We start from the raw sequence: 144179 nt of genomic DNA, 5'->3' as shown, positions 1-144179 counted from the left end.
GTGATTAGTAATAATTTTAGAAGCGGCATTTGGAATTTTAATGACATTTATGCAGGTACTCTATTATTTATTTACTGTGGATTTAAGGTGAACCGATGTATGCGAATATACACATATATTAGTATGTCAGTTCAAGAGTAAATTTTGTCCTCTTGGGGTTTATTAACAAGGTATCAACAATTATTTATGTTGTTTGTAATGGAGTGGTTTTAAAATTAGAATTGCAAAATTGGCTAATATATAATATTATTAACAAGAATATGTACATAAGAGCCTAGTGCATTTTATATAAGCGTGTAATTACAAACACCAGCACTTTGTGAACTATGTTTTCGCTGTCCATTATGATGTCAGAGGGTTACACTTTAAAACACATAATCAAGATGGCACCACTATGTGTAATCAAGGTTGCAGTGCAGCCAAAACGTGTTAGTGTAGCACGATAGCACTAAACCACCAGTGAACTGTGAAATATGGAAACTGTTTCATGCTTGCCTGTGAAATACGATTCCATCATCACAACAACAGATCAAGAACCACTCTTTAGACTTTTAATATTGTCATGGCTACTAGGATAGAGTGGCCTAGAGAATCAAATTATGGGGCACGGTTATGTAAAGTATGCAGCAAAAAATTGCAATTATGTAGCACATTCTTTGGCACCATAATGTTGATATATTTGAGATAGCAGTAATATATTAGGTTAAATCTGCAAATTATGCAGTAAATACAGGTAAATCCATGTGTGTGGTTATAGTTAGGCTGGAGTTTGAATAGGAAGAATGTTTTGTTTTGCCAATAACCTTGCTGCTATTTGATGAACTTTCAAAAATCTTTCCAAAAACACATTTAATCCAACTCAGCCTCTTCCTTGACAGTTTTGCACTGATTCATCAAGCAGGGACCACGAAAAAAGGAGGGCCCAAAATGTCAGTACTCCAATGTCTTTCTCATCCTTGTGAGTAAAACAATCTGAAATGTATATGGAAACAAGCATTTCCTTAGAAATTAACAAAATGAGGGCATTTTATTTATATAGAAATTATGAATAGTGCTCTAGAAAGCTAACATGAGGACACATTTTCTAAGAGTTCTCAAATATCTTCCTCATCTGTTTCAGTAAAACATTTGGACATGCAGAGGGATGGTAGGTATACCCTGCTACTTGAGACTAGGTGGAGGGGCCCCACAGGGACCCTCAGGGGGACAAAAACCTATATATATGTATTTTAAATTAAATGCAACCTGCAAATTTGTGGCAAACTTTTTTTTTAAAGTGTGGGCTCACATGCTTAAAAAAATACCCCACCCGGGGGTGGGCCAGGGCTCAGGGTGGTGGCACAATCATATATAATGGAGGGGTGCACAGACACCTCTTCAAGCCTCTACGAGGCCCTGAGGTCTGCTTCCCCCAGGGCCGATGACATAATAAGGGAAGGGGGCATGTGGTCCCCCTTGCATAACTCACTGAGACCCTGGGAACAAAATCCCCTGGAACTGAATATGAAATAAAGGGAATGGGACATGCACCCCCTTCCTGAGTCACTCTAGGACACTAGGGACTCATCCCCTGGGCTGACTTTAAAAAAAGAGGAGCCTGTTCAGGCCCCTGGACTCCATCCCAGTAGACAAATTTATTTGTGCACTGTTAAGTGTCCTGGAGTGCCCCATACCCTGCCCACACTCTACGGGCAGAGAACAGAAGTTTACTCCCACTGGGTGGGAGAACTAAAATAAAATGCTGCTCCTGCATGGGCAGGAGCAAAGGAAAGGTACCCGCTCCCACCAGCACCCATTCTGATGCTGGCTGGGGAGCTGGCTGAGAGTATCCTCCCCCTGCAGCTCCCAATGTGCCCAGGATTGTGGGTGCCCCAGGTGGGCACCAGGGCACCCATCACAAATTGACCATCTCCAGCAATGGGAGCCAGCTGGGGTTGCAGGGGCGCCTGGCGTGTGGGTGCCCTAGGTGGACACTGGGGAACCAATGTAACAACAAAATGCCGACTCCTATCTGTACCCACTATGAATGAGGGCTGGGTAGCCAACAGGGGCTGTGGTGGCACTGAGGCACCCCCAGTGGCCCCAAACAAAAACTTAAATTAGGTAAGCTGAATGGGCCATTAATTCTATGACTCCAGGAGAGCCTACCAAATTGTCTTAAAGCACTCCTAGCTGGAGCTCTATGCTCTTTAGCTGGAGTGTGGAGCCCCCATGTAGTTGGTTCTGTGGCTGCATTTTGTAGCCTGGAAACTAATGAAAAATTGACATGAGACATGTTGATTTTTTTTTTATATAAAACTTTATTAAAATATTTTTCGAAACAATCACTTTTATTAAGTATTTCACTGTGTCAATTAATGAAATAAACCTTTGATTATAATTATTGTTGATTTTTTAATAAATAAATAAGCATGCTTTATATCTGCTGATATGAGACTTTTAGACTGCCGTGATGCCACAGCATCCCATTCTGCGCTGAAACCTGATACCAAGCCAAGGCCAGGAGGAGAGTTGCTGCTGTCAATGTGTTTTCCTTTTATGGGAACAATTGCTCCTGCCTGCTGATACCTACAGCATTTTGCTGCAAACAGGTAAGCAGCGTGTTGATTCTCCCCAAGAAACTCTAGGTGCTAGTGTTGTGTAGCGCTTTTAGTTATAGCTCCATGCACATTATTTTAGCACAGTAGGCCTGCCGCTGTGCACTTTAACCTAGATATATTTTATTCAACTTTGTTTATTTTTTTAACAATAGCCATTTTTGCGGTCTTGTTTTCTTTATATCTATCTAGCTGTTTTTGCTTAGGCCAGCACTACGTTCTCAAACAAGGCATTCTTGTTCATTCTGTGCTTCTTTCAAGGCTGTAGTAAGATAGGTTGCCGGTGAACGTGGTGAAAGTTTTGTCTCTGGTATTCATAGAAAAACACACATCCTTATGTAGGGACATTTTCTTAGAACATCATCTGTATTATTATATAAACACTTCCCTGTCCCTTACACGTTAGAGGGAGAATCCAGCCAGAGGATCACAACTGTATGCTGATTGCTGAACGCTTCGCTACAACTGCTTATGCAGACGTCATGCCTTTGCTCAGGGATGATATCTTCCCAGGGGAACTTGAAGGGCAGAATTAGAGCTTAACATGTTGTGCTCTATTATAGCCTAGGTAGGAGTTAGTCTATTGACTCTACTGACAATATGGTAGCGTTATTTCTATGCTTCACTCTCCTTGTCACAATTCTAATCTTGTCATGATGTATCGTCCTGGCTAGTGCAGTACATGCTTTGCTATCTAAGATGCAGTCACTTCATTAAAACCTTATTGAAACATATACTGCCTCTGTTTGTCATTGTGTATGTGAGACTAATGTAACTGAGAAAAACGGATGAGACCTGAGTAACCACGATTTCCCTGAGAAATCAATTGTGTCATGTGCTCAGCTGCCCAATCATCCCTGCTCTTGGGTAGAGATGAGGCACTGCTAGTTAGCCAGAGCAAAACCTGAATTTGTGTGACAGGGGTCACTGTAGTGGGTTAAGACTCAGTCTCCAACACCGCAGGCGATTCTGCCACTCAAATCCAGTAGTCGTATAAGAATAGTGAGAGTCTACTGACACTAGTAAAGCAACTCCATGCTTTTATACTAGAGCACATAGAGGTACATTTTAAGGTGTTAGTTTGATAGATGACATTTTAACTATGGCAGGAATAGTCATTTTATTTTCGTTGTTTGCAACATGCGTTAGTGCTGTTTTAATAATATTTTGTGTGGTTATTTAAGAAGTGCAGGACAAAACTATTGAAATAACCATTTCAAGCATAAAGGGTTATATTCCTAGTGCAGTTATTGTGTGTGATTTGTAAAAACTAAAATTGTTTTTTTTAAATTACTACTGCGTCCTTATAAAGGGACTGTTTTTAACCTAAAAACTCATACACCATTTCAACTATGTATGAAGTGGGTGTGTGTGAAAATGCAATAACCTGCTACTTCACATTCAATTTGTCTTAGTTTATGCAACAAGTTATAGTTATATTTACTGACTGTAACTCAAGACCTAAAGTAAGTATAATTTGTTCCCCAGCCACACGCAGTATTGTCATCAACTATCTCATTTAAGATCTTGCAGCCATGTTATCATAGACAATAGAACATGTCCTAAGTGATGTAATATGTGAGGTCATAAGCAGTGCGTGGCAAGGCTGCCATTTATAGTCACTTTAAAGACCGAGTTACAGTTACTTGAGAAAACTATAACTGGTCAATTTCAGTACTTTTGTTAATTTAAGACAGTGGGGGTCAAGGTTGGACCACCAGCACCTCCAGTTTTCCTCCAAAGTAGGGACTGGCGATTGACGATACTGGCGGTGCTAATACTCCAGGGCAGTGCTGCACGCAACACTGCCCTGGGGATTACGAGTCCCTTCTCCACTGGTGGTTACATGGCGGTAGCACCTCCATGTAACTGCTGGCGGAGACGGGATGCAGGGTGAAACTCTTAATGGGCTCGCAGTAAGGCAGTTACACTGATGGCAACCAGACCGTTGGGACTTCGGAGGACAGCCTTTTCAGTCTGCCGAAGTTGTAATCGACCCCAGTATGCTTTAACTGACATTTTCATCTAACTATAACGTGCATTTCTTCAGTGAATATAAGTGTGTGTGTAGGTGTGTGTGTCTGTGTGTCTATGTGTCTGTGGGGCTGTGTATATATGCATAAAGCACAAACATATCAGCATGACTAAAGGAATTAGGCACTTTGCAAGTTCATTTGTGTTGTGGTTTGCACTAGATCACTTGGCTCGCATGCGGTGACAATCACTTTGAGGTCACAGCATTACAGGCAGTGTCAAGCTTCTGGGGCAGATTTGAAAGTGGTCGGTTACGATCGGTTCACCGCCTGAGGAGGTTGGATAAACATGCTACAAACCTAATAAATGAAGTAAAAAGTGTATTTAGAACATTGGCGATGAGGGAGAAACTGTCACCAACTTCCTAGATGATTCAGATCCCACGCAACCCATATTAAGCGTCTTTTGAAGTGATATTGTGGACACCAAGGTGAGAGGGGAGCCCCCAAGGGAGAGGGGGAGGGACCACTGTGTATGTTTTTGCTGACTCGAGGTGTGGGTGGAACTTTGGCACGTTTTGCAACTGGTAGAAGGCAGTGAACCAAGCCGACGTGTGAGCGGAACCATGGCTCATGTGCGACTGATTGACTCTGCCTGTTTGTGGATTCCCTGTCTGGGTCAGTTTGACAGTTGGGCTGTTTGCACCTCCCTCTAGACAGTGACACAAAGAAAGCTGGGGTGTAGCCTGCATATCCTGATAAGCCATCTGTGCTAGGGAGGAGGGGAGGAGCGGTCACTTACACCTGAAAGGGCTGTGAATGCCCTCACACAATGCAGTCTCCAACCCCCTGGTGTGAGTCTGCGGCCTGGTCTGGGCAATGCAGGATTTCACAAACAATAGAAACTTTCCTTTGAAGCATTCCTACTTCAAAGGCAGAACTGGATATAGGGAGGGCACCCAAACCCCTGAAAATTAGATTACTTCAGGAAACCAAGAGGAACCTCTGCCAAGGAGAAGAGCTGGAGAAGCTTGAGGAGGAGTACTACCCCTTTGCCTGTGACTGTGCTCTGCTGGGTTGGCCTGCAGTAGCTGCTTCTACCTGAGAGAGGACAAAGACTGACTTTTGTGTGACTTCCCACTGGTGAAGAATCTCCAAGGGCCTGAAACCGAACTTGCCTCTTGTTGTTGAAGTCTCAGGGACAGCAAAGACTTCTCTCTGCCAGCACTGGGGCTTTCTGCTGCGAGTCCTGCCTGCCAAGTGGTGCCCTAACCTGTCTCTGGGCCCCTGAAAGGTGCAATTGGTGGAAAAGGACAGAAATTCATGCAAAGACCGCTGTGCGGGAAAACTTTAGACACACTACCCGCTTCGCGGCTGAAAGACGACGTGCTGCGCGCCTCGTGGCTAAAATCGATGCTCCACCTGCATCGCGGCTGTAAGATCGATGCACTTGGCTGGCAGAAACAACGTGCAACACCCGCAGCGGCTGCTGTTAACGATGCAAGCTCCACGTAGCGGGGTTTCTCGATACCATGCAACCAGATTTTGACACAACACAGCAGGGCGTGGAAAAATCAGTGCAAAGCCTGCCCGGACCCGAGATGCATGTCCGGATCGACGCATTGCTCTCTTGCGGAAAGGAAAATCGACGCACACCGACCCAACCGGAGGAGGTACGACACACGGTCTTGCTTGAGAAATTGACACATCGCCAGTGCTGTGTTATTTTTTACGCGACCCAGGTACATTTTCACGCTAACAGCGTTAGCGTTGTGTTCTAAAGGATTTAAGACTCTTTTGCTTTTAAATTCATAACTTGACTTCTGTATGATTTTTGTTGTTTTGGTCATGATTTGTTTAGATAAATAATACCTATTTTTCTAAACCTGTGTTGTGTCATTTTGTAGTGTTTTTACTGAGTTACTGTGTGTGCTGGTACAAATACTTTACACCTAGACTCTGAAGTTAAGCCTGCCAGCTCATGCCAAGCTACCAAGGGGGTGAGCGGGGGTTAGCTGAGGGTGATTCTCCTTTACTCTGACTAGAGTGAGGGTAACCTAGCTGCCAACCAAAGACCCCATTTCTAACAGAAAAGATGGAAGCATATATCTGATTCATACTTACTTACGAATGGGGAGAAATAAATGTTGGCAGTTTGCAAACAAGCTGTATTCTTACATAATTTAGGAATAAAAGGGAGAAATGTGTATAAGAGTTTGGAAGAAATCATCATTGGTCATGGGGAGGGTGAACCAGACAAAGTTTTTGACATTTCTGTAATGATACTGGAGAACCATTTTGATGGACAGATTAATGTGGTACTGGAAAGGTACAAATTGTTCATGAGAGTGCAGGGGAAACAGGAGAAAATTGGCACATATTTTACAGCCTTGAAAATGTTAGCTCATACATGCAAATTTGAACAACTGACTGATTCTCTTGTCAGAGATCAGATTGTCAGGTACACGAACAATGTAAAAGTAAGAGAAAATTTATTAGAAAAAAATCCCACTTTGAAAGAGACAATAGCTATAGTTGAAGGTATGGAGAATACTAGTCGGTGGGTGCATGAAATGTGTGATGAAAAAGAAAAAGGCAACATGCTTGTGGATGAGTCTGTGAACGAAGTAAGAGGAGGTGGTAGAAATGCAGAGAAGGAAGTAAACAAACATGAGAGAACAAGAGCAAGGAGGGAGATAAAAAGTTTTGGAAGAAGAAATTTCCTCAAAATTATACTCTAACATCAACAAAAAATGGAGGTGTGAGATGTTTTAGATGTGGAGTGAAGGACGTATTTCCAATAGTCCTGGATGTTTCACAAGGTTAGCAGTCTGCAAGAGATGTGGTAAGACGTGCACTATGCCAGAGTATGTAGTTGAAATAAACAACAGGCGGTGGGTTGTATTGAAGGAGAAGAACAATTTGAAGAAAAATGTATTTTCAGTATAAAGGATGATGGATGTGTGGACGCAGATCCATTAGAATGTCAGAATGTGAAATTGTGTTGGGAGGAAATAAGTTGTTGTAGTTGCTGATTCAGGATCACCATGCACGATGATTGGTGACAAGAATTGGAACTCAATATTTGGGAATGGAGAAATTGAACTACTACCACCAGATATAAATCCTGTTGGGTACGGAGGCAAGAAAATATATATTTTGGGTTATATGGTGATGAGAAATAAATTTGATGAGCATGTAAGAACTGGGAAAGGGGTGACAACCTTTTAGGTTGGAGACATCAAATGGACGTGGGGATAATATTAAATCCAAATTCCAAACAGGAAGTGTTAATAATGGCAAATAACAGATTCTCAGATGAGACTGTTTCTAGGTTGCCTAAAGTATTTGGAGATGATTTAGGGTTACTAAATAATTTTGAACATAGTTCTCAAGAATGTTGCAATACTGAGCTTGGCACAAAAAAGTCAGGCTTGGTCTGCTGGTTTTTGTAACAGCTGGCCAAATGGAGGGGGAGAACATGGCAGCCGGCTAGGAAGCAGGCTGCAGGAAGAGCTCTGCCGGACCCAGCAGCAGATGCAAGGTAGAAGGAGGACGGCACACTAGCCGTACAGACTAGTTACGGGTAGGGGGAATTAGGGAAATTAGGCTTACCTTCTGGGTGGTAGGAAGGGTTCGTCGAAGAGATGTAATGGAGAGGGTACGACACGGATGAGGCTCAGAGCGAGCCATGCCATGGAATAGAGCAGCATCCAACCTCCGATGCTGGAGGGAGACGGCCGTGAGGATTTCCCTATGGGGGGAAGTGGCAGAATCAGCACATGTGCTGATAGAATAGAGGGGAATGGAGACTCACTCCTGTCTCTGCCAGCAGTGAACTTTGTTACGGAAGAACAAGATGTTTTTCACTCTTCCTCTGTGAATGTGGATCAGCACGGGATTACTGTTAAATTATCGGGGATAAGAAATAAAGTGGTATATAACCCTAAGGGGCTGATTAGTGGTAAAAGAGAGGGGGTAAAGAAGCCTCCCTTAAAATACTGATACCCGGAACCCAAGAGTACCAAAGCAGTAGTAATGATAGGGGTAAAAGTGCTCCTAAACTAAAAGGTGGGAGGCAACTAAGTTAGAGACCTAGAATTAGCCCCTCTCTGAGAACTTATTTTAGAGTGTTGCACAGATTGCCAGCCAGTGACGGATGTGAGGGGAGAGAATGTTGCAACAAGATAGATCCATGGCCATTCCAAGGAACAGTACGAGTTTGGGAGGAACTCTAACAGTCAAGATAGAGTGCAGTCCAAATAGATTTTAGGCTCTGGTAGACTTGGACTTGGTAGAGGCTCAAGATGCCAGACTCTCCATCTCTACAGGCACTGTAGTTGATGTCCCAGACAGTAAGCTGGATCGTAACTCCTAGAAGGTCGCTCTGGGAGAACTAGCAAACTCAGGTGGGGATAGTCAGCAGAAACATCAGAGGTTCAGCCCTATAACCCCGCTGGGCGAGATCCCACACAAGGTATCAGTAGGGGATAAAGAAAGTCTGGAACAGAGTTGCGCGGAGGGCATCCTCGGCCAGTCCATAACGCAAATGCTGAAAGCCCTCTCTATGGAAGTTAGGGGTGGCTTTGAGAAATCAAATTGAAACCAGACGGAGACCAGAGGTTTATGTGAGGTTCTCGGCAACAAGATTGATGAACTGGCAGGGAGGACAGCTGTACTCAAGGAGGAGGTAGGGGGTCTTAAAACTGTAGTAGAAAGAAACGAGGAGACAATCCAAAGTTTGAAAGTGGGTGAAGAAAATGTCATGTCTAAACTAGAGTCTCTGGAAAACAACGAGAGAAGAAATAACTTACGATTTTTAAGAGTTCCTGAGGGATTGGAAGGAGATGATCTGAAAGGGTTTGTGGTCTGCCTAATTAAACAAGGGGTACCAATTGAAGAAGCAGAGGCTGATATTGCAAAGGACATTCAGAGAGTACACAGGAATCCTTTTAGGAAGCCCCCCCAATGGAGATAAGCCCAGGAAAATTCTGGTATGCTTTCATACATACGCAATTAAGGAACATATTTTCGTTGTTGCATTAAAGAAGAAGTCGCTATCGGTGGAGGGAGTCTCTTTTGAAATTAGATCAAATCTCTCAAGTATAACACTGAACAAACAATGGGAGTTGGAGAAAATAATTGATGTCCTGAGGAGATTGGGGGCCACGGCCCAATTGAAGTTTCTGGCTTCCTTGACAGTAATGGAAAACAACAAGATGTATAATTTTAAGTATTACAGAGATGTAGATGATCTGATCAAGGCTTTGGAGAAGGACAGTTAATATGCTCAGTTGTTGTCCCCTGCCCTCGAAAGTAATGTCTATGTGTTAATGTGTAAACTGGTACATTAAGACTGGTTTTCGGTGGAGGCCCCCCCAAGGTGGTTGACACTTAGAGGAATGAGGCAGGGTGGGTTCTCCCTGGGCAATATGGGCTAGGGTGAGATGGGGAGGTGGGAGTTGGATGGGGGTCCCTGGGTGGGGAGCATGAGGGTAAAAAGGAGAAAAAAAGGTGTCCTCAGAGTGGTGGAGAAATCGGGAGGTCCTCAGTGTGGGGAATCAAAATGTGGAAATAGTGACAGTATATGGATGATGATGGTAAAGGAAGTGAGGTTTTTGTCTTGGAACATCAATGGTTTAAGGGTGAGAAATAGGCAAAAGAGGCTGATGCACTACCTAAGGGATGTTCGAGCAGATATACCGGTGCTGCAAGAAACACACCTGTCAAAGCAAGAATGTATGGATGTGTTTAAACCATGTAGATGGTTGCAATATATGGTAAACTCTGGCCAGTGAGGGGGTGGTAAAGGGGTAGCAATTTTAATTAAGAACAATCAGGGTATCTCCTTCCAGGAAGGGCTAAGGATAAGGCAGGGAGGTGGGTAATTGGGAAATTGTTGGCATTTAGCTCTGCATTTCCTTTGGTGGGATATTATGGGCCTAACAAGGATGACATTGCACCTTTAAGCGATCTTTTTCAACATCTGTTGCAATTCTCAGACCCTATAATATGGATGGGGGATTTTAATGTGGTATGAAACTATGAGCCAGACAGATCATCAGGAAGTAGATCTAGAATTAATGAGAAATGAGCTTCCAAGTGCTATCTATGATGTCCCAGTTGGGGTTGCACAATGTATGGAGCAAGAGAATGGGGCCCAAACAGGGATACTCGTATAACAACAAGAAATATAGACACCATTCTAGGATTAATTATGGCCCTCATTATGACTTTGGTGTCTCAAAACGAGACTGCTAAAGCCATGGGTGCCAGAACACCACCAGTGCTGGCAGTCTTCTGCCTGTCGTAATATGGTTACTGCCAGATTTCTATCACATTTAGGGTGGAAATCCGGCAGTAGCCATGCTGGCGGTCGAGGAGCCTGGGCGGTGCTACCACCTGCACCGCCCTGCCAGGCGTATTTTGAACATACAGACAGCCTGTTGGTGTCCTGCTGGTGGGGTGCTGCTGGTGGCAACAGCACCCCTTCCCGTTCCCTGCAGGATGACCTCCGAGCCGGACAAGGTAAGTTGGACATCTGACAGGGGAGGAGGGTGGGAGGGTGGGGAGTGTTGTGTGCAAGGGTGTGGTGTCTGCTTGTGTGTGTGCGTGTGTGTATCCGTCTGTGAGTGTTGTGGTGTATGCATGGTTGATTGCATGTGAGTGAATTAGTGTATGAATTGTACAGTGAGTGTGTGTCTGCATGTCAGTGTGTATGTATGTGAGCATGCTAGTGTGGGTGTGTGTGAGTATGTGTGAGTGAATGCATGTATGGATGAGTGTGATCCAATGCGTGTATGGATGAGTGTGAGTGAATGTGTGCATGGAAGTGGAGGTGGATGGATGTATGTGTGGTGCATGTGGGTGTGTGGGTGCGTGTGCATGATTGCAGGTAGGCGGTGGGTGGTGCTGTGACTCCAAAGGGGATGGGGGAGCTGTGACTCTAGGGTGGTGGGAGGGTCAGGTGATTGCTGGGGGGAGCTGTCTGCCAGTGACAGGGAGCCCTACCGCCATGGTTTTTGTGGCAGTCCTACTGCCGCAGAAACTATGGCGGAAGGCAAGCTCATTATACCCCCGGAGGTCTTGTGTGGACAGCCGGGTCGGAGATGCACATCTCTCGCCCGACGGTTCATACAGCCATGGCAGTATGAATGGAGATGTGGTGGGTTGACAGCGGCCAACCCACCACACTCATAATGTGCCAATATACACCGCCAGTCTATTGAGGACCTATGTTGTGATAGGTGGGAGCTTGAGGGAGAGAGTGGAGGAAATAGTACATGTTGGAGCTCATTTATCAGACCATTCGGCAATTAGTTTGAAGATTTGGTTAATGGGAAGGTAGGTCAGGCAAGGTGGATCCTAAACAGAACTATATTATAGGATGAGGATGTTGTACCAAAATTGCGAGGAGATTCTTTAATCTTAATGCAGGGTAAACCTTGCCAGCCTTTGTGTGGGATGCCTTTAAGGCCTTTTTGAGTGGGTGGCTTCATTCAAGGGGAAGTCATATATGGAAGGGATCAGTAGGTTAGAACAGCGGGTGCCGCAAATAGAACAAAGGTTGACGCATCTGGATCTGGATGATCGTGAAATTGATTATTTGCGCAATTTAGATCAGGAATTACGACTGGGGTTGGCAGCTGTGATTGAGAGAAGAATTGTGAGGTTAACAGGGTGGCACATTTTAATACGGGGGAAACTGTGGTAAATTTCTAGCATGGAAAACAAAATCGGATATAGCTAGAAATAGGGTGACAGAAATATATGATAAAAATTCCGTTGGGACAAGTAGAAGTGGAGAGGAGATAGCAGAAGCCTTTCGGAATTTCTTTAAGGAACTATATACAGAAAGTTCAGTGGTGTCAACAGTTAGTTAAGATATGGTTGGAAGAGTTGGGATTAATTCTCTGAATGAGGAGGACAATAGAGCTTCGAATGAACAGATAGGACTAGAGGAAGTAGAGCTGTGTATAAAGTCCAGTAAACCAAGAAAAGTGCCAGGACCTGAGGGTCTTCCTATTGAAATGTATAGGGCCCTGGGAAAAAGTATATCAAAATTCTTGGTGAGTTTGTGTAATAGTGTCTTGGAAGGGAGGAAGCATGATCCCTCCATTTTGCATAGAAGCCATCATTACACTGATATTAAAACCAGGGAAGGAACCAAACTCCTGCGAATCACATGGGCTGATATCCCTGCTAAATAGCAATTATAAAATCTTTGCACAATTCCTGGCAGACAGATTAAGTGGAATCATAGGAAAGCTCATGATTTTTAAAAGGTAGACAAATGCACAAGTTGACACAAGGGTTGATAGGCTCGATAGAGCTCGCTATTACATGTCAAGAACCTTTGGCAGTCCTAATAATAGACGCTACAAAAGCTTTTGATAGGGTCAATTGGAGCTATTTACGTACTCTCTGCGAGGTTAATTTGGGGGAGACGTTTGCTAGGGTATTAGAAAAGATATATCATAATCCAGAGGCAAGAGTGTTGACTAACGGTTCACTAACCCGTCCCTGTTAAATTGGAAGAGGAACAAGGCAGGGGTGCCAATTATCCCCATTATTGATTGACTTGTACATAGAGCCTCTGGCTTGTAGAAATAGAGGAGAACAGAAGATAGCAATGTTTAGATGTACGAATTGGTGTAGGAAGGTCTCCCTCTATGCAGACGATCTGATGGTATATATGGCCAAATTTAGGGCAGACCATACCCGCTCTGGCAGAACTGACTGCGGAGTTTGGGAAAATGGCTGGATATGCCATCAATAATGAAAAAACTATGCATACAGATGCGGTGTCAATAAAATAGAGATGAAATATCTGGGTTCACTATAACTCATGATATAAACAAAATAGCAGAAACTAATTTTATGAAAGTTATGAGGGACTCTAGCCGGTTAATGAAGAGCTGGGTTAATCTTCATTTGACTATTTTATGGAAAGTTAACTTAATTAAGAAGACGATCCTACCCAAATTTTGATTCATTTTTAATGCAGTGCCTCTGATGTATAAAAAGGAACAGATGAGTAAGTTTCAGGATATTATTAGCAGTTTCATATGGGCCTCAAAGGGAGTAGGGAGTGCGTATCGCCTGGAATAAGTTGAGAAGGAAGAAGGAGAAAGGTGGATTGGCATTACCGGATCTACAATATTATGCATGGGCGTTTTTTGTTTTTTTAAATGCGAGGGAGCTATTGAACGAACCTGGAGTTTATGAGATGGGGCAGGTATTCAAAGTGATGATGGAAATTGATGGTGGCGCACAGAAGGGCTTTTCATACAAATTTGGAGACCCCAGATTTTTCAAGACAGTGAGATTTATGGTACTGCAAGACTCGGCAAAACCCTGGTGGGCTGTAAGGAGAACTACCATACTACAGTAACCACACCCCTGTTTGGGACTCTCCAGGGTTGCCAGAATGGCCCAGAGATGCTCTAGCTGTACCCTTGAAAGAGGTAGGGTTTCTGGAATGGAAAATCTTTCCAAACTGGGACACGGTAATTCGGCGAGTTGTAGGAAATGTGGTCTGACCTCTGCTGATGATCTACACATATGTTTGAAGGGCCCTCAACTTACCCAGTTCTCGAAAGAGGTCAGTGAAATAATAGGTGAAATTCTTTCCATAAACTGTCAGGTAAGCTCCCATCTAGTTATTTTTGGATGTCTGCAGTATTCACTAATGGAAAATAGGGATCGTGTTAAATTACTTTTTTATATGATATTATTGGCTAGGAGAGAGTTTTGCAAAAAAATGATTAGTACTCTTTCTCCCTCATCTTTGTAGTGGAAACACTGCCTCGTCTATAATTGTAAGTTAGATAAGAAGAAAGAGAATAGGAAACATGAGTTTTGGGTTCTACTTAAAAAATGGCTAGAAAGATCAAGATAATAACTATAATAATGAGTAATTTGGCACTGTCCGATGATTACACTGTTTGGTCTTGAGTCACGCTTAGTGGATGGGCTGCAAAGTTCATACCAGAGATTGTGACCAACCCAGACAGGAGCCTCCTCAGGGAGACTGGGGAAGAGTGAAAATCTACCCCACCCCCTGCTTTTCGCTTTCGGTTTCTGCAATTTCAAACAACCTCATGAGGTGACTCCCTGGAGTTTTGGGTGCTGAAGTGAGTGAGGACAAAAAAAAATAATGTTGCAATACCATGTGTGTCTAAAGTAAGGAAAGTTCCTCATATGATGTTAGCACTACTCAAACAAGAATTTTAAAAAGGAAAGAGGAGTAATTGAAGACATTGAGTGTTCAGAGTGGTTGGCCCCTAAAGATCTAGCACCGAAGAATGGGGGTAAAGAGTTTCGTGTGTGTGTTGACTTGAGAGGATTAAATAAACACATTTGGGTTGATCGTAAACCATTAAAGAATATTTCCAAAACTCTTTACCAGTGCCAGTCTTTACTCTTACATTAGAGGTAGATTTAATCAAAGATGCTAAGTTATTCAGTGTGATGGATTTGTCTTCTACTTACCACCAGGTTATGCTCCATCCTGATTCTAGGCCATTAACATAATTTGTAACCCCTTTGGGAGCATTAAGGGCCAGATGTAGCAAGAAGGCAAATTGCGAGTTGCAATTTGCGAGTCCTTCCGACTCGCAAATTGCAACTTGCAATTTGCTATGCAGAACAGTGTCTCAGACACCGTCTGCGAGTCGCTATGGGGTCGCAAAGACCCACCTCATTAATGTTAATGAGGTGGGTCGCAAATTGCGGCCCCATAGCGACTATGGGCACTCACTGACATGGAGGCCTGCTGTAGTCAGCAGACCTCCATGTCCGTGACTGCTTGTTAATAAAGCAGTTTTTGTTTTTTTTTTAAGTGTAGCCCGTTTTCCTTAAAGGAAAAAGAGCTGCACTTAAAAAGAATTCCGAAACCTTTTGTTTCGGAATTTTTTCAGGGCAGGTAGTGGTCCGTTGGACCACTACCTGCCCTGAAAAAATATTTTGGGGTCCATTCACAAAGGGGAAGGGGTCCCATGGGGACCCCTTCCAATTTGCGAGTGGGTTACCATCCACTTCAAGTGGATGGTAACTGCGACTCCATTTGCGACCGCATTCGCGGTCGCAAATGGAATTGCATACCACTGCGAGTCGCAAATAGGAAGGGAACACCCCTTCCTATTTGCGAGTCGGAAATGCATTTTGCGAGTCGGTCCCGACTCGCAAAATGCATTTCTGCATAGAAAACTCCGTTTTGCAACTCGCAAACAGCAATTCTTTTTCCGTTTGCGAGTCGCAAACTGGTTGCTACATCTGGCCCTTAGTTTCATCTGGATGCCTTTTGGACTGGCTTCTGCAGTGGCATGCTTTCAGAGGCTCATGAAGAAAGTGTTAGAATGGTTGGACAAAGTTTTGTTTTTCCAGGATAATATTTTGGTCTATGGAGGGAAACAATGTGAACATGATGAAATATTGTGGAAGGTGTTGGGGTGCTCACAGAATGCAGGCTTGGTGATAAAAAAGGAAAAGTGTAATTTCAGAGTATCCACTGTAACTTATCTTGGGCACACTATCTCAGGTGAAGGTATAAGTCCAAAAATTGATTTGACAGATAGTATTGTGGAAGCTCCCAAACCAGAAAAGAAAGACCGAGTACAATCATTTCTTGGTTTGGCAAAATTGTGTTAAAAATGTATCCAAATTTTGATAGTGTTTCTGAACCACTGAGGTTGATGCTAAAGAGGGGTGCCCAGTTCAATTGGAATGAAGAATGTTATCAGACTTTCAACAGCATTAAATGCATCATTGGAAGATTACCAACTTTGGGACATTTTGATGCTCATAGGAAAACATTTTTATTGACCGATGCCAGCCTGAAAGTTTAGGGTGGAGTTTTAGCCCAAATGGTGAATGGTGAGATTAAGGTGATAGCTTTTGTTCTCGCTCCTTAAAATGTGCTGAAGAGCGTTATTCAGTTATTAAGAGGCCTTAGCTGAATATTGGCCAATTATCCACTCAAAGCTTTTTTTATGGGGAATACATTTGTGGTCAGATTAGATCATCGACTACTTACTTGTATTTTCTTATGTAAGGAGTAGGAGAATGTACCCCCTAGGATCAGTGGGTGGTCAGATGGACTGACAAGTTATAATTTTTACAGTTGAGTATATACCTGGAGCAGGGAATGCAATGGCAGATTGTCTCTCTAGACTGCTGAGCAACCGGAGTGTAGATGTGTGTGAAAAAGTAGCTGTAGATTGGGTACGTGAATTCAACCCTGGAGGAAAGTTAGTGGGATAATGCTATTTCAAACAACGTAGAATTATCTATATTAAAGGAACTCACTGTAAATGGTTGGCCAAACAAAAAAGCTATACCAACTAATGTGGAAGGATTTCTTTGTGTAAAAGACAAACTGAGCATTAGTGATGGGAACATATTCAGGGGGAATGGGTGGTACCTCCTGATGTTTTGAGATAGAAGTTAATTAACTTGGCTCATGAAGGAAATTTAGGGAGAAATTTGACCAAGGCTCTTTTGCGTGAATGGTACTGGTGGTCAAGAATGGATCAAGAGGTTGAAGTGGTGGGAAAGGATTGTTGGCATTGTGTGAATAATGACAAAACAAAGAAAACTCACACAGTTCCTCTGTCACCTGTTGAGGTTCCAGTGGAGCCATGGACTAAGCTAGATATAGCAGGGCCATTTGATCTTCTAACTAATGATGAATGATTTGTTATACTTGGAAGTGGGTGGTCACAAAGTATGTGACTACAGTAAACACTATAATAGTAATCAAATTTTTAAAAGAAAAATTTTCTAAAGAGGCTGTTCCGAAAACTCTTATAACTGATAATAGGGTACAGTTTGTATCCTAGGAAATGAACATTTTTCTTAAAGAATTGTCAATAACTCATTTCAAAACAGACCTCTATTCACCTCAAGCCAATGGTTTAGTAGAGGGTATGAATAAGACAAAAGATTGTGCACATCATGTGCTCTTGAATAAGACATCCCTGAAAGAAATGTTGAGAGAAAAATGGTGGGCACACTGTGTCACTCCTAATAGTGTAACATCTATATCTCCATATCTTTCAATTAAAGGCAGGAGACCACATTGTAAACTGAATCCTGTGGTGTTAAAAATAAGTGGGTAACAAAATGTGGTATTTTCAAATGATGAGCTTGTTCTGCGTAGGAGGGAACATCAAAATAAATATAAAGCTCACTATGGTGCTAAGAATTGTGCACATGAATCAAAGTTTCATGTCGGTGACAAGAGGTTTAGTGAAAATACCTAATGTATTAAGAAAAGGGTGTTCAAAATTCATGTGTCCTTTTGTGATAACTTCTTTTAAAAGGAATGTTGCAATTTTAGACTCATGGGATGTCTGGAGTATATCTAGATTATTAAAACTAAATGAGGTAGTTCAGAAACAATGCTAAAAGAGAGCCATGCGGTGGAGAATTTGAATCATGATAATGAGTTTTTGTTAAGAAGTGAGAGATATAAACCTACTTGGCACAAGGAATACATAATGGAGAAAGTTACAAACTACGGACTTAATTAAGTCATAAAATTGAAGAATTTTATTAAATAAGGGAACCTTCTACTGTTATTGTATGTATGTGTATATAATTTGTTTAATTTTCTTTTTGACACATATAATTTCCATGATGCAATTTGTTTCATTAGAAGCTGTATTAACGGTTGTTTTCTGATATATTATAAGGGACTGAGATATATTGTGGTTTGCACTAGATCACTTGGCTGGAATGGTGTGACAATCACTTTTAGGTCACAGCATTCCAAGCAGTGTCAAGCTTCTGGGGGAGATTTGAATGTGGTCAGTTATGATCGGTTTGCTGCCTGAGGAGGTTGGCTAAACATGCTATGAACCTAATAAAGGTTTATGAAGAATCTTTGAAGTGAAAAGCGTATTCGTAATAAATGGTCAAAGGAAGCAACAATCAAGTGATAGGAAAAGAAAAAGAGAAGAATCAATGACTATCATCAATCTTAGTTTTGATATTAGTTGTGAAGTGAAAAATAAGGCCAAAGATGGTACTTCCAAAGGAAAGAATGATGAGAAATTATCTTTTTTAGAAGAGTTAAGAATGGTCAGAGTAAACAATTAACAAAAAAGAATAAAAAAGGAAAAGAAGAAAGGAAGGAAGGAAGAGGAGGACAATCATGAAATAGAAAATCAAATATGGGCTTTGTGAGACATGTTTTCATTATTCTCAAACTAGAAGAGACATATATAATTTGTACACATACTGAAATTGTTAAAAATGTGTCACCATCAAAAACAAGAAAATGAGATGAATATATTGAGTGTGTTGGTATCCCAGGGCACAAATAAAGATATATGATATAACAAGGTTAAACATGGAAATTAAGGACTATACTAAAACAGGTTTTAGACCTACATCAAAATCATTTCCTCAGTCTATAATTATCTATCATGATCTGTAAATTTGCAATAAGCTGAATAAACCTTATAAAACATTAGAGGTAGATCTGATCAATTAAGATATTCTGAAACCATCAGAAATATAGAAAATTGTTATGGAATTGCAGTGAGATGGGGGCGCGGGGGCCTTCATACAAAGGGGCTAATATTGTATTTTAACAAGGTGACAAGGCCTTAAGACAGTTGAATGATACATCCATTATGAAGTAACTATTAGCGATAGATATGTAAAAATAAAACAGGATTAGAGCCAATGATTACAAGTATTTTTGGTTCCAACTGGGATTACTAGCACAGAATGAATGTCAATTTCTCAAAATGAACATTCAATTGTTCCTTTATTGTATTTGCTACCAAAGGTATAAATCGGTTTGATTGTGGAAGACCCATACCTGTGGTAGTTAAATTCTTCAAATATACAGATTTGTTTTTAAGACATTTTACGGAGACCTTTCTATCCTATCTAAAGGATATTTCAGATTACCTGTGTGAAATCTTTGATGTTATAAGGGAGGAAGACTTTTGGTCTATCACACTTCATGTTTCATACCCTTATAAGCATATCCATCATGGTGAGGACTTAAAAGCAGTCAAACATTTTATTAAATCTATTTATAATCCATAAATTAGACTAAATATATACATTTTACATACATTGTCAAATACTTCTGAAAATTATGTATACTTGTTTGACTGAAAATATCTCTTTGTTCAATGATACCTTGTAAAGGCAACTGCAGAGATATGCTATGGAAACCTGCTTCACTTCAGCTATGTGAATTTCTATACTAGTGGGTGGGAGGAGCAAGTGCTTAATGGACAATTCTAGGTGCTTCATGGATAATGAATCAGAAGGTGCTTCTGTGGTTACAATGCATAGATAACCTTGTCATCATTTGGAAAGGAAACAAATCAAAAATTACAAATGTTGTCAGTTGATTAAATGAAAATGAATTGACCTTCTACAATAAGTAATACAGATAAAACATTTTTGAATGCATGATTATAGATTTGTGGCAAAGACGTCATAATTCCCACGTACAGAAACAAAAATACAGGGAACAGCATCATTCATTCACCAAGTTCTGCCCACTCCAACATTTTGAAATACAACATTCCCTATAACAAAATGTTAAGAGAAAAATGAATAAGTAGTAAACAAAATACATATCAACAAGAAGAAGAAAACATCGTAGACGATCTGAGATGAATCGTTTAACTGAGAACTTATTAAAAGATTCTTACCTAAATGTCTCAGTAAGGAATTGGGAAGAATTGTATTTGGCAGGAAAATGAAAAAGGCCAATAGAAGTCGAGACTTAAAACCACATATAGCATGCAACACAACAGCGGAAGAATATGTGCAAACACTGGAATCTATTGCCATGCAATTATGTTGTGAGTCACTTGCTACCTAAAAGACCACTAATAACTCACAGGAGAGTAACATCTACAAAAGACACATTAGCTAATAATAGTTTTCAACAAAATAAAGAGACATCACTGAAAAAGAAATCCAGGTTTTAAGTGGTCCAACAAATGCAAAGCATGCAAATTTAGACAGAATTGCAAGAGTAACGGCGTTCCATCCTCTAGAAAGAAATCTAAGGGCTAAATGTATCAAACATTTTTCTGGTCGCAAAAAGCCCAGTTCACAAAATTGGGCTGTTTGGTACTGGGAAAATGCATCTTGGTATTCATTAATCCCAAATTGAGATTCTGTACTTGAGGATACTCTGCCAGGAAGAAGGACTGTGGTGCTGAAAGGACTGTCACTCTAGTGGGACTCTGCTGGACATTGCTGGACTTCTGCTTTGCTGTGCCTGCCCTGCTGGACCTGAGTTTCTACATCCCCAGAACCAAGTGACTCCAAGGGCTTGCTGGCTTGCCCACTATTTTGCATTCTCGGGTACTTTAAAGACTGTCTGCATCTTCCCTACTAAACATGGACTCTGCCACCTGTGAGTTCTGCCCTGCCAAATGGTGCCAAACCAGTCCTGGGCCCTTGGAAGTAGGTTCTTCTGTGCTGCTACTCCTGACTTTGACTCATTGCTGCAACTGCGCCAATCGGAAACACCGGATCCCTCCTTGACACCAATGTATCACCTATGCTGCTGAGGAAGAGGACTTTGCATCGCTGGCTGTCCGGCTCCAGATCGATTAATCTCCATCGGCCCGGCACATCACCATTTGCATTGTCTGCTACACTGCTCAACGACAGAGCATCACCTTCATTAAAAAGGGTTTGATGCCGCAAGTTGAGGACAAAGGATTGATGACTGCACGGCTCAACAATGACGCATCCACTGACTGCATCGAACTGAACTAACACATATCCTTTGCATGCCACCTGCTCTTTACGTACTTTGTCAGCTGGACAAGGTTAGTCCCTGTACTGGCCTGCATTCCTTCACAGTCGGCCTGATCTTTGGATTTATCCTGGTCTAGCATGATCAAATAGCCCCGGTTGGCACTTTAAGTTTCTAAGCACTACAATTGCAGATATTCTTTAAAACTTCATGTCTTGACTTCTACTTATTTGATTTTGGTCATATTGGTCTTGTTTTGTTCATTAATTTAAGATCTATTTTATTAATCTGGTTTTTAACTGTTTTACTGTTGGGCAAATGTTGCGTCAATACTTTACACATTGCCTTCTAAGTAAAGCCTGCCTACTCTGTTCCAACCTACTAGAGGTTCAGAACAGATTAAGTTTAAGGTGTGTATCTGACTTACCATGACTAGGATTGTGGATCCTGCTTGGACAGGGTGCATACCAGAAACACAATTTCTTATAAGCACCAAGTCAAGTAAGCAAGGGAGTACCACAATCACAATCGAGACTTGTTTCTCATTTATTTAATGAGTTATGTATGTGGTAATGTTTGTTCCGTTTTTTCCCCTGAATGCCTGCTATGGGAACCCTTGGGCCTTCAACTAATTTAGGACATAAGTTATCAGATATCACTGTTTGGAAATAGCTATTTCCACTAAGCCCCATGTAGCTTTTCCATTGATATTTACAAAGGGGTGGCAATAGAATGCATTTTCTCCATAATAAGCTCTGACCAAACTACTATCTATAAGTTTGACCTGACTTCTTCTGAGATTGTCACGTGCTATGTGTCCCTAGTCTCCACTTTCATAACCTTGAGAACCAGGTACATGGGAAAGAATTTTCCTTGGAATTTTCTATTCTGAGATAACAAGACTGGCACCCCCCTGCCTTCAACTTTAAATCATTCAATACATTTAACCTGTGGGGCTGGAGTCTCACAAAAGTGATTCCAGATACTTGTCCTGGATTGTGTTCTTCTTCCTAGTAGAGGTCAATATTTTGCTGATTCCAGATCCACTACTTAAATAAATGCAGCATAGTAATGTTTTTAACCCACTGATGTGTAGGAGATGGCATAGCTTCTACATATGTTTCCCTTGTGATTTAAGTTCTTATCTCTCCTTTCTTGGAAACAATGCTCTATAGGGATTTGTCTCCCATATCCTGTGTTCAATAATGTAATTGGGGTATTTTTGATAGCTCGAAATGGATACTTCTAAACTGGCGGGGATATGCTTGTTCATCATTTGCTAAACATTCCAAAATTGTGTTCTTTACTTCTTGGGTTATGCTTTTTGATAGGCCGCCTGCATTTCTCCTGTTACCAAGGGAGCAAGAAAATGTGCCCAACACACCTGGGGCCAAATAGCACTATGGGCTACACATTCAAAGACCAAAAAAATAAACTGTCTGTTAATTAAAAATCAAAGGTTCTTGTTGTTTCTCTTGAGAGGTTAACTCTTAAGCGTAGTTTAGTTTAAGACCCTGCTGAGAGATATGTCAATCATTTTGGGCCAACTGCTTGGTCACTTGCAGTGCATGATGAAATTATTGTTGGCCTTCCATGAGCCTCTGCATAAGAAACAACAGGGTGGATCAGTCTGTAAAATGCCACTTGTCTTCCACTGTCAATTTCTATTCAGTTATTGACATAATGAGAGAATACTCCTATTAGTTTCTCGGACTGACCATAATACTGTAGATTTTACCGACATCATTATTTCCGGTTTTAATTCTTCAATGCTTTCTCGAAGAATCATGGCTCGTGTCTTTGAAATTCATAAGAACCGCATCTCAGAGGATTGACTTGTCCACTGATAGCAATTTTATGAGCCCACAATTCTCGTTTCCTCAAGGTAATGGAGTATTAGTTTTGTATTCCTGGCTTTGTGGCGTTGATTATCTTTGATTTACAATTTCTATTTTCTGTACAGCCTTTCTTTGTTATTTATCTTCCTAATTCATATGTATGTGGAATATACCCACACAAGCTCTTTATTATTTGAGGGATATAAGTGTTTCGCTACTCAGATAGTTCTTGTCAATTCCTTAGGGAAAAAAAGAGTTGGTAGTCAGCACATTAGGTGAAATCCAATGTGTTTCCCCTTCCTATCTAGCTTTTCTGACCATATATCTTGGCCATAAAATTAATTACTCTTTCCTCCCCCATTTTAGAAGTAAAGTCCCAATAGGGGGGTTATTAGCCAACCAACTCGGCAAGGTCCACTGTGCTTGCCTCCTTTCCCCTCTCTTCTGGGCTTAATATGGAAGAGTAGAGTGGGTATATTTTCTAGTCCACTTCTTATTCCCTGATAGGTTGTTATCATGCAAGTTCTCCCTCCCCTTCTGAACCTTTTATACTGATTGGCACCAAAGTAGAATAAATCATCTTCTATCCCTTTGAAACATTACCCCTTCCCCATGTTTCATGAGAGAAAGAACATGGATTCCCACTGGCATTCCTCCTTTCTCTTCCCCCTTGATCCATCCAGCCCAGTTCAGCTCCCAGTTGTTGGTGGAAACTCAACCCCAAACCACCACTGTGCTCAACTTCACCCAGTCTAAGCAGCTGCAAAATCAACTCACAGGTCTGTAAAGCCTAGGCCCTGTGCTAAGCCTCCAGATATGGAGTATGTAACCACTCAGCCAACTCCTTGCATGTGGGAAATACAAGTGAATATGGACCCTTTACGCTTCCTGACCTCTCAGTGGTGGACCCCTGGTATTCGTTGTCCACCCCCCATCACTAGTGATAAAGTTCAGAATATTGCTTCTCAACATCATCTTACCCTCAGGCACTACCAGGCCAAGTGGAAGTAATGTGAGTCAACTGTAAGACAGCTATGACAAGCGGTGTTTTCCCTCAAGCAATGCTCTGTGAGCTTTCAGGTGTGTAATGTATTTTATGAAGCAACTTAAAATGAAGCAATCATTGCCCACTATTAAGTAACACCTCAGTGTTGGGTACAAAATTATGCCCAATGAGTGTCTGTGAGTGAGAGGCCTGAGGCCCACATTTTCTAACTTTCAAAACCTTTTTTACATTTTTGATTTGGATGGAAGTATATAGTCTGGAAACTACTGGGCATATTTACAAGCCCCTATCACCACCTTTTGCCACCATAGTGTCATTTATTTTTACGCTAAGGCACCACTGAGATGGCTTTTCTCCCACACTGTATTTTACAAAGGTGTGCAATGCAAGCATTGCGCCACTTTGCAACCCCATGTGCCACATTATGCCTGCATCAGGCATAATGTACGCAAGGGGGCGTACCCCCGTTAGGAGGCCCAGAAAAATGGCGCAGTGAAAGTTACATTTTTTAACGCCTGCCCAAGCCAGGTGTTAAAGTGACGCTCCCATTGCTTCCAATGGGTCTCCCCATGCATTGCTGTACTAGCACCATAATTTTTGACGCTAGTCAACCAATGCACCACAATAGCATCAAAACTTTCGACACTATTGTGCTAACGAGTGCCATGCTGTGCCTTTTTGTAAATACGGCGCTTCCATGATGACTTTAGGGCGTGCAAGAAAAGTGGCACATCATAGCTGATGCGCCACTTTCTTGTAAATATGCCCCTTTATGTCATGGATGAGGTTCAGCTATCACCAGAGATAGGGTCAACAAAGGCTTTGACTCCCTTGGGAATACTGCAAATATGGTTTGGAATGTGGCTCTCAAGTTGAAATATGAAAATATATCTAATGGGGTGTTATTCTTGTTTGGTACTAGATTGTACCCGATTTTCATCCACAGCCAATCAGTTATTTTTGTGCTGCAGACCAGTGGTTCCCAACCTTTTGACTTCTGTGGACCTCCACTTTATAATTACTGGAATCTCTGGACCCCCACTGACTCATTGTTGGAATCCGGGGACCCTTCAATGAGTCATTACTGAAAGCTGGGGACCTAATCTGTTAATCTTAATTAAAAAATTTAAGCAGCTGCGGACCCCCTGAGAAGACTTCGCTGACCCCCAGGGTTCCCCGGACCACAGGTTGAGAACCACTGCTTTAGACCACTGGTTCCCAAATGTTTGACTCCTGTGGGCCCTCAAGCAATTTGTACGATTTTCAAAGATTAAAACAGTAATTCTAAAAAAATACACACGTACAAGTACACACCAAACAAATATTCAAATTACTAAAGGTACAATTATTTTATAATGACAAAATATGCAAAAACCAAAAAAGTTTAATGGGAAGATCGGTGCTGCATCTTGACGACTAACTTTTTAATATTTGGTTTTATTTCGGAAAGTTGAATCCTCAGATGAGATTCTACATTTTCCAGGTGAACCCTATATTTCACTTTTAGGTACATAAGTTCTGAGAAAGCTTTTTCACATAAATATGTGGTAGGGAAAGGAAGTAAAACTATATGTGCCTCTCATCTCTCCATAGTTCCTCTGTCACAAGTACTTCATTGGTTTCATAACACCTCTCATACCTGTGTAGGGTGTCGAAGCACTATGCATCACACACAGACAGAGACAATGAATCATACGTTTGTAAATAAGTGTGTAGAAAATGTTACATAAGGTAAAGGGAACTGTAAAGTGTAGAATTCGCATGTCATCCATACTGGTAGTCATTTTCTAAGATTGCTTGGTCTGGAGAAGCGCAAACTCGGGATGCAGAGCATTACACAATGGTTAGTGTACATTTTTATCAAAATAATTTATTTCTACACAAACAATTTTTTTAGCAGCATCAAGATAATGAAAGTCTGGGAAAAAACATAACTTTCTAACTTTTACCATGCAGTTTGCATGCAGCTTTTGGATGGCAGCTCATAGCTCACTGTGATAGATTACGACTGTAACTTATGAACTACACAGTAACCAAAGAATCTTTGTGACAAAAGCAGTAACCCCCTGTGCTATGCACATAAAATACTGTTATTTGGTAAACATGATACACGTGCTGAACAGGTGTAATAACCATCTGCATTACCTTAGATGAATTAAAACTGCCACTAGACAAAACTCCCATCTCTCTCGAGCTGGTACATGAATAACCAGAGTTATCTTGACACTTTTATTTTTGCCTAAAAGGTACTGGATATACAAGGGACTTTGTAGTGCTCACGTGGTTCTGTCGAGAGGCCCCAGCTGCCTTCCTGCTGGCCCAGGCCTTGAGATGCCTGTGGTTCCCCCCTGAGAATGTGTGACGGACCCCTGGGGTCCACGGACTACAGAAGGGAAACCGCTGCTTTAGACTCTAATGTAAGTAGCGTGGATGGTTACCTATGGGCATTAGTTCTGGAGTATACAATTGTTTGAGTCCTGCTTGCTGGCACAATTTTTGCTGGGCCCAGTCCATACATACCACCGTGTCCACTTACCCAGTTGCAGAATAGCGCTGGCAGGTGACTTGGCTATACTTTACATCATTTCACAATAATTGTGGCAGGCTTGGCAGAGGATGGTACCAATTGATGTGAAAAATGTCCTTACAGCTCAGAACAGGATTCAGCTAAACCTCCCTCCTTGTAAGGTAATGTTAATGTTTCTCATTTCACTCCCACTGTTTACCCTGCTTAGGCACGCATAACCTGAGCGATTCAAATAATTTTTGTGTAAGATTACCTTTTCGTGAGTACTACTAGGCCTGCTTGGAACTGGAAATATCAGCTCCATCAGATGTCTGGGTGAGCAATTTTCTCAAGTGCCACTTCCAATGTGTTCTATTAGATTTGCATTGTGGTATATTTGTACTCCCAATTAACAAGTTGACAAGATGCACCCTTCTAAAGGGAAGTTCACGTTGCATTGCTTTGTTCCATCTGTCAGCAGGACACTTTTTATTTGTTGCAATTTATGGTTATAGTCCTCCAAGACAAAAAATTAGCAAATTATAATGGAAAAGGTATTACTTGAGTGTTTGATAAATACAAAATGAGAAAATAGGCTTGAACGTGATGGCAAAAAGAATCTAAGATAAGGGGCACATCTGTCCCATCCCACACAACAGTCTAATTGGTAAGAAAAGTACTCCATTGTTATACAAGTTGTTGGACGTGCATATATAAGATGTTCCAGGAATTCAAGTGACTTCCTTCTCCAACCCTCTACAGGATACAAAAAAGTAAATGTTAATAAATACAGTCAGAAGCATAAGTGGCATCAAAAATACTGCCAAAAATGTACATTAGGTTTCATCTGATGGAGGAGAGAGAAGGATGTGTAGATAGTAGTAAGTACAGCTACCTGGTGTAAAGCCATACTGATCAAGTAGGACCATTCCAGACAGCAATTGGACAAACATACGGGCATATGTACTAGAAACTTCTCCGGCCGGCGCTGTGCCAAAAATGGCAGTGCCGTGCTGCATCACTTCAGAAACTGAGGGATGCGCCATATATACAAAAGTATGGCACACCCCTATGTTTCCCCTAATGCTGGTGCTAAATTTAGCTGCCTAGCGCCAAAGCCGGCACCCTTGCACCACAGTGCAAGGGTGTCTGTGTTGAAGGGAATGATTGTTTATGTGCAGGAAGGCGTTCCTTCCTGCACATAAACAATCTACAATAACGTTTTGCTCTTTCTATGTGTGCTGCAGAACGCAGCACACGTAGAAAAAGCAAAAACAAGGAGAAATAAAAGTATTCCTCCTTGTTGCGCCATGCTTACACCACCCCTGGGGTGACGTTAGTTTTTGGCGCTGCCTCAGATTTATGATTCATTGTAAATCTGGGACAGCATCAAAAGCAATGGGTGTTGCAGTGGAAAGCCCACCTCAACACCCATTGCATACCCCTCTGCCGCAGAAAACTGCGTCGGAGGGGCCCATATTTACAAGGTGGCGTTAAGCCACAAAAAGTGGCTTAGTGCTGCCTTGTAAATATGGCGCAGTGCACAGCGCCACCAGGGCATCACAAAAAGTGATGCTCTGGTGGTGCTAGGGGCTTGTAAAAATGCCACATAGTGTGCAAGACAGGAAAAGGTGATCGCTTTACATCTCCCCTCAGAGGACTTTACTGGCTTCCTCTTGATACCCAGATACAATTTAAGACAGCTTACATCATATTACATATGAAGTCCTACATATACAGCAGCCTTTATACCTACACACCCAAGTTACATAGCACTGATATAAATCTCAAATGAGTTGAAAAATTTGACTTTAGAAACCAGAAAATAAGACTTCAAAAAGTAGCCAGTAAATCTTTTTCTTGTGTAACAACAGCAATTTGGAACTCATTTTCAAACTGAGATGTACTAAATCTTTACTCCAGTTTAGTAGGAACGACTCGTTTTCAAGATCTATTTGGACCTACTTGCAAATTTGCTCTCACTAGATCCAAATCGTCTTCTTCTTTTAACCTCGTTTCATCTTCCAACTCTCCCGCACACTACACTACTCTCTCTACCACCATTTAAACCTTCTCTTCCTCCTACTTTCGTTCAGCACCTTGGATCGCCTCTTCTTTCCTCTTCTCAAGAATTTGTCTCGAAGCTGATGTTTAGCACATGTTTGAGTTTTGGATATAATTACACTTTGTACATCAATTTGATCGTGTTCCCTGTATATGTATTGCACTTTCCTTTAGACTTCCTCCAGGGGTTGCCTCACAACCTGATGTTTAAAGCCTACATCAGTTTCTAATAAGGTTACAGTCTGTACGTCATCTTGCTCTTGTTCCTTGTAAATATGCTATGCATCTCCATCCAGTCTGATTTCACCTTACTCTGTTTACTTTCTCCTCATGTGCTCCCATGCACTGCCATCTCCCTACCAACTACTTTTATAGTCTTCCCTTCCGCTCCCTCAAGTCTTACGATCCTCAGCACCATTTAGTTTTTCACCTCTTTCTCTACTTCAGGTATTGCTCACCATAAGCCTCAAATCTAAAATAGTTCAATAATTGTATCTGAATCTTCGCATTTCTTGTAATGATGCCATGCATTTTTGCTATGCAAATGGAAAAATACTGATGCAATGTGGTTGAGTATTCTTCATTAAAAAATGCAAAATAAAAACAAATGCTGACATTTTGTTATCAGTGTTATAGACTTCGAACAGCGTTGTAATAATTTACAATTGAACAAGGGCTTGTCGGATTTTAGTAGAGTAATCTAAGGTTCTGAAGATACCTTTCTGACTAGCTCATCATACATCGAAAGAAAGTATGGTCAAAGTATATCAGCAAATAATATTAAAAAGAGATCCGTTCGCTATCTCGGGTTCAGCTGTTCTTAATGCATCTAATTGATGTATGGATTTTGTTTAAAACGTTGAGAGCAAGTAAATGGCACGAATGCTCATTTTAGATGTAACCTAATGTGAAAAGATCTTAATATTTTTGAGTTCTTTGAGGCTGTGTGGGAATTATAGAAATATGAATACAAATCTTCAAATGCTTGCATTATCTCATTGATAATCTATACTCCTGCTTCTGTGGGTTTCTCTATTCCTGTTTCATCTGCTGGAAGCCAAGGATGACAAATTAGGCTAGCCACTGCCTTGCTTGAGATCTCTTCCTCCCTGTGCACCCTGGCCAGAATTGTTGCCCCAAACCTTTATATCATAATTCAGTTGAATTAAGTTCAGCATCAAATCTCTATCAGCAGCATAGCATCTCTCCAGATCTTGCTGCCTAACTTATAACTTCAAGATATAGGTGTGCATGTCTCTAAGAACTCCAACCGTGTATTGATATACACACTCCTCTGCTCACCACCTTGAATGCTTCCCACAACACCACACCACAGAGCTAGTTACAGAGCCAGTGCTCAAGTTAAAATAGTCTTTTATTGAATAGCTCACCTAGTATATAACATCTGTACCCAGTAATGTAGTTAATGGAAAGAACAAGCTGTCTGCGAGACATGCAGAACATGGAAGAGCAATCTATAACTTTACTCAATAGTTTTCTGAGAGATTCCGGGCTAGGTGTAGCATATATTTGGTCTATGTACCAATATTGTTGGTTCCCAGCTAGTAGTAAAGTGAAGATGACATATCATGAACCATCGAGTAGAATGTAAAGTCTAAGGTAGTCTTGATATTTGTGATGTTGAATGTCAATGAGGTTGTGTGGATCCATGCCAGAGTTTTTGTAGCAAGTGTTGGAGGGTGGAGGATAGTACTCTGTCCAGTTCAGGCTCCATTATGCAATTATAGTCTCCTCTTCAGTTGTCTGTGTGTGGGGCTAATTGTGTGCATGCATTCCACTCAGACATCTTGAAAGAAAGAGAGGCAACCTAGGTTGGAGCCACATGCATTTACAATGATATGTGTGTCTCCCAAGCTTCCCTGAATGATTAGGTAGCATCCCTCTCTGAGAGTCAATGTAGTGAGATACCAGTAGAGCAGGCCTAATTTTATGAAGACCACTTATCCATTAGTATATTTAGACATGTATGCAAAAAGCGCACTGCTTCTGTCTGACAGTGGGCTATAGAGTCTACCAAGGATTCATCTCTCTTAATATTTACCCCATTACCTCCTCTACCTCTATAGGTGAATCCTGGCAAAGGATAGTGGTCCACAGAAATGAGTGCTAACTGTAGACTTAACCTGACATAATAGGGCTTCTTTCATCTTCACATATGTGTTATTATGTACTCATTGTTGTTACAACATAGTTTTGTGTTATGGAAACAATATGTCAGAGTAGAGTCAACTATACAAACAACATAAATTGTTCTCACTCTTACCAAGCAAGAAATGACACTCAGGTTCCCTTTTAGGTTTTATCGTAATTGTGGGGATAGCAGTTTGTTCTATTTCTAATAGGGGCCAACATGCAATGTGGTTCAATAGTATGATACCTTTTCCGTTTTCATACTCATAGGTGACAATCCTATCTATTTCAACTGTAGTTGATATCCCCATACATCCTGAAAGTGCTGGTGAAGAAAATTACAAAGCGTTCCACGTCAAGATGCAAATATGATTGAAAAGGCACCGGGACTACTCAAGAGTAGATTTAAGTCACTCCAAATTGCAGATGATGACATACTCTAAAATGCCCAAAAGTTGGGTAAAATAAATTCTGTTTGCTGCCTGGTCTACAACATTGCAATTCAGTGAAAGGTACCACTGCCTTGCCATGAGGAAGACACAAAGATTAATGTAGAGGACGGTGAGGATGTGCAGCAAGTTGCAGGGTTAGGGGACTGAAATGAGAGGGTAGGCTTCACACATCAACTTATTTGAGACTTCACCTTAGTTGTGTAAGGATTACTTAATTGCCAAGTAATTCTTCTTTAATAGTCCCTGATTCACAATGATATGATCTCCATGACGAATAAATACTGAAATGCCTGGATTTGAGAATCAAATCAAATGACAGAGCTTAGACATCATGCCCTGCGATGTTTTTTTAGCACATTGTTTCAAATACAGTACAATAAACATAAGTAAACGATCTTTGCATTTTTGTTCATGTTTAATCGAATTCAAAATAATAAATACAACTAGTGCAAGCTATTAGAAATATGTCTAGTTGTGTGTATTATCAGCCAATAAATAAGCATTAAATAATTGAAGATGAGATTGAACAAAATATCTGTAGGCATAACATGCACATGGTTGTGTTGTTTTGAGTGTCAGGTGTCATTAATTTATTGTCCTCATACTCAGTCACAGGCACAACCTACATGGTAAAGTTACTTCATTCATTGCTGTCAGTTGCTATTCAACTACAAGCTTATTGTGAGGGATGACTGAGAGTTGTATTATAGACACCAGATCAATAAAAGATGATGTTTCTGAATCAACATCATCTTGTGCATTTGGTAACCTTTTTCATTAGATTGTATGTTTTGAACAGATCGGACAATATTCTGGCTTGCTGCTCATATTGATGTATGTAAGATGTCAGTACCTCTCATAAAATGTTCAATGTTACTATTTAAGGTTCCAATAATATTTGTGAATTTACTAAATTCCATTGCAGAATGATATATTTTGCTAGCTACTGTGTGTCTGCTTAACTTTCTAATGAAGTCCTCCAAGATCCTACATTGCATTTGTGTACTGTTCAATAGCTCCACTTTATTTTGCACCAATTCCTCAGTGGAGACATGACTGTTCTGTGTAGTAGTTGCACATTACAGACTAAATTAATACCAGACAGCTAGAAGGATGACTTACAGTTGCATAGTTTCCCTTCTCATATTACCTTTGTCCAGTGCTTGAAATGGAAAAATATAAGTGCTGGTACTCTGTACCAGAGTACCTGCTTGTTTCTGAGAAGTGCCGGTACTCTCCAATTAAAAGTATTACGGTTTTCTCGAGATGTGCCGGTACTCCCCCTCTCAAAATGAAAAAGTTCCGGTACTCCGTACCGGACAGTACCGGCCCATTTAAAGCACTGCCTTTGTCCCAAGAGACGCTATTTAGTACTTCTTCGTCCCCTGCTTTTTCCTTCCCTAGCATACCCGCAGCTATTAGGACTTCTTGAACCCCATCATCAATCTCATCTTAAAGCTCTGTGTGCTGGGATGGATCTAAAAAAGTAGAAAATGTTATTGATGAGCAACCACATTAACATTGCAGAGATCAGCCACATTATTTTAATGTAAAAGTGGGTGCATTATGTTAACAATGAGAAATGTACCTGCTACTCTTCACTATCAATGCCTTGCAAACAACCAATCAATTCAAACCAATTATCAGAAGATGCTTCTCATGCATAGGTGGGAATTTACATCAGGAGGCAGTGCCCTGCACCTCTCATGTCTGTGCTCCTATGATTTAACCATTATCGATTTAGCACAGAGCTTCATGTCAAACCATTTCTTTCTTGCTTGCCACTGCCTTAACTTTCACCAGGATATTGGACTGGAGTTCATTTTTTACTGACAGTGATGTTTAATGAGCTCTGGGGCACAACTGTTGAGGCTCAAGGGTTGGTAACGTATTGATAGGATGGTTAACCCCACTTCCATTTCCCGGCTTAATGGAGCTTTTTCAAGGGGCGAAGAGATCAACATAAAATTTCAAATATCAATTCCAGTGCAACCCATTTGGTCACACATCTAGGGCCTGATTACTACCTTGGAGGAGGGGATTACTCCATCCCAAATGTGACGAATATCCCACCCGCCGTATTATAAGTTCCATTAAATTCTATGGAATTTGTAAAACGGCTGACGGTATATCTGTCACTTTTGGGATGGAGTAATCCCCTCCACCAATGTCATAATCAGGCCCTTTATCTTGGGGACAGATTTGAAGTTTAAAGGTTTTTTTTTGTCCTCATACACCTCAGAGCTTCTGTCACACCTCCACACTGCACCCTTCATGCTTTCCAAAAGGTTTGGAGGCAAAACTAAGCCAGAGGAGACCGATCTCACCCACTCAGCCTTCCCTGGGAGCACCCCTCGTGGCTGACACAGGTGGAGAAAGAAGGGTCTTTTAATCATTAGACTTTTTCTCTGAGTTTTACCCACTCCAAAATCTCATCAAGACCTCTCAGTTCTAGGATTCCCCCCAACTCCAAAAGGGGGGCCCATACCTTCTTCCTTTTCTGCCTCTGCCCAGGGACACCCACCTCTGTATCTAATTTTGACGTGCACATAAGAGCATCGAGCCAACTCCTGTATATGGGAGTGGACACTGCAACCCATTTCATGCAGATCTCCCTTCTTGCCCAAAGAATGGAATAAAACAGTAGGTTCCTCTTTTCTTTGGTCCAGCCCTTCGGATCTTGTGGCTATCCCGACAATGATATGGGGGAGACTCAACAAAATCTCCCTCCCCAGCATCTCCAAGAGAGTTCCCAGCACCTCAACCTAAAAGGAGTCAATTGCCGGGCACTCCATAAACATGTGGATGTCAGTAGCATTTGGGGTCCTGCATTTAGCACAGTTCACCACTTCCCCTTTCTTTATTTTGGTAAGCTTTTTTGGGGCAATATAAGCTCTATGTACTGAGTACAAATGATATTTCCTCTAAGCAGCAGCTTTTACTACATCAAACAAGATTTTCATTGATTCTTGCCACCCCGTCTGTATCTGTTCCCGTGACATAGTGCCTTCCCAAAGATACTCAGGCAGTTTGAATTCGCCGTCTATTAACTCCAGAATCTCCCAATACCAAACTGACACCTTATTACAGCTAGGGGAGCCACTGAGCAGGTTCTCTGCTAAAGGGTTTTCCCCCCACCAACTCAATTGAATAGTCTATGCTCAATCTTTCAGCGAAATGTATTTAAATCTGGACAAAGCACCCCCAGATTTTTCCCTTAATTCTTCCCAGGGGAGTAACACTCCTTCCCTTAAGAGGTCACCCCAAAACTCAAAACCGGCTTCCCTTATTGGTTTAGCTAGTGCATCTTTTAGGCATTCTGGTGTGCCTGGGGAATTCCAGACTGTAGCGATCTGGCTGTAGTAGGCTATTTTAGTTGCTGTTTTAACCTGGTACCAACTTTTTGCTACATCTTTCATGATCTTTAGTTTTACTTTCTTGAAGAAATTTGGGTCACCAAATTTTAAAAAAGGAAGTGGTTAGCTGTTCCTGGCACGGTTTCTGTCATAGCCCTGAACATAGCACCAATCGATGTAGCATCTGGTGAGGCAAACAACACCCTCGAGTGCCTCAATTGGAACACCCATGTATAAAGTTGCAAGTCCGGCAGTGATAAACCTCCCTTCTCTCTCCTCCTTCACAGCTTTTTCCATGCAATCCTGGCACCCTTGAAGGCCCAAATGAACAGGTTTATTGAGTCATGTAAAGGTACCTTCCATTCATTTGTAGCAGGATAGAGTTATAGATAAAATTGATCTTGACTAAATTAACTTTCCCCAACGGAAGATGAGCCCATCCCCTCATTAGTTTACTGCAATCCTCCAGAAGCTTTTCCTGATTGCTCTCTATGAGATTTTCAATGTCCTGAGTTATAACTATGCCTAAATACCTCACTTCTGCCTTCCCTTGCCGTGTATCACCCTCCTGGTTCCAGGAGATTATTTCTGTCTTCTCCGGATTTACATAATACCCAGAGACTGTACCAAAATCCTCAGCTAGTCTCAGCAGTGCTGGAAATGCGGTTGACAGATCTGTATGATACACCATTAAAACATCCACATACAGTGCTACTTTCCTCTCCCAGTACTTCCACTTGAAGGGGGCTATTCCGGGATCCTGCCTTATTTTCCTAGCAAAGGGTTCTATGTATAGGTCGAACAACAGTGGAGACAAAGGGCAACCCTGCCTGGTACATGTAGATATCCCAAAGGGCTATGTGAATTTCCCATTTACCAAAATTCTTGCCAAGGGGGCATGATAGATCTGTCTAATGGTCCTGCAAAAACTGTCACCTAAAACTCTGATATCTCAAGATCAAAGTTAGAAAATCCCAATTGACCCTGTCAAAAGCCTTTGTGGCGTCTCCAAAGTTATGATACCTAAAGAGGTCTTATAAGTAGTTGCCAAATCTATTGCCCGATCAGGGTAAAATTGAGTTCATGTGGATATCTTCCCCCAATGAAGCCCTTTTGGTCCACACCAATCAAGCCTTTTACTACCACATTTAGCCTATCTGCTAATATTTTTGCATATAACGCAATTCAGCAAAGATATAGGTCTATATTACTTACACCTGGCTGGGTTTTTGCCTGATTTCAAGATAAATAAAATACGTGCCTCATTCCAGGAAGCTGGAATAGTGGAGACATTCCCAAACACCCCAGTAAACATTTCTAACAAGAAAGGTGCTAATACATCCTCCAGAGCTTTGAACAATTCGACCAGGAGACCATCTGGACTTGGGGCTTTCCCTCCTTAACTGCCCCTTAAAGCTGCTATTATTTCTCCTAATGTGTATATCCTTCCGTAGCCAGGCTTGAATCCCTTCCTCCCCAACACTTACTTCTTCGGAATAGAGATGAGAGAAAAACTGCAAAAAATCAATGTTTATTTTTTCACTGTCTGTAGTCCTTTCCCCTTGGTCTAACAGAATTTCTTTAGTAATGTTCCTAGTTTGATCCTTTTTGACCTTCCAGGCTAGTAGCTTCCCTGGACTTTCACCATATTCAAAATGGGCCAGCTTACTCGCCTCCCACCTATTGATAACTCTAGATTGTAAAAGGCCTTCAAGTTGCTGTTTTATAGTCCCAAACTTTTTGTTGCAATATCACTTTCTCGCTCTCCTCCGTGCTATTTGTTAACTGATCTTTACATTTCCTCATCTTTGTTTCCAAAATTCCTATTCCAGCAGTATACTGCTTATTCTTATAACTGGCTAAATTAATAATTTGCACCCGTATAACTGCTTTGAAGGGGTCCCACACCACATTGAGTGAGGCTGGCCCTAAATTTGCCTTAAAAAACTCCTCAGCCTCCACACGCAGCTTAGTTAGTCCTCATTAAGCAGTAATGTGCGATCTAGCGTCCACCAGCTACTCTCTCTCTCTTCTGATAGCTTCATTTTTAATACTACCGCCCCATGGCCTCATAGGTGAGCAGGGAGATACATTACATCCTCTCCAAGTCGCACCATGATTGATCCACCAGAAAATAGTCAATACATGAAGAATGTCTGTATTTCTTATTATTGTATGAGAAGGCCTGTTTCGAGCCTGCTCTCTCCCTCCACAGATCACACAGAGCCCACTCCCTCATCATCCCTCTCAAATATTGCTGGGATTTCGAACTAGCGACTGATCTGCTCTTTATTGATCTGTCAAGTTTGCTATCTAAAACTACGTTGAATTCCCCTGCCATTAAAACTGGATCAGCGAAATCCAAGAGCTGAGCGAACAACTTCCTAAGTGGTTCCGTATCATCACAATTGGGGCCATAATACCCAACCAGCGTGACATTTCTTCCTGACATCTGTACCTTCACTATTATCCACCTGCCTGCTATATCGGTATTAACCTTTAGTATTGCTGCATCGACATGATGCTTAAACAAAATAGCCACCCCTCCGTGTTAAAGTCATGTTCAGTGCAAAAACAGTTTCTGTTCCTTAAACAATTCACTGCATTCGTCTCTGGCTAGATGTGGTTCCTATAAGATCAGCATTTGAGCGGGGGAGTCCATCAAATACTGTAAAATCCTATCCCTTCTACCTCTCATCTTCAAAGCGTTCACATTCCATGACAATATTTGAATACCTTGTTTACCACTGGTCCCCGGGTCCACCCCCTTGCTATCCATTTGTTACGGTTGAATTAATGATTCCTGACATGCATGAGACCTTTTTTTCAAATGTTCTCCCATATGCTCTCCACCCAGTGATTCCCCCCCACCTCCAACGCTTTCTTTGGAGAACCCTCCCTTCATAAGGGACTAATTTTGACCCAATTCTGAGCACTTTGAGTATTCCTCTGCAGGCGAAACACTCTCAACCTCTAGCTTCTCTCGACACCTCTGCTTTTGATGACCTTCAATAACTCATCTGCAGCTTTTATCTCCCTTATGTTGTACATTTTGTTATTGTACATAATTCTTAGGGAGCTGGGAACCCACACTGCACTGATGCACCATAATTTTTAAAACCATCCATCCATCTCTCCAGCTCCCACTATTTATTTATGGTTACGCTAGACAGGTCCAACCTGATCTCAAATGTAAAATGATCTGCCTTTAGAGTTTTGGGCCTGTGCGTCGTAGACAGAATTTTTTCTTTCAATGAATGTGTCTGGAAATTTATCAAAATCTTCCATGGCTTTATGCTATTAGGATTTTTTTTTAAAGGGTCTCTGCGAATCCTCTGGATATCGCTCGCTATTTCTTCCGAGCTTTTCTCCAGCGAGAGTGACACTTTTAAGAGAGAGCTCAGATACATTTTCAGATTTTCTCCTTCCGGGACATTTAAAACTCTCAGGTTGTTCCACCTAGAGCTGTTTTCTAACTGCTCCAGCTTGTTTTGGAGATCCTGGTCATTCTCTTTTAATGATTTTATATCTTCATTATGTGCCCTTATTTCCTCCTTCATTACTTCCACTGACTCTTCTAATACATGAGTTCTCAACATCAAGAGATCCAGTTTTTTTTCCAAGGCTCCACAAGCCTTCCTTATCTCGCCTTGGTTAGTTTCCAATATCACAAAGCCTCTTTTAATGTCCTTTTACAAGGCTGAGAACGTCATCTCGATAGAAGAATCTAAAATATTTGCAGCAGAAACTGAGCCTGTGGTAAGAACCGAAGACAGGGGGGTAGGAGTGGCTGATTCCTCACTTGACTCTGCCACCAGTGCAGATTCTAGGAGATCCGCAGTATCAGGTGGTTTGAATCTAATGTCTGAGTAGTCCGAACAGTCTACCCCATATCCCGAGTGCAAAGAATCCCAGTTCTTTATGTTCTCCCCGCTCCCCTTGTGGAGGCCAAAAGTTACCTGGGATGCTGCCAAACGTAGTCACAGCTGATCAAGTAAGTGATTTTCTGTTTGGTGGTCCCCTGCTCCCTCCATATTCAAGGATCCTGGTGGGCTACCACTCATTTCTCCTAGTTCACCAGAGAGTCTTGTTGGGGACCTCACCTTAAGATAGGATTACAAGGAAGGAGTACATTTTATACTAGATTTAATAGCAGAAGTGTTTTCCTCACTTTAGGAAAGTACCATCTTGCCTGGCATGTTACCCCCATATTTCACTGTATATAGGTTGTTTTAGTGTATGTGTCACTGGGACCCTGCCAGCCAGGGCCCCAGTGCTCATAAGTGTGCCCTGTATGTGTTCCCTGTTTGATGACTAACTGTCTCACTGAGGCTCTGCTAACCAGAACCTCAGTGGTTATGCTCTCTCTGCTTTCCAAATTGTCACTAACAGGCTAGTGACCAATTTCACCAATTCACATTGGCATACTGGAACACCCTTATAATTCCCTAGTATATGGTACTGAGGTACCCACGGTATTGGGGTTCCAGGAGATCCCTCTGGGCTGCAGCATTTCTTTTGCCACCCAGAGGGAGCTCTGACAATTCTTAAACAGGCCTGCCACTGCAGCCTCAGTGAAATAACGTCCACGTTGTTTCACAGCCATTTACTACTGCACATAAGTAACTTATAAGTCACCTATATGTCTAACCTTCACCTGGTGAAAGTTGGGTGCAAAGTTACTTAGTGTGTGGGCACCCTGGCACTAGCCAAGGTGCCCCCAAATTGTTCAGGGCAAATTCCCCGGACCTTGTGAGTGCGGGGACACCATTTCACGCGTGCACTATACATAGGTCACTACCTATGTATAGCGTCACAATGGTAACTTCGAACATGGCCATGTAACATGTCTAAGATCATGGAATTGTCACCCCAATGCCATTCTGGCATTGGGGGGAAAATTCCATGATCCCCCGAGTCTCTAGCACAAAACCCTGGTACTGCCAAACTGCCTTTCCCAGGGTTTCACTGCAGCTGCTACTGCCAACCCCTCAGACCGGTTTCTGCCCTCCTGGGGTCCAGCCAGGCCTGGCCCAGGAAGGCAGAACAAAGGACTTCCTCAGAGAGAGGGTGTTACACCCTCTCCCTTTGGAAAAAGGTGTCAGGGCTGGGGAGGAGTAGCCTCCCCCAGCCTGTGGAAATGCTTTGATGGGCACAGATGGTGCCCATCAAAGCATAAGCCAGTCTACACCGGTTCAGGGATCCCCCAGCCCTGCTCTGGTGCGCAACTGGACAAAGGAAAGGGGAGTGACCACTCCCCTGACCTGCACCTCCCAGGGGAGGTGCCCAGAGCTCCTCCAGCGTGCCCCAGACCTCTGCCATCTTGGATTCAGAGGTGTGCTGGCACACTGGACTGCTCTGAGTGGCCAGGGCCAGCAGGTGACGTCAGAGACTCCTTCTGATAGGCTCTTACCTGTGTTACTAGCCTATCCTCCTTCCTAGGTAGCCAAACCTCCTTTTCTGGCTGTTTAGGGTCTCTGCTTTGGGGAATTCTTCAGATACCGAATGCAAGAGCTCACCAGAGTTCCTCTGCATCTCCCTCTTCACCTTCTGCCAAAGGATCGACCTCTGACTGCTCAAGACGCCTGCAAAACCGCAACAAAGTAGCAAAGACGACTACTGCAACCTTGTATCGCTTCATCCTGCCGGCTTTCTCGCCTGTTTCCTGTTGGTGCATGCTCTGGGGGTAGCCTGCCTCCTTCTTGCACCAGGAGCTCTGAAGAAATCTCCCGTGGGTCGACGGAATCTTCCCCCTGCAACCGCAGGCAACAAAAGACTGCATCACCGGTCCTCTGGGTCCCCTCTCAGCACAATGAGCGTGGTCCCTGGAACTCAGCAACTCTGTCCAAGTGACTCCCACAGTCCAGTGACTCTTCAGTCCAAGTTTGGTGGAGGTAAGTCCTTGCCTCCCCACGCTAGACTGCATTGCTGGTTACTGCGTGATTTGCAGCTGCTCCGGCTCCTGTGCACTCTTCCAGGATTTCCTTTGTGCACAGCCAAGCCTGGGTCCCCGACACTCTAACCTGCAGTGCACAACCTTCTGAGTTGTCCTCCGGCGTCGTGGGACTCCCTTTTCCGACTTCGGGTGGACTCCAGTTCACTCCTCTTCCAAGTGCCTGTTCCGGTACTTCTGCGGGTGCTGCCTGCTTCTGTGAGGGCTCCCTGACTTGCTGGGTGCCCCCTCTGTCTCCTCATCCAAGTGGCGACATCCTGGTCCCTCCTGGGCCACAGCAGCATCCAAAAACCCTAACCGCGACCCTTGCAGCTAGCAAGGCTTGTTTGCGGTCTTTCTGCGTGGGAACACCTTTGCAAGATTCTTCACGACGTGCGACATCCATCCTCCAAAGGGGAAGTTCCTAGTCCTCTTTGTTCTTGCAAAACACCAAGCTTCTTCCATCCGGTGGCAGCTCCTTTGCACCCTCAGCTGGCATTTCCTGGGCATCTGCCCACTCTCGACATTGTCACAACTCTTGGACTTGGTCCCCTTGTTTCACAGGTACTCAGGTCCAGAAATCCACTGTTGTTGCTTTGCTGGTGTTGGTTTTCCTTGCAGAATCCCCCAATCACGACTTCTGTGCTCTCTGGGGGTTGTAGGTGCAATTTACACCTACCTTACAGGGTTTTGGGGTGGGCTATTTTTCTAACCCTCACTGTTTTCTTACAGTCCCAGCGACCTTCTACAAGCTCACATAGGTTTGGAGTCCATTCGTGGTTTGCATTCCACTTTTGGAGTATATAGTTTGTGTTGCCCCTATACCTATGTGCTCCTATTGCAATCTACTGTAACTTTACACTGCTTGCATTACTTCCTTTTGCTATTACTGCATATTTTTGGTATTGTGTACATATATCTTGTGTATATTTGCCATCCTCATACTGAGGGTACTCACTGAGATACTTTTGGCATATTGTCATAAAAATAAAGTACCTTTATTTTTAGTATATTTGTGTATTGTGTTTTCTTATGATATTGTGCATATGACACCAGTGGAATAGTAGGAGATTTGCATGTCTCCTAGTTCAGCCTAAGCTGCTCTTCTATAGCTACCTTCTATCAGCCTAAGCTGCTAGAAACACCTCTTCTACACTAATAAGGGATAACTGGACCTGGTACAGAGTGTAGGTACCCCTTGGTACTCACTACAAGCCAGGCCAGCCTCCTACATTGGTTGCGCAGCGGTGGGATAAGTACTTGCAACTACTTACCACTTTGTCATTGTGTACTTTTCATAAGAGAATAATATACAAACCAAGTTCAGTGTATGTACACCTAACCAAAAAGTTTTGCTTTTCTCCTCTTACACTATCTGCTAAGTGCTGAAAAGTACTTCAAAACTTTCTAAAAGTTTCAAAAAGTTAAAAAAGTTTTTTTTTCTGTTCTTTAAAAAGTCCTGAAACTTTTTCTCTCTTTTATCTGTCTCTAAACCTTCTTCTATCATGTCTGGTGTAGGAACTCCTCTTAATTTGGTCAATACAACTCATGACCACCTTAACTTTAAGAGCCTAAGGAGTCTCTGCATTGATAGAGGTTTAGTGGTAGGAAAGAACCCTACTAGAGAATTTCTGTCTAATATGCTTATTGGGAATGATAAGGCCCAGGGTGGCACCTCATCTGAAAAGTTGATAGATAGCTCACACTCTGACTCAGGGGAGCCCCTTGAGAGAGTGGTACAGGGTTCACTTCCTAATCTGCCCCTTAGCAGACCACCTAGCATTACTGGTAGTAATAGAAGCTCCCATCATAGTAGGGATGGTTTTGTTCCTGAAGGCCAGGTTGTTAGAGTGCAAGCTGTTAGAGGCAGGTCTCCCTCTGTTGAATCAAATCTTTCTTCGGTGTCAAAGCATTCCCAACCCACAGACCTTCAAGACAAATTGTTAGAAAGGGAACTCAATAAGTTGAGAGTGGAAGAGACCAGGCTGAAGCTTAAACAGCAACAGCTGGCTCTAGACAGGGAATCCCTAGACTTAGAGAAGGAGAGACAGAGGTTGGGGTTAGGACCCCATGGTGGCAGCAGCAGTATTCCTGATAGTAATCCTGTTAGTGAGCATGATTCCAGGAATCTGCACAAGATAGTTCCCCCTTACAAGGAGGGGGATGGCATTAACAAGTGGTTTGCTGCACTTGAGAGGGCCTGTATGGTACAGGGGGTCCCTGAAAGGCAGTGGGCTGCTATCTCCCATGGCTATCTTTCAGTGGAAAGGGTATGGATAGGCTCCTTACTGTTAGAGAAAGTGATGCCAATAATTTTACAGTTTTGAAGAATGCACTCTTGGATGGATTTGGCTTAACCACTGAACAATACAGGATTAAGTTAAGAGAAACCAGAAAAGAGTTCTCACAAGACTGGGTAGACTTTGTTGACTATTCAATGAAGGCCTTGGAGGGGTGGTTACATGGCAGTAAAGTTTCTGACTATGAAAGCCTGTACAATCTAATCCTGTGAGAGCATATTCTGAATAACTGTTTGTCTGATTTGTTACACCAATATTTAGTGGACTCAGATCTGACCTCTCCCCAAGAATTGGGAAACAAGGCAGACAAATGGGTCAGAACAAGAGTGAACAGAAAATGTCATACAGGGGGTGACAAGGATGGCAAGAAGAAGGATGGTAAGTCTTCAGACAAGGGTGGGGACAAATCTAAAACGGAGTCTTCATCAGGCCCACAAAAACACTCTGGTGGGGGTGGTGGGTCCAAATCCTCTTCTAATCAAATAAAGAAACCATGGTGCTATTTATGTAAAGTAAAAGACCAATGGACAACTGATGCCAGCTGTCCAAAGAAAAGCACCAAGCCTCCCACTACCACAACCCCTACTGCAACCTCTAGTGCCCCTAGTAATAGCAGTGGTGGTGGGAGCAAACCTACTAATAGCCAATTCAAGGGAGTAGCTGGGCTCACTTTTGGTAATTTAGTTGGGGTTGGTCTTGTTAGGGAGACCACAGAGGCTGTGTTAGTCTCTGAAGGTGCCATTGATTTGGCCACCTTGGTTGCTTGTCCCCTTAATATGGATAAGTACAAGCAGCTTCCCCTAATCAATGGTGTTGAGGTTCAGGCCTACAGGGACACAGGTGCCAGTGTTACCATGGTAATAGAGAAACTGGTACACCCTGAACAACACCTACTTGGTCACCAGTACCAAGTGACAGACGCTCATGACAACACTCTTAGCCACCCCATGGCTATTGTAAATCTCAACTGGGGTGGGGGGGGTTACTGGTCCAAAGAAAGTTGTGGTTGCCTCAGATATACCTGTAGACTGTCTACTAGGGAACGATTTAGAGACATCAGCTTGGGCAGAAGTGGAGTTGGAGGCTCATGCAGCAATGATGGGCATTCCTGGGCATATTTGTGCTTTAACCAGGGCCCAGGCCAAAAAGCAAAAAGGACAGGTTGACTTGGATCCTGGAACAATGGATCAAGTGCTCCCTAAAGCTAGGGTTAGCAAGGGTAAATCCCTACCCACTATCCCTCCCTCTACAGAGGATTCAACTTCTGAAGAAGAATGTCCCCCATGTGCAGACCCTTCACCAGAGGAGCTGGCAGCAGACACTGCTGAGCTTTTGGGTGGAGGGGGGCCTGCCAGGGAGGAGCTGAGTGTGGCACAGCAAACCTGTCCCACATTAGAGGGTCTCAGGCAGCAAGCTGTCAAACAGCAAAATGGGGATGTCAGTGACTCACATAGAGTTTACTGGGAGGACAACCTCTTGTACACAGAGGCAAGGGACCCAAAACCTGGAGCAGCCAGGAGATTGGTCATTCCCCTGCAGTACAGAGAGTTCCTCCTAACTCTGGCACATGACATTCCTTTGGCTGGACATTTGGGTCAGATTAAAACATGGGAAAGGCTTGTCCCCCTGCATCACTGGCCTAGGATGTCAAAGGACACAAAAGACTTTTGTAAGTCTTGCGTGACCTGCCAAGCCAGTGGGAAGACTGGTGGCACCCCTAAGGCTCCCTTTATTCCACTACCTGTGGTTGGGGTTCCCTTTGAAAGGGTAGGGGTTGACATAGTTGGCCCCCTTGACCCTCCCACTGCTTCAGGCAATAGGTTTATCTTGGTGGTAGTGGACCATGCCACAAGATATCCTGAAGCTATTCCTCTAAGGACCACTACAGCACCTGCAGTGGCAAAAGCCCTCCTAGGAATCTTTTCCAGGGTGGGCTTCCCAAAAGAGGTTGTATCAGACAGGGGTAGCAGCTTTATGTCTGCATACTTGAAGGCCATGTGGAAGGAATGTGGTGTAACATACAAATTCACCACACCTTATCATCCACAAACAAATGGACTGGTAGAGAGGTTTAATAAAACTCTCAAAGGAATGATAATGGGACTCCCTGAAAAACTCAGGAGGAGATGGGATGTCCTGTTACCTTGCCTCCTTTTTGCTTACATGGAGGTACCCCAGAAAGGAGTGGGCTTCAGTCCCTTTGAACTCCTATTTGGGCACCCTGTAAGAGGTCCTCTAACACTTGTGAAGGAGGGTTGGGAACAACCTTTAAAAGCTCCTAAGCAAGACATAGTGGACTATGTACTCGGCCTAAGATCCAGAATGGCTGAGTACATGAAAAAGGCCAGTAAAAACCTTCAGGCTAGCCAAGCGCTCCAAAAGCAATGGCATGACCAGAAGGCTGTTCTGATTCAGTACCAACCAGGACAGAAGGTGTGGGTATTGGAGCCTGTGGCCCCAAGAGCACTCCAAGACAAATGGAGTGGACCCCATCTCATTGTTGAAAAGAAGGGAGAGGTCACCTATTTGGTTGACCTGGGCACTGCCAGGAGTCCCCTTAGGGTGCTCCATGTCAATCGCCTAAAACCCTACTATGACAGGGCTGATCTCACCCTGCTCATGGCAACAGATGAAGGACAGGAAGAAGAGAGCGACCCTCTCCCTGATCTCTTCTCTTCCACGGAACAAGATACTCTAGTGGAAGGTGTAGTGTTGGCAGACTGTCTTACTGCTGAGCAGAAAGACAACTGCATAAATCTCCTAGGTCAGTTTTCTGAACTCTTTTCTACTGTGCCAGGCACCACATCTTGGTGTGAGCACACTATAGATACTGGAGACAGCATGCCTGTCAAAAGTAAGATCTATAAGCAACCTGACCATGTCAGGGACTGCATGAAACAAGAAGTTCAGAAAATGCTAGAACTAGGAGTGGTTGAACATTCTGAAAGCCCATGGGCCTCTCCTGTGGTGCTTGTACCAAAGCCTCACTCAAAAGATGGGAAAAGAGAGATGAGGTTTTGTGTAGATTACAGAGGTCTCAACCAGGTAACTAAAAACTGATGCTCACCCTATACCCAGGGCAGATGAGCTCATAGATACACTGGCATCTGCCAAGTATCTAAGCACCTTTGATTTGACTGCAGGGTATTGGCAGATCAAGTTATCAGAGGATGCTAAAGCAAAAACTGCATTTTTGACTATTGGAGGGCACTACCAATTCACAGTAATGCCCTTTGGTTTGAAAAATGCACCTGCCACTTTTCAGAGGTTGGTGAATACAGTCCTGCAAGGGTTGGAGGCTTTTAGTGAAGCATATCGGGACGATATAGCTGTCTTTAGCTCCACCTGGGATGATCATCTGGTCCACCTGTGGAAAGTTTTAGAGGCCCTGCAAAAGGTAGGCCTCACTATCAAGGCTTCAAAGTGCCAGATAGGGTAGGGGGAAAGTGGTTTATCTGGGACACCTGGTAGGCGGAGAACAGATTGCACCACTTCAGGGGAAAATCCAAACAATCATTGATTGGGTTCCCCCCACAACTCAAACCCAGGTGAGAGCCTTCTTAGGCCTCACTGGGTATTACAGGAGATTCATTAAAAACTATGGCTCCATTGCAGCCCCACTTAATGATCTCACTTCCAAGAAGATGCCTAAAAAGGTATTGGGGACAGCTAGCTGTCAGAAAGCTTTTGAGGAGCTCAAATAGGCCATGTGCACTGCACCTGTCCTAAAAAGCCCATGTTACTCCAAGAAATTCATTGTTCAAACTGATGCATCTGAATTAGGGGTAGGGGCAGTCTTATCACAACTCAATTCTGAGGGCCAGGATCAACCTGTTGCTTTTATCAGCAGGAGGTTGACCCCTAGAGAAAAGTGTTGGTCTGCCATAGAGAGGGAGGCATTTGCTATGGTCTGGGCACTGAAGAAGTTGAGGCCATACCTGTTTGGCACTCACTTCATTGTTCAGACAGACCACAAACGTCTACTTTGGCTAAAACAAATGAAAGGTGAAAATCCTAAATTGTTGAGGTGGTCCATATCTCTACAGGGAATGGACTATATAGTGGAACATAGACCTGGGAGTACCCACTCCAATGCAGATGGACTCTCCAGATATTTCCACTTAGACAATGAAGACTCATCAGGTCATGGCTAGTCTTATTGTCCTTCGTTTGGGGGGTGGTGTCGTGTAGGAAAGTACCGTCTTGAATGGCATGTTACCCCCATATTTCACTGTATATTGGTTGTTTTAGTGTATGTGTCACTGGGACCCTGCCAGCCAGGGCCCCAGTGCTCATAAGGGTGCCCTGTATGTGTTCCCTGTGTGATGACTAACTGTCTCATTGAGGCTCTGCTAACCAGAACCTCAGTGGTTATGCTCTCTCTGCTTTCCAAATTGTCACTAACAGGCTAGTGACCAATTTCACCAATTCACATTGGCATACTGGAACACCCTTATAATTCCCTAGTATATGGTACTGAGGTACCCAGGGTATTGGAGTTCCAGGAGATCCCTATGGGCTGCAGCATTTCTTTTGCCACCCATAGGTAGCTCTGACAATTCTTACACAGGCCTGCCACAGCAGCCTGAGTGAAATAACGTCCACGTTATTTCACAGCCATTTACCACTGCACTTAAGTAACTTATAAGTCACCTATATGTCTAACCTTCACCTGGTGAAGGTTGGGTGAAAAGCTACTTAGTGTGTGGGCACCCTGGCACTAGCCAAGGTGCCCCCACATCGTTCAGGGCAAATTACCCGGACTTTGTGAGTGCGGGGACACCATTTCACGCGTGCACTATACATAGGTCACTACCTATGTATAGCGTCACAATGGTAACTCCGAACATGGCCATGTAACATGTCTAAGATCATGGAATTGTCACCCCATGATCCCCCGAGTCTCTAGCACAGACCCGGGTACTGCCAAACTGCCTTTCCCGGGGTTTCACTGCAGCTGCTGCTGCTGCCAACCCCTCAGACAGGTTTCTGCCCTCCTTGGGTCCAGCCAGGCCTGGCCCAGGAAGGCAGAACAAAGGACTTCTTCAGAGAGAGGGTGTTACACCCTCTCCCTTTGGAAAAAGGTGTCAGGGCTGGGGAGGAGTAGCCTCCCCAGCCTCTGGAAATGTTTTGATGGGCACAGATGGTGCCCATCTCTGCATAAGCCAGTCTACACCGGTTCAGGGATCCCCCAGCCCTGCTCTGGCACGAAACTGGACAAAGGAAAGGGGAGTGACCACTCCCCTGATCTGCACCTCCCAGGGGAGGTGCCCAGAGCTCCTCCAGCGTGCCCCAGACCTCTGCCATCTTGGATCCAGAGGTGTGCTGGCACACTGGACTGCTCTGAGTTGCCAGGGCCAGCAGGTGACGTCAGAGACTCCTTCTGATAGGTTCTTACCTGTGTTACTAGCCTATCCTCCTTCCTAGGTAGCCAAACCTCCTTTTCTGGCTATTTAGGGTCTCTGCTTTGGGGAATTCTTCAGATACCGAATGCAAGAGCTCACCAGAGTTCCTCAGCATCTCCCTCTTCCCCTTCTGCCAAAGGATCGACCGCTGACTGCTCAGGACGCCTGCAAAACCGTAACAAAGTAGCAAAGACGACTACTGCAACCTTGTATCGCTTCATCCTGCCGGCTTTCTCACCTGTTTCCTGGTGGTGCATGCTCTGGGGGTAGCCTGCCTCCTTCTTGCACCAGGAGCTCTGAAGAAATCTCACGTAGGTCGATGGAATCTTCCCCTTGCAACCGCAAGCAACAAAAGACTGCATCACCGGTCCTCTGGGTCCCCTCTCAGCATGGCGAGCGTGGTCCCTGGAACTCAGCAACTCTGTCCAAGTGACTCCCACAGTCCAGTGACTCTTCAGTCCAAGTTTGGTGGAGGTAAGTCCTTGCCTCCCCATGCTAGACTGCATTGCTGGTTACCACGTGATTTGCAGCTACTCCGGCTCCTGTGCACTATTCCAGGATTTCCTTCATGCACAGCCAAGCCTGGGTCCCGACACTCTAACCTGCAGTGCACAACCTTCTGAGTTTTCCTCCGACATCGTGGGACTCACTTTTCTGACTTTGGGTGGACTCCGGTTCACTCCTCTTCCAAGTGCCTGTTCCGGTACTTCTGCGGGTGCTGCCTGCTTCTGTGAGGGCTCCCTGACTTGCTGGGTGCCCCCTCTGTCTTCTCATCCAAGTGGCGACATCCTGATCCCTCCTGGGCCACAGCAGCATCCAAAAAACCTAACCGTGACCCTTGCAGCTAGCAAGGCTTGTTTGCAGTATTTCTGCATGGGAACACCTCTGCAAGCTTCTTCACGACGTGGGACATGCATCCTCCAAAGGGAAAGTTCCTAGTCCTCTTCGTTCTTGCAAAACACCAAGCTTCTTTCATCCAGTGGCAGCTCCTTTGCACCCTCAGCTGGCATTTCCTGGGCATCTGCCCACTCTCGACATTGTCGCGACTCTTGGACTTGGTCCCCTTGTTTCACATGTACTCAGGTCATGAAATCCACTGTTGTTGCTTTGCTGGTGTTGGTTTTCCTTGCAGAATCCCCCTATCACGACGTCTGTGCTCTCTGGGGGTTGTAGGTGCACTTTACACCTACCCTACAGGGTCTTGGGGTGGGCTATTTTTCTAACCCTCACTGTTTTCTTACAGTCCCAGCGACCCTCTACAAGCTCACATAGGTTTGGAGTCCATTCGTGGTTCGCATTCCACTTTTGGAGTATATGGTTTGTGTTGCCCCTATACCTATGTGCTCCTATTGCAATCTACTGTAACTTTACACTGCTTGCATTACTTCCTTTTGCTATTACTGCATATTTTTGGTATTGTGTACATATATCTTGTGTATATTTGGCATCCTCACACGGAGGGTACTCACTGAGATACTTTTGGCATATTTTCATAAAAATAAAGTACCTTTATTTTTAGTATATCTGTGTATTGTGTTTTCTTATGATATTGTGCATATGACACCAGCGGTATAGTAGGAGCTTTACATGTCTCCTAGTTCAGCCTAAGCTGCTCTGCTATAGCTACCTTCTATCAGCCTAAGCTGCTAGAAACACCTCTTCTACACTAATAAGGGATAACTGGACCTGGTACAGAGTGTAAGTACCCCTTGGTACCCACTACAAGCCAGGCCACATAGAACCTACTTTACTCTGGTCGGTTCCCTGTTGTTTCCCCCTCCAAAGAGTTCCTACCTTTCCATGTCGGTCATCTCTTCCCTGTGAGGAGGCCAGGTCACGACCCCCTCCCCTCGGTACCTTTGTGCTTCCTCTGCTGTCCTCGGCATCTCCCAGTTCTCCCAGACAAGCTACAGTCTGTCAGTGCTTGTGCTGACTCTGCCGTTTTCCCGTTGGAAGGGAACCCATGCTGCAGCTCGTCGGGAGCGTATAAGCTCCAAATCAGTTTAAAGGGTTTTATTACAGACTCAAAGCCAAATTTGCATTCATGAGTCTCAAAAATGTTCCATAAATGTAAAGTATTACCAAAAGCAAATCAAAGTGGCGTACCACATGAAAATTAATTAACATGTAGAAAACGAATAGCAAAAATAGCAAAAATACAGAAAATGAGGAAAAGTGTATGGCGCCTTGAGTTCACGTTTAAATTGCCCTGCCTAACCATCTATTCTATGTTCTTGGCTATTCTATATCAAAAAAGATTTTACAGAAAAAATGTCAGCACTACATAATCCTCATTAGAGTATCTGGCAGGAGAGATGTGAGCAGCATGTAGCCACAGAATTTAGTAAAGAGAAGTCTGTACTTCTTATAGATTCCCTCTAGCCAAGGGACAAGGGAAATATGAATCTCCAGCTAACTAAACAATAATCAAAGCCTGACTAGCCATAAGGATCACCTCACAACCAAAACGTTCACTGAAAAACAAAGATATAAATTGTATGTCAATTGACACTTTCACCCTTTCATCCTAGACGTGGCTGTCCTTGGTCTATCCTCCGCTTCAGGAATTTGGAAGTTCCGCTACCGTCTCCACACTGCTCTTTTGTAGTTGGTTACACACCTTTCCAGGCCCATTATCACACAGTATCTTCACTCCTGCAGTTCAAAGAGATATGCAACAAAACAAGCTCCTCAGGGAAAATTAAACCATTAAAAGAAATTCAGGCCTTCACTCCGGCCACCTTAATACAGACATAAATGCATACTTGATTTAAATTAGTTTACGTATTTTTCTTGTAATGCAATTAATACTAATGGTTATTAAAATATTATTTCTAAACACTACAGCGTAAACTTATTTAAGGAAAAGATTAATAATGGCTGTTTACATGAAAACATTCATGAGATTTAGTCACATGTGCACCTTACTAATATGCATTTCAGTGCACCACACTATATGAAAGTCATTTACACATGTTATATATGAAGCACTTTAGAAGAACATAATGGCACAGCCAAGTTATGCTGCATGAAAACATTCATGAGATTTAGTCATATGTGCACCTTACTAATATACATTTCAGTGCACCACACTATATGAAAGGAATTTACACATGTTATACATGAAGCTCTTTAGAAGAACATAATGGCACAGCCAAGTTATGCTCTCTTATGACCAATGTTCATCTCCAGCGTTTACATTTCCATTCCACTGTCGGTAACCCATAGTGTATGAACTGTTGAGGGTAAATAGGAAAATAAACCTTTCTCTAGGCAGACAAACAAACAAACATCATGCATCACTATCTTATATTTATTTTCCACAATAAAGTTGCTTTCATTGCTCCTCTAACTGACTGTTGATTGATTGTACTGCATGAAGCAGTCTACAAAATGCATGGGAATGCTGTGTCAACAAACTGTATAAGAAATTAGTATAAAGCACACTTATGACAAAATATTACTCTGCCTCATAATACTTGCATTTCTCCAGTCACAAAAAGTGAAAACACAAAATAAAACTTACCATGAAGCCTCTGATTTTATTGCTCATGGCATAACAGAGAACTAATGCAAGATTAAACATGGAGACGTGATCATGACATTTTGCAACTCAAAACTTTACAGACACAAAAACACATTACAGAAAGAAGCAGTTAATGCCTGATATTTGTGACTACGGTATAAAAGTATAACAAATCCATAAAGAAGAAGCCTGAATACCAAACATTTCTACCAAGTCAAACTGTTCAACATGCTCAAAATTCAAGAATGTCATAAAATATTCTGACTCCTATAAACCTAAATGGTGATCCAGTATCTTAATTTAGTCATTAACACTGAATAGGGCTGATTCCTTATGGTGAAAAGAGCCTTCGTCAATAAGGAAACCACTAGCTGAAGATCCATAAAGTGGTACGTTTTGCCCTGAATATTATTTTCAAGTGAACTGGGTAGAACAATGCACATTTAATGCATATTTGCTGCAGATTTTTAAGTTGCAGCCTACCAGACAGTGCATATGTCTGTTTTGCTAAAGACATCTTGGGGACTTTCAGAAAGTTGATCTAGGAACCCATTCTTCTTGCTAATTAGCATTGCCTTTGTGGTTTGTAACTCACACTTTCTGGCTTTCCACTTGCTGGCTTTATTCGCTTTAGGCTCTCCAGGTTGCGTTCACCCGCTGTTGCCTAAACTGTGTTTTCTGTGTCCTTCCACAAACTCGCTTCCTGTTACCAGGTCTTTAAATCGTGTTCTTATCTTGTCACATTTTCTGTGCATTCAAAGACCAAAGTCAAATATCAGGCACTGTCTTCCAAAGGTGCTTATTTATTTTTCTTTCCCTGACTTCAAAGTTTGAGGATTTCTGTGAACTATTGCTGGACACAGGGGTTAGGAAAGAGTTCTGTTCTAGCACACAACAATGTTTAAATTAACTATGTTAGTGTGTCAGAATATATTAGAATTAGGAACACACAAATGAAGCACAGTTTTGTTTTTTCTTAAGTGTATTGAAAACAAATACCTAAATATAATCAAAACAAATCATTAAACTAGGTTATGTCATTTCCACATACTTTGTCTCTGCGCTGTATAGTTTTAGTAGTAAAACTGCATGTCAGTGCAAATGTAATGATCATCTCAAATGAAAATGTGTTGTCTGTAAAGTCAGTGTGCTATCACACCATGAACACTGTACGCAATGCCACTCTACTCTGCACCATTACACACCACTGCAGTTTTCATCACTTTACACTACTTCACTATGCACCACTCCACTCTATGCCAGTGCACTGTATGCCACTTCACACTACGGCTCTCTACTCTACCCTGTACCACTCTACTCTATGCCAATGCACTCTTCGCCAATCTACTCTGCATAACTACACTATACACGACTCCAGTCTAGGCCACACCAATCTACTCTGCACAACTCCACTCTACACGGCTGTACTATACGCCACTCTGCAAAACTGTACTCTATACCACTGCACCCTATGCCAATATACTCTACGCCAATGCACTTTAGTCTGTAACAATCAATCCTATGCCCCCTACTCTACGCCAATCCACTGTACGCCACTCTAATCTACTCTGCACCACTGCACTCTATGCCACTGCACTCTGCACTCTACCTTGCACAACTCTACTCTGCCACTTCAATCTACTCTGAAACAATCTACTCTACACCACTGCACTCTATGTCACTCTACTCCACTCTGCCTCACCCCACTTCACTCTTTGCCCCTGCACTCTACGCCACTTTACTCTTAACCCTACACTGTACGCCAATGCACTCTACACAACTGCACTGTGTCACTGCACTCTACGTCACTGCACTCTACCCTGCATCACTGTACTCTATGCCACTGCTTTCTGACACTCTACTCCATTCTACACTACTGCACTCTGACAGTACCCGGCAACACTGCTTGCTGTGCCACTGCACTCTATGGCACTATTCTCTGCTCTGCAGCACTTTATCCTATTCTACTCTGCACCATTCTGTCACTGCACTCTACAACACTTGACTCTACTCTGCACTCTAAACCTCTACATTCTATGTCACTCAACTCTACATCACTGCCCTCTGCATTACTCAACTTTATGCCACTCCACTCGGAACAACTCTTCACCACACTACAGCACTGCACTCTATGCTGCTGTCTCTTGCAGTCCAAAAATATGTAGATTATTCCAGTGCAATCTCACCCATACATCCTCATTTTTCAATTTACTTATATCAAAAACATGCATCCTCAGCAATTTGTTTATGTTTTTAGCAGTAGTCTCATTTTCAATGTCTGATATGCAGCATTTTCACTGTATCTATGCCGGTGTTCTTGTCATGTAGACGTTCTTTCATATGATCCGTTCTTATTCCAAGGGCGTCAATTTTCTTGTTTGTATTTTTTGGAGGATTTTCTGCATTTCAACAGCAGCAACTTGATATCCAACTCCCTTATAGACAGGGCTGGCTTTAGTGGTAGTGGTGCCCAGTGGGACAATTATTTTACCCCCCACATGACCCCTTTCTCCACGGACTCCCTCGCTAACACCATCCATCCGTGCCCCTCATCTCTCCATAGCCCCTTCTTCACATACATTTTATTTGTTTTAAATCACTGGCTGGGATTGGCTTTAATAATGAGAATGTATTTCTGGCTAAATGAAACCTTTTCAGCAACTAGAAGAATAGATAATGAATGACTATGTAAACACACACACAACGTCCTCACCTATACTATGCAGTTTGCATGCAGCTCTTCGATGACAGTTCATAAGTTACTGTCCTATTTTAAGACTGTAACTTAGGAATTGCAAGTAACAAAAGGATCTTTGTGACAAAAGCAGTAACATATTGAGTTATGGACATGAAATGCAGTTCTGTGCTCTGCATAGTACATCTTCCTTCTCTGCTACTGTATGATGTGTCAAGCTGCCATTAGACAAAGCTCTGATCTCTCTTGAGCAGGAACATTAATCACCAGAATTAGCTTTACATTTTTATTGTTGCCTGAATTCTGCTGTACACACAGGAAACGCAGAAGCAGGTGCTTGTGAACCCAGCACACTCCCATCCCCCAAGGTCAGTGCTAGATCGCTGCACGGGTTGCACTGCCCTAAAGCCGGCCCTGTTCATGGATATTACCGCTGTCCTCATATTTTCTGATGGGGCTGGTTGTTGTGTTCCTGCGTTCTTGTATTCCATATTGGATCAAAGGATATTTTGGGCTATTTTTTGGTTGCCTTTGCCAATGTCTATACAGTTTTAAAGCCAGTTTCAGAATGTACGAGCAAGGCGAGTAATGCAAATATTATAATTGGCAGCTTACAACCATCTATTATCTTGCACATCTTTATCCTTCTGTATTTTACAGCATCACAAGATGATCAACTTCTCAGAATAAACATATTGCAGGATAATATTTATCTATTCATGATTAGACATAGTTATGGCCAACTCCCTTGTTGCGTTAATGACAACCATTTGTTCTTTAAGAGTGTTATGGCTGAATTTTAGCCGCCATGCAGTTGCAGATGGTTTAATTTCATACACTGATGCACTTATCTGCGGGTAATACTACACGTCCTGCTCAATCCTACTGCTCATTCCTGACCTAGAAGGCAATTCAGAACACAAGAACAAGCGATCTTCAGACAGTGGTGTGGCTTTCCCTTTTATTTAGCTTGCACTTTACAGAGGGATAGTTAGGGTTTCTCATGGTGTCCCTTTCTCAAGGTAAGCATCTCAAGCCAGCTCTGCAAATACTCCTGGTCTTTTAACTTCACTGTATTGCATCCTCACTACTGTACTTCTAGGAGTATATTCACTTGGTGATCCCAGTTCCAGTACAGGGACCAATTCCATCACATCTGTGTATGAGCAGATCGCCGGCTCCTAATCTATGGCAGAGTCACCTGCCTCAACTGCCGCCATAATAATTCAAGTGGGATACATTCTGGGCCCCCAGAAGGTTTTTCCTTCCTCAACATGATAGGATTGTGCATCCAACTTCAGCAATGCCAAACATTACCCCGTTGCTGTATAAGCCACATGACACCACTCACTGACAGAAGCCAAAGCAATTCATCTGTCGGTATTCTCCCCCACAGGGACCATCACTCTACCACTTTAATATGGTACTACAGATACCATCTATGTGGTTGCAAGGCTAACCGGAGGAACATGTCTGAGATGGTGTGGCGATCTGCAGTCAGTTGCTACTATTGCTCCTCTGTGTGAGGCCAACCTTCAAATATGCTTGTACCTTGACCATGTAGCACAGGTAGCAAGGCTGTCCCCCAGACTCCCAGTTCCTGCCTTATGCAGACAGCACATGCACCGTTTCCCCTTCATGACCAATCAAAGGCAACAGGACTACCCCAGTAACCTAGGCTCCCGCCAACCATGTTCGCTGAAAATAGATCTCTATTTTGCAGTGGGTGAGTTTCGGACAAGGCCCACTGCAGTGGGAGGCACATCTACAGCAATGGCTGGTCTTCCTAGAGGTATGCTGGGATATAGACGTCACATATTTATTTCTGGGTAGTTCCACAGTTGAGGACTGCACTGTGCTAGAGAATTATGATGAATGTGACGCCTAGCTGAACAGCCCCACTACATTGGGCCCATCCTTGTTCAGAGCTTTTGAGTGTCCCCAACTTTATTACATCTGCCAGAGAGGTTGCAGTTCAAATTAGTTTGTCAAACCTTCCTTGACTAAGGCATTGCCACATGTCTCCTTATTGAGACATCTGCAAATAAAAGGAGGCGTGAGATATAATATCAGGAATAAACTCTACATTCAACTTTTAATGATTCTACTTTATCTGGTCCGTACAACCCCTGCACATACACCTCACTATGACAATCAAGATGTACACAACTCATGGACAAATCTTCATTACCCTCTCCACCACATTTGTAACACAACCTCTGCACTGCTGTCAGGAGCCCTTCAATAACTCACCATTTAGGTGAACAACATTCATAAAGGATACACATATATTGACATTCTAAATAGCGCACACCTTCAAAAGATTTGTCCTTAACAACCTAAGTTGACTGATCTCCGTTTTCTTCATCTTATCGAACACAGAAGAAAGAAGAGTGGATTGCAGGTTATAGGGATCAGCGGCCTGCATGTTATAGAGATTTTTAGAGTGAGTGATCAACATCTGAACTATTTTAACCAATCAGGTGAGGTGCAGTTAGAACAAAATCTGAACACCACTAACAACAGATTGCACCTCAAACTGCTGTTTAGCTTTTGATATGTTATAACCTAATTTCACGCCCTTAGGCACAAGCAAATAGATTAAGGGCCTTATTTTGAGTTTGGCAGACAGGATACTCCATCAAAACATGACAGAAATCCCATCCGCAGTATTACAAGTACTGCAGGCTATGGGCCTGATTTAGATTTCAGAGGACGGATTACTCCATCACAACGGTGACGAATATCCCATCCACCAAAATATAAATCCCATTATTTCCTCCGGGATTTATACTTATATTTCGGCGGACGGGATATCTATCACCATTGTGACTACGTAACCCGTCCGCTGAAATCTGAGTCAGACACTATCACTTGCACTAAGGCAGACAAGTCATCTGCTGCGTTTGGAGTATCTCATCTGCCAAGCTGTACACAAGGCTCTCATTTCTTTTCCCAGAATCGTCTGCGTTTCCAGCTGGTACCCTGGCGAGGATATTTCCCAGTCCCCAATTTAGCAATTTGTCCAGGTCTCCTCCATTTTTCTCATCTTCATGGGTAGGTCAGGACTGAACATTCCTGTAAATAATAAAGGCTTTAATTTACTTTACTCTATGTGAAAATGTACAGGTTTTCTTTTTACTAAATTCAAACTTAATTAAAAATGATGTGAGCATGTAATCTTTTTCGATAGATCAAAAGATTGTCCTCCCTCTTTTTCATCTCGCACTGACAATTATCTTAATTTTTTAAAATAATTTTGCAATCATATGCGGCAAAACAAGAGCGTTGACCTTTTGTGGAAGAATTCAGACACTGAAAAGATTTCCATATGTTTCATACTTAGACAAACAGAGATTATTTTCTATGCAATTTTGACCCGAGATTTCATCTCTTTGGATATAACACTTTTGTGCGTACGTTTCTGTACTTTTCAGGAAACTCTCGCTGTGCCTTGAAAACTCCCGCCCATGCTGATTTGCAGTCTGCTCTGTATCTGCCTTATTTTACATTGCAGCACTTCTTGCAGCTGGAGGTTTTTTTGTGTATGTACTGTCTACCATCACCATTACCTGAAAGTAGTAGGATAGTAGAAAAGAAAATACAAATCAGTGTCAAAATATACTAAACCATTGCAGAGGACGTTCTTATTTTGGGATAGTTAGCTGAAAATGCCGGCTCCTTGAAGTGCAGATAACAATTGGCACTGACTGGAATTAGAATACCCAGAATTACTTTTTGTCTTTAGGAATAAAATGTTGGGTAAAAACAATGGACAAATTGTGACGGTCCGATGATTTAAGCGATTCTGTGACACTAGTGTTTACTGCCTAATTATGGATTTATCAACTTTGCTATACGATTTACACATTTCACAAACAGTGTTTCTAGTTCAAATGGATGCAAATAATTCTGCCAGAGAAAGTGATGCATAATTTGCAGTTGTTTTCACATTTATTGAGATAGCCTTACCATATCATGCGGTTCTCCATTCTGAAATACTGAACTGTACTGTATGGACGCCTGCAGTAAAGAGAAGAGAATACTGTTGTAGGAGGCTGGCTCAGTATATGGTGTATACCCATAGCGGAGGCAACCCTTAGTGATAGCGTAGGAGGTTCTAGATAACCAGAGCTCTCAAAAGGGCAGCTGTGGAGAGCAGCTAACTCTTATCAAGGGGGGTGTAAGGTGGTTGTAAATACCACACAGGTCAGTGAGTGATGTACAAACAGGAAAGAACCACACCAGTGTTAGAAAAATATGTTGTATTTATTTTAACACACACTCTAGAACTAATTTTGGTGCATCTCCGAACCGGAGATATGGACACACAAAAATATACTTAGCAACAGTAAATAAAGGAATAAAATAACATGGGTACCTATGGGGTGGGGCCAAATCATATACTAAAAAAATGAAATGTATATATCACTTCCAACCCACGCTACCACCCAAGGACCTTTAGGACTGAGGAAGTACTAAAACTCCGAAGGTAAGTAGATAGGATTCCCCAGGTACCTGTGGGCAGAGTAGTATTCTCGGGTCAGTGTATATAGGCTACCATGGGGAAGTTATGGTTGCAGTGTTCGCATTTTAGGACTCTTCCCAGAGGACCCCAAGGAAACCTGTTGGGCCAAGTGAGGTTGGATAGTACCCCCACCTGTGGATACCCAGAAATGTGGACTACCTATACGAGGGAGCCCAGGTGCATAGGGGTGTAGCTGTGTCAGAACCTCCCACTGAAATAAATAGGGTCCTCGGTTGACTAGCTGCTGTTGTGACCCGTGGGCCAGGTCAGGGGAACCAAGGCATGGATTCCTGAAGAAGAGGACCTAAGGAAAGAGGAGAGAGAGTCCAAACAATCTGGATGTGCCCAGGAAGTGCAGGAGGGCAATGCCCACCCTTCTTGGAGATGCTTTCCTGTAGGATGGTGGATAAAGAAGTCAGCTTTGTAGTCCAGGTGATGCAGGAAGATCCTAGGAGTAGTCCACGAGCTGTCCCATGCCAGACGTCAAATTACAGAGGGTTCAGTGGTCAGCGGGATCACCAACAAGTCTTGACAAATGCATGGAGTTTGCAGGATTTTTGGGGACCAGCAAAGTCCAGGTGACCCGACCTTGCCAGGTTGGTCAGGGACAGCCCTCTGCCTGCAAGAGAACTAGCAGGAATCTGTGGAGCCCCCAGAAGGCCCCTCCGGCAGTAGGCACAGGGAGGCCTCAACCCCACAGCAGAGGTGTGCCCAGGTCGTAGGGGTTGCAGAGAGGACAATGTTCTCAGAGCTGGAGAGTGCTGGAGGCATAGAGCTTCTTGGAGCTAGGAGGTCTTCAGACTGAAGAGCCAACAAGCCTTGGCAACCACAAGCAGATGCAGTTCACAGGGGTTCCAGCCAAGGAGCTCCAGCAAGGGACCAGAGACTTCCCAGTTGCAAGGAAGATAGGTCAGACCTTGACAAAGCCACAGAACCACCACATGTGTTGTAGAACCTTGAAGAGTCATTGGGACAGCAGGATCTACAACCCTGTCATTGTCGTTGCGGTGCCTTCAGATGCAGGGGAGTGACTCCTCCACTCCAAGGGAGATTATGTCTTGCTTTCCTAAGTGCAGGCAGAGTCCCAGTGACTGTGGAGGATGCACAGCCACAGGGTTGTAGATGTTTTTGCAGAACTTGGAAGCAAATTTTCAGTAGGAGCCCTCCTACTGGTTACAGTCTTGCATCTGGTTCCAGCGAAGAAAAGCGGAGGTTCTGGTGTCCAGGTTGCAAACGTTTCTCACAGAGGAGACTTGCAGAATGTTCCTGAAGTCTTGCAGATGAATCTAGGGTCCCACCCTCAGGGGAGCCCTTAAGTAACTGAGGAAGGGATTTGGACACTTACTGCAGTGACCCACCTATCAGAGGAGGTGAGGGATGTCACCCGGCTGGACTAACCAGTCAGATGCTCCCAGATGCCTCTGCTCATCTTATTTCCAAGATGGCAGAATCAAGTGCCCACCTAGCAGAGCTCTGTGCACCTCCTTAGGGGAGAAGCTGGACAGGGGGGTGGTCACTCCCCTGTCCTTTGTGTGGTTTCACACCAGAGGGGGAGCCAGGGGTTCCTGCACTAATGCAAACCGGTTTATGCAAGGAGGGCACCAAATGTGCCCTTCAAAGCAGTCTGGTGGTGCTTAGAGGCACCCCCGCCCCAACCCAGAAACACCTATTTCTAAAGAAGAGGTGGTCACACCTCTATCATACAGGAAATCCTTTATTCTGCCTTCCGCTGCATGAGTTAGGTTCAGCAGTGGGAGGGCAGAACAGTGTCTGGGTCGGCAGCATCACAGGCTGGCATGTAGGCCCTGCAAGGCTGCACAGGCAGACTTTGGAAGATTCCCCCAGGGAACCAGCAGTGTACATGGTATCATGCAAACAGCACTGGAATCTGTATAGTCACATTATTCCAACATTTATTATACCAAACATGCCTATGTTCAGTGAAGCTATTATGTAGCTGGACAGCTAATGTTGTCCCGTGTCCACTACATACCTTGAGATGGTTTCCCACACCTACAAAGCCCTGGTAATGGAGTCTGGGGTTTGTAGGGGGCACCTCTGCTCACACAGGGGTGCCCTCACCCTTAGAACCATACACCCTGCCCTTGGGCTGAAGGGACAACCTTAGAGGTGACTTACAGGGTCAGAGTGCAGTGAAAATGATATAAGGCAAACCTTATATCTGGAATGAAAGACGCACAGACAATTTCATGCGGGCTGCAATGGCAGACCTGTAGTCACAGTTTGCATGGGCCCGATGGATATGGGTGGCACAATACATACTGCAGCCTATGAGGGACCCCTAGTGTACCAATGCCCTGGGTACCTAAGTACCTTGTACCAGGGACTTACATGGGTACACCAGTATGCCAATTGTGGAGTGTGAAAGGTACCATACAACTAAATTTAAGGGAGAGAACACTGACACTGGGGTCCTGGTTAGGAGGATCCCAGTGTACTACAGTTCAAACATTCAGACACCAGGCAAAAATGGGGGTAACTATGACAGAAAGGTGTTACTTTGCTACATAACCCCCTCTCAAACAAAAGAGGACAAGACTAGCCTTACCCAGATGAGCCTTCAGTTTCTAAGTGGAAATATCTGGAAGGTCCATCTGCGTTAGCATGATTACTCCCAGGTCTACTTTCCACTGAAAAAAAATGTCCCTTGTAAGGAAATGGACCACCTCAAAAGTTTTGGATTTTCATCCTTCATCTGTTTAAGCCATAAGAGGGGCTTATGGTCTGTCTGAACAATGAAGTGAGTGCCAAACAGGTATGGCTTCAGCTTCTCCAGTGCCCAGACCACAGCAAAGGCCTCCCTCTCTATAGCTGAACAACATTTATCTCTGGGGTTTATTCTTCTGCTGATTAAAGCTACTGGTTCATGCTGACCATCTTTATTAAGTTGAGATAGTACTGCTCCTATTCCTATGTCTGAAGCATCTGTCTGGACAATGAGTTGTTTAGAGTAGTCAGGGCTTTTAAGAAGTGGAGCTGAGCACATGGCCTTTTTCAAGGCATCAAAGGCCTCTTAACAGCTGAAAGTCAATTGTACCCTTTTAGGCATCTTTGAGGATATGAGATCATTGAAGGGGGTCACAATGGAGCCATACCATTTTACAAATCTCCTGTAATACCCAGTCAGGCCTAGAAAAGCTTTGACCTGAGTCTGAGTAGTGGGAGCAACCTAATCAACAATGGTTTTGATTTTGCTCTGTAAGGGTTGTACTTGGGCTCCACCTATCAGGTGGCCCAAGTAAACAATGTTGCTCTGCCCTATCTGGCATTTGGTAGCCTTGATAGTAAGGCCTGTCTTTCTCAAGGCCTCAAGTACACTCCTGAGGTGGACCAGGTGATCCTTCCAGGTGATCCTTCCAGGTGATCCTTCCAGGTAGAGTGTAACTGTGCGCCCGTCGCCACGGTTACACAACAAAGCCCCGAACCTGACAGCCCATACCACGGGGGCATGCCCGGGAGAATCCATAACCCGGAAGTAATTTCCGATGCGGATATCCGGGATCCAGAAACCAAAAGAAGGGAGGAGAAACGAGATGGAGCTCGCGCTGGAGAGACGTAAGGAGTGGAGCCCGAGGAAGGAGCGACCAAGCTGAGTATGGGATCGAGACCCGCAGGAGGGAGCATAGCGGAAGTCGAAGAAGCCGACGACGAAGACGCGGAGGAACCAAGGAATAACGGACAACGCCACCACGTCCCTGGAGGGGCGTGGCTCTCACAAGTACGGGCGTACCTTAATGTAAAAGTCCTACCTGAGTGGATGCAGGTAGAAAGAAAGAGAGAAAAGGGGATCGAGGAACCGGGAAGGGACCAAGAGGACGGGATCTCAATAAAAACGCTCAAAATTCGCCTAACAACAGGCAAGGAGGTGGTGAAGGAAACCACTCTCCTATATATCCAATAATAGAGAGAGAGAAAGAGAGAGAATTAGTACCACGGGGAACGGGTGATACACGATAAATCAGTTTACTCCCCACACCAGCCACACACCCTATCCTCACCTCCCTACTAATCTTTATCTAGTTCAAACCCAAACGTCTACACTTACCTGGTTTTTCTTTCCGTTTTCTTTTGGGGAAAGTCATCCTCCTTTGAGGACGGGATCCAGACACCTCCTGACCATCATCTGGTTGGGATCCCGACAGTCACCTGGAACACCCTAGAAAAAGTACAGACAAAATATTATCCTTCTGATCAACCGAGAAGACGGCAATATCAGAGACATTTTCCCGAGGAAGAACCACCGGAACAGAGTGTACAATTCCCCTAACCCATATTGCAATTAAAAAAAAAGACTGATACCACCAAATTCAGTGTCTCCAGAATTCTTTGCAACACTGTTTCAAGCGAGAACCCACTACATGGAGCTAAAGACAGTAATATTGCCTAGATATGCTGCACTAAAGTCTTCCAGACCTGCCAGAATGTGATTCACCAACCTCTGGAATGTGGCAGGTGCATTTTCTCAACCAAAGAGCATCACAGTGAAGTGATAATACCCACCACGAGTGGAAACTGCTCTTTTAGGTTTAGCAGCATCAGTTAACTTGATCTCCCTATAGCCTGCATCATCTGGCCTGGCAATAGGATGGGCATCAGTCTTAGGGACTGCATTGAGGCCTCAGTAGTCTACACAAAACCTAATTTCTTTCTTCCCTCCCTGGGAAATAGACTTAGGCACAAGTACTACAGGACTAGCCCAAGGTATGTCTGAAAGATCAATAGCCCCCAACTCAAACATATTTTAGACTTCTGCCCTCGTGCAATCTCTGACATGGTCAGGCTGCTGATAAAGTTTTCTCTTGCCAGCAGACTGTCACCTGTATCCAAATCCTGGGCACACCTGGTAAGACTGGGTGTCAGGAAAATGTGTTCTTAGAACTGACTGAGAACCTCTCTGCAGTCAGCTCGTTGTTGGTCAGTGAGGCTGTCAGCAAAGACTACACCATCCACTGAGCCATCAATAGGGTTGTGGGAGGGGTGATCAGGGAGAGGGGCACTCTCTTCTTCCTGTCCCTCATCAGTAGCCATGAGAAAGCTTATGTCAGCCTTGTCAAAGTAAGGTTTCAGGCGGTTCACATGAAGCACCCTGTGGGGACTTCTTGGAGTGTCCAGGTCTACCAGGTAGGAGACCTCACCCTTCTTTTCAACAATTGTGTGGGGGCCACTCCACTTGTCTTGGAGTGCTCTTGGGGCCCCAGCTCCAAACCCTACACTTTGTGCCCTGGCTAGTAAACAGTCAGCACAGCATTTTGGTCATGCCATTGCTTTTGCAGTGCCTGGCTAGCCTCAAGGTTTTTAGTGGCCTTCTTTTTATACTCGGCCATATGTGACCGTAGGCCTAGTACATAATCCACAATGTCCTGTTTGGGGAGTTTGAGAGGTTGCTCCCATCCCTCCTTCACAAGACAAAGAGGACCCCTAACTGGTTGACCAAACAGAAGGACAAATGGGCTGTAACCCCCTCCCTTCTAAAGTACCTCTCTCAAGGTAAAAAGAAGGCAATGTAGAAGGGCTTCCCATCTCCTCCTGAGTTTTTCAGAGAGTCCCATGATCATACCTTTAAGGGTTTTGTTGAACCTTTCAACTGACCCATTTCCTTGTGGATGGTAAGGAGTGGTGAATGTATAGATCCTAAGGGGAATAGTTTCTGGGTAGCTGGTGGCATAGTCCACCACCAGCAGAATAAAATCTGTTCCCAGAGGCTGTAGGAGGGTCAAGGGGACCAACAATAACAATCCCTACCCTTTCAAAGCGAATCCCAACCACTGGTAGTAGAATTAAGGGGTCATTTGTAGTGCCACCTGACTTGCCACTGGCTTGGCAGGTGACAAAGGAGCAACAAAACTCCTTGGTTTCTTTAGTCATGTGGGGCTAGTGAAAGTGCGGGACAAGCCTGCCTCAAGTCTTGCTTTGCCCAAGATGTCCTGCAAGGGAAATGTCATGTGCCAGGGTCAATAAGAACTCTCTAAACTTCTGAGATATGAAAAAACTCCGGGTAGCGCCAGGCTTGGGGTCTTTAGCCTCAGAGTAAAGCAGACCATTTTCCCAGTAGATCTTGTGTGATCCACTGTCATTCCCTGCCTCTTCTGCAGCAAGCCAGGTCCGAGGCCTTCAAGAGAGGGGCAGGATTTCTGCTCTAGACTAAATTTTTCCCTGGAGGGTCCCCCTGTCCCCAGAAGCATTGCTGTGTCAGGCCCAAGCACCTCTGGGGCAGTTTCCTCACAAGGGGCGCGATCATCTCCCTGAGGAGACTGATCCTCACATGATGTCTGGGTGGAGGCTAACTTTTTACCCTTCCTACCTCTTTTCTTGGGGACTGCCTGGGCCATTGTTTCTTCTTCTCCCTGATCCTTGACCTGTGTTCTAGTTGCCACAAACACACTCTCAGGGATGCCCAGCATTGCTGCATGAGACGGTAACTCAACTTCATCCCATGCTGAAGTCTCCAAATCATTGCCAATAAGACACTCTACAGGAATTGATGAGTACACTACGGGCCTCATTATGACCCTGGCGGGTGGCGGAGGCCGCCCGCCAGGATCCCGCCCTCCAAATTACCGCGCCGCGGTCAAAAGACCGCGGCGGGTATTACGAGTTTTCCCCTGGGCTGGCGGGCGGTTCCAGTTAAACCGCCCGCCAGCCCAGGGGAAAACGACCTTCCCACGAGGATGCCGGCTCGTAATCGAGCCGGCGGAGTGGGAAGGTGCGACGGGTGCTACTGCACCCGTCGCGAATTTCACTGTCTGCAAGGCAGACAGTGAAATACATTTTGGGGCCCTCTTACGGGGGCCCCTGCCGTGCCCATGCCATTGGCATGGGCACGGCAGGGGCCCCCAGGGGCCCTGCGACCCCCCCTACTGCCATCCTGTTCATGGCGGCTTTCCCGCCATGAACTGGATGGCGGTAGGGGGGGTCAGAATCCTCATGGCTGCGGAGCGCGCTCCGCAGCCATGGAGGATTCCAATGAGCAGCGGAAAGTCAGCGGGAGACCGCTGACTTTCCGCTTCTGACCGCGGCTGAACCGCCGCGGTCAGAATGCTCATTGGAGCACCGCCAGCCTGTCGGCGGTGCTCCCGTGGTCGGTGGCCCTGGCGGCCACCGGCCGCCAGGGTCAGAATGACCCTCTACATCTCTCTAGCTAAAATTAACAACTGTCAACTGAAGATCGCTAGCGCGCAGAAACCCCCACCAGCCACATGAAGAACATCCAGCTGGGCCGGCTGGATGCAGGGCCTGATCAGTGACGCCGGCTCCAAATGGAGCCAGCGGCAATGTAGCAGTGCAGTGGGTGCAGGAGCACCAGTCACACTTTTCACTGCCCATAAATCGCGCAGTGAAATGTGTGACGGGGCTGTACGTGGGGGCCCGAGTCACTCATTCTGCCAGCCGTTCCCTGGCGGTGTAAAACGCCAGGGAAAGGCTGGTGGAACCTGCATCATTATCCGACGGGCAGCACTGCTTGCATTGCTGCCAAGTCGGATCAGAAACACTGCCACCGCCAGACTGCCTGGTGGCAGAAGCCTGGCAGTGGCGGCATTTTAAACGTGGCAGTTCTGCCACGTACATTATATGGTGGTCTGGACCGGCATGCCGGTGGCGGAAACTACTGCCACCGCCGGTATGGCGGTCCAGAACGCCATGTTCGTAATGACTGCCATAGTGATGTTATCAGCTATGGTTACTTGGTAAGTGTGCCCAAGTAGGATTTTCTTAGGAGACACTAGTTTTCAGTCACCATGGTGACACTTGCACCTGTTTCCCTGTAAGCATCTGCCACAATACCATGAATGAGGGGATTCTGCCTGTATTTCCTCATATTAGGAGGTAAGGCAGACAAAGTGGCAAGGTTAATGCCACCCTCTGATACCACAACAGCCTCAGTGGTTTCTCTCACTAGGCCAGAGTCCACTGCAGTAGCCAAGGTGAACCCAGCTCAGCTACACCCTTTGATGTGGTACTACTACTAGAGCTACTGCTAGGGACACTAGTGGGAGTAGTAGCACTATTTGTGCTTTTCTTAGGACAATTGGGATCAGATGTCCTATTGTTTTACAAAGAAAGCACCATGGTTTCTGGCTAGAGGAAGAGCAGGATTTGGACCCAAACCCAGAAGTTTGTGGACCTGAAGAAGACTCGTTCTTTTTGTCTTTAGGCCTCTACCCATCCTTCTTTTGAGGCTTAAAAGTATTCTTTTTCTTCTGGTCAACCCCACTATAAGTTTTCTTTCTCACCATGGTGTGGACCCATTTGTCTGCCTTCTTTCCCGATTCTTGGGTAGAAGTCAGCTCAGAGCCCACCAGGCATTGGTGCAGTTTTTCAGAACCAGTTATTGAGGATTTGCTCCCTCAAGACAAAATTGTACAGCCCTTTATAGTTGTTGGTGCTTCTGACCTAAAAAACTAAACTTACAAGCGGACGCGAATAGGCCGATGAACCTTTTGACTGCGCTTAAGATATTCCCACCATATAGCCAGTACATGCATATCAATAATCGATGATACAATCAATAACATCAGTAATCAATAAGAGTCAGTAATTGTCACACACCATGGCCTTGCGTTAATGAATAACCACACCTTTATGTAAAAGTTAGGCCATTCATTTCCCTACATTAACAATGCTAATGTCACGTAAGATAATCTCAAAATCAAATGATAAACATAAAGAAACAACACTGGCTGACCAAAGTGGTGGAAAATCACAATCTAATCAAGGCTTGAGCTACCACACTTTCTAAAGTTACAGTGCAAAATAATAGCAAGAATACTGCGCAAACTATATCACATACATTTAGATTCAGCAAAGAAAATACATCAAATGTTACTCCATGTATTGATTTTTATTAGTAAGGCTCCTAACTATCACCAGATTAGAATTAGCATGTTGGGCTTCATGCAAAACAATTTAGTCAACACAAATATAGAAAAAGATCTAACTATGGCTCTACCAAAATAGTGCAGTTGGTACCTAGAAGGAAAAGCAAATAGACATAGCAAACAATCTCATAATCAATATACCTATCCTCAGTTTGGATCAGCGAGCTGTGACCATCTTCATCATCAGGACATCAGTCTGGTCAGGGAGCCATCATGATTCAGCATCAAAGTTCAGAAAAGGCAAAGGCCCTCATTATGACATTGGCGGTAAATCCCGCTTACCACCACGGTGACGGCCGCCAACATACCGCCACGGTGGCGAATATGCATTCCCCATATAATGACACACACACAACAATCCAACAGAATACAGCCACATATACAAATCCGCCAGCCCAAAGGTCAGTGCTAAAGTGGGGGTACCAACACCCATACCGTTATGCCAACAAAACAACGCCCCCCACATCATGACCCGTGAATCACCACGGCGGACATTCAATGGCAGTAAACCATTGGCAGTACATACCGCTGCGCTCAGAATGGACACCCACATACAAAACAACACTACATTGTCCAATACTAAAAACACACACCTGACACTCATACACACACCACACTCATGCACCCACAGCACCATAAAACACACACCCACATTACCCACAACCTTTACGAACAACAAGGTGGCAGGGCAACAGCAACAATAGAGGGGAAGCCAGGAATGTACAATATGTCACAGACATGAAGCATAACACATCACCTACATCCCCACAGGTGCCTCAGCCAATCTCAGCGGAGAGGAGATGCCACGACTATCCAGTCCCCCAACAGAAGATGCCCCCAGTGATGACAGTAACTCTGGACTTCAGGATCTGGACCAACAACCTGGCCCATCAGGGACCACTGGACAGTCAGTCACCCCAGCCCACTCATAGTCCACCACAGAGCCTCCCCTTCAGTATCCAACACCACAGCACCCACCAAGCGTACCCACACCTCTGTCCCCAGGACACGTCAATCAGCAGTGTGCCCACCTGTACAGGGACCCCATTTTACACCTCGAGCCCATGACAAACAGTGACCTAGGGTCAGGGGCAGTGGACACACCGTTCAGGGGACAGAGGCACAGGGCAACAGTGATATTGGGAGGACCGCTGTGTGCCAGGGGAGGACAGACCCAGGGAACCGACTCTCCAGGAGGCACTCACTGAGATCCTGGGAGCCTACCAACATTCCCAGGACACAATGGGCCAGATCTTTGACAACGTGCAGGAGAACAGGCGGCTGCAGGAGGAACAGTATCAGTGGCTCAGGGAGGACTTGCAGGCCATCAACACCACCTTGCTCTCCATAGCAGGGGTGCTGGCAGACATGGCCAACATCATGAGGGAAGTGACAGCACACCAGTGGGCCTCTACCACTGGCCAGCCCATTGACCAGCCCTCCACATCCGCTGCAGCTAGTGGGCAGGAGGCCCCATCACAGGACCAAGAGGCCACCAGCACCCCTCCCCCTGCAGAAGGGAAAACACCCCACAAACATTCCCTGCAACCCAAACAGAAGCCCTAGACACCTGTCAAGGCCACTGCCAGGAAAATGAGACTCTCCTGATAGTCCCCCTTTTGTCATACACTGTCACCTTGTCCACTTTGAACTACCTTTGCTCCCCTTCCTATGGCCCCTTGGACACTGGACCTGTGATACAAACAGACTGGAACAATACCATGGACTTTCAACCATCATCACCCCATTCCATTGCACTTTTCCCTCAATTTCATAGCACTACAATAAACACCCCTGAATACAACTTGAGTACTAGTATTTTATGTGTTGAAAATGTGCATTTATGGAAACATTCACATCTAGTGCAAATGATCTAAACACTCTGACAGCATAGATATAATGACCTGTAGCTGTCTGCAGTCATCACATCAGTACACAGTTGTTATCTCACCAACATCTATACAATGGCAAGCCATAGATGACAGTAAGTTGAGATGCAATGGAAGTTAATGCCATCATACTACAGCCACACAGAAAACATCAATATTCAGAGGAATGGTCAGTTACACTGTCTCACCTGTGTGTCATTGGAAGTATTGACGTATAACTGATGTTTGGTTGTCCTCATCCTCATCCTCGGCCTCCTCATCCTCACTGTCCTCAGGGTCCACTGCTGCCACAGGGGCATCTCCAGTTTCCTCTTCCTGCAGAAAATGTACATGCTGTCTGAGGGCCAAGTTGTACAACATGCAGCATGCCACTACCATCTGGCAGACCTTCCCGGGTGAGTAGCACAGGGATCCACCTGTCAGATGGAGGCACCTAAACCTGGCCTTCAGGAGCCTGAAGATCCTATTGATGGTCCTTCTGGTTCGTCCATGTGCCTCATTATAACATTGCTCAGCCCCTGTCCTGGCATTCCTCACAGGGGTCAGCAGCCACAAAAGGTTTGGGTAGCTAGAGTCACCTGCAAGTATTGAGGGACAACATTTAGCCTCACACAATGCTATGGGGATGACACCTGAAGGCATACACTAACATACAGTGGTGGGGATCATAGCTGACCTAGGAGCCACACCCTGTGCCTCTGTAGTTGGGCCATCACATTTGGGATGCTGCTATTCCTCAGCACAAAGGCGTCATGCACCGACCCAGGATACTTAGCAGTGACTTGGGCGATGTACTGGTCCACCAGGCACACCATTTGCACATTCAGTGAGTGGAAACTCTTCTGATTCCTGAACACCTGTTCATTCTGGTGGGGGGGACTAACGCAATATGTGTCCTGTCAATCGCTCCAACAATATTGGGGATGTGTCCCATTGCATAGAATCCGGCCTTCACAGTGGCCAGATCTTCCACCTAGGGTAAAGCTAAGTAGCTGCACATGTGTTTTACCAGGGCGGATAAAACTTTTGCCAGCACGATTGAAAACATTGGCTGTGACATTCCTGCTGCCTAGCCCACTGTCACTTGGAAAGAACCAGTTGCCAGGAAACGGAGCACTGATGGAACTTGCACAAGAGGGGGGATCCCAGACGGATGACAGATAGCAGATATCAGGTCTGGCACCAATTGGGCACACAGCTATGTGATTGTGGCCCTATCCAGTCTATAGGTGAGTATAATGTGCCTGTCATCCAGTGTAGCCAAGTCCACAAGGGGTCTGTACATGGGGGTTTGTCTCCTCCTGCTATTCATCCGCAGCAGTAGGTATCTAAGGGACACAAAAGAGAGTAGGCTGTCTCAATTTTAACAATGGAAACACAACCTCAGTGCACATAGTGCATTTATGTGACAGGACAGTGGGAATGGTGAGGTATGTGCTAATCTAGGCTGTGTTGCAGTTAAGGTTGATATGATCATTGTCCACCACCATTAAATGGCGACCGCCTGTCCTGTATGTAGGGACAGGTGGAAGTGAGGTGTCTCCGCCGACGCTGGGCGTTGTGGCTGAAGGCAGTCTTGCACCCCCATGCAATTGCTCATTGGATAATACGGGGCTGCACAGAGTACAGTGGCCAATGGGGATCAGTGCCAGCTGTGATGGTATACACCGCCGCGGACGTGACCACCATTTTCCATAAGATTCCTCACTTGTTTCCTACCTTCAACAGGAGAACACCTACACTGCGTGTGCTGCTGTATCCTGTGTCTGGATCCTACCATGGCCAGTGTGACTGGGGAAAGGACCCATGCCTTCACTCCAGAGCAGTTGGAGTGTTTGGTGGATGGGGTCCTACCCCAGTACGGACTGCTGTATGGGCCTCGAGACCAACTGGTGAGTACACCTTGGACACAATGTATGTGTGGAGGATACATGGAGATGTGTGTGCAAGCATTGTGTCATCGGGGGGATGTCTTGTGGTGGTGTACATGGTGTGCGCCGGGCGATGTGTGTGCCAGTGGTGATGGAAACATGACTGGTGGGCCATATGTGTGACAGGCTGGCTCATATGCGTAATGGTGTCCTCCTGTCTGCTTTACCTCTGCAGGCCAGCGCCCATCAAAAGAAGGGATTATGGTGTGCCATCGCCCAGGGCGTGCGGACCTTGGGGGTCTATGGCAGGTGGAGCACCCATTGTCGGAAACAGTGGGAAGACCTGAGACACTGGGCAAGGAATACCGTGGATGCCCAGTTGGGGATGGCCTCCCAATGAGGAAGGGGTGCCCGTCGGAACCTGACCCCCTGATGGCCTGCATACTGGTGGTGGCCTACTCACGGGAAACTGGGACAAGACTGATTTGCATATAGCTGGGTCCAAACTGGAATGGCTTGGTGAGCAAAAAAACCTGATGGATTAAACCCAGATCTGTGACTGGTGGGGAATGTTTGATTTGGTCGACATTCTGTCCATCAACTGTTCTTTTTGCATTTGCCGCCCCAAGTGGGAAGGGTATGCCCAGACGTCGGTCCGTGCTCACTATGCCACCAGATTGAAGCTAGCCTGGCTGAAGAGGGGTGATACCCCCGAAACCGGTCCCAGGATGCTTGTTTCTGGTCCAGGGAGAACCTAGCCTGGTAGTTCAGGCTGGACTGTTCCCATGGGAAACAGGGTCAAGACTGTTTTGCATATGGCTGGGTCCAAACTGGAATGGCATGGTGAGCAAAAAAACTGATGGATTAAACCCAGATCTGTGACTGGGGGTGAATGTTTGATTTGGTCAACATTCCGTCCATCTACTGTTCTTTTTGCAATTGTTTTCCGTCTGTAGCTGGTTGTGTGTATGGTGTGTGTGTGTGTCGTGTGTGTGTCGTGCATGTGTGTCACTCTCATTTTCCTCCCTCCCTCCCTTGTGTGCTGGACGACCGTATTTACCGTCATCGCCTTCGTCGTTGTTGGTGTTCCAGGTGGAGCATGGTGTATAGGAGCATCGGGAAGACTTGCAGTTCCGGTTCCATGGCGGCATTGTTCTTCCCTGTGTCTTTGGTCTTCTGTGTTCTGTTTCCACCAGGCTTTTGATGACATTGGTACCGCCCCGGTGGTGGACGGTACTTTGTCTTTGTCTTCCCCCTGGCAGTTGCCGGCTACCGCCATGGGCAGTGGTGTTAACGCTCTGACGGTTGGTGTGGTACATTGGCTGTCTATTGGAGTTATCACCTCCATGGCCATAATTTGACGGTAATTACCTCCAGCCTGTTGGCGGTATTGCCGCCACTTTTTTACTCACCGCAAATGTCAGAATGAGGGCCAAAGTCTTTAAGCAAAGAAGTTAAGCACATCTCTTCTCAAATGTATTGTCTTCTCTCAGTGCGGTCCGGCTAAGTTAGATTTCCTAAAACTATTTCCCAAGTCCCTATTGGTCAAGGGATTGCACGTTCACACTTTGTCCAATAAAACAAAAACTTCAAATCTACACTTGTACTAGTACATGGTTCACATGTCGATGATTGGCTCCTTTCGTACTGTTCTCATTCATCTGGTTCGTGAGGTAACAATACTGTTGCAGCTTATACTCCAGTCAGTGTCTTCATTGTGCTCTCCTGGGAAAGTCAGTCTTACAGACATTACAATTACAATGTTGCATTAGCAAGAACAGCATCTTCTAGCAAGCAGTTCTCATGAGAAATATTGTTAGCGACAAGCACATTAGATCTGCACAGTGGAAAATCACAATTTAATTCTCTAAGCAGACATTTTATTAAACATGCAAGAAATGCAGCTTGACTTGAGGCCCTGCAACTAGGCCAAGACCTCTGCTAAGTTAAGACTACAATTAATAAAACTAATACATTATGCATAACCCTCAATATGACATATTCCTACATTAATCAAACAAAGCTCAACATTTCATATTAATAAGCCATTAATAAGTACCCTTTGTGAATAATAGTGGACACTCACATGGTCACACTTTCAAATGTGTGCATTATTTTTTTCTAAGTTAACACATTTTATTCACAGATCCAACACTCAAAATACATGAATATTCATTAAATATTTCATTAAAAAACTCAGCGTTAGCAATCCCTCCTCTGATGAGTAAATGTGTTAGCACACTAAACCTCAATTCACAATTTTTTGCATCAGCTAAAATTCTATAATTTCAACCCCTTCAGATATTTGTTCCCTCTTTGAATTTTCCCTAAACAATTTTCCCTTTTCTTTTCTTCTCTCCTCTGGTTATTCTTTGTCTTCTTTAATTTGATCCTTTTACACAGTTTACATATTCCCCACATTCCAATTAAACAAACCACAATAATCAATATTTCCCACTGAAGCAAATCCTTTGCCAACTTTCTCCCAAACACCTGGTTCTTTCTCCTCCTTCAAATCAGCAGTCTCATTAGTCAGATTAGTAAGTAAGCTTCTAATTATTTCTTTACTACAGTATTGTCGGGAATGAACGAACAGCAATGCTTAGAATTAAGCATTTTGCAAACTCTGCCATGCTTTGCTAAAAGAATGTCTAACACAAGGCGGTTCTGAAGAGTCATAGCTTTTTCAGCAGCTAAATGAGTATCTATCAGGAGTATGGCTCCTGAAAAATTGTTGTCAGCATGTTATCCACAGTAGCAGCCAACTTTCAAATCATTATCGAATTCAGAACAACTCCCACTGAAGGAATTATTTCTCCAAATATATCTCCCACTATGCTAGAAGGAGACTCCCTCCTCTGTCTACTATGTTGTAACTCAGTGACTTTCAGAAATTTCTTTAAGTCGTCAAGTTGATAAATCTTTGGGAAAACTATCCCCATATAGCATGTGTCATACCATCCTCTTGGAAGATGGTAATAAGCATTAGGACCATAGATGTAATATATCCCAGGAATGGCTGGATCCTGTCCATTCAACATAAATGTCCATTTACTCTGAAACAAAAACACGTCTACATTCACTCGTTCCCACAAATAAAGTGTCAGTGCAAGATTTTGGTCTATATACACAAAGCTTCCCTACATGTTGTGCATCTAAAGCTAATTTTCCTTGTCCTTCTATTGCACTATAAGCATAGTCATTCGTGTAAGTTCTTTTCTCTAAGCATTTTTCTAATTTCTCCTTCAATGCCTTTCTCCTGTCATCTGTGTGATCTAAGAAGCTTTTTTCTAAAGGTGTAAGCAAGCATGTTAGGTTATTTCTGTGAGCATAAGCTATACCAAAAGTTAATGTAGGCTCCAAAAAACCTCTAACTAATACTATCTCATTATTCTCATTATTCTTTGCTACACTACTCAGGTACCTAATTATGGGGGACAAAGGAAAACATGACATCATGATTGGAGTTGAAATACTGAATGAACTCCTGGGTATAGAATCTTGCTAGCAACAGACTACAACTTATCCCATATGTTAGAGGCAAACTATGATAGGTAACTCCTTCTTCAACTGATGAAGGAATCTGCGTACACACAAAACAATTCTTTGCATCCATCGTCTCAACATACTCACTCAATAAGCAATAGAAAGCATTAGATGTAAGTTCCCCTTGTGCAGTAGTACCCTCATGCAGATACTTCTCATCTAACCTAAACGTCTCTATTGCCGTTAATGAAGTAGTTGTCTCTAAAGCTGAAGTATGGTTGGCTTCCTTTTTATCAAGAACAGTCATACCCACAAACAATATCCCACACACAATCGCCAAACCAATGCTCATATATTTAAAGCACCTATTCTTCCTACTCTGCTGGCTAATGTTACTCATGATCTGTAAAGAATCAGAAAGCAGAAGAGAAAATTGAGAAAAATGCAGCAAAAATCAAAAACAAAAATCTTCAATCTTCTTTCAGCAGTTATTTATAGCTCTCAGTCTCACTTCCAGGATCCTTTGTCAAAAATCGGTTTTGCAGCTTGTTAAATCAGGTTAGCAGCTTGTCAAATCAGTTTATCAAAAAAAGTCAGATGAGGTTATCAAAGTTTCTTCCAGTTACATTCAACAATTTCCTTTTCTTTTTGCACTTTTCTCAATTCTTGTTACAACATTTCAGTTCATCAGTTTCCTTCAAGTGCCAAAATATTGACCTGGAATGTCTTGATCAAAATAAAAAGACAAAAATTATTTCTGCCATTCACTTATAGTTGCATACGCCCATTCAGGACCTGCGTATCTTCGACTTGCTATTTTTTTTTTCAACTTTCGATCATCATTCAATTCTCCCTCACTTAGATCTTCTCTCCTTGTTGTATCTACTTCTTCCTCAATGGTTGTTTCAACAACTAAGTCCTTTCTCTTTGCTTGTGACTCCAGCCACTTATCTCCGTTCAGTGGACCCTTGGTCAATGCTCTTTTCGGTGTTGAACTTGTAACTTTTCTTTGCTCCGTGGTGTTATCTCTTGATGGAACTGCAACTAGTTCAGGAGGAGTCAGATCACAATGGCTTTGATCCGCCTCAACTCCTTTGCCCTCAGTGTCTGGCAGTTGCTCTATCTGTCTCCCTAAATCATCTGCTTCTGGGAAAGCCCTCCTCTGACTAGGCTCTCCTGCTGCCTCAACTGAGATAGGCTCACTGTCACTCTCCTGAAGGTCTCATCCTTCATCTCTCAAAGAAGTGACTGAACTGTCATCAATAGGCTCAGATCCGGTCTCAGTTCCTCTTTTTTCTCCTGCCGACCCTGAAACTTGTCTGGTTGTTTTTGGTGCTCTCAACAATTCTTCTTCATTGTCCAAAGGACATGCCACTTTCTTCATGTGGCTGGTGTGGATCCAGTTTGGGACTCCAGCGTACTTCTCAGCTGTGGTAGTGGTCAGAACTCTCTGGAACGGACCCTTTCAGCGTGGCTTCAAACACGTTTTCAACACATGTTTCCGGACCACAACCCAGTCACGGGCTCTCAGGTTGTGCCCTGGGTCATGGATTGGTGGCAGTGTGATAGCCTCCACCTGCTGAGAGAAAGAGCGACCCACATCAACCAGACCTTTGCAGGAGTCCAACACCATATCATCTGTAATATTGGCAGGTGCATTTGCAGGCACCGCTGGCAACCTCATGGCTAGGCCCATGAGGATCTCAAGCGGTGACAATCCTGTCTTCCTGTCGGGTGTCTTTCTTACTGTCATCAGAACTAAAGGCAGCTCGTCAGGCCATTTCAGATTCGTGGACGTACACATCTTTGCAACTCTTGACTTTAAGGTACCATTCATCTGTTCCACTAATCCTGATGCTTCAGGGCGGTATCTATAATGCAACTTCTGCGCAATGTTCAATGCTACACACAATAATTTATTTACTTCATTGTTGAAGTGACTTCCCCTATCTGATTCTAAAGGGATCGGAAACCCAAAACTAGGCTCCCTGTCATTTCTTCATGTAGGGTACGCTTCAATCCAGTGACTAAAGATGCAGACAATCACCAACACATATTTCAAACCTCCGCACACAGGCATCTCAATAAAATCCATTTGCATTCTGCTGAATGGACCTCCTGCTCTTCCAACGTGTCTCAAATTAACCACTGTCCCTTTCCCCGCATTTCACTGTTGGCAAATGATGCAACAATGGCAAACTGCTTCAGCAACTTGTCTAAACTTTTGATTGAACCAATTATGCTTGAACAACCAAATCATGGCACCCCTCCCAACATGTGCTTGACCATGATAATACCTGGCCATTTGAGACAACAGACTATTGGGCAAAACCAATTGACCCTCTTCTGAAACCCACAGTGCATCTTGTCTTTGTATACATTTCATTTTGTTCCATGAACATTTTTCCTCCCTGTCAACATTATTCTGCAATGTTTTCAATTCTTCCAATGTATATATTACTTTCAATGCAAAACTCAGACATGCTTCATGTAATAGTTCCCACTTATCTTTAAACAATAGACAGTTCAATGCGCAAAACCTTGCGACTTGATCCGCATATCCGTTTCCCATTGACACAAAGGCCCTCATTATGACATTGGGGAAGTCCCGCTTACCGACATGCTGATTGCCGCCAACATACCACCAGCGCAGCGGATTACTGCTACTCATATTATGACACTCACATAGGAATCCTCCACTATACAGCCACACACACAAGTCCGCTAGACCAAAGGACAGTGTTAAACTGGCAGTATCAAAACCCACACCGTTACGCCAACAGAACTGCGCCCCCAGCATTATGACCCACCAATCACCGCAGCAGACATTCAAACGCGGTAAACCATTGGCGGTACATACCACTGCGCTCAAAATACACACACATACAAAACAACATCAAATTGGACAATTCAAAATACACACACCTGACAATTGTCAACTGAGAGAAATAGACCAAGAGCACCCACAGAACCAGAGCCACATAACACCATCACCCATACACCATCCACGCACCCTACAGAACACACCCCAACACATCACCCCACACACCCTCACACACACCACTCACACTACACCCATGGTACAACAAAGACACCCCAGGTTCTCAGAGGAGGAGCTAAGGGTCATGGTGGAGGAAATCATCCGGGTAGAGCCACAGCTATTCGGATCACAGGTGCAGCAGAAATCCATTGTTAGGAAGATGGAGCTATGGAGGAGAATCGTGGACAGGGTCAACGCTGTGGGACAGCACCCTAGAACAAGGGATGACATCAGGAAGAAGTGGAATGACCTACAGGGGAAGGTGCGTTCCATGGCAGCAAGACACCAAATAGATGTACAGAGGACTGGCGGTGGACCCCCACAACTAACAACATGGGGGGAGCAAGTCTTGGCAATCATGCATCCTGAGGGCCTAACAGGAGTAGGAGGAAGACTGGACTCTGGTAAGTCAAATATCTATTACTATCACCCCCCTACCTGCATGCCATCACATACCCCCACCCTTATCCTCACTGCCATCACTCCACCACCTCCCACACCCCCCCATCACAACCCACCCATCCCAATACCAAGCCCTGCACGTAACACCAATGCACGGACCCCCATCACAGACCTGCATGGACACTCCTCACTAAAGCATGCACACTAGAGACAATCAACTAGCCCACCAAATGACTACTCACACAAGTCAAAGCTGCCAGGGCAATAACAACCATAGAGGGACACACACCCATGTACAAGATGTTACACGCAGAAACAATAACACTGCATTTACATCCCCACAGGTCCCCCACCCAACATCACCGGAGAGGAGGTGCCAGCAACATCCAGTCCTCCCCTGAAGAGGCCTACAGTGATAACAGCAGCTCTGGACATCTGGATCTGGATGACCAACCTGGCCCATCAGGGTCCTCCGGACAGTCGGTTACCCAGGCACAGTCCCATACCACCACAGAGTCTCCCCGCTCAGGAAACACCAACACAGCACCCACCCAGCGGGCCCATACCTCTGTCCCCAGAACATGTTGATCAGCAGTGTGTCCACCAATACAGGGACCCCAGGACACCCCACAAACTCAGAACAATCAGGGACCTGGAGTCAGTGGCAGTGGGCACACGGTTCAGGGGACAGAGGCACAGGACAACAGGGAAGCTGGGAGGACTGCTTTGCGATAGGGGGAGGACAGGTCCAGGGAACCGACTCTCCAGGAGGCACTTGCAGGGATCCTGGGAGCATACCACCATTCCCAGGAGACGATGGGCCAGATACTGGACAAGTTGCAGGAGACCCAGCGGCTGCAGGAGGGACAGTACCTGGGGATCAGGGAGGACCTGAAGGACATCAATAACAGCCTGGTCACCAATGCAGGGGTGCTGGCAGACATGGCCAACAACATGAGGGAGGCAGTGGCACACCACTGGGCCCCTGACACTAGCCACACCGATGAACAGCCCTCTACCTCTGCTGCCGCTAGTGGACAGGAGGCCCTGCCACAGGACCAACAGGCCACCAGCACCCCTCCCCCTGCAGAAGGAGAACCACCCCGCAAACGGACCAGGCAGAAGCCAGAGACTATTGCCAAGACCCCGCCAGGAAATAAGACTCTCCTGAATGTCACCCTTGTGTCCCACTCTGTCATCCTGTCCACCTTGAACTGCCATTGCTCCACTTCCTATGCCCCCTTGGACAATGTACCTGTGATAAAAATAGACTGGACTCTATCCTGGACATTCCTCCACCATCACCCCAGCCCATTACACATCCCCCTCTACTTATTGGCACTTAAATAAACACCATTTAAAAAAATACAAGTATGGAGTCTGGCAAATGATTGAACTATATATTCGTTTAACAAGCTTTGAACACTGCCATACAACTGTACAGTAATGTATACATAGGAATGACCTGTAGTAGGCTGCAGTCAAAACACCAGGAGCCAGAGTAGGGCACAGATATCTGAAAATAGAGATGCCAAAGGGTACTGTAAGTGGCCTTAGAAGTGGGAGAATCAGCCTGCCATGTACAATGTCAAACACAAAACTCTCAATGTAAAGTGAAGTTACTGTGTCTTACCTGTGTGTCACTGGAAGTATTTTCATATTATTGCAGTTCTGTTGTCCTCATCCTCTACCTCCTCATCTTCACTGTCTATAGGGTCCACTGCTGCCACACGGCCATCTCCAGCCTCATCCTCCTGCAGACAAGACACATGGCGGCTCAAGGCATCATCGTGGCATGCTGCCACATGCAGCATGCCATGATGATCTGGCAGACCTTCTTGGGTGAGTAGTACAGGGATCCACCAGTTAGATGGAGGCAACGAAACCTGGCCTTCAGGAGGCCAAAGGTCCTTTCGATAATCCTTCTTGTCCGCCCATTGGCCTCATTGTAACGTTCCTCTGCCCTTGTCATGGCATTCCTCACTGGGGTCAGTAGCCATGAGAAGTTGGGGTAACAAGAATCACCTGCAAATATCGAGGGACGACTGTTAGCCACACACTAACCCTTAGGGCCCACACCATACCCATACTCCAACATCCACTGGGTGGGAACCAGGGCTCACCTATAAGCCACACCCTGTGCCTCTGGAGTTGAGCCATCACATGTGGGATGCTGCTATTCCACAGGATAAAGGCATCATGCACACACCCAGGATACTTTGCATTGACATGGGAGATGTACTGGACCGCCAGGCACACTATCTGCACATTCATCGAGTGAAAGCTCTTTCCCTTCCTGAACACCTGTTCATTTCTCCCAGGGGTGAGGACAAATGCAATATGTGTACCATCAATAGCCCCAATAATGTTGGGGATATGTCCCATTGCATAGAAGTCAGCTTTCACTGTGGCCAAATCCTCCACCTGGGGGAATACGATGTAGCTGTGCATGTGCTTAATCAGGGCAGACAACACTCTGGTCAGCACTACTAAGAACATTGGCTGTAGCATTCCTGCTGCCAAGCACACTGTCACTTGGAAGGGGCCAGTTGCCAAGAAATGGAGCACAGATAGGACTTGCACAAGAGGGGGGATCCCGGTGGGCTGACGGTTAGCAGATATCAGGTTAGGCTCCAATTGGGCACACAGCTCTGTGATTGTGGCCCTGTCAAGTCTATAGGTGAGGATGATGTGCCTGTACTCCATTGTTGCCAAGTCCACCAGGGGTCTGTACACAGAGGATGTCTCCATATCCTATTCATCTGCAGCGGTTGTAATCTAGGGGGCAAAACGGTGAGCAGCTCGGCAATATTCCACATTTCCAAACACTACACTGCATTGCATGTTGTGACTGTAACAGTACATTGTTGTATAGGCCCAAATGGTGCATATGTGTACTGTGACGCAGTTAGGTGCCATGGCCTGCCCCCCACCCTGAAATGGCATCTGCCTGTCCTGAATGGAGGGACATGTGGAAATGAGGAAATTCCACTGACGTTGTGCGCCGTTGTGGGAGGTGGTCGAGTACCGCCGTGCAACTCCTCATTGGTTAACATTGGGCCCTATGGGTACAGTGGCCAATGGTGATGTACGCCAGCGGTGATGGTACGCACCGCCACGGATGTGACCGCCATTTTCTATCTGTTCACTCACTTGCTACCTGACCTTCAACATGAGAGGACCTACACTGCAAGTGCTGACGTAACCTGTGTCTGGAACCGACCATGGCTCATGTCACTTGGGAAAGGGCCCCTGCCTTCAGCACTGCGAAGTTGGAGAGACTGGTGGGTGGGGTCTTACCCCAGTACCAAATGCTGTATGGGCCTCCAGACCAACAGGTGAGTACACTGTGAGCACGATGCATGGGGCATGAATGCATGGAGTGGTGTGTCTGAGGGCCTCGTGTAAGGGGGGGTTGGTAGAAGGGTCCTGGGCAGCGTGCTGCTTGTATGGTGGGCAATGTCTGTGCGTAAGGGGATGTGAGGGCTATGGTGAGACATGAGTGTAACAGGCTGGACGGTCTGACTGAACCTCTCCCAACCAGGAAGGGGTGCCCGTCGAACCCTGACTCCCCTGATGGCCTGAATACTGGTGGTGGCCTACCCGGAGCTGGATGGGCACTTGAGGGCATCACAGCAGCCACAAGGGGGTGAGTACAGTTTCCCACTATACTACTTGCGCATGGTGGGGCAGTCTTCTGGTGGGGGATGTTGGCCTGTGGGTGCCCCTAGGCCAGGCCGGACATTGCAGGGTAGGTCCCATGTTGGGCAGGGTCTGATGTGAACCATCTCCAACCAAGCTAGTAGGCATTCACTACTGGGCAGAGGTCTGTGGGTCTCAGGTCTGCTGCTATTGGCGTTAGGTATTCCTGTCCATGGCCTGGTGACTAGCATTGTGACTGTTAGTGCATTGCCTAATACGAAGGGCTGTTCCCTGTGTGCTGTGTACGCCAACGGTGGTGTTGGTGCCATCATTGACCAAGTGTATCCTTTGTCTCTTCCCCCGCCTTTTTGTTTTGTCACCCTATCCTTCTGTGCATTAACATCATCTGGTAGAGGAGCAGAGGCATCGGAGACGGAGAGAGCTCCATCACACATGGCCCATGAAGCCGACTCCACCAACAGTGAGGGCACTAGTGGGACGGAGGGCGAGGGGACCAGCACGGCAGAGACAGGAGGGGACAGTTTGGACAGTGATACCTCCTCCGATGGAAGCTCCCTGGTGGTGGCGGACACCTCTGTGGCCACCCCAACTACAGGTACAGCCACCACCCTCCGTACCAGCACCGCCCTCCCAGCAGCCCTCATTGAGTTTCCCGTGCCTGCTCACTTAGGAGGGTGGGCATCTCCTTTGCCCCAGGCACTGCAGGCCCTGCCCAAGTTAGCCCTGCTGCCCTGAGTGAGGAGGCTATTGACCTCCTGCGATCCATCTCTGTTGGGCAATCAACCATTGTGAATGCCATCGAGGGGCTGGCAGCCCATTTGCAACAAACAAATGCATTCCTGGAGGGCATTCACTCTGGCATGGCGGCCCAACAGAGATCAATCCAGGCTCTGGCCTCCTGTCTCATGGCAGCCATTGTCCCTATTTCTACGCGGAGCACCCACTGTTGCAAACAATGGGGAGACCTGAGACGCTGGGCAAGGAAGACGATGGTGGCCCAGCTGGGAATGCCCTTCCAACGATGAAGGGGTGCACGTCGAACCCTGACCCCCCTGATTGCCTGCATACTGGTGGTGGTCTATCCAGAGCTGGATGGGCGCTTGAGGGCATCACAGCAGCCACAAGGGGGTGAGTACAGTTTCCCAATATGCTACTTGAGCGTGGTGGGGTGGTCTCCTGGTGGGGGATGTGGGCCTGTGGGTGCCCCTAGGCCAGGCTGGACATTGCAGGGTAGGTCCCATGTTGGGCAGGGTCTGATGTGAACCACATCCAACCAAGCTAGTAGGCATCCACTACTGGGCAGGTCCCATGTTGGGCAGGGCCTGATGTGAACAATCTCCAACCAAGCTAGTAGGCATCCACTACTGGCAGGGGTCTGTGGGTCTCAGGTATGCTGCTATTGGCGTTAGGTATTCCTGTCCATGGCCTGGTGACTAGCATTGTGACTGTTAGTGCATTGCCTAATGTGTAGGGCTGTTCCGTGTGTGTGTGTGAGTGTGTGTGTGTGTGTGTGTGTGTGTGTGTGTTTGTGTGCGTCGTGTACATCAACGGTGGTGTAGGTGCCGCCATTGACCAAGTGTATCCTTTGTCTCTTCCCTCGCCTTTTTGTTTTGTCACCCTGTCCTTCTGTGCATTAGCATCATCTGGCAGAGGAGCACAGGCACCAGCGACAGAGGGAGCTGTATCACACATGGCCCAGGAGGCTGAATAAACCGATAGTGGGGGCACCAGTGGGACGGAGGGTGAGGGAAGCACCATGGGGGGGACAGGAGGGGACAGTTCGGACAGTGATACCTCCACCGATGGAAGCTCCCTGTGGTGGCAGACACCTCTGTGGCCACCCCAACTACAGGTACAGCCACCACCCCCGTACCAGCACCGCCCTCTCAGCAGCCCCTCATAGAGTTTCCCGTGCCCGCTCACCCAGAAGGGTGGGCATCTCCTTCGCCCCAGGCACCTGAGGCTCTGTCTCAGTTAGCTCTGCTGCCCTGAGTGAGGAGGCTATTGACCTCCTGTGATCCATCTCTGTTGGGCAGTCAACCATTGTGAATGCCATCCAGGGGCTGACAGCCCCTTTGCAACAAACAAATGCATTCCTGGAGGGCATTCAGTCTGGCATGGCGGCCCGACAGAGATCAATCAAGGCTCTGGCCTCCTCTCTGATGGCAGCCATTGTCCCTGTTTCTAGTCTCTCCCTCCAACTTCCTCTACCCAGTCCCATTCCCCTCAACCCCAACCTATCCCAAGCACACAGGCAGACCAGCATGCACCCAGGACAACACACAGGAGTGGCTCAGGCAAACACAAGCTCCACACATCATCCCACAGGCACTCACACAAACACCATCCAGATGCCAACATTCCAACATCCACTGCCTCCACTGTAGCCTCCTCCTCATCTTCCACCTGCCTCCCAGTACCGTCTCCACTCACACCTGCTTGCACTACATCCTCATCCACTACCTCCAGCACGCATATCACTACACACCCCTCACTGGCAGTCACCACCACCATATCCATGCACATGGATCGAAGCAGTCCAAGCAGACAGTGGAACTCGCGATGGGGCTGTGCCTGGGGGCCCCTGCACAGCCCATGCGAAGTGCACGGGCCGTGCAGGGGCCTCCAGGGGTCCCCGAGTCCATTTACCGCCTGCCTTTCCATGGCGGTGTTTACCTCCACGGACAGGATGGCGGTAAGGGGAGTTGAAATCCCCAGGGCAGCTCTACTTGCAGCGCTGCCCTGCTGGATTGCGACCGCCAGGACTGCCATGGTGGTATACCGCCGGTCCCGGCGGTTTGACCGTGGCGCTTCCGCCACGATCATGATATGGCTGGAAGTACCGCCAGCCTGTTGCCGGTACTTCTGCCACTTTAACCCTGGCGGTCACCGAACGCCAGGGTTAAAATGAGGGCCTTTGTGTCCTCCAAATGAAGTTGTAGAAGGAGTGTGCATACTCCGAAGTGTGAGAGTAGGGAAGTCGTCGAACTTCACTTGTGTGTGGCGCTTTGTTCTCAAAAATTGTCCACGTGGTTGTTAATGTACGGACCCTGTGTGGTCTAAGACTCCAGAGTATATTGAAAAGTGTATTAGACACTTGTTTTTTGTTGTAATTTGTCCTGTTTAATAGGTCGATCGGGCGTGGTCGACAAGTCAGAGAGTGAGTCAAAGTGAGTAAAATAATTTTTCGACTGAGATCTGGCGAGTCCTATGTGCACCAGGAGAGACCCAATGATCAGTTGAGAGTGAAATTTGCTTGTGAATCAGGGAAACTGAGAAAGAAGGAGTAGCTGTTAGAGCGAAACACCAGCAGTGAAAAATCTGTAAATTTCTGAACTGTTTGTGTTACCCTACCTGTAGTAACCCGGCAAACTGGGTTTTGATTTTGTTTAGTGCACACAGTATTTTGCATTTGTTTCGTGGGAATCTGAGTTTGGAGGATGAGCCGCAAGACCCTGTCAGCCGCAGTACGTGTGAGTGTGATGTCATTGGAGCCGCACTGGGATAAGTTGAGAAGGCGGGTGAAGAGAATTCTGGGATTGAAATTCACTTCCTGATTTGATTTTGAATAAAATAAAGGTCGAAAAGATGACATTTTTCAAAGCTCTAAAGAGTGCCTTAAGGGGAGACACATGCATTACAACAAGTATATGGGATATGGCCCTGCCAGAGGGTAAACCAGCTTACATTGTAATTGAAGAAAAGGATGTCACGCCATGTATTTGGCTAAAGCAATGGTGCAAAGTGACAGAGAAAGATGGGAGCATACCGTTTCCTGCTAATAGAACATTCAATTTGAGGTGTTTAGATAATCTGAGGAGGGTACTGTATGATCTGAAACCCCCTCTGAGACCTGTACAGTTCGAGGCACTAGTGATCTGGGAGTTAGTAGCCAGACAGCAACAGAAATGTGAAAGTAGGATGAGAAAGGCAGAGAAGACACTAGTGGAGGCTAGATAGGACCTCACTCAGAAATTTTGAAGAACTGAGACTTTTCAGGGGATTAAGTTATTCCCAGCAATTACACAAGATGGCGAGACGGAAGGAAGGAAAGCATCTAGAAAGACTAACAAGAGCTCTTCTGAGAATAGGGAAGCTAGAAAATCTTTGACATATGAGGAAGAATCAGACGATGACGAGTTTCTTTTACAGTTATTGAGGAATCATCCACCACCATATTCAGCACATGAGAGTGGTCTGAGCACCAGTGCTGATCCTCCAGCTCCAACACAGGCTAATGGAACAGCGAGTCCAGTGCAGGTTAATCCTAGCCCCAAAGAGTCCGATGCAGAGCAGTCTTAACCCACCTACTACTCCAGTAGTACAAAATCAGGTGCCACAGCCAGATTTCCCCAACATTGGTTCAGACAGAGCCGACTCCACTCTTACTGCTGCAAGTGCAGCCACAGGTAATGCCGAGATATACTCCAATAACAGGGACGCAGGCAGATATGTCTGCACTGATGAGCCAAAATACGGGAGCTACGCAACCACAGAACCTAGGTGCTAGAGCAAGCCCAGATGCTGTATCTGTACCTGTTACTATTGGTCTGATTGTGCCTTTGTTTGCACAATAGAAACCTAGTGCACAAAGACAGGGAGTCCTGAATCAGAATTCAACGAGGGAAGGACTTAATGAGAATATCTGAGTAATCTCTCCTGTGGGACAGACCTTTGACGGATCCAGATCCTTCCTAGACCTTAGTCCATTCGGAGTTCCTCTGGATACCGTGATAGGGTCGAACATTAGGCAGGGCTTGAAATTGTTGACACCGCAGACCCCGAATACAGTCATGTAACAGGTACCGCCTATCCAGACCAGGCATAGAAATAGAGAAAACAAAGCATTTGAAAAGGAGCTAAAGGCTATATTTTGAACACATGAGATTTGCTGGAATGAAGGTATACCTTAGGGAATTACTTCAAAGTGCTCAGACTTGGGGAGCATTGGACAAATAGGGAGTCAGATGAGTAAAGAGAAGAGATAAAAGAAAAAGGGATTCCGCGGTGATGCCTCCAAATGTGTAGCAGGACAATAAGCCAGTGAAAATTGTACCGATAAGGGAGATTCCAGGAGGGAATTTTGTTCACGACATGAATATCCATTAATCATTTCATTAAAAAACTCAGCGTAAACATAGTCATGTACATTAGTTTCATGTAGTCAGCCTTCTGGAGAGTTAATTGCACAGTCTACAAAATCAGCCCAGACTTGAGAGGACTCCTTCTGGGTTTCCCTGAATTTAATCTTGTATTCCTCAGTACTAAGCCCAAACCCATCAATCAGTGCCTCTTTTAAAACCTAGTAGTTGTCTGCATCCTCTTCTCTAACTGCCAAAAGTTTGTCTCTACCTTTATCTGCAAAGGAGAGAACAGGATAGCTTCCGACTGCCTCTGGGGGACCTTTTGCACTTTACAGACCCTCTCCAGAGCAGTTATCCATTTGTGGATGCCATCCCCAGATTTGTAAGGGAGAACTATCCTGCTGAGATTCCTAGGATCAAAGTGTTCCTCTCTGACTTTGGTACCTCCCTCTATGGACCAAGGTTGTCCTTAGAGACTTCCTCTGAGTCATCTTGGACCTGCTCAGAGTAAGATCCTGAAGTATAGGGTACTTCCTGGCCTAACTCTGAAGAGTCATCCCTCCCACCTTGATCTCCCTGCTCTACCTGCACTTCAGGATACTGGAGGTCTTACTCCCTGTCTTTAGTTTTCTAGACCTACACAGAGTTCTAAGTTCTGGGAACTTAAGGATGCTGTATCCGGACTCCTGAGTCTGTCTAGATTCCTCAATTGAAGACATAGTACTAGTGTAGTGTATGTGTATCTACCCTAACCTAGTGTTCTAAACTTTTCCCAAATGATTTGTGGAAGAGCTGTGCCAGACCCTTAGCAACACAGTCTAAAATAACTTTAGAAAAATAAAACTTTTGCAAAAAGTACAGTATGTACCTAAGTCAGTAGTGGTATCACGTGGAAACTCACTTATGGCCAAGTAGTAAAGCAATGCAAGTCTTTATCCCACCAATTCCACCAATGTAGGAGGCTGGCTCAGTATATGGTGTACACCTATAGGTGAGGCACCTTGTACTGAGTCCAGGCAACCCTTAGTGATAGTGTATGAGGTTCTAGATAACCAGAGCTCTCAAAAGGGTAGCTGTGGAGAGCAAATAAGGCTTATCCAGGAGGGTGTAAAGTGGTTGCAAATCCCACACAGGTCAGTCAGTGATGTACACGCAGGAAAGAACCACAGCAGTATTAGAAAAATATGTTATATTTATTGTAACACACAGTTACCGGAGATATGGGCATACAAATATATACTTAGCAACAGGAAAGTAAAGGCATAAAATGACATGGGCCCCTATGGGGGAGGGGGCAAACCATATGCTAAAAAAATGGAATGTGAATATCACTTCTCACCCACACTAATACCCAAGGACCCTTAGAACTGGGAAAGTATTAAAACCCCAAAGGTAAGTAGATAGTATTTCCCTGGCGCCCGTGTGCAGAGTAGTAATCCCGGATCAGTGTCCATAGGCTGACATGGGGAAGCTGCAACGACAAGCAGATTAGGCGCACAGGGTTTCAAGCTGAGCAGCTCCAGCGAGGAACCACAGATAGTTCAGAACCCTAGAGAGTCACAGAACTACCACCTGTGTTGGAGAGCCTTGAAGAGTCTGTGGAACAGCAGGATCCACAAACTGGTTGTCTTCTTTGAAGTGCCTGCAGATGCACTCCAATGTAGATTCCTACTTGCTTTTCTAAGTGCAGGCAGAGTCCCAGTGACTCTGGAGGATGCATGGCCATGGGGTTGCAGAAGTCCTTGCAGAACTTGAAAACAAAGTTGCAGTAGGAGCCCTCCTACTGGTTACAGTCTTGCTTCTGGTTCCAGCGAAGAACAGCAGGTGTTCCGGTGTCCAGTTTGCAGAAGTGTCTTGCAGAGAAGGCTTGCAGATGGTTCCTGAGATCTTGCAGACGAATCTAGGGTCCCAACCTAAGGGGAGCCCTTAAGTAATGCAGAATGACGGATGGACACTTACTGCAGTGACCCACCTATCAGAGGGGTCAGGGACGTCACCAAGCTGGACTAACTATTCAGATTATCCCAGGAGCCTCTGCTCATTTTGTTTCCAAGATGGCAGAATCAGGTGGCCACCTGGCAGAGCTCTGTGCACCTCCTAAGGGGAGGAGCTGGACAATGGGGTGGTCACTCCCCTGTCCATTTTGTGTTTTTGTGCCAGAGTGGGAACCAGGGGTTCCTGCACTGGTACAACACAGTTTATGCAAGAGGGGCACCAAATGTGGCCTTCAAAGCAGTCTGGTGGTGCTCAGAGACACCCCCACCCCAGGCCAGAGACACCTATTTTCTAAAGAAGAGGTGGTCACACCTCTAACATACAGGACCCATTGTTCTGCTTTCCCCTGCCCAAGTTAGGCTTAGCAGTAGGAGGGCAGAACAGTGTCTGGGGTTGGCAGCAGCACGGGCTGGCATGCAGACCCTGCAAGGCTATAAAAGTAGACTTTGGGGGATTCCCCAGGGAACACCCCGAGTGTATGGTATCATTCAACTGGCAATGGAATCAGTGTAGTTGCATGGTTCCAACATGTTTGATACCAAACATGCCTATGTTTGGGCAAGCCATTATGTAGCTGGACAACTCTTGTTGACCAGTGTCCACTACATACCTTAAGATGACTTCCCTACACTTATAAAGCCCAGGAAATGGAGTCTGGGGTTTGTAGGGGCACCTCTGCTCATGCACGGCTTCCCTCACACTTAGGACCATGCAACTTGCCCTCGGAGTGAAGGGCCTACCTTAGGGGTGACTTAAAGGGTCATAATGAAGTAACCTTGATATAAGGCAAACCTTACATCTTGAGTGAAAGGTGCATGCACCATTTCATGTATGCTGAAACGACAGGCCTGTAGTCACAGTTTGCATGAGCCCCCATGGGTGACACAATTCATGGTACAGCCCATGGGGGACCCCTAGTGTACCACTGCCCTGGGTACCTAAGTACTATATACCAGGGGCTTACATGGGTGGACCAGTATGCCACTTATGGGGTATAAAAGTTACCATACAACTACATTTAGGGGAGGGAGCACTGACACTGGGGTCCTGGTTAGCAAAATCCCAGTTTACTACAGTCTAGATACTGATACCAGGCAAAAAGTGTGGGTTACTATGCCAGAAAGGTGCTACCTTCAGTGAAATAGGTAGAATTTGAAAGAAAACATAATTAACATTGTAAATAAACATTCTGGCTGTAGACAGGAGACTATTGTTGCTGTTCTCTTTAAGGTACAGTTTACAATGGACACAGACTGGCTGTTTCATATAAGTAACTGATTCTTCTAATTACCTTTAAAATGTGCAAAGGAAAGCATGTTCCAGGTGTATTGTAATCAATCAATCAATCAAAGGATTTAAAAAGTGCACTAATCACCCGTTATGGTCTCCAGGCGCTGGGGGGGGGGAGCTACTGGTCGTAAAGTCATGTCTTAAGGCGTCTCCTGAAAGTCAAGAGGTCATGGGTCTGGCGAAGGTGGAGCGGTAGGGAGTTCCAGGTCTTGGCGGCTAGGTGGGAGAAGGATCTTCCTCCGGCGGTGGTGCAGCGGATGCGGGTGACAGAGGCGAGGGCGAGGCTGGCGGAGCGGAGATTGCGGGTGGGGGTGTGGAAGGTGAGTCTGTCATTGAAGTAGGCTGGGCCTGTGTTGTGGAGGGCTTTGTGTGGGTGGGTGAGGAGTTTGAAGGTGATCCTCTTTGATACTGGTAGCCAGTGTAGGTCTCTGAGGTGGGGGGTAATGTGGTTGCGGCGTGGGACATCAAGAATGAGGCGGGCAGATGCGTTCTGGATTCTATGCAGCTTTGTTTGGAGTTTGGTTGCTGTTCCTGCATAGAATGCATTTCTGTAGTCCAATCGGCTGCTGACCAGGGCGTGGGTGACAGTTTTCCTGGTTTCGATGGGAATCCACTTGAAGATTTTGCGGAGCATGTGGAGAGTGTTGTAGCAAGAAGAGGAGATGGCGCTGACCTGCTGAGTCATGCTGAATCCAAGATGAATCCCAGGTTACGTGCGTGGGTGGTGGGTGATGATGCGGATCCTAGGGAGGTGGGCCACCAGGATTCATTCCATGCTGAGGGGTTGGTGCCAAAGATGAGGATCTCTGTCTTGTCGGTGTTTAACTTGAGGCGGCTAGATTCCATCCAGTTGGCAATGGTGTGAAGTCCGTTGTGGAGGTTGTTCTTTGCAGTTGTAGGGTCTTTCGTGAGGGAGAGGCTTAGCTGAGTGTCATCTGCGTAGGAGACTATGTTGATGTGGTGTGTTCGTGCGATGTTGGCGATTGGGGCCATGTTAATGTTGAACAGCGTGGGGCTGAGCGATGATCCCTGGGGGACACCACAGATGATACTGGAGGCTTCTGATAGGAACGGTGGAAGGCGGACTCTCTGGGTACTGCCTGCGAGAAATGATGAGATCCAGTCGAGTGCCTTATCGCGGATTCCGGCGTTGTGGAGGCGTGTGCGGAGAGTGTGATGACATACTGTGTCGAAGGCTGCGGAGAGGTCCAGGAGTATGAGTGCTGCTGTTTCTCCTTCGTCGAGCATGGTCCTGATGTCGTCTGTGGCAGCAATGAGTGCGGTCTCGGTGCTGTGGTTTTTGCGGAATCCGGATTGGGAGGTGTTCAGTGCCTTGCTGTCTTCCAGGAACCGGGATAATTGGCTGTTCACGATTTTTTCGATGACTTTGGCTGGGAAGGGGAGGATGGAGATCATCCGGTAATTCTTGGGGTCGTCTGGGTCTGCCTTGCGCTTCTTCAGCAGGGCGTTGACTTCTGCGTGCTTCCAACTTTCTGGGAAGGTGGGTGACTCGAAGGAACCGTTGATGGTGTTGCAGAGGTGGGGAGCGATGATGATGTTTGCTTTATTGATGATATGGTGTGGGCAAGGGTCCAGTGGTGATCTGGAGTGGATGGAGGCCATGGTGTTGGAGGTGTCCTCTTTGTTGACGGGGGACCAGGTGTGTAGGAGGTGGGTGTTGCTTGGGGCGTTGGGTTCGTGGGTGTTTGTGGTCAGCTGGTGGGTCTGGGGGTTGAAGCTGTTGTGGATTTCTACTATCTTTCGGCGGAAGTGGGTTGAGAGTGAGTTACAGAACTCCTGTGATGGTGGGGGTTCGTTGGAGCAGGTTCTGGGAGTGGAGAGCTCTTTGATGATGCTGAAGCGTTCTTTACTGATGTGAGCGTTGGTGTCAATGCGGTTTTTGAAGTGGGTCCTTTTGGTGGTGCAGATCAGTTGGCGATGTTTGCGTATGGCATCCTTGAAAGCGATGTGGTTGGAGTTGGTAGGTTCAAGATGCCAGGTTTTTTCCATTCTGCAGAATAGCCGTTTGGATTCCTGTATGTCTGGGATGAACCAGCTGACCATGATTCTGTGGAGGGTGTTTCTTTTTTTTTTTTTTAGCAGTTCGAGGGTGTTGGCACAGTCTTCTATCCAGCGATGCAGGTTGCTGGCGGCTGTGTTGGGGTCCAAGGGCCCAGGGGGTGGGGCCCAGGCGAGAGTGAAAATCAGTTGATCCGTTGATATTTTGCTCCAGTTGCCCCGGGGGGAGGTTGTGTGCGGTGGTGGTGGGTGACTAGTTTCGGTGGGAGAAGTGGATGCAGCGGTGGTCTGTCCAGCTGAGTTTGGTGGTGAGGCTAATGGAGACGTGGTTGCTGGCTGAGAAGACGGGATCGAGTGCGTGGCCTGCGGAGTGGGTGGGTGAAGTGACGAGTTGTTTGAGGCTGAGGTTGGCGAGGTTGGCCAGAAGGTTGGTGGGGTTGGCATTGTTGTTGTTTTCTAGGTGGAAGTTTGTGTCGCTGAGGAGGATGTATTCTGTGGAGTCGAGGGCGTTGGCACTGACAATGTTGGCGATGGTGTCACAGAATTGAGAGCAGGGGCCTGGGGGTCTGTAGATCAGAGTTCCTTTGAGGGTGGTGTTGGCGTTGATGTGGATTTTGAAGTGGAGGTGCTCGGCGAGGTTGAGGGCGTCATGGGTGCTGCTCAAGACTTTGATGGTGCTTTTGTGGACTATGGCGATTCCTCCTCCTGGTTTGTTGGTGCGGTCTCTTCTGGTGATTTTGTAGCCTTCAGGGATAGCTATGGCTATGTCGGGTTCTGAGGCCACGTGTGTCCAGGTTTCGGTTAGGAAGGCGATGTCCGGTGAGGTTGAGGTTAGTAGGTCCCAGAGTTCAATTGCGTGTTTGTGGATGGAGCGGGTGTTGAGTAGGATGCAGCTGAGGTGGTTGTCTGCAGGTCTGTCGTGGTGCTTTAGGGTGCAGGTGAAAAGGCAAGCTTGGCAGGAGAAAGGTCCCTTGGTGTTCTTTGGGGAGGACTGGAAGCAGGTGAAGGGGCGTCCTGGATTGAGGGCGTGGAGGTCACTGGCAGTATAGCGGCATGGGGAGGTGTGGGGGCCTTGTGGGCCAGGGGGAGTGGCACTGGGTGCGGTCCAGGCACCGATGGGCGCAGACGGGCTGGCCTTTGGCACACCGGCGGCGCATCTGTGCCACGGCTGCCATAAGAGGGGAGGTGGGAGGGAGTTGCAGCTGGGAGGAGGGAGGGAACGACGAATGGGAAAGCCGGGGGGGCGGGGCACAGGGCTCAGCGGCGGGAAAGGAAGTGAATTCAAGGTGGAGGGAGGGGGCGGGGCCGCGGGGACACAGTGGCTTCTTTGGAGGCACTTCAGTAAATGGGGCAAAAGATTAGGCACACAAAGGCACCAGAGTGGAGGCGGCACGGGGCAGCGGCGAACGGAGCGACCTGCCTGCTAGAAGCAGGGTCAAGGGTCGCTTGTACTTCATTTCACTTTATTCATAGTCATAATACATATTTGACAAATCATATTGGATGATACAGGGGATTTAGAATGCACTAACATAGATCTAGGAGCACTGATGGAGTGAGTACAAGCAAAGTGGATTGTGAAGTTGTAGGAGAATTATTCTTAGATTGTGTACCAACGTAGGGTCACGGTAGGGAATTTGCTCAGTGAAGGGGCACTGGGATCCTGAAAGCTAGGCCAGGTGGCAGGTTTATGGGAACTCAAAACACTAGAAGCAAATCCCTATTTTGCTTTGAAATTCGTGAATACAAAATGTCAGGCTCAACCTTGCCTTCTCCATCTTTAACTTATTTTACTTTAACTCCTGATAAATGTAACACTGACCTACATCAAACTGGCATTTTCTTTTGTACTTCAGTTTTTTTCAACTGACAAGTTTCTCACAAACTAAATCAAAATGATGCCAGGCACCTAATCGTTGTTTTCTCATTAATACTTAACCTGTCAATTACCTAATTTATAATGTGGTCATACAATCTTACACTGCTGCCTCAAATGCTACTGTTGGTCAGAGCTGTGAACCATTCTGCATGTCCTTGAAACTTGGTGCATGCTATATAAAATCCCTAAATAAATGGAAAAGTGTTTATACTGTTGTTGAAATGGTGAATGGCCATTTGATGATAATAGAGATGGAGAGTAAAATTGAAGACTCATAACTGTTGACATCAACAGGAGCCAATAGAAGCTGTTTTTTGTAAGTTGACAGACACTGTCTGTCTCTAGCACTCCAGGGTTTATAGAGCAAGAGTGTGTGTGAAAGAGAGTGTTGGAAATGGCCCCTTTTGCAGGGTTATCCCAAAAATCCCTGCCTCTGACCTCCTGTTCTTGACTGTGTACTGCATTTCGTATTTGCTGGTTTAGCACTTTACCACTGCTGACCAGTGTTAAAGTTCAAGTGCTCCCTGTGTAAATTATTTTGGTGATTGGTTTATCCATGATTGGTATATTTTATTTACTATTAAGTCCATAGTAAAGTGCACTATGTGTGCCCAGGGCCTGTAAATCAAATGCAACTTGTGGGCCTACAGCACTGAATGTGCCACCCACATAAGTAGCCTTTTGAACATGACTCTGACCTGCTACTGCAGTGTCTGCTGTAAACTGCCATTTTAAACTGTCCCTTTTACTACATGTAAGTCACCCCTAAAGTAGGCCCAAGGCAGTCCCATGAGCAGGGTGCAGTGTATTTAAAATGTAGGACATGCACTGGTGTGCATTAGATATCCTGATAGTGAAATGCTGCTAAACTCAGTTTTCACTATGGCAAGGCCTATCTTTCCCACAGGGTAACATGGGGATTGCCTTGAAATATCTCTTAAGTGTAATTCCCCATTGGGAGCAGATAGAGATATGGGCCGTCATTACAACCTTGGCGGACGGCATAGGCTGCCCGGCAAGGTTGTACCGCTGAGCGCCTGCCAATGCGGCCGCACTCCCGCCGGCCCCATTTTGACATCCCCGCTGGGCCGAGTTTCCGCCCGCCGCCCCAGCGGGGATGTGGGCCGCAACATGGGAGCTGGCTCCTAATGGAGCCGGCGGTGTTACGGCCGTGCGATGGGTGCAGCTGCACCCGTCGCGCTTTTCACTGTCTGCTATGCAGACAGTGAAAAGCAGTGTGGGGCTGTGCCTGGGGGCCCCTGCACTGCCCATGCCAAGTGCATGGGCAGTGCAGAGGCCCCGCGACTCCCCTTCCCACCAGCCTTTCCATGGTGGTCTCTACCGCCATGGACAGGCTGGCGGGAAGGGGACTCGTAATTCCCTGGGCAACGCTGCAAGCAGCGCTGCCCTGGAGGATTAAAACCGCCAGGACAAATCATGACGGTAAACCGCAGGTCCCGGCGGTGCGACCGCGGCGCTTCCACTGCAGTCGTAATCCGCAAGATTGTACTGCCAGCCTGTTGGTGGTATAATCACCAAAACAGCCCTGGCAGGCTTCGACCGCCAGGGTTGTAATGAGGCACATGGTGTTTGGGGCCTCTGAATCCACAAGTTAAAAATACATCTTTTGGTGAAGTTGGTTTTTGAACTGTGGGTTTGGAAAGGCCACTTTTAGGAAGTGGACATTTTCCTGCTTAACCATTCTGTGCCTCTGCCTGTCGGCTGAATACACGTTTGGGTCAGGATGACAGTTGGGCTGTTTGCGCATTCACTCTAGACAGTCATACAAAGGGAGCTGAGGTATGCCCTGCATATCCTGACGACCCATAACTAGGCTGATGGGTCCTCCTGAGCTAGAGTGATAGGAGGAGCTGACACTTTCACCTGAATAGGACTGTGTCTGTCCTCACACAAAGCAGTCTCCAACCTCTTGGAGTGTGTCTGGGGCCAGGGCAGGGAAAGGCAGGGTCTTGTGCACTACAAAAACTTATCTTTGAAGTTTGCCTACTTCAAAGACAGAAATGGGTATAAGTACTGGAACTCTGACACCACATAGTTAGAACCCTTCTGGACTGAGGAAATTCTGCCAGGAAGAAGAGCTGGATGCTGTAGGAGGGACTGCAACTCTGCCTGTTGGGTTGTTGTACTGGCCTGCTGCAAGCTGCTTCTGTCCTGGGAGTGAAAGGACTGGTCTTGGCTTTTTACATTCTGCTTCCAAATGTTCTCCAAGGGATTGGACTGAGCTTCCCTCCTGTTAAGAGGTCTCAAGGACATAAAAGACTCCACCTGCTAGTGACCAGGCTCTTTTGCTGAGGGTCCTGACTTGCCAAGGGGTGCCAAATCCAGTTCCTGGACCAACAGAAGTGAGTACTGGTGCAACAAGGAAGAAACTAGTGCATCGACTTCCACTTGGAACTGGCATCTACCCCATTATCAGATCCCTCACCGCTGCCCGCACCAGAGCCATGGTACCCACCTAGTGCAACAGCCGCAACCTACAACGCAGGTCCGCTGCTGCCGCAGAGCTTCTAAATTCCCATCACAGCGTGAGTCCAGACTGTTGTGTCACCGATGTCCTTGGCATCTTACTTCACTGCAGTGCCTGTGGCCCCGCGGTGTGATCGCAACACTGCAGAGTCAACGCCTCCTACTTTGACCTGCTGGATTCCTCAACTCATAGTCATAAGGAACTGACCCCTACCTGCCAATGCTGCATCACGTCCTCTGCAACCGGAAGGGACTGACGCCTCACCTCCCCTGTCTAGCAGTAAGGAACTGACCCCTCACCTCCCTGGTGACACTAAGGAACTGATGCTGCACCAGCTCCAGCGATGAGTCACATCCCCGATTCCGTGTAAAGTCTTTGTTTCCTCATCATTTTCCACCGTACTTGAACCAGGGTCTACACGACTCTGTGGCCAGCTGTGCTCCCTGGGTGGTGGTACCAGACTGTTGGAAGCAATTCTGTCAAGTTGTTCTGATAGCCCCAGTTGGAGCTATTGTGTTTCTTAGTGCTATACTACATTCAGGCCCTCATTACAACCCTGGCAGTAAATACTGCCTACTGCCGTGCTGACGGCCGCCAGCATACCGTGACCGCGGCGGAATTCCGCTACAGGTATTATGACCCACAAAGAAAAATCCGCCACTATACAGACACCCCCACAAGTCCGCCACACCAAAGGTCAGTGATAAACTAGTGGTACCAAAACCCACACCGTTACGCCAACAGGAACACGCCCACAGTATCATGACCCATGAATCACCGCAGCGGTCTTTCAACCGCAGAAAACCATTGGCGGTACACACCACCGTGCTCAAAATACACACACTTACAAAACTACACCACATTGGATAATTCAAAATACATACACACACCACACCCACACACTCACACCACTATAAAACACACACCCACATTACCCACAACCCTTCACGACCCCAAGGGTTTGAAAACTGAGAGAGAGAGACAAGGCAAGAGCACCCACTCAATCAGAGGCACAGAACACCATCACCCATACACCATCCACGCACTTCACACCACACACCACAACACATCACCCCACACATCCTCACACCTACCACTCACCCCACCTCCATGGCACCCAAAAGACACCCCAGGTTTTCTGAGGAGTAGCTAAGGGTCATGGTGGAGGAAATCATCCGGGTAGAGCCACAGCTATTCGGATCACAGGTGCAGCAGACGTCCATTGCAAGGAAGATGGAGCTATGGCGCAGAATCGTGGACAGGGTCAACATCGTGGGACAGCACCCAAGAACAAGGGATGTCATCAATAAGAGGTTGAATGACCTCCGGGGGAAGGTGCGTTTCGTGGTTGCAAGACACTAGGTAGCAGTACAAAGGACTGGCGGTGGACTCCCACCTCCTCCCCCACAACTAACAACATGGGGGAAGCAAGTCCTGGCAATCATGCACCCTGAGGGCCTCGCAGGAGTAGCAGGAGGACTGGACTCCACCACCTCATATATACCCCACCATCACAACCCACACATCCCAATACCAAGCCATGCATGCAACACCTATGCATGGACCCCCATCACAGACCTGCATGGACACTCATCACCACAGCAAGGCCATCACAGAGATTCACCCAGCCCACAAAACCACCACAACACAAGGCCAAGCAGACAGGGAAATCCCAATCATACAGGGAAACACACCCATGCACAAGATGGCACACGCAGATACATTAACACTGCATTTGCATCCCTACAGGACCCCTTCTCAATGTCACCAGAGAGGAGGTGCCAACTACAACCAGTCCACCCCCTGAAGAGGCCCACAGTGATAACAGCAGCTCTGCACGCCTGGATCAGGATGACCAACCTGGCTCATCAGGGACCTCTGGACAGTTGGTTCCCCTGCCACAGTCCCAACCCACCAAAGAGCCTCTCCCCTCAGGAAACACCACCACAGCACCCACCTAGCGGGCCCATCCCTCTGTCCCCAGAACACATCAATCAGCAGTGTGTCCACCAATACAGGAACCCCAAGCAACCCCACAAACACAGGACGATCAGGGACCTGGGGTCAGTGGCAGTGGGCACGCGGTTCAGGGGACAGAGGCACAGGACAAAAGGGAAGCTGGGAGGACTGCTGTGCGACGGGGGTCGACAGGCCCAGGGAACCCACTCTCCACGAGGCTCTCTCCAACATCCTGGGAGCATACCACCATTCCCAGGAGACCACAGGCCAGATACTAGCCAAGCTGCAGGAGACCCAGCAGCTGCAGGAGGGACAGTACCTAGGGATCAGGGATGACCTAACAAACATCTACACCATCCTGGTCACCAATGCAGGGGTGCTGGATGACATGGCCAAGACCATAAGGGAGGCAGTGACACAACAACGGGCCCCTGACACTAGCCACACAGATGAACAGCCCTCCACCTCTGTCTGTGCTAGTGGACAGGAGGCCCTGTCACAGGAACAACAGGCCACCACCCACCCCACCCCCTGCAGAAGGAGAACCACCCTGCAAACGGTCCCTGCGATCCAGGCAGAAGACGGAGAACATTGCCAAGACTCCCACCAGGAACTAAGACTCTCCTGATTGTCACCCTTCTGTCCCACTCTGTCACCCTGTCCACCTTGAACTGCCATTACTCCCCTTCCTATGCCCCCTTGGACAATGCACCTGTGATACCAAGAGACTGGACTCTAACTGGACCTTCCTCCACCTGTGCCCATTGCACCTCCCCCTCTACTTATGAGCACTGAAATAAACACCCTTGGATCAAATACAAGTATGGGGTCTGTCAATTGATTGCAATATGTATTAGGTTAATAAACTGTAAACATTTCAATCCATATGTACAGTTATATATACATTAGTATGACCTGTAGTGGGCAGCCTTACACATAGCAGGAACCAGAGTGGGGCACAGGGATCTGAAAATAAACATGGCAAAGGGTAAAGTCAGTGGCCAGAAACATAGGATAAGAGGCTGTCTTGTACAATGTCCAACAGTTAACTGAAATGTAATATGAACGTACAATGTTTTACCTATGTGTCGCTGGAAGTATTGCAGAATAATGTTGCTCCTGTTGTCAACATCTTCTTCCTCTGCCTCCTCTTCCTCACTGTCCACAGGCTCCACCACTGCCACAAGACGATGTCCAGGCTCATCGTCCTGCAGAAAAGGCACCTGCTGTCTCAAGGCCAGGTTGTGAAACAGGCAACGATGATCTGGCACACCTTCTTGGGTGAGTAGTACGAGGAGCCACCAGTCAGATGGGGGCACCCGAATCTGGCCTTCAGGAGGCCGAAGGTCAGTTCGATAATCCTCCTTGTACGTCCATGTGCCTCATTGTAACATTTCTCTGCCTGGCATTCCTCACTGGGGTCAGTAGCCATGAGAGGTTGGGGTAACCAGAGTCACCTGCAAATATCAAGGGATACCTGTTAGACACACACTAACCCTTAGGGACAACCCCATGCTCAGACACCTACTCATTCTGTGTGGGGACCTTGGGCTCACCTATTAGCCACACCCGGTTCCTCTGGAGTTGGCCCATCACATATGGGATGCTGCTATTCCTCAACATGAAGGCGTCATGCACCGCCAGGATACTTGGCATTCACATAGGAGATGTACTGGTCCACCAACCACACCATCTGCACATTTATCGAGTGATAGCTTTTTCTGTTCCTGAACACTTGTTCATTTCTCTGGGGGAGGGGACAAATGGCACATGTGTACCATCAATGGCACCTATGATGTTGGGGATATTTCCCAGGGCATAAAAGTCAGCTTTCACTGTGGCCAAATCCTCCACCTGGGGGAACATGGTGTAGCTGCGCATGTGTTTCAGCAGGGCTGACAACACTCTGGTCAACAAGTTGGAGAACATTGGCTGAGACATCCCTGATGCCATGGCCACTGTTGTTTGGAGGGAACCACTTGTCAGGAAATGGAGCACTGACAGGACTTGAACTAGAGGGGGGATACCAGTGGGCTGACGGATAGCTGACATCAGGTCTGGCTCCAATTAGGCACACAGTTCCTGGATTGTGGCATGATCAAGTCTGTAGGTAATGATAATATGTCTGTCCTCCATTGTTGCAAGGTCCACCAGCGGTCGGTACACCGGAGGATGCCGCCATCTTCTCAAATGTCCCAGCGGACGGTGCCTATGAAGGACAACAGCGAGCACAGAGTCAACCAACTCAGAGGTACGTACCCACAGCTTACACAGAACACGAATCATAATCCAAAAAGTGGCCTATATGTGTGTTGAGTCTAGGCCTAGGTATGTGTGACGCAGTTAAAAATGAAGCCATGTGGGCCCCTGAAATGGCGGCTGCCTGACCTCTAAAGTGGGACAATGGGATGTGAGGTAACTGCGCTGGCGTTGTACACCGTTGTGGTAGGCGGTCGGAGACCGCGGGGCAATGCTGCATTGGTTAACATTGGACCCTATGGGTCCCAAGAGCCAATGACAATGTACGCCGGCGGTGACGGTACGCACCGCCGCGGACGTAACCGCCATTTTCTATCTGTTCAATCGCTCTATACCTGATCTTCGACAGGAGAGGACCTACACTGCAAGTGCTGCTGTGACCTCGGTCTGGAAGAGACAATGGCTTGAGTGTCTGGGGAAAGAGCCCCTGCCTTCACATCGGAGGAGTTGGAGAAACTCGTGGACGGGGTCCTCCACCAGTACACGCTATTCTACGGTCCTCCAGACAAACAGGTAAGTACACTGGGAGCATGCTGTATGAGCTCTGCCTGTGTGGAGTGGGGTGGATGTAAGAAGGGTGGGGGGGAGATTGCGGCGTGCATGAAACAACGGTGAGTGCATGTGCCACATGGCAAGGGTAGGGATGGGGGACAATGACTGTGACGGTGCAGTTGGTAATAAGTTTCTCTTCCCCCTGTACAATTCATGTAGGTCAGCGCCCACCAGAAAAAAAGATATTTGGCGTGCCATCGCCAAGGACGTCCGGACCCTGGGGGGCTACCACAGACGGAGCACCCACTGCCGGAAAAGATGGGAGGACATTCACCGCTGGAGCAAGAAGACGGCGGAGGCTCAGCTGGGGATGGCTTCCCAACGTGGGAGGGGCGCCCGTCGCACCATGACCCCCCTGATGTTCAGGATCCTGGTGGTGGCGTATCTGGAGTTGGATGGGCGCTTGAGGGCATCACAGCAGCCACAAGGGGGTGAGTACACTCTCATCCTGCTGATTTTGCACGCAGTGGAGGGGTCAGGGTGGGGGAGGTGGGCTGTGGGTTTCCCTGGGCCAGGGCGAGTTTCGTAGGCAAGGTCCCTCCGTAAGGCAGGCCATGTGGCACCCCACCCCACCTCTGTAGAGTGCCAAGTACACCTAGTCATGCCCCTGAGTCATCCATGTGTGCAGATGTCGTCCATAGCCTAGTAGGCCATTTCCCAGGGATTGAACAGGGGAGCCCAAGAGCACGGCGTAGTGCAGGGGGCTTCTGTGTCTGTCGTGTCCGCCAACGGTAGCGGTAATGCATGCACTCAACATGTCTTTCTTCTGTCGTCGTCCCCCTTTTTGTGGTCTCCCTGTTCTTGTGTGTATTAGCATCATCAGGCGGCGGAGCAGTGGCACCGGAGCACGAGGGGGCTGCATCCCACATGGCCATGGAGGGCCACACTACGGACTCGGACTTCACCAGTGGGATGGAGGGCAAGGGGAGCTCCACGGCGGGGACAGGAGCTGAGACCAGCGACACGGACTCCTCCTCTGATGGGAGCTCCCTTGTGGTGGCGGTAACATCTGTGCCCCCCCATCTACAGGTACAGCCGCCCCCCCACCTACCACCACCACCCTCCCAGCAGCCCCTCAGCCTTTGCCCCGTGCCTGCTCACCCGGGAGGGTGGGCATCACCTTTGCCCCGGCACCTCAGCTCCTGCCCCAGTCACCCCTGCTGCCCTCAGTGAGGAGGCCATTGACCTCCTCAGGTCCCTTACTGTTGGGCAGTCTACCATTTTGAATGCCATCCAGGGTGTAGAAAGGCAGTTGCAACAAACAAATGCATTCCTGGAGGGCATTAATTCTGGTCAGGTGGCCCTTCAGCAAGCTTTTAGACTCTGGCCTCAGCACTGATGGCAGCCATTGTCCTTGTCTCTAGCCTCCTCCCTCCAACTTCCTCCACCGAGACCCAATCCCCTGTACCCCAGCCTATCACAAGCACACCTACAGACCGGCATGCACACACGTCAACACACAAGGGAAGCTCTGGCAAACATAAGCACCACACATCCCACAGGCACTCACGCAAGCATCACACACATGCAGAAACACCAACATCCACTGCCTCCACTGTGTCCCCCTCCTCCTCATCTCCCTCCTCCCTCCCAGTCTCGTCTACACTCACACCTGCATCCACTACATCTACAGCCACTACTGCCATCACCAGCACACCCACCACCACACCCCACTCACATGCAGTCACCACCCCCACTACAATTCACATGTCCCCTGTGTCCTCTCCCAGTGTGTCTGTGACGCCACCTCCCAAGATACACAAACGCAGGCACACACCCATCCAACAGCCATCCACCTCACGACAGCCTCCAGCCCATGCACCTTCACCCAAAGTCAGCAAACGAACACCTCCTACAACCACAACCTCTTCCTCCACTCCCAAACCCCCTCCAGCTACCCGTCCCAGTGTCTCCAAAAAACTTTTCCTGTCCAACCTTGACCTCTTTCCCACACCTCCCCCACCCCGTCCGTCTCCTAGGGCCCGAATTTGCACCTCAGCCACAACATCTCCGGGACCAGTGGTGCCTGTAGTCACCGGAATCTGGAGTGCACCAGCCACCATGGCAGCCAGTATGGCACGGAGCCACAGCACGTACAGTCCCCCACCTGTGAAGCATCAAAAGTTGACCAGTGCCCGGCGGGAGAGGGGGAAGACTCCAGCCACCAAAGCCGCTCCCAGGGCTCCCGGTGGGAGTGTGGAGTCAGCTGCGACACCTTCCAAGGTGGGGAAGGGCCACAAGAAACCAGGAAAGTCTGGGAAGAGCAGCACGGCGGAGGCGACCGCCATCATCCCCGCTGCCCAGGAGGCCACCGCCATCATCCCCGCTGGGCTAGAGAGGACCGCCAGCACAAGCCCCGCTGGGCTAGAGAGGACCGCCAGCACAAGCCCCTCTGGGACAGAGAGGACCGCCAGAACAAGCCCCGCTGGGCTAGAGAGGACCGCCAGCACAAGCCCCGCTGGGACAGAGAGGACCGCCAGCACAAGCCCCGCTGGGACAGAGAGGACCGCCAGCACAAGCCCCGCTGGGCTACAGAGGACCGCCACCACAAGCCCCGCTGGGACAGAGAGGACCACCAGCACAAGCCCCGCTGGGACAGAAAGGACCACCAGCACAAGCCCCGCTGGGCTAGAGAGGACCGCCAGCACAAGCCCCGCTGGGACAGAGAGGACCGCCAGCACAAGCCCCGCTGGGCTAGAGAGGACCGCCAGCACAAGCCCCGCTGCGACAGAGAGGACCGCCATCAGCTGAGTCACTGCTAAGGAGCACGCCGCCTCATGCACCGCTGAACAGGGCACCGCCACCTCAAACACCGCTGAACAGGGCACCGCCGCTCCAAGCACCGCTGAACAGGGCACCGCCCCCTCAAGCACCACTGAACAGGGCACCGCCGCTCCAAGCACCGCTGGCCCATGAGCGCCAATTCCACTGACGCTACTGAGTCCGTCACGAGCAGGATGAAGCACTCTGGGCACAAGGCCCCCTCCAGAACCAGTGGAGAGATACATCCACTACCTCTGTCCTTTGCAGGATGAAGCACTCTGGGCACAAGGCCCCCTCCAGAACCAGTGGAGAGATACATCCACTACCTCTGTCCTTAGCAGGATAAAGCACTCTGGGCACCATGCCCCCTCCAGAACCAGTGGAGAGATACATCCACTACCTCTGGCCTTAGCAGGATGAAGCACTCTAGGCACAAGGCCCCCTTCAGAACCAATGGAGAGATACATCCACTACCTCTGTCCTTAGCAGGATGAAGACTCTGGGCACAGAGCCCCCTCCAGAACCAGTGGAGACTGTCATCCACTTGAGAGACTGTGGCTTTGCACTCCCCAGGATGGAACAGTGGGCAACCCACCCACCGTGGAGACTTGAGAGACTGTGGCTTTCACCCACTGTAGAGACTTGAGAGACTGTGGCTTTGCACTCCCCAGGATGGAACAGTGGGCAACCCACCCACTGTAGAGACTTGAGAGACTGTGGCTTTGCACTCCCCAGGATGGAACAGTGGGCAAACCACCCACTGTAGATACTTGAGATACTGTGGCTTTGCACTCCCCAGGATGGAACAGTGGGCAACCCACCCACTGTAGAGACTTGAGAGACTGTGGCTTTGCACTCCCCAGGATTGAACAGTGGCCATGTGGCCCTCTCGTGGATTTGGCGTCATGCACTCAACCGGCTGAGGTGCCCCCCTTTCCCTCCCCCTGAGGTGCCTGTTTTCTTGCTCTCTGATGCCCCTGCAGTGTTTTCTCCTTCATGGTCAGGGATCTTGTGTGGGCCTCGCCCATACTGTGTGAGCCCAGTGTTCCCCGGACTTCATTGGAGCACTACCTGGACTGCTGAGTTTGTTGTATATTTTGTTTATGGTGTATATATATATTTTTGCGTACTTGATTTTAAGATATTACAATGGTTACACTCATTTTCTTTTGTCTTTGCATTCTTCCGGGGGGCTGGTGGGTGTAACTATAATGCATAGATATGTATTGGTGTGTGTGTGTTGTAATGGGTGAGGGTGGGGGTGTTGCATGTGTGTGTCCCTGTTTTTCCCTCCCCCCTCCCCTGTGTCGTAGGTGCAGTACTCACCGTGGTCTTCACCACCGGCGTTCGTGCTCCTGGTAGAGGAGCAGGAAGACTATCGCAGGGAGAATTTGGAGTTCCGACTCCATGGTGTCCTGGTTCCTCGTGGGGTGTGTAGAGGTGAGCGTTTTCCCTTCGAAGTCCTGTTTCCACCGTGTTTTTATCTGCGGTGAATCCGCCCCGGAAAAGGTGGCGGATTGGTAGGTTGTGATACTGTGGGCGTTACTTTGTCTTCCGCCTGTCTGTTTCCGATGACCGCCAAGCTGTTTGTCTGTACCACCATGGCGGTCGGAGTGTTAAAGTGGCTGTCTTTGTTGGCGGTTTCCGCCACGGTCATAATTCAATTTTTTTTACCGCCGGCCTGTTGCCGGTTTTACCGCCGCTTTAGCACTGACCGCCAGGGTTGTAATGCCCACCATTGATTTATAATATTAGGAAGCTTGCCTTTAATTTTTATATTGCAAGCTAGTTGTAGCATCCATGTTCAATGGTTGTATGATGGAACCACGCATGCTGGAACAACACATGCCATAACAGCTCAGAACCACGACTGTGTTGTTTCCACGTATGGCTTTACCATGCATGCCTTTACAACGAATTTCATTGTAAAAGCATGCCTAGTAAAGGCATGTGTGGAAATGGCAATTGTGTCATGCAAACCCCCACCTGCCCTGAGGCCCCAAACTACCCCTATCCCTAATACCTAAAGTACCCCAACCCACTCACCAGCCTTGAACTCTAAAAAAAAAATCTGCCCCAACCCCCCACCCCAGCCCTCTAAAACTAAACTACCCTGACACCCCCCCACCTGCCCTGAGCCCTAAAAAAATAAACTATCCCAACCCCCACCCGCCCCTAAAAACTAAACTACCCTCACCCCCACCCTCCCTGAGCCCTAAATAAATTACCATGAACCCCCACCTCTGCCCCTAAAAGCTAAACTACCTTGACACCCCCCACCTGCCCTGACCCCGAAAACCTTTCCCCCTGATAACCCAAAACCTGACCGCCCCCACCCACCCTAAGCCCTAAAAAAATAAATTATCCCGACCCCCCCATCTCTGCCCCTAAATACTAAAGTTCCCCTGAAACCCCGCACCCATGCTAAGCCCTAAATCCTCCCCCACTGCTAAAAACTAAGGGGGTCATTACAACATTGGTGGTAAAAGCCACTTACCGCCGGGCAGAAGACCGCCAACATACCGCCGCAGCCGCGGAATTCCGCCACAGCTATTATGACCCACATCTCGGAAACCGCTGAAATTCAAACACCCACACAAGTCCGCCACACCAAAGGTCAGTGATAAACTGGCGAAAACAAATCCTCCACCGTCACGCCAACAGAAACACGCCCATGCTATTACGACCCCCGAATCCACGCAGTGGTCTTTCAACCGCGGTATTCCATTGGCGGTACATACCGCCGCGCTCAAAATACACACACAACTCCAAAACACTGCCACATTGGACAATTCAAATTACACACACCTGATACACATACAAACACCACTCCCACACACCCAACACAATATAAAACACACACCCACATCACTCACAAACCCCTACGACCAAAAATTGTAGACGAAGGCCAGAGAGTGAGCACAGCAACAGACAACCCCACCACACAGAGGCACACAACACCATCACTCACACAACATCCACGCACAAAACACCACACACCACTACACATCACCACACTCATCACCACATACACCACCCCACACACATCACCTACACCACCCAATGGCATGCCAAAGACACCCCAGGTTTTCGGAGGAGGAGCTCAGGGTCATGGTGGAGGAAATCGTACGGGTAGAGCCACAGCTGTTTGGATCACAGGTGCAGCACACCTCTATAGCTAGGAAGATGGAGCTATGATGAAGAATAGTCAACAGGGTCAACGCAGTGGGATAACACCCAAGAAATCGGGAGGACATCAGGAAGAGATGGAACGACCTACGGGGGAAGGTGCGTTCCGTGATCTCCAGGCACAACATTGCGGTTCAGCGGACTGGCGGCGCACCCCCACCTCCTCCCCCACAACTAACAACATGGGAGGAGCAGGTCTTGACCATCATGCATCCTGAGGGCCTTGGAGGAGTCGGTGGAGGAATGGTCAATGGTAAGTCTAATCTTAACTATCATATCCCCCACCCTACCTGCATGCTATCACACACCCCCACCCTCGCCCCATCCCCTATCACTCCAACTCCTCACTAATGTACTAATAACACAAACCACCCATCCCAACACCAAGCCCTGCATGACACAACAAAGCATGGACACCCATCACTAAAGCATGCCCACTGCACATACCCATAACAACCCCTAACCATCATCACACAAGCCCCCACACAGGAATGCTAGCACTGGGGTACACGCTCACCCACCCATTGTACACCATGACACACACACATGCAATAATCATGCTTTTATACCCCTGCAGGACCACTACCTAACGTCACCAGACAGGAGGGTCCAGACATCTCCACCCCACCCACAGAAGAGGCCCACAGTGATGACAGCAGCTCTGGCCAACTGGATCCAGATGACCAGCCCGGACCATTGTGGGCCTCGGGACAGTCGGTTCCCCTCGCACAGGCACAGACCAACACTGACCTTCCACCCTCTGGAAACACCAGTACAGCACCCACCCAGCGGGCCCATACCTCCGTACCCAGGACACGTCAATCAGCTGTGTGTCCACCACTACAGGGAACCCAGGATAACCCACCACCCCAACAACAACAGGGACCTGGGGGCAGTGGTAGTGGGCACACGGTCCAGGGGACGGAGGCCCAGGAACACAGGGGAACTGGGAGGGCTGCTGTGCGACAGGGGGAGGACAGGCCAAGGGAACCCACTCTCCACGAGGCCCTCTCCTCCATCATGGGAGCATACCACCACTCCCAGAAGACGATGGCTACGGTCCTGGCCAAGTTTCAGGAGACTCAGCGCCTGCAGGAGGAACAGTATTTGGACTTCAGGGAGGAACTCAGAACCATCAGCTCCGCCCTGTCCACCATCGTAGGGGTGCTGAAGGACATACAGAACACCATGAGGGACACCGTGGCACTCCAAGGGGCCCCTGACACTAGCATGGACGATGAACTGCCCACCACCTCCGCCGGCGCTAGTGGACAGGACGCCCCGCCACAGGACCACCACACCAGCACCCCACCCCCTGCAGACGGACAACCACCCCGCAAGCGGTCCCTGAGATCCAGGAACAGGACAGAGCACGATGGCAAGACCCCCGCCAAGAAATAAGACCACCCTGATTGTCATCCCACTGTCCCACTTTGTAACTTTATCCATATTGTAACTGCCCCAGCTCCACTTCCTATGCCCATTTGGGCAGTGCACCTGTGAGACTAATAGACTGGACTCTGCCATGGTCATTCCTCCACCATCACCCATCACCATTTTACCACCCCCCTCCAATATTTAGCACTGCAACAAACACCCTTGAACCACAAAACAATCTGGAGTCAGTCTGTGATATTGAAAATGTGTATTAGCTATAACAATGACAAAATCCGTTCTCAATAGTAATGTCAACATACCTATGTCACACATCACAAGTCCATGAAGGATGCAAGCAGATGACACACGTTGGTAACCACACCTGTGAAACCGTAATGGAAATGTACAACTCAGTTACCAAATACTGCTTGAAATTTACAGACAGGACAGAGGTAGAAGTGTGAAAGTAAAAGTATTATAAAAGAAAGTGTTCTCACCTGTGTGTCACTGGAAATATTGCTGTATGACTGAGTCCCTGTTGTCAATGTCTTCTTCCTCTGCTTCCTCCTCATCACTGTCCACAGGCTCCACAGCTGCCACAACACCGTCATCTGGACCATCCTCCTGCAGAAAAGGCACCTGGCGTCGCAAAGCAAGATTGTGAAGCATGGAGCAGGCGATGATGATCTGGCACACCTTCCTTGATGAGTAGAATAGGGAACCACCTGTCATATGGAGGCACCTGAACCTGGCCTTCAGGAGGCCGAAGGTAGGTTCGATCACCCTCTTAGTCCGCCCATGGGCCTCATTGTAGCGTTCCTCAGCCCTGGTCCTGGGATTTCTCACTGGGGTCAGTAGCCATGACAGGTTGGGGTAACCAGAGTCCCCTAATAGCCACACCTGGTGCTTCTGGAGTTGACCCATCACATAAGAGATGCTGCTATTCCGCAGGATGTAGGCATCATGCACTGAGCCAGGGAACATAGCATTTACCTGGGAGATGTACTGGTCTGCCAAACATATCATCTGTACATTCATGGAATGATAACTCTTCCGGTTCCTGTACACCTGTTCACTCCTGTGGGGGGGGACCAGAGCTACATGGGTCCCATCAATGGCACCTGTGATGTTAGGGATATGTCCCAGGGCATAGAAGTCACCTTTAACTGTAGCCAAATCCTCCACCTGAGGGAAAACGATGTAGCTCCTCATGTGTTTCAGCAGGGCAGACAACACTCTGGACAACACGTTGAAAAACATAGGCTGGGACATCCCTGATGCCATGGCCACAGTTGTTTGAAATGACCCACTTGCTAGGAAATGGAGCACTGATAGCACCTGCACTTGAGGGGGGATTCCTGTGGGATGGCGGATTGGTGACATCAGGTCTGGCTCCAACTGGGTACACAGTTCCTGGATTGTGGCACGGTCAAACCTGTAGGTGATGATTAAGTGTCGCTCCTCCATTGTCAACAGGTCCACCAGCGGTCGGTACACCGGAGGATTCCGTCGTCTCCTCACATGTCCCAGCTGACGGTGCCTAGGAAGGACAACAGCGACCATAGAGTCAAGCAATTCCGAGGTATGTACCCACAGCTACACAGAACACGAAACAAATTCCAAAAGAGTTGTCTGTATGTGTGTGTAGTCCAGGCCTCGGTATGTGTGACGCAGTAGAAAATGAAGCCATGTGGGCCCCTGAAATGGCGGATGCCTGACCTCTAAAGTGGGACAATGGGATGGGAGGTAACTGTGCAGGCGTTGTACACCGCCGTAGACCGCTGCACAATGCTGCATTGGTTAACATTGGACCCTATGGGTCCCAGGAGCCAATGACGAAGTGCTCCGGCGGTGATGATATGCACCGCCGCGGACATGATCGCCATTTTCTATCTGTTCAATCACTCAATACCTGATCTTCGACAGGAGAGGACCTATACTGCAAGTGCTGCTGTGACCTCGGTCTGGAAGAGACAATGGCACGTGCATCTGGGGAAAGAGCCCCTGCCTTCACTGCACAGGAGTTAGAGAAGCTCGTGGACGGGGTCTCCCCTCAGTACACGCTACTCTACGGTCCTCCAGACCAACAGGTGAGTACATAGGGTGCAAGTTGTATGGGCTATGCCTGGGTGGAGAGGGCTGGATGTAAGAAGGAAGGGGGCATAGTTCTGCGAGCATGAATGAGTGTGAATGCATGTGCCACATGGCAAGGGCAGGGTTGTGGGCCACTCACTTCGACGGTGCAGTTGTTAATGACTTCTCTTCCTCCCCTGTACATGTAAGTCAGCGCCCACCAGAAGAAGGATATTTGGTGTGCCATCGCCAAGGACGTCTCAACCCTGAGGGTCCACCAGAGACGGAGCACCCACTGCCGTAAAAGATGGGAGGACATTCGCCGCTGGAGCAAGAAGACGGCGGTGGCTCAGCTGGGGATGGCCTCCCAACGTGGGAGGGGTGCCCGTCGCACCATGACCCCCCTGATGTTCAGGATCCTGGCGGTGGCCTACCCTGAGTTGGATGGGCGCATGAGGGCATCACAGCAGACACAAGGGGGTGAGTACACTCTCATTCTGCTGACTTTGCATGCAGTGGAGGTGTCTGGGTGGGGGAGGAGGGCTGTGGGTTTCCCTAGGCCAGGGCGAGTTCCTTAGGCTAGGCCCCTCCGTAATGCAGGCCATGTGGCACCCTACCTCACCTCTGTAGAGTGCCAAGTACAGGTATGCATGCCCCTGTGTCATCTATGTGTGCAGATGTCGGCCATAGCCATGTAGGCCATATCCCAGGAACTGCATCTGTAGAGGCCAAGAGCGCGTCGTAGTGCAGGGGGCTGCTGTGTCTGTATTGTCCGCCAACGGTAGCGGTAAGCCATGCACTCAACCTGTCTTTCTTCTGTCATTCCCCCCCCCCCTTTTTGTGCTCTCCCTGTTCTTTTGTGCATCAGCATCATCAGGCAGAGGTACAGTGGCACCGGAGCACGAGGGGGCTGCATCCCACATGGCCATGGAGGGCCACACCACGGACTCTGAGTACACCAGTGGGACGGAGGGCGAGGGGAGCTTCACGACGGTCACCGGATCAGCAAACAGTGACACGGACTCGTCCTCCGATAGGAGCTCCCTTGTGGTGGAGGCACCATCTGTGCCCCCCACTTCAACAGGTACAGCCGCCAACCCCCCTACCAGCACCGCCCTCCCAGCAGCCCCTCAGCCTTCGGCCCGTGCCCCTGTCACCCCTGCTGCCCTCAGTGAGGAGGCCATTGACCTCCTCAGGTCACTCACTGTTGGGCAGTCTACCATTGTGAATGCCATCCAGGGTGTAGAAAGGGAGTTGCAACACACTGATGCATTCCTGGAGGGCATTCATTCTGGTCAGGCTGCCCATCATCGAACCCCGCAATCTCTGGCCTCAGCACTGATGGCAGCCATTGTCCCTGTGTCTAGCCTCCCCCCTCCAACTTCCTCCCCCAGACCCAATCCCCTGTACCTCAGCCTATCCCAAGCACACCATCAGACCAGCCTGCACACACCTCAACACACAAGTGCAGCTCAGGCAAACATAGGCACCACACATCCCACAGGCACTCACACAAGCATCACCCACATACAGACACAGCAACATCCACTGGCTCCACTGTGTCCCCGTCCTGGTCGTCTCCCTCCTCCCTCCCAGTGTCGTCTACACTCTCACCTGCATGCACTACCACTACAGCCACTAGGACTCGCACCAGAACACCCAGCACCACACCCCGCTCACCTGCACTCATGTCCCCTGTGTCCTCTCCCAGTGTGTATGTGACGCCCCCTCCCAAAGTACACAAATGCGGGCACACACACACCCAACATCCATCCACCTCACGACAGCCTCCAGGGCATGCATCTGCACCTAAATCACCTAAAGTTACACCTCCTACAACCATCTCCCCTTCCTCCACTCCCAGACCCCCACCAGCTACCCGTCCCAGTGTTCGTCAGAAACTTTTCCTGAGCAACGTTGACCTCTTTTCCAACCCCCCCTCCAATTCATAGGTCCCGTAGTAGCACCTCACCCCAAGAAAGTCCAGTACCAGTGGTGCCTGTTAGAGGTATGTGGAGTGCACCGGGCACCAGGGCAGCCAGTGTGACACGGAGCCAAAGCACAGCTAGTCCCCCCCCCTGTGAAGCACCAGAAGTTGGACAGTGCTCGACGGGAGAGGGTGAAGACTCCTGCCGGCAAAGCCACTCACAAGGGTCCCGGGGGGAGTGTCGAGTCAGCTGTGACTCCTCCCAAGGTGGGGAAGGGGCAGAAGAAAGCGCCAAAGTCTGGGAAGAGCAGCATGGCAGAGAAGGCCGTCATCATCCCCGCTGCGCAGGACGCCACCGACAGCACAATCCTGACTATATTACAATCACACAGTCACCATGGCGGTCTCTTCGTGGTGGTCAGCCAATGGCAGTCAGGACCGCGGCAGTTAGCACTCAGCAAAATAACAGACAGCTGCACATTGGAAGAATTACAAAAACAACACGGCTGACACACATTGGCCAAGTGGACATACTGCAAAGCACACTATAAAACACACCCCTTCACAGACCAGAATCCTTTGCATTTATACAGCAAGACAAAGAAGACAAAGCACCTTTTATTCCATAGAGTACATAGAGTACATAGATTAGGAACCCCCTTTTTCACCATCTCATTGAACACCCTGCAACCACTTTTGTCCATTCACACCCTATTGCACTTCCCCTGTTAGGTAAGTCCCTGTCACCCTTAAGTTGTCATTTTCCACCATGGCACGTTAAAAAAATACCTCTTTTTCCATAGATGAGTTAAGAGTCATGGTGGAGAAAATCATAAAGGTAGAGTCACAATTGTTTGGAGCTCAAGTCCAGAACACTCCTCTCAGTAGGAAAATGGAAATGTAGGACAGAATCATCAACAGAGTAAATGCTGTAGGCACCACCCTGCGCACAAAGGAGGACATTAGGAAGAGGTGGAATGACCTGAGAGGCAAGGTGGGTTGCCTGGTTTCCAGGCATCAGATGCAGGCCAAGGAGAATGGCAGTAGACCTCACAGTACCCCATTAATACTCCTTCACTGGGAGGAGAAGGTCTTGGCCGTCCTGAATCCTGAGGGATTAACAGGAATACCTGGGGGAGTGGAGTCTGTTAAGTTACTGCACAAAAAAGTCAGAAAAATGCAATGTCATGCATGCTCACAGCCAGTGTTCCCTCTAAGCTGTGCATCTGGACGGCGGCACAGGGTGTGAATTTTCACCGTGCAGGGGCTTTAAGGAGCGCACAAAACAAAGGGATCTCCTGCTGACAGGAGAAGAGATCTCAATGAGCTGTTAATGAAGGGCCCTGATATTTTCCCTCCTGCCCTTCTGACTTTTATTGTTTAATGTGTGATGTGCTTTGAATCTGCATTCTGCCAATTACTTCTTCGCACTATCCTCTTTGTTTCCCCCATTGTATAGACGACCATGCTTGCTGCAGAAAGCACACTGTTGTATTTTATGGTACCTGGGTTGCAGAGTGATGTTGGTCTAGAAATGGTTTCTGCACAGTACTAGAAAGAAAGCACTGCAGGAATGGTGGCTCCCGACTACACAAGTCATTATTCAAGGAAGGAAGGATTCCAGGTATACCAGGAGCCAAAAAACAAGAATAGGAGCTAGCTTCAGCTTGACAAAAACAGGCACCTTCTCCACAACACTGCACTGTATATTTATTCAGTATTGTGCCATGCACTGCGAATCAGTTGTAGTGAGGTGGGTAGTTCTTAAATTGCTAGGTTAGGAAGACACTTTATTTTTCCACACAGCACTCTCTCACAACAAATGCTGTCTCAGTCCCATTCCTTTGCTGTAAACTGCTGTCTTTTCTGGTCGCCCTGCTGAGCAGTGTTTTCTTATTTGCTCAGCTGTGTTTCATAGTTACAGTTGTCTCAGCTCTCGTTCTCTCTCTGTCACTGTTACGTCGCTGGCATGCTTTTTTCCTTTGCGGTCCCATTTTCTTTATGCAACAGCCTCCCACAGTTGAAGCTCTCTTATCTTCACTTCCCCTGTCACTGCAGACTACTGGCACAGTTATACACTCAGGACAGTCTCTTTCTTCTCGGTGCAGCTCTCAGCCCCAATTCCATCTGTCACCAGTGTCCCACAAGACAATCCCCTCCGAGAACAGTCTCTTCTTTTGTGTAATGTTTTCTTCCCATAGTTTGGTAGGTTTGCTTCAAACTTCCTGCTTGCCTCACTGACATTGTACTTCCTTATGCCTGTTAAATCAAAACTGCCCCATATTTTCATTTCAAGGGATGATATTGCCTTCTCCTTGGCAGTACGTCACTTCCTACAGGTTGGGCTTTACAGGTCCTATTCTGTGTCTAGCTCTTACCAAAAACTTTGTCTGGGTGCCAGGTGAGGTCTGTGCCTCTGAGTACAGACGGGAGGGGTATGTCAATATTAGTGTAGAAAAGGAGTTGTTTCATGGTGAGTGTACATGAGCAGTGTGCATGTTTGAGAGCAGGGTGAGCAATATACCTGTTTGAGTATAGTGTGAGGGATGCAACTGGTTGGGTGGAGAGTGAGGGGTGTGCCTTTGTCAATTTAGAGTGAGTGCAGGGTTAGTGATGTGTATAGTGCATGCCGGAGGATGTGCGAGTCAGTAGAAATGCATGGTGAAGGGATTGTCTGTATACCTGTAGCGTAAGCTGTATGAGTTTAGGGTCAGCAGTCTGCTTGTGTGAGAATTAAAAGTGTTCAGTCTGTAAGGAAAGTGTATTTTGAGTGCAGGTTGAATGGTGTGTATTGCCAGTGTAGGGTTGATGTGTTCCTTTGTGAGTATAAAATGAGTAGTTTATGAATGCAGTGTGAGTAATGTGAGTGCAGGGGAGTGGTTGTATTGGGAGTTCAGGGTGAAGGAATTGCTTGTGTAGTGTAGAATGAGTGGTGTGCATGTGTGTGTGTATGGGGAGTCGGGTCTTTGTGAGAGTAGAATGAGCCGTGTGTCTGTGTACAGTGAACAATATCATAAAACATACAGAGAGTCAGGGAGAGAACAAATAGAACAGACCAGAAGGAATCAACCCATACTTTCTCCTTATATATAGAACCAGAAACACAAAAGAGTGTGGGGTTCACTTATAATAAGGAGCTGCACAGAGGGGAAGGTTCACTGTTGCTCCTTAAACTCACTTAATGAGTTGATCCTTGTCCTCAAGCGGTCCAGTGAGGGGACGGATTAGGCGCACAGCAAGCGCCTCCTTTGGAGTTTGTGTGACTATAAGGGGACACTCTCCCTCCTGGAGTCCTGGGGCTAGTAGCCTTTAGGTATAGGGCCTCCACAAGGTAATTCCTTGTTTCAGGTAGGCCCCATATCACTTTTTATACCATTCCACCCACACTGCCATTGAACGGAGCAGGTTTTCCTTGCATTGCATGACTTTGAGGAATTCCAGGCCCTGAAGAATGCCCCTAGACCTTCCTTGGCTCGTTGTAGAAGGCAGAAACATGTTGGCCATTTACTTTTAGATAGGTGACCCAGTAAGTCCTTACTCTCACAGAGGTGTCCCATCCCTGATCTTAATCACACCAGCAGACACCACTATTAAGAGTGTATTAAAGAGGTGTTTTTATATTTACCCTAGTTTAGCTGGATCCCACATTTTCCAGACAGTGAAAAGTTATGCACTCCATCCTGTTCTATTAACGGTGAGGTTGAGTCTGCCCAGGTGGCACTGTCCTATCTGGGTGGGTGGGGCTAGGTGGTCAAATGATGAAGCATGACACTATATAGTGTCTGAGACCACCTAGTCTGTAAAGGAAACACCCCCCACCATCACTACACGACTCTCCACAGCACTTAACACAATCAACTCATTAAGTGAGTTTAAGGAGCACCAGGGAACCTTCCCCTTTGTGCAGCTCCTAATTATAAGTGAACCCCATACTCTTTTGTGTTACAGTGAACAATATGCCTGAATGCAGAGTTTCAGTGTGTTTATGAGCACATCTATGCGATGTAAGCAAAGTGCCTAAATAGGGTAAACAATGTGTCTGCGTGAGTGTAGGGCAAGTGGTCTGTCTTTCTTAATGTAGGGTGAGTGATGTGCTGTGAGCGCAGGGTGAGTATCATGCCTGGGGCCAAGTTCTCAGAGTGTATTGCCAGTGCAGGATAAGTGGTGTGCCTGTATAAGTGCAGGGTGCAACACATTAAAGCCAGACTTATTTCAATTCACTGCTTAGTTTTTAAATGTTTGGGCACGTGTCCCTTCTAGTCTCAATAGAAAGTAGTATAATTTTTTATAGTTTCACTCAGTTGTGCTCACAAACTCAAAATGTGCGTACAAAAACAAGCCACTGCCGCACAAACACTAAAATAATTAGAGAGAACACTGCACACAGCTCACCTTTATCCACTGTCTTGTTAACGTACCTCACCAACATTCAATACCTCTGAGCCCAGTGTTCTATTGTCCTAAGACCCCTGTTTGTCAACTCTCAAATGAAATTTATTCACCTGGGGGGATAACATTTGTCTAGTGTGTGTGATACAGGGATTGACCTGACGGCAAAGCACAATAGGCCCTGATGCAGTAACTCCAACTACCAGTAGAGTGGTCACATGTCCTAATACATCTGTGTGTCAACTCTCAAATGAAGTTTACTCACCTGGGGGGATAACATTTGTCTAGTGTGAGAAGTACAGGGATTGACTTGACTGCTACTCCCAGCAGGCCCTTTTTCAGCAACTCCTACCACCAGCCCAGTGTTCTCTTGTCCAAAGACCCCTGTTTGTTAACTCGCAAATGAAGTTTACTCACCTGGGGGATAACATTTGTCCAGTATGTGTAGTAGAGGGAGTGACCAGACTGTAACTCCCAGAAGGCCCTGTTTTACAACTCCAACCACCAGCCCAGTGTTCTCGTGTCCAAAGATCCCTGTTTGTGAACTCACAAATGAAAATTAAGTTTACTCATCTGGGGGGATAACATTGGTCAAGTGCATGTAGTAGAGAGAGTGACCTGACTGCAAAGCACAATATACCCTTTTCCAGCACCTCGAACCACCAGCACAGTGGTCACATGCCCCAGTACATCTGTTTGTCAACTCAAATGGAGTTTACTTACCTGGGGGAATAACATTTAGTGTGTGTAGTATAAGGATTGACCTGACTGCAACTCCCAGGAGCCCCTGTTTCTGTAACTCCAAACACCAGCCCAATGTTCTCTTTTCCAAAGACACTTGTTTGTTGACTCACAAATAAAGTTAACTTACCCAGGGGGATAACATGTGTCTAGTGTGTGTAGTACAGTGACTGATGTGACTGAAACTCCCAGGAGGCCCTGTTTCAGCAACTTTTACCACCAGCACAGTGTTTTCTTGCCCAAAGACCCCTGCTTGTCAACTGTCCAATGAATTGCACTCATCTGGGAGTGATCAAGCTCAAATCAGAGATGTGTCTGTCTGCCTAGTTTCTTCTTGACTTGCTAACCCAGATGAAACTATTGAGGACAGGAATGATACCTTACCCAGTGTGTGCAACAAGTATTCGTAAGGTCTCAAGATGCATCACTAGATTGGCAGCGGCAGTAGACACATTGACACAGCACTTTACACACGATGTGTCCAGTACATATTCAACAAACTCCTGGGTTTGCCTGCATCCGACTCAACTAGGCCTCCAAATGGTCAAAGCTATTGCTTGCCTATCCACTGTGTCGGTTGCACTGGTGGAAATATGTAATTTTCAGGCCAACCTCCCAACTAATCTGCACATCTCAGCAGCTGCTTGAGCAAAATGAGTTGGCATACTTCAGACATCTCATGTCCATTCACCCAACACCACAATTGGATTAACTACAACTTAACTTTGTACAAGGTCTCTGCTTACTGTAACTTTAAACTGTTGATGCCACACTACAACCAGTAACAATCTATATTTTACATCAACAGGTGGATCTACCACTGGGCACACAGAGGCCATGGAGCAGATTGCCACTACACCCCTAGATGAAGCCCTCATTGACAATGACACTCCTGAATGTCTGGTTGTCCAGACAGTTCTGGCCCATCAGGGCAACCTGGTCAGACTGCAACAGTGAGTCCCACTGTGCCCACAACGTCACCTCTAAGCCCTGTTGTGTCAACATCCTAGGCAACCATTCACCCCTAACCTGTGTCTTGAGCACAGTGTTTACCACCTCATGCCCCCCAGTCCCGAATCCTGAGTTGCAGCACAACACTTCAGACAATGAGGGTCCAGGAACAAGTTGGAGAGGGCACCCTGTGGCAAGGGCACAGGCCTGTGGTGGTAGGGTGGGTGGGAGGGATACTGTGGGCCAGCGGGGTGAAGGCACTAGGGCTGCTCTTGGCCAGGACACTATCAGCTATGTCTTGGGGGGACTATCAAGAGTCCCAAGGCGTGACAGGCCAGGTGTTGAACAGCTACAGAGGGACATGCTTAGGAACATGCGGGAACAAATGGAGGTCAACAATGCCAACAAGGCCTCCCTAACAGGGGTGTTGAGGGACAGAGCTTTGTTAACACCAGTCTGCCCCTTCCTTTGACCAATAAACAGCAGGCCCATCAACATCGGTTCCAGGCACTAGAAGGGAGGCTCTTCCAGAGGAATAACAAGGCCCAGACACTCCTGCCTCTGTAGCAGCAGATCACCCCCTACACGCAAGCGGGGACATTCAGCAAATAATCTAGGAGGTTCAAATGACAAGACACCCACCACTGCCAATAATAGCCCTCTACCTTAAGGACCTCCTTTGTGTGTTACACATTCACTCTGGACTGACCCTGAACCACCTACCATTTCCAAAGGGAGGAGTACTCTGGACTTTGGACTTCCAATGGTGTGGCATCTACTCCAATGATTTCATTCGCCATGACTTCATATTTGATTTTTTTTTTTGTCATGTCAGATATATTTTCTGTTAGTCATAGTTGCACAATGAAATCTCCCTTCACTGACCCTTTGTCTGCTGATTTTGATTTCATATTTAGCCATGTAGATATGTCAGAACATTTGACTCGTACAATGATGAGCCTGGCTACTTGTTCAAGATGGATATGTTGCATGTACACCGTATCCAGCTCAGAATTAAAAACCTCCCACACAAACACATACATACAAGTGTCTGCTCAAACTGAATAAATCATTACAGTGTTCAGCACATAGGCTGTCAAAATGTCTGGACTATTGGAAAACAAAAATGATTGACTCATACTGAGTAAATGAACATATTGACAGGTACAGACCTCCAGACCACAGAAGGAAGGTATTTGTCAGACATTGTCCTGTAGAATAGGCAAACATTGATATGGTTGATGTAATCTGCTTGGCCTTATCACATACTACATCAAAGTAATTCCACATCACACAATCCAAGATACAGACAGATTACAGTACAACAATCCCTGATCAAAGGGCCATCATAATCCAATGCCCATGCATCTGGTGGTATGACACAAACATGTGTCAGTGTTGTGGCACAGGCACTGTGGCATACAATGATAAAAAAACACATCTACAGCTACATACAGATCATATAAAAAGAGTGTTTAGCCAATGTGAAGACTTGGTCGTAAACTAGGACTACATATTTTATGCCCACATGATGAAACATATGATGTATCAGGCCCACCACAGCACACAAAACAAGTCCAATGGATACTTCTGACCTTATACCCAAACACTGTGCAAGTTGTCCTGGTACAGGTCTCATACACCCAAACTCCATGACCTACATTACCTGTAACAATCCGTGTCCACTTCGTATGTCTGAACAGCATCACACACCTGCCAATATCACAACCCTGAAATGCCCACATGAAGATGTCATGGTGAAGATTTCTGTACAATGAACACATCAAGTAGAATGGGCTTTAAATCATACATATATCACAAGTCACATAGCAAGCATCTGGAAAACAAAGTATATTGCAAGGAAACTGGCACAAACAGAGCAACTTCATCAAGGTGGGGATGTTTCAAAATATATCTCATTGAGCAGCCTTTCGATGATTATTGCAGCATATCAGCTTCCTAGCTGTATCCAAAACTCTCAACAAAAAACAGGCTCACTACTACAGTTCATTGTAAAATCTCATTCATGACATCACAAGACATACCTACACTCATGAAATGTAGGTGTGGAGTTTATCTTCTCACAAGTCAGCTCCTTCCTTTTTACCACTGTCATCCTCAGTTGGCATTTCAGGATTCTCATCAAGTGGCACTGCAGGCTCTCCCTTCTCTGGGATGTACAAGATATTCCTCTGCAGGATGATGTTGTGGAGCAGGCAGCATGCCACAGTGATCTGACACACTTTCCTGGGAGTAAAGGAGGGCTCCACCAGCCCTGTAAAGGCACCTAAATCTGGCCTTCAGGAGCCCTGTAGCCCACTCCACTGCCCACTGTGTTCTTCCATGGGCCTCATTGAAGAAGACTTCCCCTGGCATAGTTGGATTCCTCAGTGGCGTCAACAACCAAGGACGGTTTGGATATGCTGAGTCTCCTGTTAAGGAATGGGACATAAGTGCAACAATGAGTCACTTATTACATGATTATAGCACCTGACATTGTTCACACACAATCGGGACAGATGTGACTTACCAACCAGCCAGGCCCTCTCTGGGAGCAGTTGTGACATCAGCTGAGATATTGTGCTGTTCCACATTATGAAGGATCGTGTGCTGATTCAGGATGACAGACACAACATTTGAGGTGTAGAGATCTGACATACAGACAGCTTGTACATTGATGGAATGGAAGTTCTTTCTGTTGCAATAGACATGTTCAGTGGCCTGCGGTGGCACCAAGCCAACATGTGTGCCATCAATGGCCCCTACCACATGTGGGAGGCAGACAAAACCATAAACGTCAGCCTTCACATTGGCTAAATCCTCATGTTGGGGGGACCGGATTTAGCTGTCAATTTGTTTCAACATTGCTAATAGGAAATCCTTCAACACCAGACTGAACATGGGTTGGGAAATACCAGCAGATAGGGCCACTGTATTTTGGCAGGACCCTGTGGCCACGAAGTGCAATACTTACATGACTTGTACGATGGGTGGTATGCAGGTTGGATTACTGTTAGCTGACATCAGATCTGGCTCCAACTGACGGCTCCACCATTGCTTGCCTACCCAGGCAGTATAACTGGATTATGTAGCATTGCTCCATGATCTGAAGGTCTGGCAGTGGACTGTAGACAGTAGGTTGTCGCATCCTCCCTCTCCCAGGATACCATTGTGTGACAAGACATGATTTGTAACATTAGTCAGTGTGTCCATATCAACATACATGATACATGGCAACAATATCATGGGAAAAAGTATTTCAGACTGGATAGACATGACACATAGACACATCCCAGCTGACAACTATGGTTGTCAGCACATGTGTCCACAACATGGATTCTGGCGAAATCCAACTATCTGCGACACAATTGCCCCTTGAAATGTGATTGTATTTTCTGACCGCCAAAAATACAGTTGGAGGTGGTGGACCACGCCCGCCATAATATGACATCTGTGCCCTGCAACACACTACAGTGGTGGTTGTATAGTAGGACCTACATAACAAGACCGAATAAGGATGTTTGTGATGCTACAACACATATATTGTAGGTGTGACACAGCTTACAAAGCCAGACACAGTATTTCAGGCTGCCAAAATGGTGGATGCTTGACCTACTCCACTGGATATTAGGATCCCCCTACACCCGCCGGCGGAAGTCGTCTTCACGGTAGGCGAGTCAATCCGCGGTGGGCACAGCCATAGGCTAATGTTGTTGCCTTTGGCGGTTGCGGCCCAATGGCTGTGTCTGTCGGCAGTGATGGCCGCATACGTGCGGATGTGACCACCATATTGTGCAAAATCACTCACTTGACTCCTGACATTGCTGCCAGCAACACTTCCACTATGTGAGCTGCTGTGTGCCACTTCTGGGAGCAATCATGCTACGTCCAGTAGGTGACAGGGCCCCTGCCTTCTCTCTAGAGGAGCTGGAGAGGCTTGTGAATGAGGTCCTTCCCCTGTATGGACAGCTCTATGGCTTGGCTCACCAGAGGAGCAGGTCAGTACCTCAGGTGCACAATTGACTCCGTTCAACACCATCCTTTCCCTCCTCACAGGCTACAATGTGCCCCTGGGCTTCAATTAGACCTCTTGTGTGCCTGTTGTTGCAGTCTTTGCAGCATCAATGGGATGCACATGATGCAGGTATTGGTGACCAGTACTATATGTTGTGTCATTAGATTCTCTTTGTGTTGGATGCACAAAACTAGGCAAGGAGACTTTATTGTCATCCAATGACATTTCTTTCTTTATGGTGGTTGTAAATGGAGGACAACATCTAAGTGCATGAAAGGATGGACTAGGTATGCATCTTGTATGAGTTATTTGAAGATCTTGTAAGCAATGTGTATAGTGCCACAGATTTTTCACTCCACATCTGGCCTTACCAAACTGTTGTCTGGAAGGCATAGCATGACTCAGTCTGCCCTTCTGGTTGTCACACAAACAACATGTCACATTGCTGATGGCCATGATGGAAATTTGAGTGTCATGTAAGTTCTGTATACTCTGCCTGCAGTGACCAGGGCTTCTCAAATGTATCTCCCAGTATGGGACATATTGCAGGCTGTGGGAGAGTCACTGTGGCTATGCAACTGTAGCACTGTGCCCACTCCTTGTACACCAGCAGATCCTGTCATATGGACAATATGATGCTCTGGTGGCCAAACCTGCCCTGGATGCCTTAGTCCATTGACTAGATTAGGAATGGGTACAGGGGTACAACCCAAAAGTAGTCCATATGTGCATTTTTCATCATTGTCAATGTGTGTCATTGACTCATGACAGATTCCTTACTCCCACACCTCTGTTGTCATCTTCACATAAGTCATAATTGTCCTGTACAGGCTTGTTGCACTAATGACATTTCTACCTTTGTATGTTAGATGACACCTCTGTTGGTTAAACACAAATGTCCAAAGGAGTGTTCTGTGGTACAGGGACATACCACAGAACCCCCCCCTGAAGTGGCATGAGTCTGCATTTGGTAGGCCACATGTCCGCACATGCACAGGGAAGACACTTTCTGTACCCACCATGCCAGCCCCTTCTTTGGCACACAAGTGTAAGGGTGAAGTCTGTACTATGGACGTGACTCTATGCAGTGAGTTAACCTCGCAGAGTGTGAATGTGTTGGTCCATTCAGGTCTAAGGAGTTTACCCTTCCGAAGCCACATATGTGTGTAGTGTTTCATTGTGTCTCACTTCACAGTACAGGCTGCTGGAGTATGGGTTATCTGATGTGAGGAGACTTACTTAGTCATTGTCGGCCATGAGCAGTATAGTGGGTTAGTCTGTAGATGGATACAAACGTCTGTAGTCATGTCCCTGCACTTATTGGTTTGTGTGCATTACACTTGTGGTGTGTTAACAAATTGACAATTTTTTGCTTGGTGTTTCTGACATGTGTGTGACACAACCATTTGTGCAAAAACTTGTGATTGTAAATGATTGATATGTCTCTCGCATCCATACAGATAAAAATGCATCAGAAGAAGGAGATATAAAGAGCCATAGCCTGAAATGCGGTGAGAGAACTTCAGGCGCTGGGCTTGGAAAATCACAAAAGTGCAGTTGGGGTGTCCTCCCAACGTAGGCGGGGCGCACATTGGACAATGACCCGCCTAACGGCCCACTTTCTGGTGGTGGTGTACTCAGACCTTGATGGGCATTGGAAGGAAGCACAGCAGCCACAAGAGTGTAAGAGTGTAAATACAAGGCAGGTTCCTGCCTGTCACATGCCAAGTTAATGTATTGGGTTCTGACATCTTCCCCTGACGATTAGGGATGAGCCATGTGTGACACAGTAGATGAGTAACTGATTCTGTAGATATGTAATGTGATGCATGCTGATGTGCCTAGCCTATTGGCTTAGGGACCTAAGACAAAACTGGGTACAATCCACAAACAATTTACCGGGACAACACATAGCTGTGTACATTGATCAATCAAGTAATGTTTGTTGTTGTTGTTGTGGGTGTAAATTCTACACTACAGACCACTACTTCTCAGTGTTAAAGGCCAAAGGAAAAGAAGTGATGGATCACTGTCCACAGCCATATGTCTGCTCAAGGGAATGTATGGGCATCTGTCCCCCAGAGGCCACTTGTCTTCAGTGTGTCATGAGTGCTGGTGCCTTACTAATGTCTGTAATGTGAAGCTGGCCATCATACATGTGACAGATCATACATTGTTCTTTGGAACAAGCACAGATCAATACTTTACCTTGGTAAGTGGGGAATGTCCATTGACATGATTTGTGTGCCATTACTGTTGCCAACATTCTCTGTGCCTACATGTTAGCATGTGTCCCTTTCTCTTTTGACAAAATGTGTACACTGTTGTTTCATGCATGGTCTACCTGAGGTCATGGGATGATTATGTATTCCCTGACACATATGTACATGCAAACCTGTGTTTGGAATAGAACATTTGCAATTGGGCTACATTTCATTTGGTGCCACAGGCAGGAGTGTGACACCATTTACTGTTTGCTGACACATACCCTCACCCATCTTACAATGTCATTTGGCATGTCCAACTGAGCGTCATGAGGGACATGACGGGTATGACTAGATTTTTTACCCACAATGTGCATTTCCATGCCATTGATGTGACATCATGTAGAAAAGTGCACTGCACATGTGTAATGGTGAAAGTTTGTTACCTGACTGTTGGCATGCACCATGGAGTGACTATCAGCTATGTTGGAGACTTATATGGTTGGGTCCAACCATTCATCCACAGACATCTGGGTTTGCAGGACCAAAATGGAGACAGTGATGTAGCTTCCCATTGGTCAATTTGTTGAGGGGCTTCTACTGGTGCTTGCAAATCTCTGTGCCTTTCCAACATACAATAGACTAATGGTGTATACTCATGCATCAGAGTATTTCATTGTAAGGGTGCTAGACATAAGTGTGATTTTCTTGGGGCTTGCTGATTCATTGTGTTGTGGATTTTAGGTACATATCTCCCTGACAATTAGTACATTTTGTCTACAAAGTCCATTTCTGTGACAAATGTGTAGCATTTCTGAGCAACATTAGTACTACCTCAATGAATCCATTAGGACAAATTTCACATGGTGAAGTGTGCATTGTTGATATGTTTCCAGGTTGACCTTCTCCAGGCTACTGTACTGTTGTCAGCAACGTGGCACGTTTTTAGGAGCATCATTTCTTATTTTTGTGTTATTGACTGCCTGACAAATATATGTCTGCATGACCTGTGTGGGATCTGTGGGAATGAAGCTGGCATTGGCCTACTATTGTATGACAACATGGAACTGAGGTATGATCTATGAGACAAAGTATTAAAGGTGACGTGGTCTCCTACTTGTTCAATGATTACTCTGATTGCAAATCTTCATCCATGTTTTTGTGGTTGTCTGAGATCCTGATTTTCCTGTGGGCAACTGTTGACAGTTCAGATGGCATGCATGCATTTGGTATGGTACATGTAGGAGGCACTTTGATGTATTTTGTTACTGCGGCCTACGTCATAGAAATGTTTGCTAATCACAGCTGATGTTCAAGTGTGATCAGGAACATGTGGTGACCCTTTTCCTCTTTACATTTGCAGCATCAGCCCAGGCAAGCAAAGGAGACAGGGCACAACCAAGTGAGGAATCATCTGGCCATGGTACCTCTGGTCATGACACCACTGACACAGAGGGACCCAGTAGCCTGGAGGGTGAGGGGAGTGCCAAAAAGGAGACAGGATCAACGTCTTCATCATCAGCTTCTACCTCCAGAGGCCATTCCTTTGTGGTTGCGGACCCATTGGGACCTACTCCTGTACCATCTTTGTCTGCCACCCCCAGTTCTATCACCACCTTCCCTGTTGCTCCCCTCCCAGTTGGCTATGCCCGCTTACCCACGAGGGTGGGTGTCTCCTTTGCCGCAGGCACCTTGGCCACAGCCCCTGTACCCTTGAGTGAAGAGGCTATTGACATCCCGAGGAGCATCTCTGTGGGGCAGACTGCCATTGTCAGTATCACCCAGGGGTTGGCCAGGCAACTTCAGCAGACCAATGCTTTCCTGGAAGGCATTCATAGTGCCATGTCTAGCCTACAGGGATCTTTTCGGGCTCTGGCCTTCTCACTGGCAGCAGCCAGTCACCCCTCACATTCCTATCTCCCTCCACCTCCCTCTTCCCAAACCAGATTCCCTAGTCCCATACCTGTCCCAAGCATATAGTCCCATCCGCATGCACCAATCTCAACATACACAAGCAGCACACATAGACACTACACCACAAGACACACCCGAATTCAGGCACCCACAAACACGACATCTGCCACCACTTCACCAGATACCCTCACCATACCCACTGTCCCACACGCACCATATCAACAGATACCAGCACAACACACACAGACACATCCACAATACCTGCAGACACCACCACAACAACCACACACATATCCACCACATCCAGCATACCCGCAGACACCACCCCAACAGACATACAAACATCCACCACATCCAGCATACCAACAGATATCACCCCAACAGACACACATACATACACAACATCCAGCATACCCACAGTCACCACCCCAACAGAAACACACACTCACATCCACCACTCCATCACCCAGCACCTCCACCTTCCAGTCCCCCAAGACACACAAACACCCACACACACAACAGACACCACCCAAACAGAAGCATACCTCACACACCCAAGACATCTACACCCACACACAGACAACCACTCCCTCAACCTCCAAATCCCCAAACTCTTCTGTAGACTGTCCCCGTGTTCCCAAGAAGAGTTTCCTTATTTTGTTTGCCCATTATCCTCTTCCATCCACCCCCTTTCCAGACCCAAGAGGCTGCCACCCACATTCTAATCCATCCCTTCCACATTGAAATCCTCTCCTGTCACATCTGCAAGCACCCATACCCCCACAAGAAGAATCCCACCTCTCCAAAGAAAAAGACCCCCTCTCAAAACCAAACCCACCCATCCCAAATCTGACCCCACCCCACCCCACCGAAGGATGATCCCTGAGGTGCCTGCCTGTCCACTTGATGCCCCCTCCTGTAGAGGTTCCCTGGCAGTGATTGGAGTCAAGTGTGGTCACAGTAATGTGCATGGACATATCTATATGGATTGATCAATGACCTTTGCTCTTATGCATTTTTAGTTAATAATCCCAAATAGTTGTTTTTCTGGGTACACATTTCTCCTGCAATTCTTTTTCTACCTTTATGTTGCTCCTGAGTAATTTGTGTTGTATGCCTACAGTTGTGTGTGTGTTACACTCTGCTGGCTGATACATTTGCTGTAGTTCCCAATATCTGACTTTCTGAGCAATGATGGTGTCAGACAAGACAAAGATAGATGTTCACTGTATGGATATGTGGGTGGGTGTTAATCCAAATGGGGTGTCATTGCATTTGTTATGTTTGGCATGGTAAGTATTTCAATTTGTGTGGTCCAATGTCAGTATGTATGGTGTTAGACTTGTCCCCCTGATATGGATTGTACATTTGTCTCTTGTGCGGAAGGTTGAGTTTTGTTTGTCCTTTGCATTTGACTGTGCATGTGTCCATTTTGCTGTGTGTACCTTGCAACTACTTCATCTACATGTATGGCCCAAGCTATTGCAGTTGTATTTGCTGTCTTGACTTGCACTTCAACATTATACAGATGGGCATGTCACTTGGCGCTAGTATTGTTTGTCCCTGAGATATCTGAAGGGCCAGTTCCTGTACAAACATTGTTTTAGGGGCATGTGCAAATTGTAATATGTACCAGGGCGGCATACTTCCATAAGGGCTCCTGTTGCCCCATTTCTATTGTGCAGGTCTTGCTTGCATGGTGAGCTTTGGATAATTGTCTCTCTACCTATTGTGCATCCCGTTGTCCTTCCATTGTGTTGCAATGTGGGTGATGTGTTGGTCCAGTGCAGGGCTCTTTCAGGGGAGGGTGGTTTGTGTTCCATGACACATCCATATGTATGTGTGTTCAATCTGATGACAGTCCATAGCATGTGTGCAATGTGAAGGTGTCAGTTGTACTGGTAGATATGATGTTGATGTGTTGTAGCTGTTGTGTGACACAATGTTGTGGACACTTCATTGTCCCTGCGCCTGAGATGGTCAGACGTGTGTTTTTGTGTAGTACGGCAGTGCAGTGTCAGTGACCTGCCCAAAGGGGGCCTTTAATGGCTGTCAATGTGTCCTTCTTTGTGAATGACTCTGACTGTGGACACAATGACACGTATACTTAGTGCCCGTAGCATGGGGCCCATATCATGTTGATGACGGTACGACGATCGATTGTTAAGGTTAATGACACAGTTACACTTACCATCGGTTGCGTCCACTGCAGCGTAGATTTTGGGCACCTTCAATGAGCAGCAGCAGTGGCAGGATGTATTTGACGGGCTCCATGGCAGCACAGGATGTGTAACGCTGCTTACATGTGAATTGCTTCCTCTATACTCTCTGTTTCCGCCAGCTTGGACGTGGTGTTTGGACCGTCACGGTCACATTGGCAGTGTGCAATATCATAATGAGTCTGGCTGAGCACTGGCTCCATTGGCCTGTTTGTGCTGCCTTGTCACCGCAGCAGTCTGCGCTGTCTGCCGTTGCCGGCAGGACCTCAGTGGCTTTTCCTCCATACGCTCGCCAATACCGTAATACAGTGGTCTGACCGCCAGTGGCTTGGACCGCCAAGCTCATAATCAGGCCCTTACTGTGCTCATCTTCTTTCTATCACTCTCAACAAGAGTAAAACAGTATATAAATAGATCCCTTGATGACATCCTGCCACACTCCCCATTACCCTCTTCCCATATGCAACCCCCTCATTATGTACATTTTTTTAAAAAGCTACTGGCCACCATCAGCAAATTCACTCCTCACTTCCTCTCAGATATTAAAAAATACCTGGTGTCCTGCCATCCTAACCCACTACTTTCTCATCAATGCCTCTCTGTGGTTGCTTAAAGGCTGTAGTTCTACTTTCAGAGCAGAAGGTGAGAACCAACACTATGCAGACAGTAACTCTGTTAGGACAGATTGGTAGCAGAATAACACTAGATGTGTTTCCACACATTCCTCAGTTCTGCACAGAAGGTGGGTACCATTGGGGTGACCGTGAATTGCTGCCCTCCATTACTTAGGGCCTCATTACGAGTCTGGCAGTCTTAAAACCGCCAGACCCATGGTGGCGGTCAGACCCCTGCACTCCTGGCGGTCCAACCGCCAAATTAGAAACCTGGTGGTCAGACCGCCGGGGGAACACCACCACTACCAGGAACATGGTCTGGAAGTCTTCAGCATTGACCTTGGTGCACCCTTTGGAATTACAGCTGGCAACCCAGGATGCTTCACCTGTCCTTAATAAGTGTTCCTCTGGGCTTTTCTCATCTTCCCGCATACCTCGGTCTCAAATCTTGACACCTGCAGCTTTAGAAAAACATGCCAAAAGCAAACTTCACATTGAAGGTTAGAACACAGGAAAAAAATATGGGCCCTCATTCCAGCTAAACTAATTAAGCACAAATACACTTTTCAGGTTAAATTAATTCTAAAAGTCTCTAATGTTGAAAAATAAATTGATTATAAAGATTAATATTTCTAAAATACTGTAACAAACATTCGTTCAAAATGATAATAAATGATGGCATACATGAAACATTGCATTCATCTGTGCACTTTACTCATATGTCTTGCACTGCACCACATTTAAATGAAAGTGTTTCTCATAATATGCAAAAAAATAACCACCCCTTCATTCTAAGGGACATAATGGCACAGCCTAGTTATGCATTCTCAACCCTCACTCTGATGACTTTTAGAGTCATCATAAATCCCTTTCATTGTCGAATGAGACTCTCTAAAATCTGATTGTTTTAAACAGTTTTCGCCTTGACTCTTCCAAATGCTTCATATTATTTACACTAACTATCTTTCAATTCAGCCTTTGCTCTCTTTCTCTTCTGACCTCTCTGAACCTTCCGTCCCTGAAAGATTTTGTCTCCAACCAACAGAACTATTCCCACTATTGAGAGGATTAACAATGGCCTCAACACAAAACCTACAATTCCACTTCCTAAATTTTCAAACCATCTGCCATTAGCAGAAAATCAATTTCCAATTATTTCCCATGCACCAGTCGCTTCCAATTCCTTAAAATCCTTTGTCGACCCTGAAATGTTACGGATATACTTCTTCAAATCCTTATTCTTATCCGGAATAAAGGTACAACATTGTTGAACCTTCAACATCTGACAGACTCAGTCCTCTTTTGCAAGCAACAAATCTACCGCAAGCCAATTTTGCAAAACCATTGATCCTATTGCTACCATTTCAGTATTTACCAACAAAAATGAATTCGCTGTGCCAGTAGCCAGCTTATTCACTACTGTAGACAACTTTCTAACCTTCCCATCATTCAAAATCACTCCTACTGAAGGAATCAATGCACCAAAAATATCTCCCACCGTTTCTGTAGCACTAGTTCCTAGTTTAGTTCTGGGTTTTTTTTCCACACAGGATCTTCAAGATGCTCTGCATTATAGCTCTTTGGAAATACTATTGCCAGATATCTCGTACCATGCCATCCTTTTGTAACTTGAAATATGCATACTGTCCACAGAAAAAATACACTCCAGGAATCACAGGATCCGTTCTATCCAAAAAGAATTCACTCTTTCCTCTGACACCAAAAACATGCTCACGATCACTCTTCCATATGAACAACAGATCTATATAGCTCTGATCCATGTGTATGCACAAGTTCCCCTTGTGTTGCCAGTCTAAGGTTAAAGCTGGTAAATTCCCTTGCACTTGATTTTCTGTTTCTTCTTTCTTCCATTTGTGTTGTGTTCTGCAATCTTTATCTGTTTTGGATTTGGCTTCTAATTCCCTGCTTCAGTCTTCCACTAAGTTCAAAAATGTATTTTCTATCACAGTCATTGAACAGGTCAGATTGTGTCTATGTGCATATGCAGTGTCTAAAGGTTTTAATGATACAAAATATTTTCCTGCAATTTCTGCACCTTTAAAATGAAGGTTCTTATTCAGATGCTTTAACAAAGAAACATCTGGCAACATTCGGTCATCATTCTAAAAACAATTTTGAAAACTTCCCTCATTGTAAAATACAATCAATAGCAGACTACAAGACATACCATAGGTTAACGGGATGTGATCATATGTGATACTCCCTGACACAGAAGCAGATAACTGTGTACAGACATAGCAGTCCCTAGCATTTATTGTGATTACATATTCATATAGCAGCTTAAAATATACATTGGCTGAATAACCTCAACTAGAAGAATCTAAGTGTAAAGCTTTCTCATATAACATATAAACATTATTGTCCTTAGGACTAAGAGTTTGTGGGGAAACAGTAGGAAATAACTTATTTTCTTCAGAATGTGTAGGGGAAAATGTTTCTATTAACAACACTACTAATATCACAAGAGAAATAAGCAATAAAGCTTCTACTATGTGTTTACATCTATTTTTCTTATTTGGCGCCATAACGTCTTTAGAATCAGCTCTATTATCTAATAAATGCAGCAGCAGAAAAATATTTATTTGTTGGTTATACCAATACCAATACAAACAGCAAAAAAAGTTCAAAGTTTTAAACAACATGTTGATCTTCGTGAAACTACCCTAGCCCAACTCTGTGTTCTTCTAAATGACAACCCTCTTTCTTCTTCTACTGGGGCCTAGGAAATCTTTCAAATTCTCTATCCATGACAATATAAATGTCTCTGATATTTACACAAACCAAGTTCATTGATGGAAATGAACATTTAAGATACAACTCAACCACAGTTCATGGAGGTTTCGCTGAACCAGCATGTTGATCCCAATATTTCCAGAACGCTTTATCTGTGACTGTGTCATTTGCAAAGTGAGACAACTCTGGCAAAGAACACCTACAACTAGGCATCCTTGTTCTCTTTGACATATTTGGTGCCACATCTTCATCTCCACCTTCACTCAAGTCAGAGCTTTCAGTTCCTTCCGAGATTATTGGTGGCACATGTTCTTTAGGCAACTCACTTTCCCTCTTTCCTTCCTTCTGGGCCTACAGTCTTCAGCTTCCACTCACTTTCTTCCAGCACTAGTTCCTTCATAAGGGGCTGATTCAGAGTCCCACTCATTCACCACAGGGCAAGGTTCGATTGTTTGTTTCAAGCTCATTTTGATCCCTGGCAGCCTCTCTGTCCTGCCCCTCGCTCCACTGGTTCTGCAATCTCTGCAGCCAATATCACCTGCTCATATTTAGTAAGTGGACTGCTTGAGAGATGTTGTGTTCTGGTTCTAGTCAACAAAAGCTTGACAGAGTGGGATATACACACACAGTTAATGGGTGACCCATAACAATATTTTCACATCTTTCTATGCTAGTGCTGACCGCTGCTACCGATTTGAGACATCTGAGCAATTCAGAGGCAACAGGATCCAAGGTGGCTGAAAAATATATCACTGGTCTCTTAGTATTTCCATGCATTTGAGTCAGCACTGAGAGAGTACAGCCCTCCATCTCACTGAGGAAAAGTGCAAAATAGTTGTTGCAATCGGGTTTCCCTGGAGCCGTGGCACGACAGAGAAATTCTCTCAGGTCTAGAAACGCAACAAGACAGTTTTTATCCCATGGTACTCGATCGGACATGTCCTTGTGTGTCAGGCTCTGTAAAGGTTTGGCAATCAATGAAAAGTTGGGTATCCACTGCCTACAGTAGCCCACTATTCCTAAAAACATCCTTACTTCCCTCTGTGTAGTTAGCAGACTCATTTTCAACATGGCTGAAATTCTCTCCTATGACACTTTTCTCACTCCCTTTTTAATGTCGTATCCAAGATATTGGACTTTTTTTTGGCAATAGTGTATCTTTCCTGGTAGTACTTTAGGCCCATTCTCAGCCAGGTGGTTCAGCAATGCAATAGTGTCTTGTTCCCAAGCTTCTTGCGTATTCAACACCACCATTAGGTCGTTGATGTATTGAATGAAGAATTAGCCGCAAGGCATGACCAAAGATTCCAAATTATTCATTAAAATCTGATTGAAAATGGATGGCGATTCAGTATACCCCTGTGGGAAACAATGCCACGTTAAAACCCCATTGCCGAGCTAGAATGCAAACAGGAACTGACTGTCCTCATGCAATGGTATCAAAAAGAAGTCTTGGCACAAATCAGTGACAGTGAACCACTCAACTTTGCATGAAATTTGAAACAATACTACGTCTGGATTCAGTACCTTGGGGCAACAACGAACAACAATGTGATTTATTTTGCCGAGGTCCTGCACAATTCTGTATTTACCACTTGGTTTTGGGAAACCCATAATGGGAGAGTTAGAAGAACTTCCCTCTATCTATTTCAGAATTCCCTTCTGTATTGTGGATTAAATCACAGGAGTTATCCCAGCAATCATTTCTAGTATCAAATTATATTGTGGGGTTCTCTGGAATTCAACATTAGGTTTAACAGAAATCCGAGCAGGTTCTACACCTTTGATCAGTCCGATATCCTCTTCCAAAAATTCCACACTTTATGTCGAACTGTCTCCCTCAAGTCTGGAGGCAAATCTTCAAGCATTAGCAATGTCAGCAACATGCAACATGGTTCATTTTTCATCAGCTTGAAGACAACATCCATCCTCATCACAGGTTTGCACTTCTATTTCTGTCTGAGTGCAAAAGATAACACATCTCAATTTTTAAAGTAAAATTCTTCGCAAGAGATTTACTGGACTGTAATCACATATTATAAACTTGTATTTCTTGAGCGGTCATTTGTTTATTCTCTAAACCAACAACTTGGATTGTTTTTCCCGAGAGCGGTAGGTTTGGGACTTCTCCTGTTCTCAAAGTAGAATGGGTAACATTAGTATCAACCAGGAATGACACAGGATGGCCATCCACTTCACTATCTATAAAAGGTCCACTCTGGCCCACCTCAAAGGATGCGCCAAGTATGCAGTCTCCCCACCCCCCCAGACACAGACTGACTGATGAGAGTAATTTTCCTCATTCAAATTGAACAGGGGAAATTGTTGAAATGGATTATTATCCTGCATCAAACTCGTATTCATTCTCAAACCCTGATCCATATTCTGAAGCGAACCAGCAGCTTTTTGCTGTGGTATCGGAGGTTGAGAGACTTACATCATTGGAGCATGGGGCACGTTAAAAGTTAGACTTCGGGTCTTTGCACCCCCTGCATCTGATTGGGATTATTATTCTGAGAAGGTACAAATCTGGCATTTTGGACCTGATTAGCTGGATTTAAGCAACATTCCCACTTCCAATGTCCCACCCTCTTGCAGATGTGACATGGAGTTGATCTTTTTAGACTATTTACATCCATCCCTGTACTTGGATCTATAGGAACTCCTAGGCCTCTACCTTACATTGGATTTTGCGATTGCTGATATACACTTTGCTTTGCACCCACATTATTTACAGCTAGGGGCATCTGGCTAGTTCTTTGAGCTGCTTTAATTGGAGCAACCATCAGCTTTTCCTTCAGCTTTTTCTGATTCATCTCTTTCTCATCATGGCAGTATTTTGTAGAGTACAACATTTCATCAATAGACTTGTTCTGCCAACAGATCAAATGTTGCTGTATCATCATATTTATTTCTGGCCTCAGCCCTGTCACAAACCTTGACACAAAATGTCCTATATCCTTTGCCTCTAATGTCTCCATAACACCGTATTATTTGAAAGCTTATAGCAACCGCTCATGATAAGCATGAATCAACTCCTTTGACTCTAGAGTCGTTCTGTCAATTTTGACCCAATCAATATCCTGAGGTGCCACTTTCCCTTTGAGCAATGTCATGACCTTCTGTTACTTCTTCATTACCAATGGCAAAGGACCCTTAGTTCTGGGATTTCTAGTCAGTTCCATTTCAGGACATCAGATAGCTATCTTATACTCCATCCACAACTCACTCAAGACAACAACATCAAACAATGTGTTCAGATCAATCCACAACACCTGTGATATTTTCACAAATATTTCAACCTGTCGATACCACACCACTGGCTTCTCCTGTAACTTTACGAAATCATTGGTAAATGAAGCAAGATCCCTCCTGCTCCATGGCACATGTACATAACCTTCACCAGGCACTTCTCTCAAAGGGAAGGTTGCAACACCTCCTTCTGCTCCAACTGGAGGATGTTCACCTGAAGATTGCTTTACCTCCTTCTTTTTCACTCATTTAGAGTCCCACTTATCTAATTCATTCTATTTCCTAATACTGTGGATCAATTATTTAATCTGAGTTTTCAACACACGAGTTCTCATAGCAGCAATGCCCACTTCACTGACGCACACTCGATAGCTCCTTTGCAGAGCCTTACTTTTAATTATGTCTACTTCATATTTCTAAGACAATTCTGCCAATTTATCATGAACTTGACCGCTCGCTTAGTGATGTTCCTACACATAAATGCAAGCTTATCTTTTTGATAAGTCTCTAGTTGTTCCAGCCCAAGATTGGCAATAATCATTGCACCCAAGTCTACTGTCAACTTTGCTACATCCAAAGTTCTTTCTCTCAATGTTGATGAAATTGTTCCCTGACTCACTTCTGTACTCATACTCTCATTAGATGGAGTACTTCCATTAAATTCATCTATTCCCTTTGCACTAATAGATCACCACAGGAACTTTAGGTGTGGAATAATTTCCCTGAGCTCCGTTCCCCAAATTCAAAGGCGATTCCCATACAGGAGGAGTACAGGTGGGTATCTTCTGATATGTGCCTATTGACGTACATCCTGACATATTCAAAGTTGTATCCGCACTTGCTCCACATGGAGTACTTATGTGTAAAATTAAAGGAACAAATTCCCTAGTATCTGTATTAGTTGGAGCATTAGTTGGTCCCCCAACACTACTGGGTACCGCCAAATTGTATACACTTCTCCATGAACCTTCTGATTTATACATAGGAACTACCAGGTCAATAGTAACTGGAAATGTAAGAGAATCAATGGCACTTATGGTAGGATCAACCAGGACACACTCTCTCAAACCCTCGCTTCTCAGTTCACAATGCACACTAGTGGTAATAGGTCCCACAGGACTAAAAACCATCTTAGCTGGGCCAATAAAGAAGGTAATTATGCTACTGCCTCCAGTACCTTTGTCCCCACCCTCACTTCTAGCTTTATTATACAGGGGTGGACGTTCAGATAGTAACACATCTAAAAGACTATCTCCAGAATCATCATCACTGTCTATGCTCATGTCATTGTGCATTTTTTGCTTATTCTCCTTTTGTTTTCTGATCATCTTCCTTTCCCCTTCTCTGTCAGTCACATCTGTGGTCAAAGCCGGATAAGGCTTAACCTCTTCTATCATATCTGTTCTCCACCTTGTTTGCTTAGAATCACATCTAGCATCTGCATGAGTACACATACCTTTCTTCGCTCTACCTTTGCATGTCTCCCTTTCCCTCACATTGGCAGCATTAAGTGTTTCGTATTGTGCAGGTCTGGGAGGTGGCTTAATTTCATACAGCACTCTCCTCAAAGTTTTAAAAATTCTCAAATTAAATGTGCCATATTGTGGGAATCACAATGGACCATCCTTTTCTGTGATCTTGTACCACATTGACCAATCCAAACACATTTGTAAAGCCCTACCTTAGCCACCATATAATGACCAGGAGTACCTTTGGTAGGGGCCATTTCGCCCTCTCAACTAAGAATATAAACATTACTTCTGAACAGGTCTTTCAAACCTTTATATCGTTGCATTTCTCAACTGTTTTCACAAGAGTTTAATTTAATAAAAACAATGTTGTATCTATAATTCCTTTCCCCAACGCAACCACCAATCGCATTGTGGCACAGTCTGACATTGTCCACCAATAGAAGCATAGAACTACACCAACCAACCTATACCAGAATGGCACACTGTGACGTAGACCTCACTCCTCACAGCAGCCCCCCTTACAATCTGCACATGCTCACTCCACAATATCACACGCACACACAAAATATAAAACCTTTGTCCGCTCTGCTAAAAATGAAGTTTCAAGCACACAAGAAAGTTTTCCAATCACTTCTGATGAAACCTCGACCAGTACAAATTCACTCTGCGCATTAAGATCCACTATACCAATCGTCTCACATTCATACAAAGTAAGTCCCTATTTTAGCTATGCCATTGACTACATCTCACAACAACACAACCTTTAAACAGACAATATAATATGGTGTCTTCTACACCTCTTAAACTATCCCGGGATCTTAGGTGCTCTTCAACCTCTTACTAAATCTCCGCACTCGCACAACATGCAAAACATCTCCATTAGACACCACTTCAGTTCACACAATCACTGCAAACTAGAGGCAAACTGCTGAAATCTGCAACCCTATTAATACTCACTCATCTGCCGCCAGTACGACTCTCTTCCGCATAACCACAATTTCAACGATCTTCTAAATCTGGATACAAGCATCTTAATTGGACACTGGGGACTGACTGTTCTACATCCTAGTTCTAGTTCTCCTCACTTCGGGAACCATCCTCATCACTACCATCTGATCCAACAATGGGCCCTATCTCTAAATCTGGGGTCTGATGAATCTTTTCTTTCTCTGTTCCGAAGGGTGAGCAGATAATGCATCAAATTAATAATTACAGTGTAACTCAATGGTCATACATTCAATGTCAGAGACCTATTTAAAGTTCAATGGGCTTTATTTCAGACTCAAAGTCAAACTTACATATATGAGTCTCAAAATCATAGTATAAATGTACAGAATAACCAAAGGAGAATTAAAATGGTGTGCTATATGACATTTAATCAGTATACGGAACACTACCAACTCACTAGTGATAATGTAGAAAAAAAAAACATTTGATGCATTAAATTGAAATTCAGGTTTTCCTGCCTAACCATTTGCCCTAAAACCATAACTGTGCTAATATCTATGGGGTTCAGAAAGAAAAGTGGTCAGCACCAAAGAACTTCTGTAGATGTTTCTATCAAGAGAGGTATGGCGGCCTGAAGCCACACAGAAATTAAAGTTTAAGAGAGGTGTAGCAGAAAAGTCTGCTCTCAGTTAAGGACAGAGGGAATCTTAGTCTTACTGCTAACTGAACTACACTTAAATCTTGATTCTTCCAAGGGTGATCTCATAGGCAAATACCTTTCCCAGTTCAAAAACATAACCACAAATCACAAGTTGCTAATTGACACTTTAGCCTTCTGAAGTCTTCAGCATTGACCTTGGTGCACTCTCACACTTTGGAATTTCACAAGAGTTGCAGCTGCCAACCCAGGATACTCCTTCTTCATTCATAAGCGTTCCTCCAGGCTTTTCTTATCTTCCCCAAGAATAAGCTCCCTATTACCTCGGTCTCAAACCCTGAAACCTACAGTTTAAGAAAAACATGCAAAAAGCAAACTTTACATTGAAGGTTAGAACACAGGGAAAAAATACAGGCCGTCACTTGGGAAAACTATTTAAGCACAAATATACTTTTCAGGTAAATTAATTCTATACATCTCTTATGTTGAAATATACAATGATTATAAAGAATAATACTTCTAAAATACTATAACATAAACATTCCTTCAAACTGATAATAAAATATGGCATATGTGAAACATTGCATTTATCTGTGCACTTTACTCGTATGTCTTGCAGTGCACCACATGTATATGAAAGCATTTCTCAAATGCAGAAAAATAATCACCCCTTAATTTAATGTCTTAAGAGGCGTAATGGCACAGCCAAATTACGCTCTCTCACTTCAAAGCCACTTAAACAAGTAAAGGGAAAACTTGGCTTTTAGAACTCTTTCTTCTCATCTGTCTTGTAAATCCACAGACATTAGCTAATTATTTTTAATGGTTATTGTTAAATTTTTTATTTGCTTCACTTTTCACTAGGGCATCGTGTGCACAGAAGTTTTGAAAAAATAGAAACACCTTTTGTCAGTAGAAGGCACAATATAGACATTGGGGGTCATTCTGACCCTGGCGGTCAAAGACCGCCAGGGCGGAGGACCGCGGGAGCACCGCCGACAGGCCGGCGGTGCTCCAATGGGGATTCCGACCGCGGCGGTAAAGCCGCGGTCGGACCGGCACCACTGGCGGGCTCCCGCCAGTGTACCGCCGCCCCATTGAATCCTCCACGGCGGCGCAGCTTGCTGCACCGCCGCGGGGATTCCGACCCCCCCTACCGCCATCCAGATCCCGGCGGTCCGACCGCCGGGATCCGGATGGCGGTAGGGGGGGTCGCGGGGCCCCTGGGGGCCCCTGCAGTGCCCATGCCACTGGCATGGGCATTGCAGGGGCCCCCGTAAGAGGGCCCCTACATGTATTTCACTGTCTACTGCACCCGTCGCACAGCTTCCACTCCGCCGGCTCGATTCCGAGCCGGCTTCATCGTGGAAGCCTCTTTCCCGCTGGGCTGGCGGGCGGTCTGAAGGCGACCGCCCGCCAGCCCAACGGGAAAGTCAGAATTACCGCCGCGGTCTTTCGACCGCGGAACGGTAACCTGACGGCGGGACTTTGGCGGGCGGCCTCCGCCGCCCGCCAAGGTCAGAATGACCGCCATTGTCCTTTGTTCCTGTACAGAAGCCATGGACAATGCAACTTTAGAGAGTGCATTAACACACAAACAACTTACTCTGTCATAGGTGTGCAAACCTCCATGTCCTGTCCCACCGAAGGGAGTGGAAAGAGAGTGGGAACTAACATTGTTTGTACAAAACCTGGGTGTTACCGAAGGTCCAGGCTTCCAGCTAAAAAAGTTAGGGAACCCTCTTAATCCCTTCAGGTTGTGATATTCCTTCTGCTCTTCACCAACAACTAATGTTGTGGAGATCTTAGTGGTGTCTGTATGGAAATGTCAGAGGGAGATCTACCTGAAGTTGGAGGTAGTAATGGTCAGAGACATCTAGCAAGACATAGAAAACTCATAGAAATTACTTCTGATTGCAGCTGAAAAGAGGACTGTCCTTGAGTGCAAAGTAGACCCAGTGAAAGATACTCAGGTTTGCTCTGTAAAGAGATAGATGCAGTTGTTAATAAAGAAAAAAGGACCTCAATACTGACCATCATTCTAGAACTGCAGCACAACAGGGCTCTTCAGAGGTTTAGATATTGCACCCTTTATATGGCATTCCGTAAGCAGAGTCCCCCCTTGATAAAAGAAGCGTATAGGTTTGTAGAACCTTGAATGGATATAAGATTTCAGGGCTGTAATAGATATAAAATAAACAAATAAAAAGTAATACATCTGCAGCTGTAGAATTACATATACATGTGGGTGTAATTTGTTATGTTTTGCTATTCACCAGTATTCTGAGCAACTCACCTGCATAGCAGCCACACACACTGGTTTCCATGTATACCATTGGGAATGACAGGTGACTCTTCCTGTAGGCTCCTATTCCCATTGTGCAGAGTTCTCCATAGAAGATAAGGCCCAACAAGAGGATTGAAGCCCTCAGTGCCAACACATTTTTTTCTCCTCTGGGAAAATGTTTTCCCTTTGGGAAAAGCCTATCCCCTGCACCACCACCAAGGATAGTTCAGGGAATTTACACCAGGCATGGGATGTAGTAAATGAGGGTAAATTTACAATCCTTTACAGGATGGAAAAGGGATTTAGAAGGTTTTGGGAAGCCCATAAATGTATTTATAGACTTTGAGGACCTGTGGGCCCTTCTGATTGCTAATGTTTTTAATGCCATTGCTAGGGTGGGTCCACCCTTGACTTGGAAGGGCTTTGTTATTATTTTGATTTATAAAAAAGGTGAGAAATCTATGAAAAAGAATTATAGGTCAATATCCCTCCTTGACTCCACTGTTAAAATTATGGGGCAAATATTGTTGCATAGATTGGAGGACTGGGGGAACTCTAATGATATTTTAGCAGAAACTCAATATGGACTCTATAAATTGTTGAGCACTGTAGACCAATGTTTGAGTTTGAGTATGCTGATATATACGGTTGTTAAGAAGGGATCCATCTTTCTTGCTTTAATGGACCTTACAGCAGCATTTGACTGCATCTCTAATTCTAAACTGTGCTCCATTATGACTGAGCTAGGGCTAGCATAGGGTATTATTCATTTTATGAAACAACTGTACATGGAGGCAAATGTCCATGTTCATTATGGAAATAATGGTGAATGCACTGAATTTTTCAAGATAAGAAGGGGCTTTAGAGAAGGGTGAGTTCTTGTACCTCTTTATTCTCTCTATATCTGAACAAAGTGGAAAATGAATAAAAAATTAGAGCTAAGGATGCTCCTTTGAGGGGAATTAATCCAAAGATTACAAAGCTGAAGTTAGGTACATTATTCAGCATATGTTTAGGTCAAGAGCAATGAGATACCCTGGCACAGTCCCAACCCACCACAGAGCCTCTCCTTTCAGGAAACACCACCACAGCACCCACCCAGCGGGCCCATGCCACTGTCCCCAAGACACGGCAATCAGCAGTGTGTCCACCACTACAGGGACCCCAGGCAAACTCACAAACACAGGACAATCAGGAACCTGGGGTCAGTGGCAGTGGGCACATGGTTCAGGGGATAGAGGCACAGGACAACAGGGAAGCTGGGAGGACTGCTGTGCAACAGGGGGAGGACAGGCCCAGGGAACCTACTCTCCACGAAGCACTCTCCAACATCCTGGGAGCATACCACCATTCCCAAGAGACGATGGGCCAGTTACTGGCCAAGTTGCAGGAGATCCAGCGGCTGCAGGAGGGACAGTACCTGGGGATCAGGGATGACCTAACAAACATCTACAGCATCCTGGTCACCCTTGCAGGGGTGCTGGCTGACATGGCCAAGACCATGAGGGAGGCAGTGGCACAACAACAGGTGCCTGACACTAGCCAAACCGATGAACAGCCTTCCACTTCTGCCAGCGCTAGTGGACAGGAGGCCCCACCACAGAAACAACAGGCCACCAGCAACCCACCCCCTGCAGAAAGAGAACCACCCTGCAAATGGTCCCTGCGATCCAGGCAGAAGCCAGAGAACATTGCCAAGACCCCGACACGAAAAAAGGCTCTCCTGATTGTTACCCTTCTGTCCCATTCTGTCACCCAGTCCACATTGAACTGCCATTACTCCCCTTCCTAAACCCCATTGGACAATGCACCTGTGATACCAAGAGACTGGACTCTACCATGGACTTTCCTCCACCATCAGCCCAGCCCATTGCCCATCCCCCTCTACTTATGAGCATCTAAATAAACACCCTTGGAGCAAATACTAATCTGGAGTCTGTCAAATGATTCACAAATGTATTATTACAACATTATCAAAGCATTGCAACCCAAATGTACAGTGAAATATACTTTGGAATTACCTTTGGTGGGCAGCAGTACACAGAACAGGAGCCAGAGTGGGGCACAGAGATCTGAAAACACAGATGCCAAAGGGTACAGTCAGTGGCCATAGACATAGGGTAAGAGGCTGCCTTGTACAATGGGCAACAGATAACTGAAATGTAAAGTGAACTTACAGGGGGTCATTCTGACCCTGGCGGCCGGTGGCCGCCAGGGCCACCGACCACAGGAGCACCGCCAACAGGCTGGCGGTGCTCCAACGAGCATTCTGACCGCGGCGGTTCAGCCGCGGTCAGAAGCGGAAAGTCAGCGGTCTCCCGCTGACTTTCCGCTGCTCGTTTGAATCCTCCATGGCTGCGGAGCGCGCTCCGCAGCCATGAGGATTCTGACCCCCCCTACCGCCATCCTGTTCATGGCGGGAAAGCCGCCATGAACAGGATGGCGGTAGGGGGGGTCGCGGGGCCCCTGGGGGCCCCTGCCGTGCCCATGCCAATGGCATGGGCACGGCAGGGGCCCCCGTAAGAGGGCCCCGCAAAGTATTTCAGTGTCTGCCTTGCAGACACTGAAATACGCGACGGG

The sequence above is a fragment of the Pleurodeles waltl genome, chromosome 2_1 (assembly GCF_031143425.1).
Source record: "Pleurodeles waltl isolate 20211129_DDA chromosome 2_1, aPleWal1.hap1.20221129, whole genome shotgun sequence".
Lineage (NCBI taxonomy): Eukaryota > Metazoa > Chordata > Amphibia > Caudata > Salamandridae > Pleurodeles > Pleurodeles waltl.
This window is presented reverse-complemented; position numbering follows the sequence as displayed.